Source organism: Rhinopithecus roxellana, chromosome 8, assembly GCF_007565055.1.
Source record: "Rhinopithecus roxellana isolate Shanxi Qingling chromosome 8, ASM756505v1, whole genome shotgun sequence".
Taxonomy (NCBI): Eukaryota; Metazoa; Chordata; class Mammalia; order Primates; family Cercopithecidae; genus Rhinopithecus; species Rhinopithecus roxellana.
Window position 1 is genome coordinate 3,899,960 of NC_044556.1, and position 136,959 is coordinate 4,036,918.

The following is a 136,959-nucleotide window of genomic DNA, read 5'->3' on the forward strand; positions in this document are numbered from 1 at the left end:
TGGACACCAATTCTTCTTTCTTTTTTTTTTTTTGAGACAGAGTCTCGCTCTGTCACCCAGGCTGGAGTGCAGTGGCGCGATCTTGGCTCACTGCAAGCTCCGCCGCCTCCCCGGTTCACACCATTCTCCTGCCTCAGCCTCCCGAGAAGCTGGGACTACAGGCGCCCACCACCACGCCCGGCTAATTTTTTTGTATTTTTAGTAAAGACGGGGCTTCACCGTGTTCGCCAGGATGGTCTCAATCTCCTGACCTTGTGATCCGCCCGCTTTGGCCTCCCAACGTGCTGGGATTACAGGTGTGAGCCACCGTGCCCGGCCCCAATTCTTCTTTTCTTTTTGAGATGGAGTCTCGCTCTGTCACCCAGGCTGGAGTGCAGTGGCATGATCTCGGCTCACTGCAAGCTGCGCCTCCAGGGTTCACGCCATTCTCTTGCCTCAGCTGGGATTACAGGCGCCCGCCACCATGCCTGGCTATTTTTTTTTGTATTTTTAGTAGAGATGGGGTTTCACCGTGTTAGCCAGGATGGTCTCCATCTCCTGACCTGGTGATCTGCCCACCTCGGCCTCCCAAAGTGCTAGGATTACAGGTGTGAGCCACCGTGCCCGGCCGGTTGGACATCAATTCTGTGAGTTTCTTTTGGCATGGAGTGCTTCTAATTGAGCTAAGTTTGCCAGGCATAGGGCTGTTGTGAGATTTGCATGAGATAACATTTGGCCTTTTTTCTGTTTTTTTTTTTTTTTTTTTTTTTGAGACAGTCTCGCTCTGTCGCCTAGGCTGGAGTGAAGTGGCATGATCTTGACTCACTGCAACCTCTGCCTCCCGTGTTCAAGCAATTCTCCTGCCACAGCCTCCTGAGTAGCTGGGATTATAAGCGCAGGCCACCACTCCTGGCTAATTTTTTTGTATTTTTAATAGAGACGGGGTTTCACCATGTTAGCCAGGATGGTCTCAATCTCCTGATCTTGTGATCTGCCCTCGGCCTCTCGAAGTGCTGGGATTACAGGTGTGAGCCACTGCACCCGGTGTTAATGAGATAACATTTGGAAACTGCTTGATATGCAGTAGGTGCTTAAGAAATAGGAAAATAGGCCGGGCATGGTGGTTCACGCCTGTAATACCAGCACTTTGGGAGGCCAAGGCGGGTGGATCACCTGAGGTCGGGAGTTCGAGACCAGCCTGACCAAAATGGAGAAACCCTATCTCTACTAAAAATACAAAAATTAGCCGGGCGTGGTTGTGGGCACCTGTAGTCCCAGGTACTTGGGAGGCTGAGACAGGAGAATAGCTTGAACCCCAGAGGCACAGGTTGCAGTGAGCTAAGATCCCACCATTGCACTCCAGCCTGGGCAACAGAGCGCAACTGTCTCAGAAATAAAGAAATAGGAAAACACTGGGCTGGGCACAGTGGCTCACACCTGTAATCCCAGCACTTTGGGAGTTGAGACGGGTGGACCACCGGAGGTCAGGAGTTCAAGACCAGCCTGGCCAACATAGCAAAACCCCGTCTCTTCTAAATATGCAAAAAATTAGCCTGGCATGGTGGCAGACGCCTGTAATTCCAGCTACTCGGAAGGCTGAGGCAGGAGAATCGCTTGAACCTGGAGACGGAGGTTGCAGTGAGCCGAGATTGAGCCACTGCACTCCAGCCGGGACAATGAGGAAGAGACACCGTCTCAAAGAAAAAACGCCAGGTGCGGTGGCTCCCGCTTGTAATCCTAACACTTTGGGAGGCCGAGGCGGGCGGAGTGAGGTCAAGAAATCAAGACCATCCTGGTCAACATTGTGAAACCCCATTTCTACTAAAAATACCAAAAAAAAAAAAAAAAAAAAAAAAAAAAGTAGCTGGGCGTGGCTAATTAGCAGGTCGTGGTGGCACATGCCTGTAATCCCAGTTACTCAGGAGGCTAAGGCAGGAGAATCGCTTGAACCCGGGAGGCGGAGGTTACGATAAGCTGAGATCGCGCCACTGCACTTCAGCCTGGCAACAGAGTGAGACTCCGTCTCAAAAACAAAACAAAACAAACAAAAAGAGACAGAAAAACAAAAACAACAAAAAAAAACAAAAACCCAAAACCTTGTCCTGATTCAGCACTCAAATTCACCAGCTGGAGAGGAAGAAAAAATTCCGTGACCACACGAGGGCCAACAATGTGGACCACACATGCAGCAGGGGCTACTTTCTTCTGCCCCAAGGCTTGCGCAGGGCCGCTGGAAATTTGCCATATTATATGAAGGGGGTGAACCTTAACAAATTGTCTCCTGCATCCCAAACTCGCTCCCCATCTGATCTTTATCTGGGGCAGCCCCCAGATTTGACCAGAAAGCTCTTATCGTTCACATCCGCCCCAGGAACCCCCAATCCAGCCCCAGCTCCCCAGTCTCACTCTTCTGTTCCCCATGCACCTCGGTTGGTCTAGAGACCCTCCTCCCAATTTGATTCTCAGCCAAAACCCCAAAGCGCGGCGACCCTGGCGCGTGGCAGGACGGGATTTGTAGTTCCAGGGTTTATCGGAGGGTGGGGGAGAGGGAGGCCTTTACGCATGCGTTTGTGGCGGCTTTCTGCACGTGTTTCTCAGCCCAGGTTTCAGTCCAGCGCAACTAGCTACCTCGGAATCCCAACTGCTCCTTTAGGGTGTCTTCCGCGATTCTTCGAGTGGAGTTAGGCGCCTGCCGACACTTCCCTAACCTTGGAGGCCCAGTACTTGCTTTTCATGAATGAACGGAGCCGGGACTGACTTTGCCTACGGCAAGTGGGTTGAGATAGCTGTTCCCCTCCTTCAGGCAGGGGCAGAAATTGACCTGTGCCTCTCGAGGGTCAAAAAGTTCCTCAGATCAGGGCTGGGTTGTTCTTTGGGATTAGAGCCGGTGAATTCATTAAATATCGGCTTAGGGAGGGGCTGAATACAGTAAAAGAACAGCCTTGAGCCTTGGAGGGTAAAGCCACGTTTTTAAGGGACAAGTTAGAGCTGGCCAGGTGATGCTTAACTTGGATGATCTCTAATCGCGCGAACTGCTCTTTTACCCATTTGACAAGTGGGGAAACTGAGGCTTCAAGTGGCAGGAGGTCTCCCACTTTGTTATCGGCAGGACAGGGAGGGGAAACCAGGACGCTCCAGGGTCTCCAGCTCTTTACCATCTGCTCCTCTCTCGAGAAGGAAAAACGGTGCCCTACTGTCTTCAGACGTCGCAAGGATCGCGAAGATTTCTTTCTTCATGACCCTGCTCTTGCCAGAATTTCCTGCGCTGTTCCACCTCATTCAACTTCAGGTAGGGAAAGGGATGAGGCCTGGTTCAAAGTTTATTTTATTAGTTCATTTCGTTTTATTCAAAAATTTATATCCTTGTGGCTTTTTTTATCTCCTTGTAAAAACTGTCAAAACAGTACGGGAAAATAATGCAAAAATTGGTGGAGGCTTCTGTAGGAATCCGGCTTATCTCAGGCACTTACTTTGTCCTGCTTTCTTTCCTTTGTCTCTGGGCTGTAAAGACCATGCTCAACTCTTTCCTTGCGCGCACACAGCGTACTCCTCCCAAGTACCTCTGGATGGGGGAAGGGAGGCACATTTCAATTTTTAGTGGAGGAAGGTGACAAGGAGGTCGCTGGCTCTGGCCGAGGGGTTCCTGGATCCATCACACACAGAAAGTCCCCACGCGCTACCAAACTCCTGGTTGCAGCTAAAGAGCTTGCGGTCAGGTCAGTGTAAAATGCTAGGAAAACGAGACACTGGGAGGACCGGCCGGCTAGAGAGGCCAAAGAAAGGGCCACTCTTTCGTCACGTGACCGGGCCTCGTCTCAGCCCGGGTTTCCCAAGTGCCAGGGCACATGTGAAGGCTGAACCTTCCGATTGGCTCGGCAGGACCAGTTTAAACGGAGTACGGGAGCCGCGGCGGCTCACCTACGGCCGCGTTTTTCTTTTTTTCTTTTTCTTTTTTTTTTTTTTTTTTTTTTAATTCTCTCTCTTTGGCTCCCTCCTTCCGCGCGAGTCTCTGGAGAAGCCGCAGCGCGAATTGCCGCCGCTGCTGCCCGGGGCCGGGTAAGTGGGCCTCACTCAGCCCGACCCTCTTGGCCCTGGCTTGCGTCGACCCCCGCCGGGCACCGGGCCTGCGCCGCGCGCGGCCCGGGCGTCGGGGCCGCGCCCGACCGGGAAAGGCCGGGAACCCGGTTGGGCCCGATCCTCCTGGCTGCTAGAACGGGTCGGGCGGGGGAGGGGGGAACCGAGCAGAGCTTAGGGGGTGGGGCCTCGGAGCCTGGCCATGTCGGGGCTCAGCAAGAAGAGGGCCAGTGGGACTGCTGGGGTCGGGCTGGAGGGGATCTGATTGGGGGAAGCGTCTGGGGACTGCTTGGGGCCTGACTGGGGGACGTCGCGAGGATCGGGTGTGTGTAGGGGCCTGTTTCGGTGGGGCTTGGTTGGGTCTGATTGGGGGAGGCCGCACTGAAAAGTTGAGCGGGGAGGGGGGAGGGGAGCTTGTTGGGACCCTGACAGGGAGGGGCGTCAGACTTCGGCCTAGAGGGTTTTCCTGGATCTGACTTCGAGGCGTCGCTGGGATCCGTTGAGGGGAATGCCCCGGGGGGTGTTCACCCAGGCCGAACTGGGGGAGGCTGCAAGGATAGGGCCAGGGGGTTACCGACACGAGGTGGTGGGGGGCTCTGCCGAACTTGACTGGGAGAGGCAACAGAGATCCGTCAGCAGGGGTTACTGCTGACTGGGTCGGAGGGGATTTCAGGGGGAGCCTTGGCCAGACCTGATTGGGGAAGGCGACTGGGATCTGTCCAGGGGGCTCCTATAGTGGGTTGGCCGGGCTTGGCTGGCTCTCATTTGAAGAGGCAACAGAGACTTATCTGGGGACTGCTTTGGGCCTGATTAAGGGGAATTCTTAGAATTTGGCTAGGCCACAGAGAGGGATATCTGGCTTCCGCTGAGCTTGAAGGGCAGGAACAGGGGACAGGCGAGATCAGGACGATCGTCTTGGGACGGTGCATCTGGGGAAGCTCAGAAATTGGACTAGGGCAGGAGGCCTCTGGGATCTGGCAGAGGTTAAGGGCCGAGTGTCGGGGGAAGGGGACTCTTCAGGGACTGTGCCTGCACAGAAGAGACCACGGGGGCCGGGGCGCTATCACGGTCTGGGGCGGGGCCCCTGGATGTGGAGGCGGCTGGGCCCTCGCCCAGCCGCTGCGAGGGAGGTAGAAGCCTTCGGGCTCGGAGCCGGGGTCGGCGGCATGGGCCACCCTGGGACGAGGGCTCTTCGCTGGGTCCCGTGAGGATCCGCCGGGCCCCGCCGCCGCCGCCGCCTGTGGCCCGCTTCCACATCCCCCCTCCCGCGCTCCCGAGCCCGCGACTGCGCGGCCGAGGATGGCGCAGCTGGCGGGGACCCCGCACTTGGGCGGGCGTGGATCGGAGGCCTCCGCCTGTCCGTCGAGGGCGTTCCCGTCGTCATGCGGCCACCGCGGCCTCAGGGGCTCCACCTGGGTCTCACACAGAGCCCCAGAGACCCAGCGCTGACCCCGGCCCCTACCCCCGCAGCTTGCCTTGCGCCATGGACTGGCAGCCAGACGAGCAGGGCCTGCAGCAGGTCCTGCAGCTGCTCAAAGACTCACAGTCGCCCAACACAGCCACTCAGCGCATCGTGCAGGATGTATCCTTCCTTCCTTCTGGGGCTGGGGGAACCGGGTAGATGTATGCAGTTTCCAAAGGCCAGAGAGAGAAAGAGAGGAACTGACTCCCCCAGTCCCCAGATTTTTTCTGCTGTGAGGAGGATCTGCCCTGGACAGAGAAGGATTAGAATTCCTGGGTCCCATTTCCAGAGCTGCGGGGATTGTTATGGAAAATGATGAAAATTCCTAATGTTCATTGAACGCCAGCATCTACTCCATTAACTGTTAAAGTAGGCCGTGGCCCTCACAGGGTGGCTCATGTCTGTAATCAGAGCACTTTGGTAGGCCGAGGCAGGTAGATCGCTTGAGCCCAGGAGTTTGAGACCAGCCTGGGCAATATAGGGACACCCCCCCATCTCTACAAAAAATACAAAAAATAGCTGGGTGTGGTGGCATGCACATGTAGTCCCAGCTACTTGGGAGGATGAAGTGAGAGGATGGCTAGAGCCCAGAAGGTAGAGGTTGAGGTGAGTTGAGATTGTGCCACTGTGCTCCAGCCACCCTGGGCGACAGAGCCGGACCGCGTCTCAAAAAAAAGATACAGGCCAGGCACGGTGGCTCACGCCTGTAATCCCAGCACTTTGGGAGGCCGAGGTGGACGGATTGCCTGAGGTCAGGAGTTTTGAGACCAGCCTGGCCAACATGGAGAAACCCTGTCTGTACTAAAAATACAAAAATTAAGCCAGATGTGGTGGCAGAAGCCTGTAATCTCAGCTAATCAGGAGGCTGAAGCAGGAGAATCGCTTGAACCCGGGAGGCGGAGGTTGTAGTGAGCCGAGATCGCGCCACTGCACTCCAGCCTAAGTGACAAGAGTGAGACTCTGTCTCAAAATAAATAAATAAATAAATAAATAAATGTTTAAACCATGAGCATGACTCATTCCAAAATTTGGATTCCCTCTTTTTTTTTTTTTTTTTACAAAAAAGGTACCATGGCCTGTTACTGGGGAGAGTTGACTAGTAGCTGCCACTTTAAGAGGAGTGGGATTCTCCTTTCCTCTCCTGCTCTGGCTGGGTCTTCAGGAGTGGATGGGAAACTAAGACATTTCCACCCAACTCCTTGTATGATTTTTTTTTTTTGAGATGGAGTCTTGTTCTGTCGCCCAGACTGGAGTGCAATGGCATGATCTCGGCTCACTGCAACCTTCACCTGCTGGGTTCAAGCAATTCTTCTGCCTCAGCCTCCCAAGTAACTGGGAATAGAGGCATGCACACATCATGCCCGGCTAATTTTTTTGTATATTTAGTAGAGATGGGTTTCACCATGCTGGCCAGGCTAGTCTTGACCTTGTGATCCGCCCGCCTCAGCCTCCCAGAAAGTGCTGGGATTACAGGTGTGAGCCACCGCACCTGGCCCCTTGTATGAATTTGACGTGTCTGAGGTGCTCTGTGTCATTGTGGGCTTATTAGGGAGCGGGATCCCCCAGGAGCTAGCAGCCTGGTCCCAGTGGTCAGAGATAGTGTCAGGTACATAGTGAGGGGGCCTGGCCAGGCAAGGCCTCTGTCTTCCAAGTCCCTTAACAGCCTGGCAGAAACTCAAACAACTCAATCAGTTTCCTGACTTCAACAACTACCTGATTTTCGTCCTGACCAGACTCAAGTCAGAAGGTACGCCCTCTGCTCCCTTCCATGCGATCGGGACCCTGCTTTCTCCCCCGTGGGCCCCTGAACCTCAGCCTTCCTCCTCCCAGATGAGCCAACGCGCTCTCTCAGCGGCCTCATCCTCAAGAACAACGTGAAGGCGCACTATCAGAGCTTCCCACCCCCTGTGGCAGACTTCATCAAACAGGAGTGTCTCAACAACATTGGCGACGCCTCCTCGCTCATCCGAGCCACGATTGGTGAGAGGGGTAGCGGGGGTTGGCCTCTGAGAACACACTGAACTCTCACTCTCAGACAAGAGGCTTCTCAGCATGTTAAGTGTAGTGCTTCACAGAATGCTCCAGCACCCTCTATGGCGGTACTATTACTATTGCCATTTGATAGATGAGGAAGCTGAGGCGCTGAGCTATTAAGAGACCTGTCTGAGTAAGTAGCAAAAGTCAGAAACAGCTGAGGCAGTGCAGGGCCACGCTCTGGAACCACTCCCTCCTGAAACAGTCCTTCTTGCCTCTGAGACAGTCATGCAACATCTAGAATTTTGTATTAGGCCTTGGACTGAGTGCTAAGGGTATAGCAGTTAAAATACGCAGGTATTCATGTTTCAGGTGCAACGTGAACTAGGTTTTCAGCAGACCCTTTTCTGACTCTTGGAAGGTGGCCTGAGGAAGTTACAGAAAGATGACTAAGAACTGGCCGGGCGTGGTGGCTCACGCCTGTAATCCCAGCACCTTTGGGAGGCTGGGGTAGGCGAATCACCTGAGGTTGAGTTCAAGACCAGCCTGGCCAACATGGTGAAACCCCGTCTCTACTTAAAAATACAAAAAAATTAGCTGGCCAGGCACAGTGGCTCACGCCTGTAATCCCAGCACTTTGGGAGGCCGAGGTGGGCAGATCGTGAGGTCAGGAAATTGAGACCATCCTGGCCAAGATGGTGAAACCCCGTCTCTACTAAAAATACAAAAAATTAGCTGGGCATGGTGGTGGGCGCCTGTAGTCCCAGCTACTCGGGAGGCTGAGCCAGGAGAATTGCTTGAACCCAGGAGTTGGAGGTTATAGTGAGGCAAGATGGTGCCACTGCACTCCCGCCTGGCAATAGAGCAAGACTCCATCTCAAAAAAAAAAAAAAAAAAATAAGCTGGGCATGGTGGTGAGCATCTATAATCCCAGCTACTCAGGAGGCTGAGGCAGAAGAATCGCTTAAACCCAGGAGGCAGAGGTTGCAGTGAGCCGAGATCACGGCACTACACTCCAGCCTGGGCGATGGAGCAAGACTCCGTCTCAGAAAAAAAACAGGCTGGGCGCAGTGGCTCAAACCTGTAATCCCAGCACTTTGGGAGGCCGAGATGGGTGGATCACGAGGTCAGGAGATCAAGACCATCCTGGCTAACACAGTGAAACCCTGTCTCTACTAAAAAAAAATACAAAAATCTAGCTGGGCGAGGTGGAGGACGCCCGTAGTCCCAGCTACTCGGGAGGCTGAGGCAGGAGAATGGCTTAAACCTGGGAGGCGGAGCTTGCAGTGAGCTGAGATCCAGCCACTGCGCTTCAGCCTGGGCGACAGAGCAAGACTCCGTCTCAAAAAAAAAAAAAAAAAAAAGACTTTTGGCTGGGCGCGGTAATTCACGCCTATAGTCCTAGCACTTTGGGAGGCCAAGGCAGGCGGATCACTTGAGGTCAGGAGTTGGAGACCAGCCTGGCCTACATGGTAAAACTCCATTTCTACTAAAAATACAAAAAATTAGCTGGGAATTGTAGCTTGGTGGGGTACCTGTAATCCCAGCCACTCGGGAGGCTGAGGCAGAAGAATGGCATGAGCCTGGGAGGCGGAGGTTGCAGTGAGCCGAGATAACGCCACTGTACTCTATCCTGGCCAATGGAGTGAGATTCCATCTCAAAAATAAAAAGTGACTTTTAGTCCCGCAAAAACCCCCAGGCCAGTAGTAGGATCTGGACTTCCTGAGCTCATTCTATATGCCAGGCTCTTCGCTAAGTCATTGAAACTTACTGATAACCAGGCTAAGCGCGGTGGCTCACGCCTCTAATCCCAGCACCTCAGGTGGATCACCTGAGGTCAGGAGTTTGAGACCAGCCTGGCCAACATGGCGAAACTCTATCTCTACTAAAAATACGAAAATTTGCTAGGTGTGGCAGCAGGCACCTGTAATCCCAACTGCTTCAGAGGCTGAGGCAGGAGGATTACATGAACCCAGGAGGTGGAGGCTGCAGTGAGCTAAGATTGCACCACTGCACTCCAGCCTGGACTACAGAGTGAGAATCCATCTCAAAAAAAAAAAAAGAGAAAAATAAACCTACTGATAATCTTAGTTAGGAGGCTGGTTTTTTTTTTTTTTTTTTTGAGACGGAGTCTCTCTCTGTCACCTGGGCTGGAGTGTAGTGGCGCGATCTCAGCTCACTGCAAGCTCCGCCTCCCGGGTTCACGCCATTCTCCTGCCGCGACCTCCCGAGTAGCTGGGACTACAGGTGCCCGCCACCGCACCCAACTAATTTTTTGTATTTTTAGTAGAGACAGGGTTTCACCATGTTAGCCAGGATGGTCTCGATCTCCTGACCTCGTGATCCGCCCGTCTTGGCCTCCCAAAGTGCTGGGATTACAGGCGTGAGCCACCGTGCCTGGCAGAGGCTGGTTTTCTTTATCTCTTCTGAGGGCTGGAAGCACTGAGGCACAGAGAGTGAGGGGATGTGGCTAAGGTTCCACAGTCCTCACTGTGTACCTACCCACTGCAGGGAGCACCTTTCTCTCATGGACAGTTTCCACCCTTGGGAAACAGTGCCATCTCATGGCAGTAAATAACCATCTCTGCACTTAACAGAACACATATCCAGCTCTGTCACCAGATACGTGCCCTGTCCTGGCACCTCAGATGCCTGCTCTATGTGACTCCTGGATGTCTAATAGGCAGTACAAGCATCCCTGCCACCTTCCTGCCCTTACCTCCTTTCCCTCTCTCCCCTCCCACTCTCTGCCCAGCCCCAGTGGCTTCTTACCTATCTGTTAGCACATCATGCCTGTCCTTACGCCAGGCCTTCGCACCATAGAGTCCTCTGCCTGAGATGCCCTTTTCCCAGAAACCTGGATGATTCCTCCCTTGCCTCCTTCACCTCCTTCAGGTCTTGCCTCAGATACCAAGATGTCACCTCAATGAGGCCTGCTCTGGCTACCCAATTTAAAGTTGCTAGCTTCACCTACAGCCCTTTCTCACCATCTTTTCTGCTGTATTTCTCCCCTTAGTCCTTGGCATGTGGCCCCTCCCAGTTGTTTGTTTTTGTTTTGTTTTTTTGAAATGGAGTCTTGCTCCATCCCAGGCTGGAGTGCCGTGGCGTGATCTCTGCTCACTGCAACCTCCGCCTCCCAAGTTCAAGCAATTCTCCTGCCTCAGCCTCCCGAGTAGCTGGGATTACTGGTGCCCCCCACCACAGCCAGCTAATTTTTGTATTTTTAGTAGAGATGGGGTTTTGCCATGTTGGCCAGGCTGGTCTCAAACTCCTGATCTCAAGTGATCCACCCACCTAGGTCTCCTAAAGTGCTGGGATTACAGGCATGAGCCAGCTATGCACGTCCCCTCCCAGTTTTTTTGCTAATTTATCTTTACTTCGTAGCTTACTTCCAGCTCCCAAGGGTGAGGATTTTGTGTTTTGCTCTGTGCTGTGCTTTAGGGCCTGGAACAGAGTTGACTCACAGTAAGGTTCAGGGTGCTTACTGAGTCAAGGAGTACCCTTCTACCTATGTCAAGGCCAGGAGCGGTGACTCACGCCTGTAATCTCAGTGCTTTTGGAGGCTGAGGCAGGAGGATTGCTTGAGGCCACGAGTTTTAGGCCAGCCTCGGCAACATAGTGAGATCCCATCTCTACAAAAAATGTTAAAAATTAGTTGGGCATGGTGGCATGTGCCTGCAGTCCCAGTAACTCAGGAGGCTGAGGCGGGAAGATGGCTTGAGGCCAGGAGTTCAAGGCTGCTGGGAACTATGATTGTACCACAGCAATCCAGCCTGGGCAACAGAGCAAACTCTATCTCTTAAAGAACAACAACAACAACAACTAAAAAAGAGGGGGGATGTGGAGGGGATACATGGGCTAGGGGACAAAAAGGCAGCACTAGGGGTGCCCAGTGGGAGGGGAGGTGCTGGGCAGCCCCCGCCCGGCCTCAGGCAGCGTCCTTTCCTGGCCGCCCCAGGCATTCTCATCACCACCATCGCTTCCAAGGGTGAGCTGCAGATGTGGCCCGAGCTGCTGCCCCAGCTCTGCAACCTGCTCAACTCGGAGGATTACAACACTTGTGAGGTAGGCGAGAAGCCACAGATGGCCAGAGCGGGTATGGGGGGCTGGGACCACCACCTACCACCCACCTTTGTCTCTCTGCCCCTCTGCACTCAGGGAGCCTTTGGAGCCCTGCAGAAGATCTGCGAAGACTCATCAGAGCTTCTGGACAGTGACGCGCTCAACAGGCCCCTCAACATCATGATCCCCAAGTTCCTGCAGTTCTTCAAGCACTGCAGTCCCAAGATCCGGTGGGTGCAGCTCTCTGGGGGCTTCCAGGGAACCTGGAGTGGGCAGGTTCAGGGTGACCCATGTGTCTGCTCCCCGCCAGGTCCCACGCCATCGCCTGTGTGAACCAGTTCATCATGGACCGGGCTCAGGCACTGATGGACAATATTGACACCTTCATTGAGGTGGGACGCTGGGCTGGGGGTGGACAGGGTGAGGACCAAGGGCCCCTACAGCTGACCCTTTTCCTCCCTGCAGCACCTATTTGCCCTGGCCGTGGATGATGACCCCGAGGTGCGGAAGAATGTGTGCCGCGCCCTGGTGATGCTTCTGGAAGTGCGGATCGACAGGCTCATCCCCCACATGCACAGCATCATCCAGGTGTGCATGGTCGAGGCCAGCCCAGGTGGGCAGGCAAGGGGCCGGTGGCAGGGGTCAGGGAGCCATCCCTAGCCAGGCCAGACCTCAGCTTCTCCCCGCTATCACAGTACATGCTGCAGAGGACCCAGGACCATGATGAGAACGTTGCCCTTGAGGCCTGTGAGTTCTGGCTGACGCTGGCCGAGCAGCCCATCTGCAAGGAAGTCCTGGCCTCCCATCTGGTCCAGTGAGTACTGCTGCTGTCTACTGTCCCACCCCAGCTTCGACCCCTTTCTATGCCTCTGCCTTCCCTTCTGGTCACCTGCTATGCTTCTCTCAGTCCACATCCTTATCAGTTTATATTCAGTGTATATTTATGTGTAAGTGGCAAAAATGCCACTTTTTAAAGACTTCAAAATTAGGTAACTGATAGGTGGAAAGAAATGAAAAATCAATGGCCGTGCACGGTGGCCGACGCATGTAATCCCAGCATTTTGGGAGGCTGAGGCAGGCAGGTCACGAGGTCAGGAGATCGAGACCAGCCTGGCTAACATGGTGAAACGCCATTTCTACTAAAAATACGAAAAATTAGCTGGGTGTGGTGGTCCGCGCCTGTAGTCCCAGCCACTCAGGAGGGTGAAGCAGGAGAATCGCTTGAACTCTGGAGGCTGAGGTTGCAGTGAGCCAAGGTCACATCACTGCACTCCAGCCTGGGTGATAGAGCAAGACTCCGTCTCAAAAAAAAAAAAAAAAATCAACAAAGGCTTCAGGTGTGGCTGTATCCAGGAGCTCAAAGGATGTGAAAGGCATCTATGTGGTCTCAGATCTGCTTCCCTTGTGTTGGCTTCATTCTTAGGCACATAGGCACAACCTTCCCTCTGGGTAGTGCTGTAGCCTTCTGTGCCCTTGCAGCTTAGGAACTTCCGAGTAAAGAAATTTTTGACCAGTGTTTCCAACAAAAGTCCTAAAACTAACCCTCCTTGACAAACTTGGATTGCTTGCCTCTCTCCAAATCATTTTTTTTCTTTTTTATTTTGAGACAAGGTTTTGCTCTGTCATCCAGGCTGGAGTGGAGTGGCATAATTATGGCTCACTGCAGCCTTGACCTCCCAGCTGAAGCAATCCTCCTACCTCAGCCTCCCAAGTAGCTGGGATTACAGGCACATCCCACCACACCCAGCTAATCTTTTCTAAGTTTTAGTAGAGATGAGGTCTTGCTAAGTTGCCCAGGCTGGTCTCAAACCCCTGACCTCAAGCAATCCTGTCTCAACTCCTAAAGTGTTGAGATTACAGGCGCGAGCCACTGCACCCAGCCCCCAAGTCATTGTTATTACTATTTTTTAATTTTTGTTTTTGAGACGAAGTCATACTCTGCTGCCCAGGCCGGAGTGCAGTGGCACAATCTCGGCTCACTGCAACCTCCGCCTCCCAGGTTTAAGCGATTCTCCTGCCTCAGCCTCCTGAGTAGCTGGGATTACAGGTGCCTGCCACCATGCTCAGCTAATTTTTGTATTTTTAGTAGAGATGGGGTTTCACCATATTAGTCAGGCTGGTCTTGAACTCCTGAGCTCATGATCCGCCTGCCTTGGCCTCCCAAAGTGCTGGGATTACAGTCGTGAACCGCTGCGCCTGGCCTTATTTATTTATTTATTTATTTATTTATTTATTTAATTTAAAAACACAGAGTCTCACCCTGTCTCCCAGGCTGGGGTGTAGTGGCGTCATCTTGGCTCACTGCGACCTTCATCTCCCCAGATTCTCCTGCCTCCGGAGTAGCTGACACGACAGGCGTGTGCCACCAAGCCCAGCTGATTTTTTGTATTTTTAGTAGAGACGGGGTTTTACCGTGTTAGCCAGGATGGTTCAAGCGATTCTCCTGCCTCAGCCTCCTGAGTAGCTGGGATTACAGGTGCTTCCCACCATGCTCAGCTAATTTTTGTATTTTTAGTAGAGACGGGGTTTCACCATGTTGGTCAGGCTGTTCTCAAACTCCTGAGCTTGTGATCTGCCCGCCTCAGCCTCCCAAAGTGCTGGGATTACAGGCGTTAGTCACCGTGCCAGGCCAATTTTTTTATTTTTAGTAGAGACAGGTTTTCACTATGTTGGCCAGGCTGGTCTCGAACTCCTGACCTTGCGTTCTGCCCACTTCGGCCTCCCAAAGTGCTAGGATTACAGGCGTGAGTCACTGCGCCCAGCGTATTTTTGTATTTTTATTTATTTATTTATTTATTTATTTATTTATTTATTTATTTATTTATCATTCATTCATTAAAGGTGAGGTCTCACTATATTGCCCAGATTGGTCTCAAACTTATGGTCTCAGGCAATTCTCCCTGCATTGGTCTCACAAAGTGCTAAAATGACAGGTGTGAGCCCCCATGCCCGGCTCCAAATTATTATTGATAGCAATCTAGGGCTGGGCGGACGGCTCCTGGGGAGTGATGAGACCTAGATCAGCAGGTGATGAAGGCTCTGTCACTTCCAACTCTGGGCTGCAGCTGAGGGGCTGGCTGCCTAGTCTGTTTGCTCCCCTACCCTGGCTAGTCTCTGCCCTGTCTCAGGAAGGTGGCCAGGAATAGGAGTGCACGTCCCTGCCTTAATGTTGTGCTAGGGACTGGGCACCACACCAAGATTTTCAGTGTATTCAGGGGTCTGTAATTCACTGAGTGGCCAGGCCAGGGTCAAGAGCTTTCCTGCAGGCTGAGTGCCATGGCTCACGCTCTAATCCTAGCACTTTGGGAGGCCGAGGCAGGAGGATTGCATGAACCCAGGAGTGTGAGGCTGTGGTGAGCTGTGATTGCACCAGTGTACTCCAGCCTGGGTGATAGGATTAGACCCTAATTCTTTTTTTTTTGGAGACAGAGTCTCGCTCTGTCGCCCAGGCTGGAGTGCAGTGGCCGGATCTCAGCTCACTGCAAGCTCCGCCTCCCGGGTTTACGCCATTCTCCTGCCTCAGCCTCCCGAGTAGCTGGGACTACAGGCGCCTGCCACCTCGCCCGGCTAGTTTTTTGTATTTTTTAGTAGAAACGGGGTTTCACCGTGTTAGCCAAGATGGTCTCGATCTCCTGACCTCGTGATCCACCCGTCTCGGCCTCCCAAAGTGCTGGGATTACAGGCTTGAACCACCGCGCCCGGCTGACCCTAATTCTTTAAAAAAAAAAAAAAAAAAAAAAAAAAACCTTTCTGTGGAGGCAGGAGTGGCATCATTTATATCTTTTTTTTTTTTTTTTTTTTTTTTTTTTTTTGAGACGGAGTCTCGCTCTGTAGCCCAGGCTGGAGTGCAGTGGCCGGATCTCAGCTCACTGCAAGCTCCGCCTCCCGGGTTCACGCCATTCTCCTGCCTCAGCCTCCCGAGTAGCTGGGACTACAGGCGCCCGCCAGGTCGCCCGGCTAGTTTTTTGTATTTTTAGTAGAGACGGGGTTTCACCATGTTAGCCAGGATGGTCTTGATCTCCTGACCTTGTGATCCGCCCGTCTCGGCCTCCCAAAGTGCTGGGATTACAGGCTTGAGCCACCGTGCCCGGCCCCATTTATATCTTAATCATAGAGACAGAGACTAGGTTCTGATAATTCCCCAGAGGGAAATGGATCGATGTGCACCTAGCAGTATCATCATGCTCTGCAGGGTCTGCTCTGTGGCTGACTGGTGGGCTGGTCACCCTGTTGGCACCTGTTTGCCTCCTCCCCAAGCTGTGTCTCCCCCCAACTTTTGCCATGGCCCCTGCATCCCCATAAACAGCCCCTCTCTGTGCAGGTTGATCCCCATCTTGGTGAATGGGATGAAGTACTCGGAAATTGACATCATCCTGCTCAAGGTCAGGCAGGGCCCACCCAGCATGGGTGGGCATGGTCATGGGTGTCGTGGCTGTGGTCCCCAAAGAACTTAACAGTCTGCCTGTCCCCCAGGGGGATGTGGAGGAGGACGAGGCCGTCCCTGACAGTGAGCAGGACATCAAGCCACGCTTCCACAAGTCACGCACGGTGACACTGCCCCACGAAGCTGAGCGGCCCGATGGCTCCGAGGACGCGGAGGATGACGACGACGATGATGCTCTCTCCGACTGGAATTTGAGTGTGTGCCCCTACCTGGGGGTGGGGGTGGGGTGGCAAGCCCAGGACTCCCTCTTGGGAGGTGACTGGAAGCTGAGGCAGAAGCTGATTAGAAGCTGATCGTGAAGATTCTGATCATGATTTCTGATCCTGGGAGTGGAGTCCAGGAGGTCCACCACCTGCCTGAGGGGCCGCCCTGAGCCTTCCCGTTGTCTCCCCTTCCCCAGGGAAGTGCTCAGCGGCGGCACTGGACGTCCTCGCCAATGTCTTTCGGGAGGAACTGCTGCCCCACCTACTCCCGCTACTCAAAGGCCTGCTCTTCCACCCCGAGTGGGTGGTCAAGGAGTCGGGCATCCTGGTGTTGGGAGCCATTGCCGAGGGTGAGTGCGCCTAATCTCTGAGCCCCGTGCTGGCATGAGACTGTGTAGGGCTGGCCCACATTACTGGCCACATCAAAGGCTCAGTTCTCTCTGGAGGCCTACTCACCCCACTCCAAACAGCTCTGAGATCTCAATTCTCCCCTTGGTTTTGGGCCTGAAAGGAACCCCTGGAACCCCACAATGCAAGGGCTCTTGTTCATTCTCAGAGGCAGGCAGTTCTTTCATGTTGTAAGCATAATTACAGCAACAACGATAATAACAGCCAGCATAGCTGCATGCTTGCCCCGTGCACTTACATTGACAAACATCCTTGGCCCTCACCACCACCTGATGAGGTGGGTGCCGGATCCCAGTTTCAAAGATGGGGAAACTGAGGTACAGAAAGATTGATGCCAGTTCCTTACAGTCACCCAGGGTGCGTCTGGGCCTTAAACCTGTTCCTGGCTGCCAGGCTGGCCTGCCAGAGTCAGTAGTAAACCATGGTAGGTGGTGTCCATCAAATTCAACTTGGTGTCCTGTAATCGGTGGGGTTTTCAGGCTCCCATGGTCCCGATGGGACATAAAACTTGTTACAGGAGGGCTTTGTGAGTCTGTCGGAGGCATGATATGCCATTGCCTTAGCATCCAGAGCTGTGCCAAATATTTCTCGCATGGCAGCAAAAACCCTTAACCTTCTAAGCTTTCATCATTTGTTTAAAATTTGTCTAGTTACTGTGGTGCACGCCTGTAATCCCAGCTACTCAGGAGGCTGAAGCAGGACAATTGCTTTAGCCCAAGAGTCTGAGACCAGCCTGGGCAACGTAGGGAGACCTTCTTTCTTTTTTTTTTTTTTTTTTTTTTTTTTTTTGAGACGGAGTCTCGCTCTGTCACCCGGGCTAGAGTGCAGTGGCCGGATCTCAGCTCACTGCAAGCTCCGCCTCCCGGGTTTACACTATTCTCCTGCCTCAGCCTCCCAAGTAGCTGGGACTATAGGCGCCCGCCACCTCGCCCGGCTAGCTTTTTTTTGTATTTTTTAGTAGAGACGGGGTTTCACTGCATTAGCCAGGATGGTCTCGAACTCCTGACCTCGTGATACGCCCGTCTCGGCCTCCCAAAGTGCTGGGATTACAGGCTTGAGCCACCGCGCCCGGCGGGAGACCTTCTTTCTACAAAAATTTTTTTAAAAAGGCCAGGTGTGGGGCCGGGCGCGGTGGCTCAAGCCTGTAATCCCAGCACTTTGGGAGGCCGAGACGGGCGGATCACAAGGTCAGGAGATCGAGACCATCCTGGCTAACACAGTGAAACCCCCTCTCTACTAAAAATACAAAAACTAGCCGGGCGAGGTGGCGGGCGCCTGTAGTCCCAGCTACTCGGGAGGCTGAGGCAGGAGAATGGCGTAAACCCGGGAGGCGGAGCTTGCAGTGAGCTGAGATCCGGCCACTGCACTCCAGTCCGGGCGACAGAGCGAGACTCCGCCTCAAAAAAAAAAAAAAAAAAAAAAAAGGCCAGGTGTGGTGGCTCATCATGTCTGTAATCCTAGAACTTTGGGAGGCTGAGGCAGGCAGATCGTTTGAGCCCAGGTGTTCAAGACCAGCCTGGGCAATATAGTGAGACCTCATATCTACCAAAAAAAACCCTAAAAAACCTGATAAAATTAGCCAGCGTGGTGGTAAGTTCCTGTAGTCCCAACCAATTGGGAGGCTGAGGTGAGAGATCAAGGCTGCAGTGAGCCATGATTTTGCCACTGCATTCCAGCATGGGGAACAGAGTGAGACCCTGCCTCCAAAAAAAAATTTGTGTAAGGAAATGTTTCGACATGTATTATGTGTTTAATGTATCTGATATCTCATGTTAATAGGGTATATATCACGTAATACGCTTGTATATGTTAATAGATTACATAAGCTGTGTTATCTATCTATTTTTTTGAGACTGAGTCTTGCTCTCTCGCCAGGCTGGGGTTCAGTCGTGTGATCTCAGCTTACTGCAACCTCTGCCTCCCAGGTTCAAGCGATTCTCCTGCCTCAGAAGAGAATCTGAGCTAATTTTTTTATATTTTTAGTAGAGACAGGGTTTCACCACCTTGGCCAGGATGGTCTCGATCTCCTGACCTCATGATCTACCTGCCTTGGCCTCCCAAAGTGCTGGGATTACAGGTGTAAACCACCTTGCCCAGCCAGCCACTGTGCCTGGCCTCTTTTTTTTTCTTTTTTGAGACAGAGTCTTGCTCTTATCGTCCAGGCTGGAGTGCAGTGGCATGATCTCAGCTCACTGCAACAACACTCTGGTATCGAACTCCTGACCTTGTGTTGCATGAGCTCCTGGGTTCAAGCAGTTCTCCTGCCACAGCCTCCAGAGTAGCTTGGGATTACAGGAATCCTCTACCAAGCCTGGCTAATTACTTTTTTTTTTTTTTTTTTTGAGACAGAGTTTCACTCTTACTGTCCAGGCTGGAGTGCAATGGCGCAGTCTTGGCTCACTGCAGCCTCCACCTCCCGGGTTCTAGAGATTCTCCTGCCTCAGCCTCCCGAGTAGTTGGAATTATAGGTGTCCACCACCATGCCCGGCTGATTTTTTTGTAGTTTTAACAGAGACGGGATTTCTTTCACCATGTTGACCAAGCTGGTTTCGAACTCCTGATCTCAGGTCATCCATCCACCTCAGCTTCCCCAGAGTGCTGGGATTACAGGCGTGAGCCACTGCATCCAGCCTGTATTACATGTTTTGGTAAAAAGATCTATCCTGAGCTCAAACTGGTAAACATAGATGTTGTGTCTTGGATTGTTGGGGATGTGCTATTATCTTTCTTCTCTTTAAATAAAAGAGCAGTGTTTGTGATCTTTAAAAAAAAAAAAAAAAAAAGGCCGGGCGCGGTGGCTCAAGCCTGTAATCCCAGCACTTTGGGAGGCCGAGACGGGCGGATCACGAGGTCAGGAGATCGAGACCATCCTGGCTAATACGGTGAAACCCCCGTCTCTACTAAAGAATACAAAAAACTAGCCGGGCGACGAGGCGGGCGCCTGTAGTCCCAGCTACTTGGGAGGCGGAGGCAGGAGAATGGCGTGAACCTGGGAGGCGGAGCTTGCAGTGAGCTGAGATCCGGCCACGGCACTCCAGCCTGGGCGACCGAGCCGGACTCGTCTCAAAAAAAAAAAAAAAAAAAAAAAAAAAGATGGCTGGGTGTAGTGGCTCAAGCCTGTAGTCCCGGCACTCTGGGAGGCCAAGGTGGGTGGATCACCTGATGTCAGGGTTTCAAGACCAGCATGACCAACATGGTAAAACCCCATCTCTACTAAAAATACAAAAATTAGCCAGGCGTGGTGGCACATACCTGTAGTCCTAGCTATTGGGAGGCTGAGGCACGAGAATCACTTGAACCTGGGAGGCAGAGGTTGCAGTGAGCGGAGATCACACCACTGCACTCCTCCCTGGGGGACACAGCGAGACTCCATGTCAAATAAAACAAAACATTTTTTAAAAGGGCTGGGCAGTGGCTCACGCTTGTAATCTCAGCACTTTGGGAGGCCAAGGTGGGTGAATCAACTAAGGTCAGGAGTTCGAGATCAGCCTGGCTAACACGGTGAAACCCCTATACTAAAAATACGAAAAATTAGCTACGCATGGTGGCCGGCGCCTGTAGTCCCAGCTACTCGGGAGATTGAGGCAGGAGAATTGCTTGAACGAGGGAGGCAGAGGTTGCAGTGAGCTAAGATTGTGCAGCTACACTTCAGCTTGGGCAACAGAGCAAGACTCTGTCTCAAAAAAAAAAAAAAAAAACATTAAAAAGTTAAACAAAAATAACATGAAATAGAAAAATCACAAACGACCGGGCACCTATAATCACAGCACTCTGGGAGGCTGAGGCCAGGGGATCACGTGAGGTCAGTATTTTGAGACCAGTCTGGCCAACATGGTGAATCGCCTCTACTAAACCGTCTCTACTAAACATATAAAAATTAGGTGGATATGGTGGCAGGTGCCTGTAATCCCAGCTACTTGGGAGGCTGAGGCAGGAAAATCACTTGGGAGGCAGAGGCTGCAGTGAGCCGAGATCACGCCATTGCACTCTAGCCTGGGCGACAGAGCAAGACTCCGTCTCAAAAAAAAAAAAAACTTCACAAACATCTTAAGAACTGGTTCAAATGCAAAGTGCTTTTATTCCATTTGGGTCACTGCTGCCCCATAAAACCCCACTCACTATGTAAGGGAGCCAATTTTGAATTAATGCATGACCAGATAAACTAACACGGGCTCTTTGGCTGGGCTTGATGGCTCATGCCTGTAATCCCAGCACTTTGGAAGTCCAAGGCGGGTGGATCACGAGGTCAGGAGACTGAGACCATCCCGGTCAACATGGTAAAACCCCGTCTCTACTAAAAATACAAAAAATTCCCCAGGCATGGTGGCAGGGGACTGTAATCCCAGCTACTCGGGAGGCTGAGGCAGGAGAATTGTTTGAACCATGAGGTGAAGGTTGTGGTGAGTCATGATCGTACCACTGCACTCCAGCCTGGGCGACAGAGTGAGACTCTGCCTCAAAAAAAAATAAAGATAACCTGGGGCTTTGGGATGAGAGGCTTCTGCTGTTTCCCCTCCTGCGCCTGCCTTTCCCTGGCTCTGTGAAATGATTCTGGGTCAGTGATTTCACCTCTAAGCCTCAGTTTCCCTATATGTTGTTTGCGGCTGACTTTCTCTCCATAGGGTAGGTGGTGGCTGGGGCTAGCTTGCTCCTGGGGCCCAGTCAAACTGCCCCCTCCTGGTTCCCTTTCCTTGTAGGCTGCATGCAGGGCATGGTGCCCTACCTGCCCGAGCTGATCCCGCACCTGATCCAGTGCCTGTCGGATAAGAAGGCCTTGGTCCGCTCCATCGCCTGCTGGACACTGAGCCGCTATGCCCACTGGGTGGTCAGCCAGCCGCCCGATATGCACCTCAAGCCCCTGATGACAGAGCTGCTCAAGCGCATCCTGGATGGCAACAAGAGGGTGCAGGAGGCGGCCTGCAGGTGACCCTGGACCCCTGATCCCACAGCCCCCACTCTCCACTGGCCACCCTCTGGGAAGTGATGACACCTGTGACTGTTGATGTGTCACTGATTTCTCTCATATTCGTACTGGCTGATCCTGAGTTGTCCTCCCCCACTGCCCATGGCCCAGTGCCACCTGCCATAGTCCACTGAGCCCCCCGCCTCATCCTCCCTTCTGCCAGTGCTTTCGCCACCCTGGAGGAAGAGGCCTGCACGGAGCTGGTGCCCTACCTCAGCTACATCCTGGACACACTCGTCTTTGCCTTTGGGAAATACCAGCACAAGAACCTGCTCATCCTCTACGATGCCATTGGCACCCTGGCCGACTCTGTAGGCCACCACCTCAACCAGCCGGTGAGACCCCAGAGCGGCTCCTGCCTCCCGATCCCTGTGCCCCTGGGCATCCAGTGATCTGGTGGCAACCCCGTGTTGCACGCCAGGGACGTGGCCATACCTCGACAGGCAGACAGACAGACCCGGCCCCGCCCTCGCCCTGCTCCCAGTCTAGTGGGGGAGAAAGACAGTTATGAGACAGCGTGGTAAGTGCTGTGCTTCGGGAACCAGGAGGCGGTGACCCAGGCTCCCAGGGGGGTGGGGTGGGGAGGACAGTGCTTGGACAGGTGAGAAGAATGAAGGCCTCGAGGTCTGGCCAGATGGCAGGCCTTTCAGGATTCCATGAGCAAGGCGCTCAGGCCTCATCACTCGGGCAACAGGTGCCTGAGTCACAGTCTGCCACCCCGACCCAGGGAGCGCCAATTTCATGCTCCCTCTCCAGGAATACATCCAGAAGTTGATGCCCCCACTGATCCAGAAGTGGAATGAGCTCAAGGACGAAGACAAGGACCTCTTCCCCCTGCTGGAGGTGAGTGGGCTCCTGCCCCTCTCCCGAAGCCCATCCTGCCCACCCCGCCTGAGTTCTCCCCATCTGCTTTCCTCCCTGCCAGTGTCTGTCATCAGTGGCCACCGCCCTGCAGAGTGGCTTCCTGCCTTACTGTGAGCCCGTCTACCAGCGCTGCGTCACCCTGGTGCAGAAGACGCTGGCTCAGGCCATGGTGAGCACCCCCACGCCCATCACCTATGCTTCTGCATTGGCCTGCCTTGGGCCTGCTCTCCACTCACCCTTGCCCCTGTCCCCATCTGTGTCTAGATGTACACCCAGCACCCTGAGCAGTATGAGGCTCCCGACAAGGACTTCATGATCGTAGCGCTGGATCTGCTCAGCGGCCTGGCTGAGGGCCTGGGTGGTCACGTGGAGCAGCTGGTGGCCCGCAGCAACATCATGACACTGCTGTTCCAGTGCATGCAGGTGGGTGGGGACCTGGACAGTGATGACACCCAGCAGCCTGCATGGGCTGCCCCTGGCGGGGACTCAGGGCTTGGTTGTGCGCAAAGAAAATCAGGGAAAAGGGGCTGTTCTAATTATTTTAAACAGTAATCCTGGAGGCTGAGGCAGGAGGATGGCTTGAGCCCAGGTGTTTGAGACCAGCCTGGGCAACATAGTGAGACCCCAGTTCTAAAATTAAAAAAAATTTTTTTAAGAAGCAAACAGTATTGGAAATAGAAAATATGAGGCCAGGCGCTCAAGCCTGTAATCCAGCACTTTGGGAGACCATGGCAGGTGAATCACTTTAGGTCAGGAGTTTGAGACTAGCCTGGCCAACATGGTGAAATCCTGTCTCTACTAAACATACAAAAATTAGCCAGGCGTGGTGGCGGGTGCCTCTAATCCCAGCTACTTGGGAGGCTGAGGCAGGAGAATTGCTTGAACCCAGGAGGCAGAGGTTGCAGTGAGCTGAGATCATGCCACTGCACTCAAGACTGGACAATAGAGTGAGCCTCTGTCTCTTTAAAAAAAAAAAGATAGAAAACATGAAAGCCCAAGTCCCTGCCAAGGCACAGTTGGCTCTCCATATCTGTGGGTTCTACATCCCAAGATTCAAGCAACCTCAGACTGAAAAAACTCAGAGGAAAAATTATATCTGTACTGAACACATACAGACGTTTGTTCTTGTTATTATTCCCTAAACAACACAGTATAACAACTATTCCCATACTGTTGACATTGTATTAGATATAAGTGATTTAGAGATGATACTAAGTGTACAGGAGAATGTGCATAGGTGCATATGCAAACAGTATGCCCCCCGCCCGCCCCCTACCTTTTTTTTGAGACAGAGTCTCACTCTGTCACCCAGGCCGGAGTGCAATGGTGCGATCTCAGCTCACTGCAACCTTCACCTCCCGGGTTCAAGCAGTTATCCTGCCTCAGCTTCTAAAGAAACTGGGACTACAGGCATGTCCCACCATGCCTGGCTAACTTTTTTGTATTTTTAGTAAAGACAGGGTTTTGCCATGTTGGCCAGGCTGGTCTCAAACTCCTGACCTCAAGTGATCTGCCTTCCTCGGCCTCCCAAAGCCCTGGAGATGATAGGCATGAGCCACTGTGCCCGGCCCTAACACTATGCCACTTTATATCAAGGAGTTGCACATTCGTGGATTTTGATAGCTGCAGGGACCTGGGAAAGTATCCCCCACGGATACTGAGGGATGACTGTTGGGCACTGCCATCTCCCATTTGCAGATGTGGACTGGAGGCTAGGGAGGTTAAGGAACAGCTGGGAGCCCTAGAACTGGAAAGTGGCAGAGGCTGGACATGCACCAGGGACTGTGCCCCCTCAGCTCTCGTGGTTAGGAGGAGGGGAGCCTAGCCACACTGATATTTCTTGAATCCCCAGGACTCGATGCCTGAGGTCCGGCAGAGCTCCTTTGCCCTCCTGGGAGACCTCACCAAAGCCTGCTTCATCCATGTCAAGCCCTGTATTGGTACGACACTCGCCTTGTCCCTAACCCATGACCCCAGCCCCGGCCTCAAGTGATGGAGAGCAATACCCAGGGATGACTGTGACCACATTGGGATGTATTCGTACTGTCTGATGGGGCCTGCTGGACTAGGTCTGCAGCTTACCCCAGCTGTCCCTCGTGCTCAGCACTCGTGTTTCTCCCCACCAGCCGAGTTCATGCCCATTCTGGGAACCAACCTGAACCCAGAGTTCATCTCGGTCTGCAACAACGCCACCTGGGCCATTGGTGAAATCTGCATGCAGATGGGTGAGTGCCCTGCAAGTGGCAACAGGCCCCTCCCCATTAGCCTGTTCTCAACCTGGGGGCGGGAGCCTAGCTCTGACTGACAGCTTCCGTCAAGGGAAGTCTCTGGGGGATCGTCATGGGTGGAGCCAAGCAGAAAGGTCATTTGTGATTGGCTTTGCCAAAGAAGCGATAGGAGGGCTGTTCTGATTGGACCGTTTTGTGTAGTTGGCTAAAAGACTCACTCGGATTGATTGGGTGACTTTGGCCCTCACTCGAATTGATTGGGTGACTTTGGCTGCTTTTCCTTTGACTTGGGCAGCGTATTCTCACCTTAGCGACTCCAGAGAAGCCTCTGATGCTTGGAGCGTGTGGGTCTGTCCCTGCTGACCAGGGATTCTGGGTGGGGATTAGCCGGAGAAGGTCTTTTGTTTCCTCACTGGTAGTGGTTGGCCAGTCTCTGGTTAGGACTGGGGTGAGTGAGTGACGGGAGCAGCCCCGAGGCCCCCTGTGGGTGAAGGGGGCTGTGCAGTTCTCTGATTGGGTGCTCCACCAGGGGCCGAGATGCAGCCTTATGTGCAGATGGTCCTCAACAACCTGGTGGAGATCATTAACCGACCCAACACACCCAAGACACTGCTGGAAAACACAGGTGGGCACCCGGCCCCGCTGCTGCCTGCACCCCTATCTGTCTTCTGGAGGTGGGGTTTCTGGGCTGGGAGGGGCATCAGAAAGGGCCTTGTCAAGAAACCAAAGAGGGTGTCTGGAAGTAACTGGAAGGAGGCACTGGGAGAAGCCCCAAGAAAGATGCAGCCTCAGGCTGGGTGCAGTGGCTCACACCTGTAATCTCAGCACTTTGGGAGGCAGATCACCTGAGGTCAGGAGTTCAAGACCAGCCTGGTCAACGTGGTGAAACCCCATCTCTATTAAAAAATACAAAAATTAACCGGGGGTGGTGGCGCGTGCCTGCAATATCAGCTACTCAGGAGGCTGAGGCAGGTGAATCTCTTGAACCTGGGAAATGGAGGTTGTAGTGAGCCAAGATCATGCCACTGCACTCCAGCCTGGGCAACAGAGCAAGACTGCATCTCAAAAACAAAACGAAACAACAACGAAAAAAAAACAAGAAAGAAAGAAAGGGAAAGGAAAGAAAGAAAGATAGATGCAGAGAGACCTGGGAAGAGACTCAGGTGTGATGGGGAGGACCCCTGGCTGGGCCAAGCTTGGGGGACCAGGGTGGCTGCAATAACCATTCCCTTGGGGCTCATGGGACGGGGCTTGGTGCCTTGTGCCAGAGGCCCCGCCACGTACCGTCCCGGGGCCGCTCGGGGTTGCAGGTCGTCTGACGAGTTCCTCTGCCATTCCAGCCATCACCATCGGCCGCTTGGGCTATGTGTGCCCCCAGGAGGTGGCACCCATGCTGCAGCAGTTCATCCGGCCTTGGTGTGTGTCCACGTGTCAAGCCTGCTGTGTGGTGGGCGGGACGGGCCCAACTCCCTCCCTCGCCTGTGCACTTCCAGCCCCATCTACCTACTGACTCCCTGCCCTGCCCCACCCCCACAGATGCATGTCCCAGGCCCACTCACTGATCCCCAGTGACCCAGCCCTCCACAGATGCATGCCCTGCCTGCCCTCTGACTTCTAGCTGCTCACCTTCCCACAGGTGCACGTCCCTCAGGAACATCAGGGACAACGAGGAGAAGGACTCAGCCTTCCGCGGCATCTGCATGATGATCGGTGTCAACCCAGGGGGCGTTGTGCAGGTTGGGGCAGCTGGGCTCTGAGGGCAGGCGCGGGCGCTGGGCTCGAGCGGCCCCTCACCTGGGATCCGTCACGTTTCAGGACTTTATTTTCTTCTGCGATGCTGTAGCCTCCTGGGTGAGCCCGAAGGATGACCTTCGGGACATGTTTTATAAGGTGAGGCTCTGGGCCCTGATCTAGTTCTGGGAGCAGGCAGGGGTGAGACCATCTGGTAACAACGGGGCCTGCGGATGGGGGAAGAGGTGCACTCCCCTTGTTCTGCCCCTGCCTACCCCTCACCACCACCCTCCCCACAGATTCTCCACGGCTTCAAAGACCAAGTTGGGGAAGATAACTGGCAGCAGTTCTCTGAGCAGTTCCCGCCGCTGCTCAAGGAGAGGCTGGCGGCTTTCTACGGGGTCTAGGTGATCATGGAGACTGCCAGGTGAGGAGGCCGCAGCTGGCGAGCCAGCACTGTCTTGGGGGCCAAAGGGTCCCAGACCATGACCTTCCTCCTCCCCCTGCAGGTTTCTGTCTGCGTTGTCGTCGGAGGGATTACTGGGGAGTGCACTGCATCCAGAAGTCGCTGTGCCCTGGTTGAGGGGGGTTAGGGAGGAGTGAGTGGGACTCAAATCCAGATGCCTTCCCCGTCCGTCCGTCCGTCCGTCCACTTGCCCTCCTGGCAGGTGGGTGGGGCCACCATGCTCATCCTACAAACGGGGAGGTGGGGGGGACTTCTGGTGGGCAAGGGCCCCTGGGCTCTAATAGGGTCATCTCTGGCAGCCCACTTGGGCCAGCTACATGGGAGGGAGGAATCTACACAGCTGACCGAATCCAGCTTCGGATGAGGTGAGGGAGGAGCAGGTCAGGAAGGGGACCCTTGTAGGGACGCGTACACTCACACGGACACACGTGGCCACACGCGTGTGCGGGTGCCATAACCGGCGAGGCTGGGCCAGCCGCTCCACCATTTCCCCGACTGCATGGAGACAGTAGAATTAGTGAACCCCTGAGTTAACCCGTAAGGCCTTCCGTGTAACCTGCATCTAGAGTTTAAGAAGCTTCTGCTGTTTTGCCGGAATTGGCGGTGACTGGGGAGGGCTGGGTGGGTGGGGGGCCTCAGGCGGGATCTCGGGGCGGGGGGAGGAGGATGGTGACCTTGGGGGTCGCCCTGTCAGCACACACATGCTTGGGACCTGCTCCACACACTCCCTGCCAGCTTTGTTGCAGCCTCAGCTGGTGTGTCTCCGTCCTTGTCCTAGCCTAGCTCGCAGGGTGAGAACCACTGGAGTGGCTGGGGCTGGCCAGAGGTCACCCTTTCTCCTTCCTGTGTGCTCCAGTGGCTTTTGAAGACACTGGGCTGGGACCTTTTTCCTGAAGAGAGCTGGGTGTAGCCAGAGCTTCTGGCACCTACCCCTAGCATCTCTCTCTGTAAGCAGCTTCAGGGGCAGTCCGTTTCTCTGTGCTTCTGAAAGCCCCCTTCTCACATTTCAGGCCTGAGTTTTAACTCAAGGGCCAGGGCAGGGGCATTTGATTGATGATGACAGAGGACACAGGTTTATGCTTTGCCAGCAAGAAGGAAAACCGAGGCTTGGCGGAAGGGAAAGGTGGTGTGTCCCCTGTTCCCTACTCCATCTCACTGGGACTTCCTGCTCATCATAGTACCCAGTGAGCCCAGAGATATACTAGACTGGGTCAGCAATTCTAGAGAACCTTCCGGAATAGTCTGGGGACACGGTCAAGGTGGCAGGGGCTCCCCTAGAGAGGGTGGGGGTGTAGTTATTTCCCAGTTGGTCAGAAAACTGGGCCCTGGAGACCCCCTTAGCATTTTTTCCCTTTTTTTTCCTTCCTTGCTTTTTACTTCTTTGGGGAGCCCCTTGTGTTTTGGAGTTTGACTGGAGTCTGGCATCCTGGGGCCTGCTCCATCCATTCCTCCTGGGCCCCAGACCCTCCATCCTAGCCCTGTGTCTTTCCAGAGTCAGGGTCAGGCCCCGCCTCTATTCCAAGGGGCACTCAGTACACATTCCATAAATTAGCTGGATGTCCCTGCCCGCCCACCCCATGAAACTCGAGCAGGTCTCTGGAAGCCATTTGTTTAAAAAAAAAAAAAAAAAAAAAAAAAAAAAAAAAAAGTTTAAAAAATACCTTTAATTTTCTGGTAATTCCAGTTCTTTGGAGCATCCTCTGCTGGGTCTTGGGGTGTGTGGATGGATTGGCTGTCTGATGGGATTGGTAACCCCTCACTACTCAAGATGGGGGGATACAAACACCTTCAGGGAAGGGGAGCCTGGTTCTTCTCGTTTTCCTTTTTTTTTTTTTTTTAAAAAAAAACTATTTAATTTTTTAATTTATTTTTGGTTATTTTTTGCACAATGAAGTTTCAGCTTCTCAACCTTCTCCCCTAACCAGGGCTGTGGACCCAGACTGGCCTTGAGCCACAGTCCCTCTTTCCCTCCTCCCCTCTTCACCCTCTTCCCCCTGCGGGCTCCCGGGTCTGTCCATTTGTTACTGTGCTGTGCTGGGGATTGGCGCCGAGGTGGCGTGAGATTCCACTTGTGTAGAACTTTGTTGAGTAAAGATCAGTTTCTTGTGAACTCCTTAGTCTGTGGCTTCCTGTGTCCTTGGCTTTGGTAGTAAAGAAATGTGGGGGGCACCCGGGATACTTGAGAGTGGGAAGATAGATGAATGTGAAAGATGGAAGATTAAATTTGTTAACATACATGAAATGTGCAGCTCATTCTCTGGGACTTCAGCTCACTAAGGGTGAGCCATTAGTATCACAGCCCAGGTTCAAGACGCCCCTCTGCCGTACTCTAAACTGAGTGGTAAGGGGTGAGGCCTTGCGGCACTCTTATCATCAGCTAACCCTGGGTCAAGGTTTTCGTACAAGGCTCAGCCCAGCCCCAGGCCTGAGGAAAATTTATTAATATTAGTTACAATTACTCAGGCAAATGAGAAGTAGTTCCAGCTGTGGGGAAAAAACCCACAATCTTTAAAATTTTTTTTTTGAGACCGGGTCTTGCTGTGTCACCTGGGCTGGAGTGTAGTGGCTCAAGCAATCCTCCCACCTCAGCCACTCAAGTAGCTGGGACCACAGGCGCATGCCACCATGCTGGCTAATTTTTGTATTTTTTGTAGAGGAGGTTTTCGCTATGTTGCCAAGGCTGGTCTTGAACTCCAGAGCTCAAACTACCCACCTGCTTTAGCCTCCCAAGTGCTGGGATTACAGATGTGGGCCACCGCCCCCAGCCAGAATAAAATCTTACTGCAACCTTGGTGTGGCCCAAAGATCAATGTGAGAAAATTAAAAAATACTGACACACATCCAATATTCAACAAATAAGGCCTGCATTCTAGTGAGAGGACTGACTATAAAAAGTGGCACTGGTCGGACGCGGTGGCTCACGCCTGTAATCCCAGCACTTTGGGAGGCCGAGGTGGGCTGATCACGAGGTCAGGAGATTGAGACCATCCTGGCTAACAGGGTGAAACTCCGTCTCTACTAAAAAATACAAAAAAATTAGCCGGGCGTGGTGGTGGGCGCCTGTAGTCCCAGCTACTCTAGAGGCTGAGGCAGGAGAATGGCGTAAACCCGGGAGGCGGAGCTTGCAGTGAGCCGAGATCGCACCACTGCACTTCAGCCTGGGCGACACGGCGAGACTCCGTCTCAAAAAAAAAAAAAGAAAAAGGAACTGTGCTAAGTCCTATAGAGAAAAACAGAAAGGCAGAGAATGATGGGGGAAATGGTTAAAATCTTATGTAGGGTGACCTGGAAAGGCCACACTGAGATGATGTTTGAACAGAGCCACGTAGAGAAGAGTGTCAAGTAGAGGAAACAGCAGGGACTGCTCAGATGATCTATGTGGATTGGTTAAGCTTCCTGACTCAAAAGAGCCTTTCAGTAAATAAAGACGTGGGGTTTTTTGTTTGTTTGTTTTTCTCCTGCCTCAGCCTCTTGAGCAGCTGAGATTACAGGTGCCTGCCACCACGCCCGGCCAATTCTTTGTAAATTTAGTAGAGATGGGGTTTCACCATGTTGGCCAGGATGGTCTTGACCTCCTGACCTCAGGTGATTCACCCACCTTGGCCTCTTGAAGTGGTGGGATTACGGTCATGAGCCACTGCTCCCAGCCAACATGCTGTTTTAAAAAGTGGTCAGCTGTTTTAACAAGTGTGATGTTAGGCTGGGCGCGGTGGCTCACGCCTATAATCCCAACACCCGGAGGCCGAGGCGGGCGGATCACGAGGTCAGGAGTTCGAGACCAGCCTGGCCAACATGGTGAAACCCCGTCTCTACTTAAAAAATACAAAAATTAGTCGGGTGTGGTAGCGGGCACCTGTAATCCCAGGTACTTGGGAGGCTGAGGCAGGAGAATCGCTTGAACCTGGGAGGCGGGATTGCAGCCAGCTGAGATCGTTCCACTGCACACCAGCCACAGCGACAGTGTGAGACTTTGTCTTTAAAAAAAAAAAAAAAAAGTGATGTTACTGTTAAAAGTAACTTTCTGCCGGGCGCAGTGGCTCACGCCTGTAATCTCAGCACTTTGCGAGACCGACGCGGGCGGATCACGAGGTCAGGAGATTGAGACCATCCTGGCTAATACGGTGAAACCCGTCCCTGATAAAAATACAAAAATTAGTTCGGCCGGGTGCGGTGGCTCAAGCCTGTAATCCCAGCTCTGAGGGAGGCAGAGGCGGGAGGACAGCTTGAACCCAGGAGTTCGAGACCTGCCTGGGCAATATAGCGAGACCCCCGTTCTCCACAAAAAGGAAGAAGACCAAAAAAAGCGTAAAGATTAGTTCCGTGTTGTGGCACACGCCTGTAGTCCCAGCTACTCGGCAGGCTGAGGGGCAGGAGAATCGCTTGAACTCGGAAGGCTGAGGTTGTGGTGAGCCGAGATCGCGCCACTGCACTCCAGCCTGGGCGACAGAGTGAGACTCCGTCTCAAAAAAAAGTAATTTTCCACTAGGCGTGGTGGTTCATGCCTGTAATCCTGGTACTTTGGGAGACCGAGTAGGGGGCAGATGACTTGAGCTCAGGAGTTCGAGACCAGCCTGGACAACGTAGTGAAACCCTGTCTTTACAAAAGTATACAAAGATTACCCGGGTGTGGTGTTGCGCTCCTGTAGACCCATTTACTTGGGGGGCTGAGGCGGAGGATCACTTGTGCCCAGGAGGCGGAGGTTGCAATGAGCCAAGCACTCCACCTGGAGGACTGCACTGCTGTCCTCCAAGGTTGGGTTGGGGAATGGGGTCTGGAGAGGTAGTTCTGAAAAAAAAAAAAAAAAAAAAGTCACTTCACTGAGGCCTCTGCAGTGTAACTGCATATTTCTGGCTGTGGGAAAAGAGGCAAGAGTTCCAATCGCTATTCCTCAAACTTGGAAAGGGGCCTTTGGGTTTCTGAGCTCAGTGTCACATATAACAGATGCCTTCGATAAATCAGTGTTTATTTTTTACAGAACAGTATTTATGTCTCATTTAAAGAGACAGGGTCTCACTATGTTGCGCAGGCTAGAGTACAGTGGCGCAATCATGGCTCACTGCAGTCTCGAACTCCTGGGACTCAAGGGATCCTACCCCCTCACCTTCCTGAGTAGCTGGAACTACAGGCGCGCGCCACACCGCCTGGCTTGAGTTTCGTTTTTAGCTAGAGTTGGCTGGCTCTCCGTATTGGCAAGACAAGAGATGCTAGTTTAAAAAGCGCAGAAACAGGAACCTGTATTTTCCAGCCTAAGGCCAAAGCAGTTGCAGAAGACCCCGTAAGCGGTCGGTGTTCTGTATTAAGCCGGTGTTCTGTATTAAGCCAGTGTCTGACTTGGCTCGCTCGCTTCCCGTGGGCGCAGAAACGTCATCAGACAGCGCCGGAAGTGCCCTCGCGCTGCCTAGGAGACAAGACGCGAGACCGGCAGCGCCCACCCGGTCGCCATGGAGCTTCCCCTAGGGCAGTGCCATGATTCCCGCTCCTGGGACGATGACTCGGACCCAGAGTCAGAGACAGACCCAGACGCGCAGGCCGAGGCCTACGTGGCCCGCGTTCTCAGTCCGCCAAAATCCGGGCTGGCGTTCCCGCGTCCCTCGCAGCTATCCACGCCCGCCGTGTCCCCGAGCGCTTCGGAGCCTCGGGCCGCGTCCAAGGTTTCGGCCGTAAGTGAGCCAGGCCTTCTGAGCCTTCCCCCGGAGCTGCTGCTCGAGATCTGCTCCTACCTGGACGCCCGCCTCGTGCTCCACGTCCTGTCGCGCGTGTGCCACGCGCTGCGCGACCTCGTGTATGACCGTGTCACCTGGAGGCTACGCGCGCTACACCGCGTACGCGCGCCCTACCCAGTGGTGGAAGGTGCGCGCACCCGGGGACTGGGGGCTCCCGCCCAGGTCAGGCTTGGGGCGGGGAAGAGGTGCATGGGGTGTTCTGGACACAGCCTCTGGAGCAGGCTTCGTGGCTGTCCTGGCTCAGGCTGGAAGCTGAGGTAGTTACTGGTGGTGCGGAAGCCCCTGAGGACCTCTGGGTGGACCACGAGGCAGTCAGGCACTTGGCTTCCTGAGACTGTGGTTCCTGGACGACTCAGGATCCAAATATCCTCTGGCTTGGGATTTTGTGGTACTAAGCCCCTGACCCCTGACTGGGGATTAACACAGGGACTTGAAGCCTTAGGCTCTGGAGTTTATGCTGGGGCTCAAAGTGAGCCCAAGGATCCTCAGGTTCTGAGTCCAGCTTAGAAGCTGAGACAGCACCTGTTGATGTCAAAACTACTGAGCCCTAGAGCCTTGACCCAGTTAGGGGTGAGACAGTGGCTCTTGGCCCTGAGTTGATTGGTTCCTGAGGGAGAACAGCTTGTGACCTTTGAATCGATATTGTTGATCCTGATACAGCTGGATCCTCAGGCCCTTAAGCCAAGATGTATTACAGCTTGGGTGTTTGATACCCTTAACCTGGAAGCTTTGATTCTGCTTCCAGGTTAAGGTAATCAAACACTCAACCTTAGAGAAGAATCAGGATCACTCCGGGATCAGTGATTCTCAAGGTGTTGCCATTCAACCCCCTAGGTCAGACTCTCCCAAACAGCTTAATAAACATAGATGCCTGGACCCTGTCCATACCACTGAATCTGCATCTGGGGCTTGCATTCTGCATATCGACAGTTTCCAGATACTCTTTGAGGAACAGCTCCCTCGGTCTGGTTCAGATGGCTGAGGCAGGAAGGGTTAGTCAGGAGGCCCCAGCTTCTATGCTGAGCCTGAGGTCAGACCTCAACATCCTGAGACCGCTGTCCCCTGAGTTTGGGTTGGGGGATGGGGCCTGGAGAGGTAGTTCTGAGACTCCAATTCCCAATTTCTGGAAATTGGAGTGAGGAGTAGTCCTAGACCTGCCTGGGAAATGGGCAGGCAGTTGGTCCCAAGACCTGAGCCTGGGTTGGCTTGGAGCGGGAGTAGGGATCTCCATGGGGTTCTGTCCAAGTCTGGTGTAGGGTGGGCTCCCTGGAAGCCAGGGTTGGGCTTGGCCAGCTGGCGTGGGTGCTAGGGTCCCTGCTCACTGGGCACCCTACTTGTGGTAACCCACAGAGAAGAACTTTGACTGGCCGGCAGCCTGCATTGCGCTGGAGGAGCACCTGTCCCGCTGGGCAGAGGATGGGCGCCGGGCCGAATACTTCTGCTTGGCCAATGGGCACCTGGCTGCCATTGACTCAGTGCTGCTGCTCCAGGTGAGACAGGGTCTGGGGCGGGGCCAGGCAGGGGTGGGCCAGGGTGGCCCTGACAACATCACCTTGCTCCCTTTCCAGGGTGGGTCACTCTGTCTGTCGGGCTCCCGAGATCGCACTGTCAACTTGTGGGACCTGCGGCAGCTGGGGACGGAGCCCAGCCAGGTTCTGGTCAAGACCTTGGGCACTAAGCGGAATAGTACCCATGAGGTGAGGGGTCAGGTGGGGATAGGAGGTATGAGGCCTGAGTAGGGTATCTTGGTTAAGGCCCCAGGTTTTTGTACAGGATCACACAGATTTGAATCTGACTTTTCTATCCTTGGTGTGACTTTGGGTGAGATGTGTGTCTTCTCCATGCCTCAGTTTCTACTTCTGTCCAGTGGGTGATTAGGATGAGGATGAAGGAGATGCATTATGCATTAATGTGGACATACATTAAGCTCAGGCTTTTTTTTTTTTTTTTTTTTTTTTTTTTTTGAGATGGAGTCTCACTTTGTCACCCAGGCTGGAGTGCAGTGGTATGATCTCAGCTCACTGCAACCTCCGCCTCCCGGGTTCAAGTGATTCTCCTGCCTCAGCCTCCCAAGTAGCTGGGACTACAGGTGCATGCCACCACACCTGGCTAATTTTTTTTTTTTTGAGATGGAGTCTCACTTTGTTGCTAGGCTGGAGTGTAGTGGTGCGATCTTGGCTCACTGAAACCTCCGCCTCCCAGGTTCAAGCAATTCTCCTGCCTCAGCCTCCTGAGTAGCTGGGACTACAGGTGCCCTGCCATCACGCCCAGCTAATGTTTGTATTTTCAGTAGAGACGGGGTTTCACCATGTTGGCCAGGATGTTCTCCATCTCCAGACCTCGTGATCTGCCCGCCTCAGCCTCTCAAAGTGCTGGGATTACAGGCATGAGCCACCCGGCCTTTATTTATATAGCTTTTGAGACAATCTCGCTCTGTCACCCAAGCTGGAGTGCAATGGCATGATCTCAGCCCACTGCAACCTCTGCCTCCAGGGTTCAAGTGATTCTCCTGCCTCAGCCTCCCAAGTAGCTGGAATTACAGGTGCCTGCCACCACGCCCAGCTAATTTCTTTTTTTTTTAATGGAATCTCACTATGTTGCTCAGGCTGTAGTGCAGTGGCACAATCTCAGCTTACTGCAACCTTGCCTCCTGAGTAGCTGGAATTATAGGCATGTGCCACCATGCCCAGCTAATTTTTTTTTTGTATGTGTGTGTGTGTATATATATATATATATATATATTTTATCTTTAGTGGACATGAGGTTTCGCCATGTTGGCCAGGCTGGTCTCAAACTCCTGGCCTCAAGTTATCTGCCTGCCTCAGCCTCCCAAAGTGCTAGGATTACCGGCATGAGCCATGGTGCCTGGCCAAGCTCAGGCTCTGACACACAGTAGGTGCTCAATAGATGTCAGGTACACCTTGAGAGGCCCAGTGCAGAGCAGTTATGAGACTGCCCTTGGAGATCAGCCGTCTCTGAGCATGACTGTCATCTTGTGAGAAGTGACTGTGGAGGAGCATCTCCACCAGTTGCTAAGGTGGTCAGGCCAGTGGCTGAGAGCTCAGGCTTGGGGCCAGGTTGCTGGGTTCAAATTCACACTGTGCTGCTTCCTGGCTGTGTGACCTTGAGTGAGAAACTCAACCTCTCTGGGGCCCAGTTTCCCCATTTGTAAAATGAGATACATGATAGTGCCCTCCTCTGTGGGATTGGTGGGCAGTAAGTCAGCATCCACCACCCTGTGCATGTCAGCTCCTGAGGGAAGGGACGTTTTCTGCCCAATTTGCTGATGAATGAACTGAGGGAGGTGATACGGTTTGCCACGTCACAAAGTAGAGGCCATACTCTTAAACACTTGTCACGTGGCTTCAAACCATCACTGGTGCTGAGTCTCTGTAGAACTTGACTTAGAAATGTTATTGGGCCAGGGTGCAGTTAGTTGCTCAGGCCTGTAATCCTAACACTTTGGGAGGCCAAGGCAGGAGGACTGCTTTAACCCAGGAGTTTGAGACCAGCCTGGGCAACATGACTCTACAAAAAGTACCAAAAAATTAGCCGGGCCTGGTGGCAGGCACCTGTAGTCCCAGCTACTCGGGAGGCTGAGGCAGGAGAACGGCGTGACCCTGGGAGGCGGAGCTTGCTGTGAGCCAGGATCACGTCACTGCACTCCAGCCTGGGAGACAGAGCAAGACTGTGTCTCAAAAAAAAAAAAAAAAAAAAAAAAAAATTAGCAGAGCATAGTGGCATGCGCCTGTAGTTCCAGCTCTTTGGGAAGCTGTGGTACAAGGATCACTTGAGCCTGGGAGGTGGAGGCTGCAGTGAGCCATGATCGCACCACTGCATTCGTGCCTGGGTGACAGAGCAAGACCTCATCTCAAAAAAAAAAAAAAAAAAGAGTTTCTGTGACAAGCACAGTGGCTCACACCTGTAATCCCAGCACTCTGGGAGGCTGAGGCGGGTGGATCACCTAAGGTCGGGAGTTTGAGACCAGCCTGGCCAACATGGTGAAACCCCGTCTCTACTAAAAATACAAAAATTAGCCGGGCGTGGTGGCACAAGCATGTAATCCCAGCTATTAGGGAGGCTAAGGCAGGAGAATCAGTTAAACCCGGAAGGCGGAGGTTGCAGTGAGCCAAGATCAAGCCACTGCACTCCAGCCTGGATGACAAGAGTGAAACTCTGTCTCAAAAAAAAAAAAAGAAAAAAGTTTCTAGGTGGGGTGTGAAGTCAGGCTGACCCATGGGCACAAACTTTAATCTGTAATCAACTGGAACTTGCTCTGGGTTCTTGTCTTGGTTATCTCCTTCCTTCCTCTGACCCTTGATTTTGTTGTCTGTGCAATGGGGATGATCACCTGGAGCCAGAGTTGGGTGTTGTACTTACTGCAGCATCTATCACAGTGGGCATTGGGGAGGAAGAGCTGTGTGGCTTTGGGTGAGTCTCTTGACCTCTCTGAGCCTTACCTGCAAAAACACAACAATCCCAGTCTGGGACCCCGCATGGGCTGTGGCAGGTGTGTGACTGCTGCTCCCATCCCACAGGGCTGGGTGTGGTCACTGGCAGCGCAGGACCACCGCGTGTGCTCTGGCTCCTGGGACAGCACAGTGAAGCTCTGGGACCTGGCAGCAGATGGGCAGCAGTTCGGCGAGATAAAGTGTGAGGGGGCCTGGGCAGGGGATCTGGGGGGATAGGACCCTGCCTGGCCACAGCTAAAGCCCTGTGGTCTGTGTGTCCCCAGGACCAGCTCAGCCGTGCTGTGCCTCTCCTACCTGTCTGATGTCCTGGTGACTGGCACCTATGACAAGAAGGTGGCCATCTATGACCCCAGAGGTGGGCCAAGAGTGCTGGGGCCCAGGTTGGGAGATGTCATGTTGGGGAAGGAGACAATGGGGCTTCATAGCCTGGCTGGGGTCATAGTCACATAACCACATACTCACCACTCGGAGTGGCCGTGCTGTGCTGGTACAATATAGGCAACTTGGGCAGCGGGTGCAGATGAAGTTTGGGCAGCCCTGGGGGCCGGTTAGGATCCTGGCTGTCCCACTTCCTACCTGTGTGACCCCCAGACAAGCTTGAAGCTCGGTTTCCCTGTCTGTGAAATCCAGATAATAATACCATGCCAGCCCCATGGGGTTAATGGGGGAAGATGATAATAGCAACAGGGGTGGATTAACTATGTTTTTTTATGCTGGGTGTGGTGGTGCCCACCTATAGTCCCAGCTACTCTGCAGGCTGAGGCAGGAGGATTGCTTCAGCCTAGGAATTTGAGTTCAACCTGGGCAACATAGTGAGACCCCCATATCTAAATGAAAAGTAATTAAAAATATATAAATAAATTCATTTACATAAGCACCTAGAAGGAACACTGCCTGGAATATAAGTATTTTCTGTTGTTTATTTATCCATTCATTTTTCTTTTTTTTCTTTTCTTTTCTTTTTTTTTTGAGACAGAGTCTCACTGTCACCCAGGCTGGAGTGCTGCGGCGCGATCTCAGCTTACCGCAACCTCCACCTCCTGGGTTCAAGCGACTCTCCTTCCTCAGCCTCCCGAGTAGCTGGGATTACAGGAGCCTGCCACCATGCCTGGCTAATTTTTGAATTTTTAGTAGAGAGGAGGTTTCACCATGTTGGCCAGGCTGGTCATGAACTCCTGACCTCAGGTGATCCACCCACCTTGGCTTCCCAAAGTACAGGGATTACAGGCGTGAGCCACTGCACCCGGCCATTTTTCTTTTTTTTTAAATAGAGACGGGGTCTTGCCACATTTCCCAGGCTGATCTTGAACTCCTGAGCTCAGGTGATTTGCCGGTATCAGCCTCCCAAAGTTCCGAGATTACAGGTGTGAGCCACTGTGCCTGGTCTATTTATTCATTCTTCTTGTGTTAACTGAATGGCCAGTGTACCTTGTCCAGGCAGAGCTGGAGCAGGGCTGCGGGACAGAGGCATGTTTCATGCCAACCTGAGGGTGGATGCAAGACTGAGACCACCTTGGTCAGCTCTGTGCTAAGAACAATAGATGGGATTGGAGGAGGGATATGGCATGGGGACGGGGATGGGCAGAAGCCTGGGGGCTCCTGTGGAGGCCTGGGTTTAGCTGAGGTGGGAGAGGAGAGATGGGTCACTCTGTGGGGTAGGGGAATGAGCAGATCGAGGGTTTTGCCAGACAGGATGGAGACACGGGATGCTCCCACGGGCTGGGAGAGGGGGCCTTCGAGGGGCTCTGATATCCCTCCTCCCCGGCCCATCACCCATGAAGCCAGCCCAGCCCTGTTGAAGTGCCAGCAACTACACTCCAGACCCGTGCTGGCCCTGATGGCGGATGACCAGCACATCATCTCAGGCAGCGAGGACCGCACCCTGGTAGTGGTCGACCGCCGAGCCAACAGAGTCCTGCAGCGTCTGCAGGTGGGCCCTCCCCAGGGGCCTGGAAAGATGGGGACTGTCGCAGGTCCAGCCCGGCCTGAGCTGTCCTGTCCCTTGTCCCTCTCATAGCTGGACTCCTACCTGCTCTGCATGTCCTACCAGGAACCCCAGCTCTGGGCTGGTGACAACCATGGCCTGCTGCACGTCTTCGTCAACCGCAACGGCTGCTTACAGCTTGTCCGGGTCTGCTGGAGCTCCTGCCCCTGCCTGTTCCTCCCCCTGGGCCTCCTTCCTACCCCTGAGCCCCAGTGGTGTGGGGGAGGGTGGGCCTTGGGAGAGCCTCGCCTGAGTGTTTCCTGATCCCCTTCCCGCAGTCCTTTGACGTGGGCCACAGCTTTCCCATCACTGGGATCCAGTACTCAGTGGGAGCCTTGTACACCACATCCACTGACAAGTCCATCCGGGTGAGGCTCCTGCCCAGCCCCTGCCCCAGGACAGTCCCTGCCCCTCCCCGACCTCCATCAGCCAGGGGCATACCTCTTGACCTTGGCCCATTGCCCCTCACCAGGTGCACGTGCCCACAGACCCACCAAGGACCATCTGCACCCGAAAGTATGACAGTACACTCAATAGGGTAAGGTCCTGCCCCATGTGCCCTGCCCAGCTGGCCAGAGCGCCATCGTCCCTGACTCCTCATGTCCTTCCCCGGTCCCAGGTCTGTGCTGAGGGCAACCTCGTGGTGGCTGGCTCTGGGGACGTGTCGCTAGAGGTCTGGAGGCTGCCAGCCTGAGCAGGTGGATGTGGATGTGGATACTGCCTCCCGGAGGCTGGGCTTCCTCCTCTGTTCTTGGGGGACCATCCCCAATGTTGGTGCTGCCTCCACCCCCGCCCCACAGGCCTAGGGCACAAGGAGTCCCGGCCACATTTGGGTGAGGGTCCTGGCCTGGGCCCTATGCCTGGGGGAAGGGTGAAGTTGGGGTTCAGGCCCACCCAGGGGGCCACTCCCCGCTCTTGGGCCCTGGTTTTGTTATGATTTGGATGCCCCGCTCTCAGGTGAGAGCGAAGGAGAAATAAACCTGACATATTGGTGCTTGGGCCTGGAGTGTGAGTGTGGTTTGCCTGCTGGGGCTCTGCCTGCGCCTGCTTGGGCTTGGGGGGCTGTGGGCCTTCGTGCGAGTGACTGGGAGAGATAGAAAGTCTGGGCTGGGGGGTGCGTGTCAGCTGTTGCTGTGTGTTTATTTGAAGGAGATTCCTGGGGATCATGGTCACCTGTGTCTATGATGTCACTTGTGTGTGTGTGTGTGTGATGTGTGATGTGTGTGGTGTGTAGATTATGACTCAAATCCTGGCCATTTGAAAGGGTAACTGCTCAGGCTATCCCATGGGTGCTGGGGAGGGCAAGGGGGATGGCATGTTCTCTGTCTAGGGCTCTAGGGTCTGTGTGTGCTGCTGTGGCTGTGACCCCGGGGTCAGGCCAGGGAGGGAGGCTGGGCTAGGTGTGCACCTGGCCCCTGCAAGCCCAAAGTCCCTCTGGTCTCCCATCTCAGCCGGGCTCAGCCATACCCTGAGAAGTATTCACTTCATGTTTATTGAGGTCCCCTGGTTTGCCCAGGCCACAGGGTGGCATTGTCCTGGGTTCATAGGATGGCACAGGGCTTCTTTTCCTTGAAGGGGTTGGTGGCGGCCAGGATGCCTACAAGGAAGGGGTCGCTCTTGGCCTGCTCTGTGCAGAACTGCAGCAGATCGGCGGCCACCTTGGACACCTGCAGACCAACTGGGTCAGTCAGACCAGACACAGGCATGTACCTGTCTCCTGGCCCATGTGTTTCCACCTCTTCCCACCTCCTGTACTGGCCCCGACCCTCACCTTCACTCGGTCGATGCCCACCTTCATCCGGAGCTGCTCCACTGCCTGGCGGGCCTGCCCAATGTCACCACTGATGGCCACCTTGCTGGACATCTGGGGAAAGTGGGCAGGGCTGTGGGCAGCAGGCCCAACCTCAGTCTCCTAGGGGGAGCCTAGGGCTGCCTGAGGGTTCCCGCACCTCCTCCTATGTTCCTTGGGGACTGCAGGATGAGGGTGGCTGCTCCTGGACCCGTGAGGCCCATGCACCTCGGCTAAGCCACCTCTGGCTGCCTGGTCCTCTGGCGGCCACCCTGCTCTGGCTCCCTCCCCAATCCGGCCTGTCCTCTCCAAACTTCTTTTCTCCTTCTGCTACCCCTGCAGAGACTTTGAAGCCAGGACTCTCATGGAGTGAAATGTCACCAGCTGCAGCAGCAGCAGCTGTCTCGGCTGAGGGGGTCCCTGTCCCAGGAGGGCCTGTGGCTGCCCTGGTGTCATGTGTCACCTGGGTCCCTGTGGGCTGGGTGCCTTGGCTGGGGGAGTGAGGAGGCCCTGGCCTCCCCTTGACCTGCTGGATCTCCTGCTAACTGTTCCCAACACATCTGCTTTGTCAGACTCTGCCATCTCCGACATGCAGCCTTGCCTCTCCTGCTCTCACCACTGCTCAGGCCCAAATCTCCAATACCTTCATTCTCTTTTTCTTTTTTTTTTTTTTGAGAGTCTTGCTCTGTTACCCAGGCTGGAGTGCAGTGGTGCGATCTCAGCTCACTTTCAACCTCCATCTCCCGGGCTCAAGTGATTCTCCTGCCTCAGCCTCCTGAGTAGCTGGGATTACAGGCGTATGCCACCACACCCGGCTAATTTTTTTTTTTTTTTTTTTTTTTTTTGAGATGGTATTTCGCTCGTTGCCCAGGCTAGAGTACAATGGTGCGATTTCGGCTCACCGCAACCTCCGCCTTCTGGGTTCAAGTGATTCTCCTGCCTCAGCCTCTCGAGTAGCTGGGATTACAGGCATGTGCCACCATGCTCGGCTGATTTTTAGTAGTTTTAGTAGAGACAAGGTTTCACCATGTTGGTCAGGCTGGTCTTGAACTCCCGACCTCAGGTGATATGCTTGCCTTGGCCTCCCAAAGTGCTGGGATTACAGGCGTGAGCCACTGCGTCCGGCCACACCTGGCTAATTTTTGTATTTTAGTAGTCATGGGGTTTCACCATGTTGGCCAGGCTGGTCTCGAACTCCTGACCTCAAGTGATCCACCTGCTTTGGCCTCCCAAAGTGCTGGGATTACAGGTGTGAGCCATCGTGCCTGGCCTTTTTTTTTTTTTTTTTTTTTTTTTTTTTTTTTTTTTTTTGAGGCGGAGTCTCACTCTGTCGCCCGGACTGGAGTGCAGTGGCCAGATCTCAGCTCACTGCAAGCTCCGCCTCCCGGGTTTTGCGCCATTCTCCCGCCTCAGCCTCCCGAGTAGCTGGGACTACAGGCGCCCACCACCTCGCCCGGCTAGTTTTTTTGTGTTTTTAGTAGAGACGGGGTTTCACTGTGTTAGCCAGGATGGTCTCGATCTCCTGACCTTGTGATCCACCCGTCTCGGCCTCCCAAAGTGCTGGGATTACAGGCTTGAGCCACCGCGCCCGGCCATGGCCTTTTTTTTTTTTAAGCCCAGGTTCTCGCTCTGTCTAGGCTGGAGTGCAATGGTACAATCATAGCTCACTGTAACTTCAAACTCCTGGGCTCAGGTGATCCTCTCACCTCAGCCTCCTGACTAGCTAGAATTATAGGCGTGAGCCACCGTGCCCTGCTAATTTATGTTTTTAACTTTTTGTAGAGATGGTTCTTACTATGTTGCCCAGGCTGGTCTTGAACTCCTGACCTCAAACGATCCTTGGCCTTCCAAAGGAATTATAGGCATAAGCCACTGAGCCTTGCCCCACCTGAGATTCTAATATGTGCCCAGCACTGTGCAAAAAACCAAAATGAGCAATGAAACAAGACAAAACCCTGTCCTCATGGAGCTGCCCTTCTAGTCAGGCAGGGATGGACAGCAGAAAATGCACTCAGTGAAAGAGTATACATCTGAAAGAGAATATGAAAGAAGAATAAAATCAAAGTAAACGGGAGAGGAGTGGTCAGGGCAGGCCTCTAAGAGGAGGTGACATTTTAACTTAGGCCCAAAGGAGGAGAAGAAACTGAGAAATGGGGTGTTCTAGGCAGGGGGAGCAGGAAGTACGTGACTTCTTGGACAAAAAAGAGCTTGGTGGGTTACAGGAACAGCAAAGAGGTCCATGTAGCTGGAGAGGAGAGAGGGACAGAGGGCCAGCATGGTAGGAGATGGAAGCAGGGAGGTTGAGAGGCACCCTTTAAGGCCACTGTGAAAATCTTGGATTTTACTCCCAGGGGGAAGCTACCATTAGGAGGTTTTAACCGTGAGGTGTTTGATTTATGATTAAAGAGCTGTGGCATGCGCCTGTAGTCCCAGCTACTGGGGAGACTGAAGTGGGAGGATGACTTGAGGCCAGGAGGTCAAAACTGTGGTGAAGTGTGATTGTCCCGTTGCACTCTAGCCCTGGTGATAGAGTGAGACCCTGCATCAAAAAAAAAAAAAAAAAGCTCTCTGATCTTAGCTGTTAGGTGGGAGATGGATTGAAAAAGACCAAAGCCAGCTTGTAGGCTATGGGGATAAAGAAAATACCTGGATTTCAGACCTACTTTATAGGTAGAGGTTGGCAGACATGCTGAGAAGGATGGATGTGGGGTGTGCAAAAAGGGGAGACAGCAAGCTCTACTCCTCATTTTTAATTTTTATTTATTTTTGAGATGGAGTTTTGCTCTGTCACCCAGACTAGAGTGCAGTGGCACCATCTCGACTCACTGCAACCTCCACCTCCCAGGTTCAAGTGATTCTCCTGCCTCAGCCTCCTGAGTAGCTGGGATTACAGGTGTGCGCCACCACACCTGGCTAATTTTTGTATTTTTTAGTAGAGACGGGGTTTTGCCATGTTGACCAGGCTGGTCTCTAACTCCTAACCTCAGGTGATCCGCCCGCCTTGGCCTCCCAAAGTGCTGGGATTACAGGTGTGAGCCACTGTGCCCAGCCCCAATCCCTATTTTTCAGTCTACTGGATGAGTGAAGGGTGGGGCCATTTGCTGAGATGCAGAAAGACCAGGGATAGGTAGAGAGGGAACTTGAGGGGGCAACTTTGAGATCCAAGTGAGGATGTCAAGGAGGATGTCTGGCTCCTCCAACAAGGTAGGCTCATTCCAGCCTCAGGGCTTTTGCTGTTCTATCTACCCACGTGCAGGGAATGGCCTCCCTGCATCTTCACATACGGGGATTTTCTCAGCCTTCTGGCTTTGGCTCAAATCTCACCTCCTTGGCGTCCTTCACCCATCACTCCAACTAAAATACCCAACTCCTCCACCTAAAGACTCAAATCATCCTGTTTAAATCCTGATTGCGCTGGGCACGGTGGCTCACACCTGTAATCCTAGCACTTTGGGAGGCCGAGGCAGGTGGATCACCTGAGGTCAGGAGTTCGAGACCAGCCTGACCAACATAGTGAAACCCTGTCTCTACTAAAAATACAAGAATTAGCCGGGCGTGATGGTGCATGCCTGTAATCCCAGCTACTTGGGAGGCTGAGGCAAGAGATTCGCTTGAAAAACTGGGAGGCAGAGGTTACAGTGAGTTGAGATCGTGCCATTGCACTCCAGCCTGGGCAACGAGTGAAACTCCATCGCAAAAAAAAAAAAAAAAAAAAAAAAAATCCTGATTGTACTCACCATTGTTGTTAACTTTCTATCTTCCCAATCACATTGTGGGCTCCAGTAGGGCAGGGTCCACATCTTGGTCTTGTTCACCACTAAATCCTTAGTGCCTAACACAGAGTCCACCATAGAGAACAGACTACATGAATTGTAGAGTGAGTGAATAATCCTGTTGACCGTATGCACTGTTAGGAGGGTGCATTTGAGGTGCAGACGACATTGAGGGTCTCACAGTCTTGCTGGAGGGAAAGAGACGGCAGCCCTGGGTCCCAGAAGAGGCCTCTGACCCAGTGGAAGTTCAGGGAAGGCTTCCCAGAGGAGGTGGAGGTGACAGCTGCAGCTATAAAGGAAGAACAGAACGTTATGCAGCATGTGAAGGCTTTGGAGACTTGTGAGGGCATGAACTGGGCTCACTATCCCATTAGACAAAAGTGGCTGAGGAAGGCTGGAACTGTATCTAACGCTGCCTGATGACGGAAATCCTGTCCATGGGTGACGCTTAAGAAGCGATCCTCATTAAAAAAATTAGCTGGGCACGGTGGTACACACCTGTAGTCCCAGCTTGTCTGGATGCTGGGGTGGGAAGATGACCTGAGTCCGGGAGTCGGAGGTTGCAGTGGGCCGAGATCGCGTCACAGCACTCCAGCCTGGCGACAGACAGACCCTATCAAACAACAGCAGGCCGGGCGCGGTGGCTCACGCCTGTAATCCCAGCACTTTGGGAGGCCGAGGCGGGCGGATCACGAGTTCAGGAGATCGAGACCAGCCTGGCTAACACGGTGAAACCCCGTGTCTACTAAAAATACAAAAAATTAGCCGAGCGTGGTGGCGGGCGCCTATAGTCCCAGTTACTCGGGAGGCTGAGGCAGGAGAATGGTGTGAACCCGGGAGGCAGAGGTTGCAGTGAGCTGACATCATGCCACTGCGCTCCAGCCTGGGTGACAGCGCAAGGCTATCTAAAAAAAAAAAAAAAAAAAAAAAAGTAACAACAAAACCAGCCTCTCCTCCTGAGGGGAAAGAACAGAAACGAATGGGCGAGCACCAGCAAAGCGGTGGGTCTCCAGCAGGCGGCATTAAAATAGGAATCTTGGCTGGGGGCAGTGGCTCAGGCCTGTAATCCCAGCACTTTGGAAGGCCGAGGCGGGCGGATCACGCGAGGTCAGAACCAGCCTGGCCAACATGGTGAAATGCCGTCTCTACTAAAAATACAAAAATTAGCCAGGCGTGGTGGTGGGTGCCTATAATCCCAGCAACTCGGGAGGCTGAGGCAGGAGAATGGCTTGAACTAGGGGGGCAGAGTTTGCAGTGAGCCGAGATTGCAACACTGCACTCCAGCCTGCGCAACAAGAGCATAACTCTGTCTCAAAAATAAATTAAATAAATAATAAAAACAAAAAAGAATCTTCATACGAAGTCGGGAACACATGAAAAGGTGTAAAGGCCGGGCGTGGTGGCTCACGCCTGTAATCCCAGCACTTTGGGAGTGCTGAGGCGAACGGATCACGCCGAGGCGAACGGATCACCTGAGGTCGGAAGTTCGAGACCAGCGTGACCAACAAAGAGAAACCGTCTCTACTAAAAATACAAAATTAGCCGGGCGTGGTGGTGTATGCCTGTAGTCCCAGCTACTCGGGAGGCTGAGGAAGGAGAATCGCTTGAACCCGGAAGGTGGAGGTTGCGGTAAGCTGAGATCGACAAGAGCGACAAGAGCGAAACCCTGTATCAAAAAAAAAAAGAGGGAAGGGAAGGGAAGAAGGGAAGGGAAGGAAAGAAGAGAAGGGAAGGGAAGAAGAGAAGGGAAGGGAAGAAGGGAAGGGAAGAAGGGAAGGGAAGGGAGAAAGAAAGGAAAAAAAAAAGAAAAGACCTAAAGGCTCCTCGCGGCTTCCGTATTACGGAACACATGCGCAAAGATGGCGGCGACCTGGTTTACAGGGCCTAAAATGGTCACGTGATAAACCAACTTCCGGTCTTTCTCCCAAAGCGCTTTCCCTACTTCCTGTGCTCCTGCGAGACGCGCGCGTCGGGGATTAACGCGTTTCTGGGCCGCCGTAAGCCCGGCCTAGGGGCAGCTCTGACTCGAGAGCCGGCTACAGGCGCATGGAAGGTTCCCCGGAACGGGAGGCGCCAGCTGCGGCGCTGGCCGCCGTGCTAAAGCACAGCTCGACGTTGCCGCCCGAAAGCACCCAGGTCCGGGGCTACGACTTCACCCGCGGTGTGGATTACTGCGCGCTGCTGAAAGCCTTCGGCACCACCGGCTTCCAGGCCACCAACTTCGGGCGCGCTGTACAGCAAGTCAATGCCATGGTGAGGACGGGGGCGGGACTTCTAGGGACGCGGAGGGGCGTGGCTTGTAGAACCAGTGCGGTACTAGACGGGGGCAGGGCTTCCAGTGGAGGGGATATGTCTTTTATTTGAGCGGCCCAATAGTTGGAGGAAGGCGGGACCTATTCTGGGCGGGAGTTTTTGTCCTGGGAAGGGGATTTTTCACTCTAGTAGTTACATGCTAGTAAGGTAGCCCGAGGAGGCAAGGAGTGATTCTCGGTGTGGGAGCGGGTTCCAGGTAAATTTAAAGCTTTCTGGAATAGGCGGAGCCTGGGGCTAGACAAGTTAAGGGAGAATTTGGGAGGAGGAGCCTAGGTCTGGGCGGTGCTTGAATTTAGATTTGCTTTTCCCAGCGGGGAAGGGACCGGATCTGAAAGGAGATGCTCTCTGATTCCTAAAAAGGTGGGGGCTGGCCGGGCGCGGTGGCTTATGCCTATAATCCCAGCATTTTGGGAAGCTGAGGCGGGTAGATCACTAGATCAGGCGTTCGAGACCAGCCTGGCCAACATAGTGAAACCCTGTCTCTGCTAAAATTCAAAAACTTAGCCGGGCATGGTGATGCGCGCCTGTAGTCCCAGCTACTCCCGAGGCCGAGGCAGGAGAATCGCTTGAACCCGGGAGGCGGAGGTTGCAGCGAGATCGCGCCACTGCAATCCAGTCTGGTGACAGAGCGATACTCTGTCTCAAAAGAGAGAAAAAAAAAAAAAGGCCGGGCACGGTGGCTCACGCCTGTAATCTCAGCATTTTGGGAGGCTGAGGCGGGCGGATCACCTGAGGTCGGGAGTTCGAGACCAGCCTAACCAACATGGAGAAACCCCGTCTCTACTAAAAATACAAAATTAGCCGGGCATGGTGGTGCATACTTGTAATCTCAGCTACTCGGGAGGCTGAGGCAGGAGAATTGCTTGAACCTGGGAGACGGAGGTTGCGGTGAGCCGAAATTGTGCCATTGCACTCTAACCTGGGCAACAAGAGTGAAACTCTGCCTAAAAAAAAAGGGGTGGGGGCAAATCCTTAACGCGTGTCCTGAGATCTGGTCTGGGAAGGGGCAGAGTTTGCACAGGAGATGTACCTTGGTCCCCTGTAGAACTGGTCCTGTATCCCTGAGTGTGCAGGGCCTGGGGTGAAATCTGTTTCTGGAGCCCACCTGGAGTCCTGGGTCTAGGATTTAACGCCAGTGCTTAACTCGACCTGGCCTTTACTCCCAGATCGAGAAGAAGCTGGAACCGCTGTCACAGGATGAAGACCAGCATGCAGACCTGACCCAGAGCTGCCGCCCACTTACCGGCTGCACCATTTTCCTGGGATATACATCCAACCTCATCAGTTCAGGCATCCGTGAGACCATTCGCTACCTTGTGCAGCACAACATGGTGGGGAGCTGGTGGGGCCGTGGCCTTGGCCCCTGGGTCAATGGGCGATGCAGTTATTGATCGTTTAAGTGAGATGGGGAGATAGGGGTCTATTATAAGCAGAGGAACAGAATCAAGTTTTGTTTTGTAGCAGAGCTCCCTCGTAGGAGTCACTGGACAAGGATGAGGTTAGAAGTCCTGCCCAGAATGAGGGCCGGGGCTTCCTTCTTGGGCCAACTTCGCTGCCCTGTGGCTATAGGTGGACGTATTGGTGACCACAGCTGGCGGCGTGGAGGAGGACCTCATCAAGTGCCTGGCGCCCACATACTTGGGCGAGTTTAGCCTCAGGGGGAAGGAGCTCCGGGAGAACGGGATCAATAGGTGAGAACCCTGAGTGGTGCTGGGCAGGGGAGCTGGACCAAGGGTCCTGGGGCCTGATGCCCAAATGCTTCCTTTCCTCAGGATCGGAAACCTGCTGGTGCCCAATGACAATTACTGCAAGTTTGAGGACTGGCTGATGCCCATTCTGGACCAGATGGTGCTGGAGCAAAACACAGAGGTGGGGCTGGGGCAACCTGGAGGGGCCAGTCAGTGGGAGTCAGGGGAAGCATGGCCTGAAGCTCACATCCTCTCCTAGGGTGTAAAGTGGACGCCTTCTAAGATGATCGCCCGGCTGGGCAAGGAGATCAACAACCCAGAGTCCGTGTATTACTGGGCCCAGAAGGTGAGGACCTAAGCGGGGGCAAAGTAGCCAGACTTTGACATGTGTTATTTCATCTTTCCAGCCACCTGGGAATTCACCACTGTTATTCTCAGCATCCTCATGCTTAGATGAGGAGACTGAAACACAGGCATGGTAATTTTTTTTTTTTTTTTTTGAGACAGGATCTGGCTCTGTCACCTAGGCTGGAATGCAGTGATGTGATCACAGCTCACTGTAGCCTCAACCTGGGGCCAAGCAGTCCTCCCACCTCAGCCTCTCGAGTAGCTGGGACCACAGGCACATGCCACCATGACCAGCTAATTTTAAAATTGTTTTGTAGAGATGGGGGGGTCTCCCTATGTTGCCCAGGCTGGTCTTGAACTCCTGGCCTCAGGCAGTCCTCCCACCTTGGCCTCCCAAAGTGCTGGGATTAGAGGCATGAGCCACTGTGCCTGGCCAGGCTAGGTAATTTTGTCCCAAGTCACACAGATAACTAGTGAGGGCTCAGCATCCTTATGCTCCTCCCAGACTATCTCTGGAACAGTAGGGGCAGGACTTAGCAACTCCCCTGGGGCCTGGCTCAGGGTCCCACACTCCCAGAGGCTATAAAATAAGAGCTACCCACTCCCTTTAATTAGAGAATCAGAATCTGGAAGAAAAAAAAAAAAAAAAAGGCTGCCTACCCTTTTTTTTTTTTTTTGAGATGGAGTCTCGCTTTGTTGCCCAGGCTGGAGTGCAGTGGCGATCTCGGCTCACTGCAAGCTCCGCCTCCCTGGTTCATGCCATTCTCCTGCCTCAGCCTCCCAAGTAGCTGGGACTACAGGCGCCCGCCGACACGCCCAGCTAATCTTTTGTATTTTCAGTAGAGACGGCGTTTCACTGTGTTAGCCAGGCTGGTCTTGATCTCCTGACCTCGTGATCCGCCCACCTCGGCCTCCCAAAGTGCTGGGATTAAAGGCGTGAGTCACTGTGCCCGGCCCTCTTTTTTTTTTTTGAGACAGTCTTACTCTGTCACCCAAGCTGGAGTGCAATGGTGTGATTTCAGCTCACTGCAACCTCCGCCTCCCAGGTTCAAGTGATTCTCCCACCTCAGTCTACTGAGTAGCGGGGATTACATGCGCCCACCATCATGCCCAGCTAATTTTTGTATTTTTGTACAGATGGGGGGATTCACCATGTTGGCCAGGCTGGTCTTGAACTCCTGACCTCAAGTGATCCGCCCTCCTTGGCCTCCCAAAGTGCTGGGATTACAGGTGTGAGCTACCACACCCAGCCTACCCACTCTTTCTTTTTTACAAGACAGGGTCTCACTCTGTTGCCCAGGCAGGAGTGCAGTGGCACAATAATGACTCACTGCTGTCTTGAGCTTCTGGGCTCAATCGATTCTCCTGCCTCAGCCTCTGGAGTAGCTGGGACTATAGGTGCTTGCCACCATGCCTGGCTAATTTTTTTTGTAGAGATGGGGACTCACCATGTTGCACAAGCTGGCTCTTTTTTTTTTTTTTTTTTTTTTTGAGACAGAGTTTCACTCTTGTTACCCAGGCTGGAGTTCAATGGTGCAATCTTGGCTCATAGCAACCTCTACTTCCTGGGTTCAGGCGATTCTCCTGCTTCAGCCTCCCAAGTTCCCAAGTAGCTGGGATTACAGGCATGTGCCACCACGCCTGGATAATTTTGTATTTTTTGTAGAGACAGGGTTTCTCCATGTTGGTCAGGCTGGTCTCGAGCTCCCAACCTCAGGCGATCCAACCGCCTCGGCCACCCAAAGTGCTGGGATTATAGGCGCAAGTCATCGCGCCCAGCCACAAGCTGGCTCTTTAAAAAAGAGATAGAGGGCCAGGCACAGTGGCTCATGCTTGTAATCCCAGTACTTTGGGAGGCCGAAGTGGATGGATCACCTGAAGTCAGGAGTTCAAGACCAGCCTGGCCAACATGGTGAAACCCCTTCTCTACTAAAAAAAAAAAAAAAAAAAAAAAGCAAATTAGCTGGGCGTGGTGGCACATGCCTGTAATTCGAGCTACTCGGGAGGCTGAAGCAGGGGAATCCCTGGAACCCAGGAGGCAGAGGTTGCAGTAAGCCAAGATTGTGCTATTGCACTCCAGCTAGGGCAACGAGTGAAACTCCATCTCAGGAAAAAAAAAAAAAAAAAAGAGAGAGAGAAAGAAACAGCTCAGCAAGCTAATAGGCGAGTTCTTTATGTGCCGGGCACTATCCTAAGTGTTTTCTGTGGGTTTTCTCATATAGGCCTCATCTGTGAGAGGTGTCCTAAGTGTTTTCTGTGGGTTTTCTCATATAGGCCTCATCTGTGAGAGGTGTTACTGTTATGCTTATTTTATAATTGAGGAAACAGTCCTAGATAAATTAGGCACCCCGCCCACAGTCAGATAGTGATGCAGGTGGCATGGGGACAAGGCTCTGAGCTCCAGCCACTGTCCTGTCATGTTCTCTGCAGAACCACATCCCTGTGTTTAGTCCCGCACTTACAGACGGCTCGCTGGGTGACATGATCTTCTTCCATTCCTATAAGCACCCGGGCCTGGTCCTGGACATCGTTGAGGGTAAGGTGCTGGGGCCACAGAGGAGATGGGGAGGAGGGCCGGCTGAGTCCAAGGCCTGACTTCGACCCTCTTCCCCCAGACCTGAGGCTCATCAACACGCAGGCCATCTTTGCCAAGGGCACTGGGATGATCATTCTGGGCGGGGGCGTGGTCAAGCACCACATCGCCAATGCCAACCTCATGGTGAGTGGGGGTGCTGTGTGCTAGGCCTATGCCATGCGCTGGGGAGACAGCATGAACTAGACAAACCAGGATCCCTGCTCCCCTGGGACTGATGTTCTAGTAGGGGAGATAGCAAACAAGTGACACCCATGTCGGGGCAGTCATTGCTACGGAGAATACTAGATGATGGGATAAGAGAAAGGGGTTCTGTCCAACAAGGGGTTTTGGAAGGAGGCTTCTGGAAGTATGAGCTGGGAGCAGGGGTTTGGGGAGGCATCTCTCAGGAGCCATGTAGTTGTCTCCTGTGCCAGGAGTTGCAGCTGCTGTGGTAGGATTGAGCTTCTGGATTGCAAAGTTCCCAAGAGAGGGAACAGCCAGTGCAAAGGCTCTGGGGTGCCTGAAGTAATCCAGGAACAGCTGGGAACCTGGAGAGGGGAAAGTGGAGTGGTGAGGGCCAGGAGGTGATGCGGCGAGGTGCCACAGGCAGTCTGCTGGGTCCTGAGGGCTGAGGCGCAGCTTTGGTCTTTGCCCTGAGGGAGGTGGGAGAGGACTTGCCTCGGGTTCCCATGCTCCCCCTGGTGGCCATGTGGTGAACAGATGGTGGCAGGTGAGTGAGAACTCCAGTCTAGGACGGTGGTGACCATGCAGGGATCAGGATGGGCACCGTGGAGGCGGAAGGTGGTTGGATTTGGAGGGCTTCTGAGGATACAGTTGCTGGCAGCTCCTGCCTTGCTGATGGGGCAGGGTTGTTGACACCTGGCTGCTGGGTCTGGGGAAACATGGGCCGTTGTTGCCCAGCAGCTCTAGTGACCCCAGACATTGATAGGGGCCCTGTCTGGGAGCAAGGGTCTGCACAGGGCTTCCTTCATCTGGGACACACCTCTCAGCCTGTTTGGCTATGGTGTCCTCCCTCTGTGTCTGTCTCCTGTGACTGGCTGGCTGGGCCCGCCGTGCCCCTCCTCTCCCCACAGCGGAACGGGGCCGACTATGCTGTCTACATCAACACAGCCCAGGAGTTTGATGGCTCCGACTCGGGTGCCCGACCAGACGAGGCTGTCTCCTGGGGCAAGATCCGGGTGGATGCACAGCCTGTCAAGGTAAGGGCTGACTGGGTGGGGCACAGGGTCTTCGGGACCTTGGGCGTGGGTCCCATGGCTTACCCAGGTTCCCCCCACCCAGGTCTATGCCGACGCTTCCCTGGTCTTCCCCCTGCTCGTGGCTGAAACCTTTGCCCAGAAGATAGATGCCTTCATGCATGAGAAGAACGAGGACTGAGCAGCTGCTGTCCCAGGAAGGTCTTACCCCTCCTCTATTTATTAATTCACAGACCCAGCCCCTCCCCTACTTTTTGGTCAGCCACGTCTCTAGAATAAAATGGTCTCTGCAGTCCTTCCGCATCTGTGTCTTGGTCCTTGGTCCTGTTGGTGGGTCCCCTGGCTTCAGCCTGCTCCATCCTCTGCCTCATAGGCCTCTTCCCGCCAGCACTGGATGCTGCCCCCCAGGGCGGTCAGCAGGCAGGGCTCCGTGGGATGGTAGGCCAGCGACTGCACCACGCCACGACCCACAGGCAGGGCCAGAGCCAGGACACCCTATGGAGCGAGGGGTAGGGAGTGGTTATTTGTGGCTGGGCTGTCCCCTCGTTCCTGAGGTCCCTGGGCACCCCCCATCTCAGTCCTGCCTGAAGCTCTCAGTCACCTCTCGCCTGACCTTCAGCCACCTGCCTCTAATTGCCTCCTGGACACTGCAAAATGAACCTACCCCAGACTGAGCCCCTCAGTAGCTCTGTCCTACCAGGTGTTCAGGCGGCATGTCTTGGGAGCCTCTTTTATTGACTTTTCATCTTTTAAAATAACAGAGATGGGGTCTTACCATGTTGACCAGGCTGGTCTCAAACTCCTGGCCTCAAGTGATCCTCCTGCCTTGGCCTCCCAAAGTGCTGGGATTACAGGTGTGAGCCACCACGCCTGGCTTTGGGAGCCTTTTTCTTTTCTTTTTTTTTTGAGACAGAGTCTCGCTCTGTTGACAGGCTGGAGTGCAGTGGTGCGATCTTGGCTCACTGCAACCTCCAACTCCCTGGTTCAAGGGGTTCTCCTGCCTCAGCCTCCCGAGTAACTGGGATTACAGGCACACATAACCATGCCCAGCTAATTTTTGTATTTTTAGTGCAGACGGGGTTTCACCATGTTAGCCAGGATGATCTCTATCTCCTGACCTCGTGATCCACCCCCCTCGGCCTCCCAAAGTGCTGGGATTACAGGCGTGAGCCACTGCTCCTGGCCGGGAGTCTTTTTCTTGTACCACACATTCCTCCATCAGTCATTCCTCTTGGCTCTGCTTCTAGACCGTGTCCAGAGACCGCTGATATTCTGCCACTACCATGCTTGGAGCATGCCTTGCTCGCAGCTTGCGTGTTCCCTGCCACAAGCTGGGCTCCATCCTGTCCACTTGGCAGCGCCAAGGATCCCCACTTCCCCTGGTCACAACCAATGCAAACAGTTCCTCCAGCAAGCCATGGTTCCTCTTTCCACCTTGAAAATGTCCCTTGATGTGCCTGCCCTCCAATGCAACTTCTGTTCTACTGGGCCCACAAGAAATAGGTGGAACATTTTTGTTATCTTAGTTCCTAAAGCAAGAGCTTGTCTGCCAAGTCTCCAGGGGCCTCCGGTTCCCTCCATCCTCTTCTGGGCCTTAGTTCCCCTGGCCAAGCCCAGTGCTGATGTCTCCTTGGCCGAGATTCCCCCAGTTCTGACCCCACTACACCAGGATGGTCTATTTCTGGCCTAACTCCCCGCCAGGCTGGGACATGTCAAGGACAGGGCTCAGGGCTTGAAAACATGCACAGGGATGCGCAGATGTCGCTCCAGTTTCTTGAATGACTACAGCGCTATCTCACCCAGGGTTAGACATGGCTGTCGGCTCCCCCTTGCCCAGGGGTCAGTGCCAGTTGCTCGGCCTGGCATCTGTGGCCCAGCCTGACCTGGATCTTGCCGCATCTGCCTCCACCCTGAAGCCTTTGTTTCCTGACTGACGCATGCACTGGCCACACCTCTATACCATAACATATGCTGTTCCCTTTGCCTGGAATGCCCTTCCTGCCTCACCTTCTCATCTAGCCCAAGCTGGGCGCGGTGGCTCAGGCCTGTAATCCCAGCACTTTGGGAGGCCGAGGCGGGTGGATCACTTGAGGTCAGGAGTTTGAGACCAGCCTGGCCAACATAGTGAAACCCTGTCTGTACTAAAAATACAAAAATTAGCCAGGTGTGGTGGTGGGGGCCTGTAATCCCAGCTACTCGGGAGGCTGAGACATGAGAATCACCTGAACCCTGGGGGGCAGAGGTTGCAGTGAGCTGAGATGGCGCCACCACATTCCAGCCTGGGCAACAGCATGAGACTCCATCTCAAAAAAAGAAAAAAGGGCTAGGCGTGGTGGCTCAGGCCTGTAATCCCAGCACTTTGGGAGGCTAAAGTGGGCGGATCATGAGGTCAGGAGTTCAAGACCAGCCTGACCAACATGATGAAACCCTATCTCTACTAAAAATACAAAAATTAGCTGGGCATGGTGGCATGCACCTACAATCCCAACTACTCAGAAGGCTGAGGCAGACGAATCGCTTGAATTTGGGAGGCGGAGTTTATAGTGAGCCAAGATCGCGCCACTGCACTCTAGCCTGGGCGACAGAGCAAGACTTGTCTCAAAAAAGAAAAAAGAAGATCCTAGCCTTTAGGCCCTGGAGTGACTGAGGTAAGGACAGGGCTGAGACGGGGCAAGCTATGTATGAAGTAGGGCTGGGGGCACCTCACCTCCACCAGGTCCCAGAAGAACACCTTCCCGTCCTCAGAGCAGCTGACCACATGTGTGTCACGCTCGCTTAGGCAGCAGTCCAGCTTGTACTCCTGGTTCTTATGGCCCTTGTACCTAAGGGTGGACAGGATCGGGGGGCTTGGTCCTCTCCAGAGGTGGGAGAGGAGGGAAGGGATCCCCACCACCACAAGGACTCACTCGCCCAGCAGCTCCCCTGTGTCTTTGTCCAGGAGTCGCAATGTGGAGTCCAGACTGGACACCAGGGTGCACTGCCCATCCCGGCTGAAGCAGGTGCAGGTGATGGGGCCTTGGGGGAGGGACGGATAGGTGAGTGAGGCTGGGGTGCCCCTGGCTGGCCCCCCATCTTCCCTGCCTGTCCCACATCCCCGGCCACACTCACTGCCGACGTAGTCTGAGAAGAGCTGGCCCATCCTCAGGTCATAGCGTCTCATGCGGCCGTCCACGGAGCTGCAGGAGAGGGTAGATCCAGCGGAAGCCTTGACTAGGCTCCATGGCTCCAGGCAGCCCTGTGCCTTCCCAGACCGCTGGGCCTGCTCTTCCAGTGCACAGGAGTGGAATTCTGAAGCTCTGGCCTTGAGACTCAGGCCCTGGGCCAATCAGGTCCTACTCCATCGTTTCCAAGACCCACAACCCCTTTCCAAACCCTTGGAGTCCTTCCGATTCTCCCTTTTCTTTTTCTTTTTTTTTTTGAGAGAGTTTTGCTCTTGTTGCCCAGGCTGGAGTGCAATGGCCTGATCTTGGCTCACCGCAACCTCCGCCTCCTAGGTTCAAACGATTCTCCTGCCTCAGCCTCCTGAGTAGATGGGATTACAGGCATGCGCCACCATGCCCTGCTAATTTTGTATTTTTAGTAGAGACAGGGTTTCTCCATGTTGGTCAGGCTGGTGTTGAACTCCCGACCTCAGGTGATCCGCCCACCTTAGCCTCCCAAAGTGCTGGGATTACAGGCGTGAGCCACCCCACCTGGCCCAATTCCCCCTTCTCCTGTATTCTCCAGCTCCTCCTCCTCAGTACTCAGTCCCACCACTTTCCCCACTACCCAGCACCACCATCTAGACTGCTCCGGTCTCCCTGCACCCCCACAGCCACCAGAGGGAGCACTGTACTTTTCAAAGTACAGTTGATCCATGAACAACACGGTTTAAACTGAAAGTCCACTTATATGTGGATTTTCTTCTGCCTCTATCAGCCCTGAGACACCAAGACCAACCCCTCCTCTTCCTCCTCCTCCGCCTTCTCAATGTGAAGATCTTTATGATGATCTCTTCACTTCCACTTAATGAATAGAAAATATATTTTTTCGGCCGGGCGCGGTGGCTCACGCCTGTAATTCCAACACTTTGGGAGGTTGAGGCGGGCGGATCACAAGGTCAAGAGATGGAGACCCTCCTGGCCAACATGGTGAAACCCCGTCTCTACTAAAAATACAAAAATTAGCCATGTGTGGTGGCGTATGCCTGTAGTCCCAGCTACTCAGGAGGCTGAGGCAGGAGAATGGCGTGAACCCGGGAGTTGGAGGTTGCAGTGAGCCAAGATCACGTCGCTGCACTCCAGCCTGGCGACAGAGACTCTGTCTTTAAAAAAAAAAAAAAAAAATTCTTCTCTATGATTTTTTTTTTTTTTTTTTTTTCCAGTCACAGTCACCCCCACTTTAATCCGCAGGCAGCCTGCAACAGTCTACAGGACAGTTGTATAAAAAGTAGATACCAAGGCTGGCATGGCAGCTCTGTGGCCCTGGCTGGGTTGGTGGGTACTACAGTCAGGCGGGCAGCCATGGCCACTGGTGTCACGGCCCCAATGAGGGCCCCTGGCTTCGCTCACGAATGTGGTCCAAGATCAGGTCGGTGGCTCGATCCAGCAACAGAGGCAGCAGCTCCTGCTCAGCAGGGGAGAAGCAGCCCAGCACATGGGCCTGTACCGCCTCAGGGTGTGTCGGGCGCCCGATGCCCACCCGCAGCCTTGGCATTGCATTGGAGTTGAGGCAGCTAATGCAGGAACGGACTCCATTGTGGCCCCTGGCACTGCCCCCCAGCTTCAGAGCCAGTCTCCCCAGGGGCTTGTCCAGCTCATCATGCACCAGGTAGACTTCCTCGGCAGTCAGCCCAAACAGCTCCGCAGCCCGGGCCACGCTGCGCCCGTTGGCGTTCATAAGCCGCCGTGGCCAGAGCAGGACCAGTTGGGCATCCCCCAGCGGGGCCAGGGCGAGGTCGGCGGCACAGTGCCGGTCGCGCGTCCAACTCTCCGCCACACCCAGCCGCCGCGCCAGCTGCTCCAGCACCGCCATGCCTACGCTGTGTCGCGTGCCGGGCAGTCCGGGATTCCCCAGGCCAGCCACCATCCACCGCTTCCCCGGGGGCCGAGGCTCCAAAACGCATCGGCTCATGGCTCGACTCAGCCACTGTCGGGCCTATGATTATTTTTATGTATGTATTTATTTATTTTTGAGACGAAGTCTCACTCTGCTGCCCAGGCTGGAGTGTAGTGGTGCAATCTTGGCTCACTGCAAGCTCTGCCTCCCGGGTTCATGCCATTCTCCTGCCTCAGCCTCCCAAGTAGCTGGGATTACAGGCACCTGCCACTACGCCCAGCTAATTATTTGAATTTTTAGTAGACACAGGGTTTCACCGTGTTAGCCAGAATGGTCTCTATCTCCTGACCTCAGGATCCGCCCACCTCAGCCTCCCAAAGTGTTGGGATTACAGGCATGAGCCACCGCACCCAGTCTATTTTTATTTATTTTTAAAAATCGTTTCATTTTACCTATTTTTTTTTTTTTTTTTTTGAGACAGAGTCTCACTCTGTCGCCCAGGCTGGAGTGCAGTGGCACAGTCTCGGCTCATTGCAACCTCCAACTCCCCAGTTCAGGCGATTCTCCTGCCTCAGTCTCCCAAGTAGCTGGGATTACAGGCTCCTATCACCACACCCGGCTAATTTTTGTATTTTTAGTAGAGACGGGATTTCACCATGTTGGCCAGGCTGGTCTCAAACTCCTGACCTCAAGTGATCTGCCCTCCTCGGCCTCCCAAAGTGCTGGAATTATAGGTGTGAACCACCCTGCCCAGCTTGATTATTATTTTATTTTTTAGACAGTCTCACTTTCACCCAGCATGGAGTGCAGTGGTCCCTTGAACTCTTGGGCTCAAGTGATCCTTCCACCTCGGCCTCCCAAGTAGCTGAGACTACAGCTGTGTGCCACTGTGCCCAGCTGAGAGTAGGTTTTAATCTGAGCATGGGGGCAGCTATGATTCCCAGTAGCACCTTGGCTGAGACCAGGTCCTGGCTCCACTCACCCTGCCAGGACCTCGTGGTCTGACACCTTCACACTGGACACGCCATCTCTGGCCTCATCCAGCGTCTGCACTGGCTCAGGCCTCCGTGAGCGGCAATCCCAACAGCGGATACTGGAATCAATAGAGCCTGTGAGGCCAGCATGATGGTGAGGTCAGGTTTGGAGGGGAAGGGCAGTATCCTGGAACCCCCTGTGAGGCCCCAGACTCACCGGACAGGATAACTGTGGCCTCTTCATTAAACTGCACCGTGTTCACCTTCTGAGAAAGTTATTGCCACTCAGAGGAGGCTGGACTTTGGAGGACTGGGATAAAGGCAGGGTTCCCAGTGTCGGTTAAAGCAAGGGCAAAGGCTAGAAGGGGAGGTGAAAGGTTTTGGGGGAACAGCAAGGACAGGGGTTGGTGACTGCCTAGCCTGGCATGCGGAGCGGGGGATCGTCATCTGGGGAAGGGATCCTTACAGTGTAATGGGGGTGGCCTTATCACCACCTATGCGCTAATACGGGTCCCCTCCGCTCGAATGAGGGTCTCCAGGCTTTCACTCACCCCTGCATGGCCCCGGAATTTGCGCATGACCTGCCCTGATGCCACATCCCACAGAACCACCGCCTTGTCCCCGCCGCCAGAGCAGAGACTGCTGTTGTCAAAGGAGCTGGAGTAGAGGAGGAGGAAGATCAGCATCGACCTCGGATCCCAGCCTCAGCGCTCCCATCTCAGCCTGGCCCCCGGCTCACCTGGCCGCATCCAGCACCTCGTAGCCGTGGCCGCTGTACGTCCGCAGCAGCGTCCCCCGAAGCGGGTTCCACAGCTTCAGGGTCTTGTCACTGCCGCAAGTCAGGCAGTAATTGCCATCCACTGGGGAACACCAGGCGGGGGTTACTGGGCCGCCGACCTCAGGAGGCGGGAGGGGGACCCGGAATGAAGACTAAGGCGCTCACCATTAAATCGTACAGCTCGCACCGCCCCTTGCCCGCAGTCCAGCGTCTTCAACCGTTTCTGCGGCAGCTCCGGAGGCCGCGGCTTTGGCTCAGGGAAAGCCATGGTCCCAGGATCCCTTCCTCGCCGCCTTAAATCGGTCTGTATGGAAGATTGCGCGCCTTTTGAAACCCACGCTTGAGTGTAACCTTATTATTATTCTTCCTGACCTACTTCCTGCTTATCACTTCCGGGTTCATCATTTTGGCATTTGGGTGCTCGTGTTGGAACTATTGAAGCCCGCTTTCAGGTTCTTTTCCCCATTTCCCCTTTGCAAGGAAGACTTCTGGCTTCTTTTAAATCTTCGTTCTCTGGGTAGGAGGAGTCCAAGCCTCTGTCATGAGGAACGGAAATGTGAGGGCCTCGGGTGTTACTCTAAAATCCGCCCTCAGCTTGCACGCCGGAAGCTGCAATTTCTGCAGCGGAAGAGGCGTGACCTGGCCTTCGACTCGCTATGTCTACTAACAATATGTCGGACCCACGGAGGCCGAACAAAGTGCTGAGGTGAGGACGCCAGCGTCGTGGCCACGGGTTCGGGTTGTGGGTGTGGATCGGGGCCCTGGGAAGCGTCTGTCTATCCCGGGGGCAGGCAGGACCTGAGCGCCCCTGACCCTCGAGGCTGTCGCAGGTACAAGCCCCCACCGAGCGAATGTAACCCGGCCTTGGACGACCCGACGCCGGACTACATGAACCTGCTGGGCATGATCTTCAGCATGTGCGGCCTCATGCTTAAGGTGGGCGGGGTTGAGCTTCTATGGGTGTAGTTGGACCTGAGAACGAGGCCCGGGGGCGGGTTTGGAATGAAGCGGGGCGTCTTGTCATTGCTGATGGGGCGGGACCTGAGATCGGCCGGGAGTGGGGCTGGGATGACGCTGGGCCAAGAAAGCTCCAGTCTTTGGTGAAGTCAAGGATTCGGGTCAGGGCGGGGATGTGGCAGATTGGTCTGCGGGTGGGGCCAGGCTTTGAAGCAACTTGGAGGGGACTCTGGAAAAAGGGCAGGGTCTTAAGCATGTGAGATGTCAGAGTCTTGGCCCTGAGAGACGCAGTCCAGGCAGTAGGACTAGAAACCATGTATCTGGAGTATGCCATGAGCAGGTGGGACTGAGGAGTTCCGGGGGGCAAGGTCCCAGCTGCATCAGATGGAATCAGTGGGCATGAGCTGGTGTCTGGAAAGGTGGCTTCCGGACTCATTGTTGTGCCTTTCACTGACCTGCCCACCCACCTACCTTTCCCCAGCTGAAGTGGTGTGCTTGGGTCGCTGTCTACTGCTCCTTCATCAGCTTTGCCAACTCTCGGAGCTCGGAGGACACGAAGCAAATGATGAGTAGCTTCATGTGAGACTTGGCCTAGAGAACGAGTGACTCTTGAGTAAGGGGTGGGGGGACTCCAGCCTGCCCATCCTGGACTGACACCTCTCTCCTGTCTCAGGCTGTCCATCTCTGCCGTGGTGATGTCCTATCTGCAGAATCCACAGCCCATGACGCCCCCGTGGTGATATCAGTCTAGAAAGGTCACATTTTGGACCCTGTTTATCCACCAGGCCTGGGCTTTGGCTGCTCAACCTGCTGCCCTCAGCTGCCATCCTGGACTTCCCTGAATGAGGCCGTCTCAGTGCCTCCAGCTGGATGGAGGGAACCTGGCCCTTTCCTAGGGAACACCCTAGGCTTACCCCCCTGCCTCCCTTCCCCTGCCTGCTGCTGGGGGAGATGCTGTCCATGTTCTAAGGGTATTCATTTGCTTTCTTGTTGTCGCCTGTTAATAATAAAGTTTTTCACTCTGGCTGTCAACCTCTTCTGTTCACTGGGCGGGCGTTCCTTCTAGCTGGGGGGAAGGGCTCTAGCTCCATAGGCCTGGTGTGAAGCCCCAGTCTGGAGACTTCTGGCTGTTCGCTTGCTTACTTTATAAACCTTGTGTCTTAAGTCAGGTGCTAGGGACAAGACAATGTCTTCTGCCCTCTGGCAACTCACCAGATGGCCCTGATGACCTAGATAATCTGGGCTTTGGTTTCCTTGATCTGCCATGCAGGCTGAGTGCAGTGGCACAATCTCTGGTTACTGCACCCTGAAACTCCTGAGCTCAAGCAATCCTCCCATCTCAGCCTCCCACGTAACTGGGACCACACATGCGTGCTACCATGCCCAGTTATTTTTGTTTTTTTGAGAGAGTTTCCCTCTTGTTGCCCAGGCTGGCATGCAATGGCATGATCTTGATCTCAGCTCACTGCAACCTCCGCCTCCCAGGTTCAAGCGATTCTCCTGTCTCAGTCTCCCAAGTAGCTGGGATTACAGGCATGTGCCACCATACTCAGCTAATTTTTGTATTTTTGCATTTTGTGTAAAATTACAGATTCTGTGTTTTCAAACCCGTCTCTACAAAACAACCCATGTTGCCCAGGCTGGTCTCAAACTTCCAGGCCCAAGCGATCTACCAGCCTGGACCTCCCAAAGTGCTGGAATTGCAGGCTTGAGCCACTGCGCCTGGCCTGGGCTTTGTTTTCTATCAGAGAATGAACTGGTAGGAATTGGGAAAGGCGTGAAAAACTCGGGGTCTTTCCCCACTTATCAGACCCCCTTTCCTCTCCGGAACACCCAGGGATCCTTCTCAACCAGGCTGGATCCCATCCCCGGTACTCCAAGGGTACTTACCCAACGTCCCAATCCCCACAGTATAGGACTCTTATCAAATCCTCCTCTTAGGCAAGCAGGTCCTTCCAGGATTCCAAGCATTCCAAGACTATAGCCCGTGAGACGTCAAAGTCACCTTTAGTCCAACCAGTGCCCTGAGGGTGGCATTTTCCTACCTTCCTATAACGACCCCCGGGATTGCCGAGTGCTACAGCCTCTGTCCCGTGAGCCTCCAGACCGCGCTCCGGCCCCGCCCCTGCCCCCCGATTGGCCCGGCCGGGTCTCGGGGCGGGGCGTTTGCTCGGCCTTTCCAGGGCCGTGGAACCCCAGGAGGAAGCTGCTGAGCCATGGGCGCCTACGCGCGGGCTGTGGGGGTCAGCGCTCGCGGCTGCCTGGACGCAGCAGGCCCCTGGACCATCTCCTGCGCTCTGCGGCCACCGCTCCCGCCTCTTTGCTTTTTCCTTTTGTTGTTGCTGGCGGCTCCCGGTGCTCGGGCCGGGGGATACGAGGTGAGTGGGGCCTCCGAGCAGAAACGTACAGGAGGCAGAGTGAAACCCCAAATACAGTCTAGAGGTGTGGGTGGGTCTGTCCTGCGGGTGTCTAGTGAATGGCTGGTGATATGACAGTGTGGTCTCAGTTCATGCTTTGTGTCACTGCGAGGTCTGGCTGTGCGCATCTGAGTATGGGACTGTGTCTGATTGTACCTGCCTCTGTGTCTCCGGGATGCTTGCCTGGACTTTGCCTGCACTTAACTGTGGGATTGGAGGGGCAGGAGGTGGCAGGAGGTGAGCAGTGTATGTGTGGGGGGAGGTGCTGGCTGAGAGCTGGGACTCTAGAGTCTGCCTGAAATTCCAGCCTAGTTCTTCCACTTTCTGACTGTGTGACATTGGGCAAGTCACCTATCCTCTCTGAGCCTCAGTGCTTTCATCTGGAAACTGGGGATAACATCACCCCACCTCCCAGGGTGACCGTCTGCTGTTGGCAAATGTTGAACAAACATCAGCTACTTCTATTATTATTTTCCCAGAGTGTGAATGAGAGCTGCCCTGTGGGGTTGTGCAAAGTGGCGGTTGTATCTATGAGCACAACTATGTATGTGTGTGTCCTGCCTGGGAGGGCCTGGCCTCCTCTGCACATAGGCGAGATCAGGCCTCTCTGAGTCACTCACCTCTAGATCGAGACTTACTTTGCAGCCCCGGACGTCCGGGGTTATTGACAAGGTATGTGTGTTTGGGGTCCCTGTGCAGACATGCCCCACAGTGCAGCCGAACATGCTGAACGTGCACCTGGTGCCTCACACACATGATGACGTAGGCTGGCTCAAAACCGTGGACCAGTACTTTTATGGAAGTGAGTAGAGGATGGGGACTGGTTCCTGGGATCCCCATGGTCCCTGTAATCCCTTCTGGGTCCTGGACATTAGGGTGGGGCCAGTGTCACCCTAAGATCCAAGACTTGGGCTCCTGTGTCAAGGAATAACCCCCTTGGCTCTGCTGTGCCCTGAGAGCCTTATCCCTGTTATCCACAGTCAAGAATGACATCCAGCACGCCGGTGTGCAGTACATCCTGGACTCGGTCATCTCTGCCTTGCTGGCAGATCCCACCCGTCGCTTCATTTACGTGGAGATTGCCTTCTTCTCCCGTTGGTGGCACCAGCAGACAAATGCCATGCAGGAAGTCGTGCGAGACCTTGTGCGCCAGGGTGAGTCTGCCCCAAGGAAGTGAAAAGAGGAAGCCAGGCCAGCTTCTGCTTCTGCATCTCTGGTTTCTGAGATTGTATCATGCCATGTGCAAGCTGTGCAACATGCATGTCGCTCCGCCTGCCTGGACTCTCCATTTGGAGAACTCTTTTTTCTTTTTTTTTTTTTGAGACGGAGTCTCTCTCTGTCGCCCAGGCTGGAGTGCAGTAGTGCGATCTCCGTTCACTGCAAGCTCCGCCTCCCAGGTTCACGCCATTCTCCTGCCTCAGCCTCCCGAGTAGCTGGGACTTTAGGCGCCCGCCAACATGCCCAGCTAATTTTTTGTATTTTAGTAGAGACGGGGTTTCACCGTGTTGGCCAGGATGGTTTCGATCTCCTGACCTCGTGATTCGCCCGCCTCGGCCTCCCAAAGTGCCGGGATCACAGGCGTGAGCCACCACGCCCGGCCGAGAACTCTTATACATCCCACAAGGCCCCATCTGCCATGCATCCTCTGGGAAGCCTGCCATGCAGGGGGGCCTCTTTCCTTTATCTGGGAACTATGGCCTGGGGGCGACCCCTCTTCTCCTTCCGCCAGAAATGAGTACACAGGCAGGCTTTCACATTCCCAGTATCACCCACCCTGGTCCCACTCCTGGCTCTGACCACTGACCCTGACCTTGCCTGTCCTGGCACAGGGCGCCTGGAGTTCGCCAACGGTGGCTGGGTGATGAACGATGAGGCAGCCACCCACTACGGTGCCATCGTGGACCAGATGACACTCGGGCTGCGCTTTCTGGAAGACACATTTGGCAGTGACGGGCGACCCCGTGTGGCTTGGCACATTGACCCCTTCGGCCACTCTCGGGAGCAAGCCTCGCTGTTTGCACAGGTGCGCCCCGGGACCTCTCTTGGGCCCACCTCTTCACTCACTCTGGCTCCTCCCTCGCCCACTCAAACCCCGCCCTCTCCCTGCAATCTCACAAGGACCAGGCCCAGTCCTGTTGAAGCCCCGCCCCTTGAGTGAGCCGTAAGGCCAGTGACTTTTGAGCTCTGGCCTCGGCCGGCTATGCCCAGCCCCAGGCGGACCCAGCTCCGGCTGACTCCACCCTCTCCCCTAATAGGCCCCCCTTCGTGTTCTGGCCCCACCCACTAGCTAGGATCATGGCTCCTCCCTAAACTGGGTGGCAAGTGGATGCCTAGCCTGCCTTAAAAACGGCTTCATTACCTGTGCTCAGACCCCATCCATCCTCAGGTTGTGGAAGGGGGAACCTCATTCCTGGAGTCAGGCCTGCTCTGAGCTTTGACAGCGCTGGGGAGGTGAACCTGGGTTCTGATGTTGGACCCGCCCTCTCCCTGCTAGCCCAGGGTGGTGAGTTCTGAAACTTCTCCAGGCTTGGAAATAAGCTGGAGGCCGCTCTGTTTCAGCCCTACTTTTTTTGTTTTTTTTGTTTTGTTTTGTTTTGTTTTGTTTTGTTTTGTTTGATACAGGGTCTTGCTCTGTCATCCCTGCTGGAGTGCAGTGGTGCAATCCTAGCTCACTGTAGCCTCAATCTCCGTATTCAAGCGATTCTCCTGTCTCAGCCTCCCTAGCAGATGAGACTACAAGAGCGCACCACCACGCCTGGCTAATTTTTAAGTTTTTGTGCAGGCTGGTCTCAAAAACTCCTGGGTATAAGTGATCCTCCTGCTTTGCCCTCCCAGAAGGCTGGGATCACAGGCAAGAGCCATCACACCGACCTAGCTCTGCTTTTTCACCTGTGCTCTGACCTGCCCCTCCCAAGCAGAGGGGAGTTTGGTGGTGAGAGGGCTGGGCGCTAATTCACACTGCCTTTTCCTCCCCCATCCCCAGATGGGCTTTGACGGCTTCTTCTTCGGGCGCCTTGATTATCAAGATAAGTGGGTACGGATGCAGAAGCTAGAGATGGAGCAGGTGTGGCGGGCCAGTGCCAGCCTGAAGCCCCCGACTGCGGACCTTTTCACTGGTGAGGGGGCTTGGTGAGGGCAGGGCCAGCCATGGTGCCACACACTCAGAAGAGCCCTGGGCTTGATATCTGCTCTGCTGTCACTGTCCTGGAATTTCTATATTCTGGGAACAAAGTCTCTGCATTTCTTTTTGCACCGGGATGCAAATTCTGAAGCCCATCCTGGGTGGGACATGGCAGGCTTTGAAACCAGGGCAGGTCTGGGTAATGGGCCACCCCTTGAACCTGGTGTGACCTGCAGGTGTGCTTCCCAATGGTTACAACCCGCCAATGAATCTGTGCTGGGATGTGCTGTGTGTCGATCAGCCAGTGGTAGAGGACCCCCGCAGCCCCGAGTACAACGCCAAGGAGCTGGTCGATTACTTCCTAAATGTGGCCACTGCCCAGGTAACCCTGGTGTCCAGAACCTTCGAGTCCCATATATACAAAGCAATGAGCCCTTCCCATGGTATAGGCATCCCCCTAACACGTTATCTTTATTTTTAATTTTTTTGAGACAGAGTCTTACTCTGTCTCAAGGAGTGCAGTGGTGCGATCTCGGCTCACTGCAACCTCCGCCTCCTGGGTTCAAACAAGCACATCTAGCTAATTTTTGTATTTTTGCACTGGGGTCTCATCATGTTGGCCAGACTGGTCTTGAACTCCTGACCTCAAGTGATCCACCTGCCTTGGCCTCCCAAAGTGCTGGGATTACAGGCGTGAGCCACCATGCCTCTTTACTTTTAATTTATTTTTAATTAATTAATTTTTTTTTGAGCTGGAATCTTGCTCTGTCACTCAGGCTGGAGAGCAGTGGCATGATCTTGGCTCACTGCAACCTCCACCTCGCACATTCAAGCGATTCTCCCACCTCAGCCTCCCGAGTAGCTGGGACTCCAGACGCGCAGCACCACATCCAGCTAATTTTTTGTATTTTTAGTAGAGATGGTGTTTCACCATGTTGTCCAGGCTCTCAAACTCCTCAGCTCAAGTGATCTGCCTGCCTCGGACTCCCAAAGTGCTGGGATTATAGGCGTGAGCCACCACACCTGGCCTCTATTTTTAACATTTTTATTTATTTATTATTTATTATATTTTTTTGAGACAAAGTCTCACTCTTGTCACCCAGGCTGGAGTGCAGTGGCATGATCTCAGCTCACTGCAACCTCTGCCTCCCAGGTTCAAGCAATTCTCCTGCCGTAGCCTCCTGAGAAGCTGGAATTACAGGCACCCGCCACCACGCCCAGCTAATTTTTGTATTTTTAGTAGAGACAGGGTTTCGTCATGTTGGCCAGGCTGGTCTTGAACTCCTGACTTCAGGTGATCTGCCCGCCTCAGCCTCCCGAAGTGCTGGGATTATAGGCGTGAGCCACTGTGCCCAATCTATTTTTAACATTTTTATTGAGAATTCCTTTTTTATTTTTTTGAGACTCTGTCGCCCAGGCTGGAGTGTAGTGGCACAATCTTAGCTCACTGCAACCTCCACCTACTGGGTTCAAGTGATTCTCCTGCCTCAGCCTCCCAAGTAGTTGGGATTACAGGTGCCCACCACCACGCCTGGCTAAGTTTTATGTCTTTTTAGTAGAAAGGGGGTTTCACCATATTGGCCAGGCTGGTCTCAAACTTCTAACCTTGTGATCCACCAGCCTCAGCCTCCCAAAGTTCTGGAATTACAGGCATGAGCCACCGCGCCCAGCTTTTAACACTTCTATAAGTAAAAAAAAATATTTTTTCACGAAGACAACATCTTAACCATGTGGCCCAGGCTGGTCTCAAACTCCTGAGCTCAAGTGATCCTCCTGCCTTGGCCTCCCAAAGTGCTAGGATTATTGGTGTGAGCCACCATGCCTGGTATAACACGGTCTCCTAAAAAAATTTTTTTTTTTTTTCGAGACGGAGTCTCGCTCCCAGGCTGGAGTGCAGTGGCCGGATCTCAGCTCACTGCAAGCTCCGCCTCCCGGGTTCACGCCATTCTCCTGCCTCAGCCTCCCGAGTAGCTGGGACTAAAGGCGCCCGCCACCTCGCCCGGCTAGTTTTTTGTATTTTTAGTAGAGACGGGGTTTCACCGTGTTAGCCAGGATGGTCTTGATCTCCTGACCTCGTGATCCGCCTGTCTCGGCCTCCCAAAGTGCTGGGATTACAGGCTTGAGCCACCGCACCCGGCCAAAAAAATTTTTTTTCCCTTTTTTAAAAAATTGATGGCCAGGTGCAGTGGCTCATGCCTGTAATCCCAGCACTTTGGGAGGCCGAGATGGGCAGATCATCTGGTCAGGAGTTCGAGACCAGCCTAGCCAACATGACGAAACCCTGTCTCCACTAAAAATACAAAAATTAGCCGGGTGTGGTGGTGCACGCCTGTAATCTCAGCTACTTGGGAGGCTGAGGCAAGAGAGTCGCTTGAACCTGGGAGGTGGAGGTTGCAGTGAGCCAAGATCACATCACTGCACTCTAGCTTGGGCAGCAGAGTGAAACTCTGTCTCAAAAAAAAAGAAAACAAATTGTTTCAGATTGTTTTTTTTTTTCTTGAGACAGGGTATTGCTATGTGGCCCAGATTGGTCTTAAATTCCTAGACTCAAGCGATCCTCCTGCCTCAGTCTCCTGAGTAGCTGGGATTACAAGTGTGAGCCCCTGTAATTATGTTCTCATGCCCCTTGGAGGAAGATGCTATTCTATTCACCAACACCATGCCCCCTCCTGGATTTATGTGCATTCCTCATTAGAAGAGATAGCATAGGCTGGGCAAGAGATAACATGGCATGGTGCCTGGATACCCTCTTCTAGGTAGTGGGTCCAAGAGAGCTGCTCAACAACCGGTGGCTACTTTTATCTGTGTCCCCATGCTCCCATGTGCCATACATCCACCCATGCCTGTATGTGCACCCAACATCCTTGACCTCATATACATCAAAACACAGCTATACACAGGGATGGCCCAGGATCCTCTGGCCTCAGGACTCCCCTCTTGCTTGCAGGGCCGGCATTACCGCACCAACCACATTGTGATGACCATGGGCTCGGACTTCCAATATGAGAATGCCAACATGTGGTTCAAGAACCTTGACAAGCTCATCCGGCTGGTAAACGCGCAGGTCAGTGTGCCTACCCTGTGGTACCCTTGTGCACATGTGCACTTGCATCCAGGGGCCTTGTGTCATGTGCATAGCTCTCAGTGCTGTCTTTGTTTTCTATTGTTCTATTGTGGTCATTCTATAACAAATGACCACACACTTAGCAGCTCAAAACAATGGAAATACATCATTTTTCTGTAGGTAAGAAGTTCAGCATGAGGCTGGGCGCGTTGGCTCACGCCTGTAATCCCAGCACTTTGGGAGGCCGAGCCAGGCGGATCACGAGGTCAAGAGTTCGAGACCAGCCTGACCAACATGGTGAAACCCTGTCTCTACTAAAAATACAAAAATTAGCCGGCTGTGATGGTGCCCGCATGTAATCCCAGCTACTCGGGAGCCTGAGGCAGGGGAATCGCTTGAATCCGGGAGGTGGATGTTGCAGTGAGCCGAGATCGCACCCCTGCACTCCAGCCTGGGCCACAGAGAAAGACTCTGTCTCAAAAAAAAAAAAAAAAAAAAATTCCAGCCTGAGTCTCACCAGGCTATAATCAAGGTGTTGGCAAGGCTGTGTTCTTTCTGCAGTCTCTAGGAGAGAATATAATTTCCTTGCTTTTTCCAACATCTAGAAGTTGCCCACATTCAAAGTCTCTTCTTGGCTCCATCTTCAAAGCCAGCCACATAGCATCTTTCTGACCCTGTTTCTGTAATCACATCCCTTTCTCTCATTCTCACCTCTTCTGCCTCCCTCTTCCACATTTTAATTTATTTATTTATTCAGAGACGGAGTCTTGCTCTGTCGCCCAGGCGGGAGTGCAGTGGCATGCTCTCAGCTCGCTGCAACCTCTGCCTCCCGGGTTCAAGGGTTCTTCTGCCTCAGCCTCCCAAGTAGCTGGGACTACAGTCATGTGCCACCACTCATAGCTAATTTTTGTATTTTTAGTAGACAGGGTTTCACCATGTTGGCCAGGACGGTCTCGATCTCTTGACCTCGTGATCCACCCCGCTCAGCCTCCCAAGGTGCTGGGATTACAGATTTGAGCCACTGTGTGGCCTAATTTCCCTACTTTAAGTTTAGCTGATGAACAACCTCGATTACATCTGCAAACTTAATTCCCCTTTTGCCATGTAATCTAACGTAGTAATAGGTTTTGGGGATCAAGACATGGACACTTTTGGGCAGTTATCATTTTACCCAATACAGATGTGTTAGTGTTTTGCACTAAGTGGCCTGTGGCTGTGGCTGTGTGCACAGTCACTCTCATCAGCAGAGAAACTTGTCTCCCCTCTCCCATCTCAGGCACCCCTTCCCATCAATCTTGTCCTCACTGCAGTGCAATCTCCATCCCCACCTTCCACTCACTCCCTGCACTGCTATTTCACCAAAACAGCTCTTTTATGTCATTTATTTTTATTTATTTTTTCTTTTTAAAATTTTATTTATTTATTTATTTATTTATTTATTTATTGAGCCAGAGTCTTGCTTTGTCACCCAGGCTGGAGTGCAGTGGCACAATCTTGGCTCACTGCAACTTCTGCCTCCTAGGTTCTAGCAATTCTCCTACCTCAGCCTCCCAAGTAGTTGGGACTAAAGGCATGTGCCACCAACCCTGGCTAATTTTTGTGTTTTTAATAGACGCAGGGTTTCACTGTGTTGGCCAGGTTGGTCTCAAACTCCTGTCCTCAAGTGATCTGCCCACCTCAGTCTCCCAAAGTGCTGGGATTGTAATCTGAGGTGGGCGGATCACTTGAGGACAGGAGTTCGAGACCAGCCTGGCCAACATGGTGAAACCTTGTCTGTACTAAAAATATGACAAATTAGCTGGGCGTGGTGGTGGCACTTATCTGTAAGACCAGCTACTCAGCAGGCTGAAGCAGGAGAATCGCTGGAACCTGGGAGGCAGAGGTTGCAGTGAGCTGAGATTGTGCCACTGCACTCCAGCCTGGGCGACAGAGTGAGGCTCAGTCTCAAAAAAAAAAAAAGAAGTTTATTGAGTACCTACTGTATACATTGGGGACACAGCACGTGCAAAACAAACATCCTTTTCCTCATATAGGTCACTTTCTTCTTCCTCCACTTCACTCAGGTGAAAGTGCACCTCCATTCATTATAAAAATTGTGTCTAGGCCGGGCATAGTAGTTCACGCCTGTAATCCTAGCACTTTGGGAGGCTGAGGCAGGTGGATCACGAAGTCAGGAGATCGAGACCATCCTGGCTAACACGGTGAAACCCCATCTCTACTAAAAAATACAAAAAATTAGCCGGGCATGGTGGCGGGTGCCTGTAGTCCCAGCTACTCAGGAGTTGAGGCTGGAGAATGGCGTGAACCCGGGAGGTGGAGCTTGCAGTAAGCCGAGATCGGGCCACTGCACTCCAGCCTGGGTGACAGAGCCAGACACCGTCTCAAAAAAAAAAAAAAAAAAGGCTGGGCGCGGTGGCTCAAGCCTGTAATCCCGGCACTTTGGGAGGCCGAGACGGGTGGATCACGAGGTCAGGAGATCGAGACCATCCTGGCTAACACGGTGAAACCCCGTCTCTACTAAAAAATACAAAAAACTAGCCGGGCGAGGTGGCGGGCGCCTGTAATCCCAGCTACTGGGGAGGCTGAGGCAGGAGAATGGCGTGAACCTGGGAGGCGGAGTTTGCAGTGAGCTGAGATCCGGCCACTGTGCTCCAGCCTGGGCAACAGAGCCAGACTCCGTCTCAAAAAAAAAAATTGTGTCTTTTGATAACAATCTGACGGTCCTGCAAAACGATTATTCCTGCCCTATAATGTCACACTTAGTTTTTCCACAAAAGTTTTTAATAATAAAGTTGGAATTATTGTAAAAGTTTAGTAAAATTTCAGGTTTATTCTTGCATCTCTGAAATCCTTTTAAAAAAGGCTAGTGGTCATGTTTGACTTCAGCCAAAATTCATTTTCACATCCGACCATTGGCTTGCACGCCAAATGTGTATTTAGAGAAACTGAACCTACGGGATGCATGAATGTGCACACATGTGTGGAAGTGTGGGTCCCCGGGAAGGTGCGGACTCCCGAGGGCTCACTCCATCGCCTCCCCCAGCAGCAGGCAAAAGGAAGCAGTGTCCATGTTCTCTACTCCACCCCCGCTTGTTACCTCTGGGAGCTGAACAAGGCCAACCTCACCTGGTATTTGGGGAAACTGGGGAGCTTGGGGGGGTTGGCATGCCCCGTGGGTCATGACCCTGCCCTCAATGCCCTTGCCGCTGTAGGTCAGTGAAACATGACGACTTCTTCCCTTACGCGGATGGCCCCCACCAGTTCTGGACTGGTTACTTTTCCAGTCGGCCGGCCCTCAAACGCTATGAGCGCCTCAGCTACAACTTCTTGCAGGTGGGTAGGAGCCGGGCTAGAGGGGGCATGCAGCCCCGAGGCCCGACCTGGTGGGCGCCCCAACATACCCCTCTGCCTCCAGGTGTGCAACCAGCTGGAGGCGCTGGTGGGCCTGGCGGCCAACGTGGGACCCTATGGCTCAGGAGACAGTGCACCTCTCAGTAAGCATCGGGCCCAAGAGAGGAAGAGGTTTGCGGCTGAAGCTGGAAACCACCCCTAGGCCGCCCCTCTCGAGTTCCTTCTTCTTTTTTTTTTTTGAGATGGAGTTTCCCTCTGTCGCCCAGGCTGGGGTGCAGTGGCGTGATCTCGGCTCACTGCAAGTCCCGCCTCCCGGGTTCACGCATTCTCCTGGCTCAGCCTCCCAAGTAGCTGGGATTACAAGTGCCCGCCACCACGCCTGGCTAATTTTTTGTATTTTCACTAGAGATGGGGTTTCACAGTGTTAGCCAGGATAGTCTCGATCTCCTGACCTCGTGATCCGCCCACCTCTGCCTCCCAAAGTGCTGGGATTACAGGCGTGAGCCACCGCGCCTGGCCGTCCTCGAGTTCCTTCTTAAAGCCTCTAAGAACCCTGCCCGCCAGCACCTGACCTTTCGCTTCCCCTTGGGGTCTGAGCTGAGTCCCACAGAACCTCACCGGACTCATTGTCTATGAGCAGATAAGGCGATGGCCGTGCTCCAGCATCACGACGCCGTCAGCGGCACCTCCCGCCAGCACGTGGCCGACGACTACGCGCGCCAGCTTGCTGCAGGCTGGGGGTCTTGCGAGGTGCGCGGGGCGGGACTTGGGAGACATAGGGGTGGAGACGGGGCGGGGGCGGGGCCGGGGCCTGGGAAAGAAGGGACAGGTGTGACGTGTAACGAGAGCCGTGTGGCGGGCTACAAGAGCTCGTGGGGGCGGGGCTTGTAGGAGGCAGGAAAAGATTCAGTAACGGGGCGGGGCCTTGGAGGGGAAAAGGAGGCGGGGCGTGGGCAAGAGGAGGTGGAGACAGCTATGGGGCATAGTCAAGGGCAGCAGGGCTGGGCTAGAAGTGCTTGTGGGGCGAGTCTTGAGGGAGGCGGGACAGAGACCGGAACGGGGCGGGGCCTGAGAGGAGAGGGAAGGAGTCAGATAGGCCAGGCGTCCAGAACCCACTGGTCCCTTTGCGCTCTTCCGCAGGTTCTCCTGAGCAACGCGTTGGCGTGGCTCAGAGGCTTCAAAGATCACTTAACCTTCTGCCGACAGCTAAACATCAGCATCTGCCCGCTCAGCCAGACGGCGGCGCGCGTGAGCCGGGACGGGAGGGGTGGATCTCGGGCAGATGGGCTTTAGAGGAGGTAGTTGGAAAATGTTTTTGGAGGACTATACTGGAGTGAAATTACGTGGGCTGCAACGCTGGGTCAGGACAGAGACCAACGCATCTCGCGGGGGCTTGGCCTTGATGGGCCGTGACCGCACCAGGACCACCCAGGGGCGTTTCTGTGCAAAGTGGGTGGGTTTGGAGAAGGCCGGCTGTGACCCGTGCCCTCTCTGACCGCCCCCCCAGTTCCAGGTCATCGTTTATAATCCCCTGGGGCGGAAGGTGAATTGGATGGTACGGCTGCCGGTCAGCGAAGGCGTTTTCGTTGTGAAGGACCCTAATGGCAGGACAGTGCCCAGCGATGTGAGCCCAGACAACGAATATTCCCCCGCTGGAACCCCTCCCACATGGGCATTTCCTCATCGCCCTCATGGATACCTCCTGCCTCCATGAATACCTCCCACTCATGCATATCTCTTCTCTGCTCTTGTATCTTCTCCCTCTGCCCCTTAATATCAGTCTCCCCTTGGGAACATCTGCCTCCTGTGAGTGGTCCTCCCTTTTTTTTTTTGAGACAGAGTCTCGCTCTGTCACCCAGGCCGGAGTGCAGTGGCGCGATCTCGTCTCACTTCAGCCTCCGACTCCCGGGTTCAAGTGATTCTCCTGCCTCAGCCTCCCGAGTAGCTGGGATTACAGGCATTCGCCACCACGCCCGGCTAATTTTTGTATTTTTAGTAGAGACGAGGTTTCCCCATGTTGGTCAGGGTGGTCTCAAACTCCTGACCTCATGATCTACCCGCCTCGGCCTCCCAAAGTGCTGGGATTACAGGCATGAGCCACCGTGCCTGGCTGGTCCCCCATTTTAATACCCTGCTCCCCCAGGAAAATTTATTGCTGTTTATGGACATCTCCTTCATTCCAGAAAACGTCCTCCCCCAAACGTCTTCCTCTCCTGAGAACCTGCCTCAAGGGTTTCTTCCCCTACTTCCTCCTTCACTCCCCTACTTCACTCCTTCACTCCATAGTCTCTCCGCCCTCCCAGTGGGTTTTTTTCCACCTGGTGAATCTTCTCTGCAATCATTTCCTTGGAATCTGACTGTCCCCCCACCACCACACACCCCTCCATTTCCTTTCCCCATCTCAGGACTCTTTTCCTTCCTTGAGTTTGTTGTCTCCATGCATGTATGGCTTTCTGTGGGTACTCTTGACTCAGTTTCTCTCCTCCTTTATCCGAGGTGGTGATATATCCCAGCTCAGACAGTCAGGCGCACCCTCCGGAGCTGCTATTCTCAGCCTCACTGCCCGCCCTGGGCTTCAGCACCTATTCAGTAGCCCAGGTGCCTCGCTGGAAGCCCCAGGCCCGCGCACCCCAGCCCATCCCCAGGAGATCCTTGTCCCCTGCTTTAACCATCGAAAATGAGGTGAGACCCCATTTCAATCCCCTTTCCTGCTCCTGTGACAAATTTGAAGTGTCATGGTAAGCTGTGTGGACTCTGGGTCAGCAGGTTCCTAGGCTCATGACCTCCTGTCACCACTCCAATCATTGTGTGTCCTTGAGCAAGTGACCTTTGTCGGAGCCTCAGTATCCTTTCCTGGGATTGTTATGAGGACCCAGCGTGATCATGGGTGACACTTGACAGATAGGTCAGAGCTGGTGGCAGGTGGTGGTTTGCAGTTTTGGTGGGCACGTTTCAGGGAACGTGTTCCTGATAAAGGTGACATTTAAGATATGACCTGAGGGAAGGAGTCATGTGGCTATTTGAGGAAGAGAGATCCGAGTGGGGAGAGAATAACAGGCACAAAAGCCCTCAGGCAGGAGAGTGTGCAGAATTCCAGGAGCCACAAGGAACCCAGTGTGGCTGAAGCAGGGTGAACGGGTGACAGGTCAGACCTTGAGGGCCTTGAAGACCAAAAGGAAGACTTTGGCTTTTGCCAGTCATTGTTGCTCATGTGTCTAAGCCTAGCTCTTTGGGAGGCTGAAGCAGGAGGATCACTTGAGCCCAGGAGTTGTCCCAGCTAATTTGGAGACCCAGATGGGAGGTTTGAGCTGGGGAGTTCGAGGTTGCAGTGAGCTGTGACTGTCCCACTGTACTCCATCCTGGCAACAGAGCGAAACCCTGTCTGTAAAGAATAATAATAAAATAGGCTGGGCATGGTGGCTTATACTTGTAATTCTAGCACCGTGGGAGGCCGAGGTGAGTAGATCTACTGAGATCAGGAGTTCGAGACCAGCTTGGGCAACGTGGTGAAACCCACTCTCTACAAAAAATACAAAAAATTAGCTGGGCATGGTGGTAAAGTCTGTAATCCCAGCCACTTGGGGGCTGAGGAAGGAGGATTGCTTGAGCCCAGGAGGCAGAGGTTGCAGTGAACCGAGATCATGCCGCTGCACTCCAGCTTGGGTGACAAAGTGAGACCCTGTCTCAAAAAATAAAATAAAAGAAGTTTTGTATTTGGACTGTTCATGTTAGGAAGAAAACATCTTTTTTATATTTTTATTAAAATGAAAGAAAAGAGGCCGGGCGCGGTGGCTCACGCCTGTAATCCCCAACACTTTGGGAGGCTGAGGCAGGTGGATCACGAGGTCAGGAGATTGAGACCATCCTGGCGAACACGGTGAAACCCTGTCTCTACTAAAAATACAAAAAGATTAGCTGGGCGTGGTGGCAGGCACCTGTAGTCCCAGCTACTCGGGAAGCTGAGGCAGGAAAATGTCATGAACCTGAGAGACGGAGCTTGCAGTGAGCCGAGATCGCGCCACTGTACTCCACAGCTTGGGCGACAGAGCCAGACCCCGTCTGAAAAAAGAAAAAAGGAAAGAAAAGATGTTAAAACATTCCCACAGGCCTCTAAAAGTCTTGTGAGTTCTGGCATTGTGGTTCACACATCAGATGCCCAAGCTGGCCCTGGTCTGCAGCAGAGGAGGGCTTTGATGGGACTTAGGGTATCACAGGTGTGCTCTGGCTGTTGTGGGGAACAGATTATAGGCAGCCAGTATGGAAGTGCAGGGACCTGGAAGAGGTTGACTGCACTAGCCCTGGAAGGCCACAGAGATGGTAAGAGGTGGTGAGATTGAAAATAAGGTTGGGGTGGGCATGGTGGCTCATGCCTGTAATCCCAGGACTTTGGGAGGCTGAGGTGGGCAGGTCACCTGAGGTCAGGAGTTTGAGACCAGCCTGGCCAACATAGTGAAACCTTGTCTCTACCAAAAATACAGAAATTAGCTGGGCGTGGTGGTATATGTTTTTAGTCCCAGCTACTCTGGAGGGAGAGGCAGGAGAATCGCTTGAACCCAGGAGGGGGAGGTTGCAGTGAGCCGAGATCATGCCACTGCACTCCAGCCTGGGGGACAGAGCAAGACTCTGTCTCAAAAACAAACAAAAAAGAGAAAATCAGGTTGAATGGCTGGGTATGGTGGGCTGCTTGAGCCCAGGACTTGGAGACTAGCCCCAGGCAACATAGTGGGACCCCATCTCTAGAAAACAAATTTAATCTAATTTTTTTTTAACTTAGTAGAGATGGAGTTTCACCATGTTGGCCAGGCTGGTATCAAACTCCTGACCTCAGGTTATCCACCCAACTCGGTCTCCCCAAGTTCTGGGATTACAGGAGTGAGCCACGGCGCTCGGCCCTAAAAAAAATTTTAAACTGAAAAAAAGGGGCCAGCGCATTGGCTCATGCCTGTAATCCCAGCACTTTGGGAGGCTGAGGCAGGTGCATCACAAGGTCAGGAGTTTGAGACCAGTCTGGCCAATATGGTGAAACCCTGTCTCTAGTAAAAATACAAAAATTAGCCAGGCATGGTGGCATGTGCTTGTAGTCCCAGCTATTCAGGAGGCTGAGGCAGGAGAATTGCTTTTACCCGGGAAGCAGAGGTTGCAGTGAGCCAAGATCACACCACTGCACTCCAGCCTGGGTGATAGAGCAAGACTCAGTCTCAAAACAAAACAAACCCAGGCCGGGTGCAGTGGCTTATGCCTGTAACCCTAGCCCTTTGGGAGGCCAGGGCGGATGGATTACCTGAGGTCAGGAGTTCGAGATCAGCCTGACCAACATTGCGAGACCCCCGTCTCTACCAAAAATACAAAAATTAGCCAGGCGTGGTGGCGTGCACCTGTAATGCCAGCCACCCAGGCGGGTGAGGCAGGAGAATTGCTGGAACTCAGGGGGCAGAGGCTGTAGTGAGCTGAGATTGCGACAGAGCAAGTCTCTGTCTTAAAAAAAACAAAAACAAAACAAATTCCAGCTGGGCGTGGTGGCTTATGCCTGTAATCCTAGTACTTTGGGAGGCCGAGGCGGGCAGATCGCTTGAGGTCAGGGGTTCGAGACCAGCCTGGCCAACATAGTGAAACCCATTCTCTGCTAAAAATCCAAAAATTAGCCAGGCAGGGTGGCGGGCGCCTCAGGAAGCTGAGGCACGAGAATCACTTGAACCCGGGAGGTGGAGGTTGCAGTGAGCCAAGATTGCACCACTGTACTCTGGCCTGGGCGACAGAGTGAGACTCAGTCTCAAAAAAAAACAAAAAAAAAAAACAAAAAAAAACATACACATACACAAACACACACACACAAACCCATCTGTGGACCCTTTTCTGCCCAGCACATCCAGGCAACGTTTGATCCTGACACAGGGCTGTTGATGGAGATTATGAACATGAATCAGCAACTCCTACTGCCTGTTCGCCAGACCTTCTTCTGGTAAGGGAAGATCACCAGGCCTGAGGGGGGGGTGGTGATGCTCCGCATGGAGCTAGGGCCCCTTACCTGACTCTCACCTGCCCCAACCCCAGGTACAACGCCAGTATAGGTGACAACGAAAGTGACCAGGCCTCAGGTGCCTACATCTTCAGACCCAACCAACAGAAACCACTGCCTGTGAGCCGCTGGGCTCAGATCCGCCTGGTGAAGGTCAGGGACTAGGAATGATGAGTGGGCAGTTGGGAATCGGGGAGTTATGGAGCCCAGGAGGGTGGTGGGCCATGTGTAATGTGAGGGTAGGGGAGGATTTACTTTTCCTTCAGATCAGTGGGCTAAGACCCACAGATCAGCGGGGGGAATATTTGACGGTCCTCCCATAGAGTGGATATTCATGGCTGGTTGTGTGAGAGTCTCCCCGTAGGACACATACAAAGCCATTCTCATCCGCTGTGGACATTTACATACTTAGTTTTGGAAATTGGGGATGGGGCATTCCCACTTGGCCTGTGAATCAGGAGAGCCAAATATCACTGCTTGAAGAATTCACCAAAGTCTGTAGTAAGAAGAGCTTATATCTGGAGTGGATATTTGAGAGTCCACCCTTGGATTGATTGGGTTTGCGTGAGTCTCAGGGTGAATGCTTGTGGGTGCATCTGGCTAGGGACAGGGGTTTCCCAGGGCCTCTCATTGATGTTTGACTTTCATAGATGGCAAAACTCACATTTGTTCACATTCAAGAGCCTCGAATTTCATGTGAGTCCCTTTTAGATGAATGTCTGCATATCTGGGTCACTGTATTATGATACAGTTGTGCCTTTTCTAACAGAGTTACCCAAATTAACTGTGACTAGAATAAGATAGAAGATACTTTTCTTCTAACAAACAGTCTAGCTGTTAGTCCAGAGAAGGTGGGGTAGTTCCATAATCACCCAGGACTTCCTCTTCTATCTCATTGCTCTGCCTTCCCCAGTATTCAGTTTCCACCTCATGGTCCAAGATGGCTGCTAAAGCTCCAACCGCCACATCTGTATTTGAGTCAGTAGCAGCGGGACAGGGGCAAGGAACATTGCTGACACCACTTGGATCACTTTCTATGGGGCAAACTGTGGTCACTCAGCTACTGATAGCCTCAGGGAAGACTGGGCAATGTAGTCTTTATTCTAGGTAGCCATGTGCCACGCTAGAATCCTATTCTATGGGGAAATGGTGAACAGGAGGCATTTATGCCACACTCAAGAGTGATGTGGCAAGCCAGGTGCAGTGGCTCATGCCTGTAATCCCAGCACATTGGGAGACTGAAGCAGGAGGATCGCTTGAGTGCAGGAGTTCAAGACCAGGTGGGAGCATTTGCTGATCAGGTGCCTACATAGTGATGCCCTGTCTCAAAAAAAGAAAAAAAAAAAAAAAAAAAAGAGGCCAGGTGCGGTGGCTCATGCCTGTAATTCCACCACTTTGTGAGGCCAAGGCAGGTGGATCATCTGAGGTCAGGAGTTCGAGACAAGTCTGGCCAACATGGATAGAAACCCCATCTCTACTAAAAATACAAAAATTAGCCGGGGATGGTGGCAGGTGCCTGTAATCCCTCTACTTGGGAGGCTGAGGCGGAAGAATTGCTTGAACCCAGGAGGTGGAGGTTGCAGTGAGCTGAGATCGTGCCACTGCACTCCATCCTGGGCAACAGAGCAAAACTCTGTCTCAAAAGAAAAAAGAATTATGTGGCAGTGACTACAGGTTGACCCTGATGTAGGCTTTAATGGGTTTTATGGCCAGGGTGAGGGGACATTTGTAGGACTCACCTCTGCTAAGGTACAGGCTGACACCCACCTCACCCGTGTGCCTGCAGAAGCCCTTGGTGCAGGAGGTGCACCAGAACTTCTCAGCCTGGTGTTCCCAGGTGGTTCGCCTGTACCCAGGACAGCAGCACCTGGAGTTGGAGTGGTCGGTGGGGCCGATACCTGTGGGGTGAGTGGCACAGACTGGGAGAGGGGTGTGGAAGCAAGGGCAGAGTGGGGTTTATCCAAGGCTCACAACCTTGCCATCCCATTGGGTACAGTGACACCTGGGGGAAGGAGGTCATCAGCCGTTTTGACACACCGCTGGAGACAAAGGGACGCTTCTACACAGACAGCAATGGCCGGGAGATCCTGGAGAGGAGGTAGGGGGTGACTGAGAGCACTGAGGGGGTCGTTTGTGGTGTGTTGGGGCCCAGGGGTGGTGGGGGAATTTGCTGATTACATGAGCATGGGAGACAGAGGATGAAGGGAGAGTGAAGAGTGGGGGAACCAGGCCGGGTGCGGTGGCTCATGCCTGTAATCCCAACACTTTGGGAGGCTAAGGTGGGCAGATCACGAGGTCAGGAGATCGAGACCATCCTGGCTAACACGGTGAAACCCCATCTCTACTAAAAATACAAAAAGTTAGCCGGGTGTGGTGATGGGTGCCTGTAGTCCCAGCTACTCAGGAGGCTGAGGCAGGAGAATGGCGTGAACCCGGGAGGCAGAGCTTGCAGTGAACCGAGATCACGCCACTGCACTCCAGCCTGGGCAACAGAGCGAGACTCCATCTCAAAAATAATAATAATAATAAAAAAAGAGCGGGGGAGCCAGACCCCAAGCCTGACCAGCTCACCCCCAACCCCAGGCGGGATTATCGACCCACCTGGAAACTGAACCAGACGGAGCCCGTGGCAGGAAACTACTATCCAGTCAACACCCGGATTTACATCACGGTAGCTCTCCCCCACCCTGCACCTCCGTACCTTGATAGAAAGGGAATCACCCCTTATCTGTAGCATCTCAAGGCTGCCTGGGGTTGGGGTTGACTGCCCTCCACTCTCACCCTTCAACCCCCAGGATGGAAACATGCAGCTGACTGTGCTGACTGACCGCTCCCAGGGGGGAAGCAGCCTGAGAGATGGCTCGCTGGAGCTCATGGTGAGTGGGTCAGAGCCCCATCCAAGCCAGGGTCCTCCCAACCTGGCCCCCTGCTGGACCTTGAAGGCTGTTTCTGGCCCAGTTCTCTGCTTTCAGGCCCCACTATGCTGAGGACTCCGTTTCTTTTCTTTTTTCTTTTCTTTTCTTTGAGATGGAGTTTTGCTCTTGTTGTCCAAACTGGAGTGCAATGGTGCTATCTCAGCTCACTGCAACCTCTGCCTCCCAGGTTCAAGCGATTCTCCTGCCTCAGCCTTCCGAGTAGCTGGGATTACAGGCACACACCATCACGCCCGGCTAATTTTGGTATTTTTAGTAGAGATGGGGTTTCACCATGTTGGCCAGGCTGGTCTCGAACTCCTGACCTCAGGTGATCCACCCACCTTGGCTTCCCAAAGTGCTGGGATTACAGGCGTGAACCACCGCGCCCCGCCGAGGACTCCATTTCTATGTGCGACTTTTCCTCTCTGTTTTTCTCCATTTCCTACCCAGACTCCCTCCAGGCTCTGACGTGCCATATCCAGAGCCCCCTGTTAGGCACTTACCTCTCTCCGGCCTGGTTCCCATGCCTCCTTGGATCCTGCCTCTGCTGGGGTTGCTCTACCAGACCCTCACCTTCATCATCAGTTCCTCCCAGCCTTTAATTTCTCTTGACATTCCCTTACGTCCTTACCCAGTTTCTGGCCCAAGGACACCCACAAACCCACGACTCTCACCCCCTCCTGGCCACTCTCCCCCCAGGTGCACCGAAGGCTGCTGAAGGACGATGGACGCGGAGTATCGGAGCCACTAATGGAGAACGGGTCGGGGGCGTGGGTGCGAGGGCGCCACCTGGTGCTGCTGGACACAGCCCAGGCTGCAGCCGCCGGGCACCGGCTCCTGGCCGAGCAGGAGGTCCTAGCCCCGCAGGTGGTGCTAGCCCCGGGTGGCGGCGCCGCCTACAATCTCGGGGCTCCTCCGCGCACGCAGGTGAGGGGCAGCGGGGTGGGCAGAGAGGACCGGAGTGAAGTCTACCAGGGAGCCGGGTTTGGTTGCGGATTTTCCTAATTAGCCCCAAACCCTCGGGCCAGCCCCATCCCCTGGGCAGTCCCCGCCCAGTGCCCGCCCAGTCCCAATCCGCCTAGACTGTGTAGAGGCACGGCTGTAGCTCAGGCCCCTAAACCACCTCTTCACCTCCGGCCCCGCCCATTTCACTTTAACCCCGCCCTCGCCCTCGCCTTCTCACCTGCCCCAGGCTCTGTCCCGCCTCACCCCGCCCCGCGGCTTCAGCCCCGCCATAACTCCCAGAGTCTCAAGTCACATCAGTTCTACTCCGTCGGGACTCGAACACTAAGCTTAGGACGGACCCATCTCCCCATTGGTTCAGCCCTCCCTGTCACGGCTCTGGCCGCTCCTCTCAGCTGAGCCTGCCCCTCTCCGGCGAAACCCCGCCCCTACAACCTAGCCCTGCCTCCTGACCTGGCTCGGCCCCGCCCTTCTCCAGCCAGGCCCCGCCCCCTCCAATTAGCCCCGCCGTCTCTCCCGCAGTTTTCCGGGCTGCGCAGGGAGCTGCCGCCCTCGGTGCACCTGCTCACGCTGGCTAGGTGGGGCCCCGAGATGGTGCTGCTGCGCTTGGAGCACCAGTTTGCCGTGGGAGAGGATTCCGGACGTAACCTGAGCGCCCCCGTTACCTTGAACTTGAGGGTGAGAAGGGCAGAATTGAGAAGGAGATCGGAGAGAGGCAAGAAAGAGAGAGAGAAGGGAAACCTGGCTTTGCCCCAGCTCATCTGGGCCCATCCCCTTCCCCGCAGGACCTGTTCTCCACCTTCACCATCACCCGCCTGCAGGAGACCACGCTGGTGGCCAACCAGCTCCGTGAGGCAGCCTCCAGGCTCAAGTGGACAACAAACACAGGTGGGGCCCTTGTCAAGGGTAGGGAAGGGGTGGAGTCTTACCTGGGGCCGGCAGGTGGGGGCAATGTGTGAGGCATGGGATGTTGCCCAGGACCCAAAAAGGTCATGAGGGTATGGGGGCAGAGTCCAGATCCAGGTTAGGGCTTAACGGATCTGAAATGGGTACAGCAAACCGGGAATTGGTCTTGAGGTTTGTGGGTGGTGTTTAGTCCCTAGAACAAGATTTGAAAATCCCCATTCGTGTCTAGTTCTAGGAGGGTGTCTATCACCCCTGGGGTCAGATTGAGGGTATGAGGACAGTGGCCAGGCATTGGACCTGGGAGTGTATTCAGGGCTGGGGAAGCAGGTTAGGAGTCTGGGATTGAGGCCCTGGAGACAGATTCGGGCATGTGCAGCTGTGTCCAGAACTAGGGGAGGAAGCATAGTAGTGTAAGTCAGAGGAAGTGTGCACCCCCTCACTCCTCCTTCCCCCTACACCTCTCCAGGCCCCACACCCCATCAAACTCCCTACCAGCTGGACCCGGCCAACATCACGCTGGAACCCATGGAAATCCGCACTTTCCTGGCCTCAGTTCAATGGAAGGAGGTGGATGGTTAGGTCTGCTGGGATGGCCCCTCCAAGCCCAAGCCCCCTGCTCCGGGGGCAGAGCAGACTCTCACTCTCCTCTTGGGGCTGCTGCCATTAAAATGCTACTACTAAGACTCAGGTCACTCTGTGACTGAGTGTGGGGTTTTTTTGTTTGTTTGTTATTTGCTTGTTGGAGGGGGACAGAATTTATAACCCACAGCTGGGTGTGGTGGCTTGCTCCTGTAATCCTAACAACTCTGGAGGCTGAGGAGGGAGAATCACTTGAGCCCAGGAGATCTAGACTAGCCTGGGCCACAAAATGAGGCCCTGTCTGTACAGAAAATTTAAAAAATTAGCCGGATGTGGTGACAGGTGTCTGTATTCCCAACTACTTGGGAGAATTGCTTGAGCACAGGAGGTCAAGGCTGCAGTAAGTGATAATCACACCGCTGCACTCCAGCCTGGGGAAGACAGCCAGATCCTATCTCTTTGTGTGTGTGTGGTGGCGGGGGTGGGGGACGGAGTCTTCCTCTGTCGCCTAAGCTGGAGTGCAGTGGCCCGATCTTGGCTCACTGCAACCTCTGCCTCCCGGGTTCTAGTGATTCTCTTGCCTCAGCCTTCCGAGTAGCTGGGACTACAGGCGCCCCCCACCATGCCTGGCTCATTTTTGTAATTTTAGTAGAGATGGGGTTTCACCATGTTGGCCAGGCTGGCCTCAAACTCCTGACTTCAAGTGATCCGCCTGCCTTGGCCTCCCAAAGTGCTGGGATTACAGGCATGAGCCACCATGACCAGCCTGGATCCTATCTCTTGAAAAAAAAATTAAAAATTAGAAAATTATCCAGGTAGGATGGCATGCAGTTATAATCCCCAGCTACTACTCGGGAGGCTGAGGTGGGAGGATTGCTTGAGCCCAGAAGTTTGAGGCTACAGTGAACCATGATGGCTCCACTGCACTCCAGCCTGCGTGATAGAGCGGATCCTGTCTTTAGAAAAAAAAAAAAAGTAGGAAGGGGGTGGTGGCTCACACCTGTAATCCCAGCACTTTGGGAGGCCAAGTCATGTGGATCACAAGGTCGAGATCGAGACCATCCTGGCCAACATGGTAAAACCCCTTCTCTACTAAAAATTCAAAAATTAGCTGGGCATGGTGGCGCTCACCTGTAGTCCCAGCTACTTAGGAGGCTGAGGCAGGAGAATCACTTGAATCCGGGAGGCGGAGATTGCAGTGAGGCGAGATTGTGCTACTGCACTCCAGCCTGGTGACAGAACGAGACTCCGTCTCAAAAAAATAAATAAATACAAATAAAAAGTTTTTATTTGTATTTATAAAAAAGTGTTCTAGGGGTCAGTTTGCAAGCACCAACAGCGTATGTTTCTTAGGCCCCCTCTGATGACAAGGACTGGCCCAGGGTGGACAGGGAAGCCCAGTGAGGGTGGTACCATGTTGGCCCTCTAATGTTTCCTCTGAGAACCCCTCCAATGGGCCAGTTAGCATGGGCCACCTAGGGATGCCAGGGTGGGATGGCAGGGGACACTCTTCTGTGGTCCCACTTGGGGCATGGTCACCAGATGTGCGCTTTTCAAGTTTCCTTCTTGATGGAGGGCTGGGCCAGCTTGTGAGGCCTGAAAAGGGCTCCCTGCACCCATCTGCCATATTGGACCTGTTATTGGAGGTATCACACCCACCAAAAATATTTCTTTTCTTTTTTTTTTTTTTCTTGAGACGGAGTCTCACTCTGTCGCCCAGGCTGGAGTGCAGTGGCCAGATCTCAGCTCACTGCAAGCTCCACCTCCCGGGTTCACGCTATTCTCCTGCCTCAGCCTCCCGAGTAGCTGGGACTACAGGCACCTACCACCCCGCCCGGCTAGTTTTTTGTATTTTTTAGTAGAGACGGGGTTTCACTGTGTTAGCCAGGATAGTCTCGATCTCCTGACCTCGTGATGCGCCCGTCTTGGCCTCCCAAAGTGCTGGGATTACAGGCTTGAGCCACCGCACCCGGCCAAAAATATTTCTAAGTCCCCCTCCTATGGTAGTGACTGGCCTGGGTTGAGTAAGGACTGTGGAGTACTTTCCAGGCTCAGCCCTGGTCCCACATGCGTCCCTGTTTTAACATGTGACCTCCTGCCCCAAACTTTTGTAAGTCCCCCTCCAGGAAGAGAGATTGGAACTGGTCAACAAGAGAGGCCTGGAGAGGGTGACCTGAGTTTGCCCATAGCCCCATGTGGGCTTCTTCATAGGAGGCTCTGAGTGCAAAGATTCCTGTGTCCCAGCCTGTGGTAGGGACTGGTCGCAGCCAAATAAAGAGGCCAGCAGAAGGACCACAGGTGAGCTGCCATCCTGCAGAGGCCTCTGATTGTGGGATGTGCCTCCAGGAAATATTTGTAGGTCCTTGGGGATGGGGTGGGGATAAGGAAACAGCTTAGGCAAGCTAGGAACCCTACAGCAGAGCACCCCAGGCCTAGTTTTGGTCACACATGGGGCCTGGTTCCTGGATGTGCTCCTTGAAAATTTGTCTAAGTCACCCTCTAAAGACAGGGATTATTACAGGTGAGCCAGAGAGGCCTGAGAAGGGCACCCCGGCATAGTTGTCCTGTTCCGTAGAGTCTGGCTACAGGATGAACCCCCTGAAAACTTTAAAAAGTCTCCTTCTGATTGAGACTATCCTGGCTAACATGGTGAAACCTCATCTCTACTAAAAATACAAAAAAATTAGCTGGGCATGGTGGTGGGTGACTGTAGTCCCAGCTACTATGGAGGCTGACGCAGGAGAATTGCATGAACCCAGGACAGGGAGGTTGCAGTGAGCCGAGATTGTGTCACTGCACTCCAACCTGGTCGACAGAGCGAGACTCTGTCTCAGAAAAAAAAAAAAAAAAAGTCTCCTTCTAGGGCCAGGCACAAGAGCTCACATCTGTAATCTCAATGCTTTGGGAGGCCAAGGCTGGCTGATCACTTGAGGCCAGGAGTTCAAGACAAGCCTGACCAACATGGTGAAATCCCATCTCTACTAAAAAAAAAAAAAAAAAAAAAAAAAAAGAAAAACAAAAATTTAACTTGGTGTGATGGTGCATGCGTGTAATCCCAGCTACTCAGGAGGCTGAGGCACCAGAATCGCTAGAACCCAGGAGGTAGAGGTTGCAGTGAGCCGAGATGGCGCCACTGCATTCCAGCCTGGGTGACAGAGCAAGATGCTGTCTCAAAAAAACAAAAAAATAAAGTCTTCTAGAAGGAGAAAGCAGTGAAATGTGCCAAGGTAGTCTGGGGAGAGCACCCCAGGGCTGTCTACCCTTCTGCGTGAGGCCCCATGGTAGGAAGTGCCAACCAAAATTGTTTATTTTTTGAGACCTAGTCTCACTGTGTCACCCAACCTAGCGTGCAATGGCACGATCTCGGCTCACTGCAACCTCCACCTCCCAGGTTAAAGCGATTCTCCTGCCTCAGCCACCTGAACAGCTGGGATTACAGGTGCCCGCCACCACACCCGGCTAACTTTTGTTTTTCTTTGTAGAGATGGGATTTCACCATGTTGGCCAGCCTGGTCTCAAACTCCCAACCTCAGGTGATCCGCCTGCCTCGGCGTCCCAAAGTGCTGGGATTACAGGTGTGAGCCACTGCGCCCGGCCTCAAAATTGTTTATTTCTTCTGAGTTATCTTTTTGGAGACTGAGTCTCCCTCTGTCACTCACGCTGGAGTGTGCTGGCCTGATCAGAACACACTGCAACCTCAGAATCCTGGACTAAAGTGATCCTCCCACCTCAGCCTCCCAAAGTGTTGGGATGACTTGCTTGAGCTGCCATGCCCAGCCTCTCCCAATTTTTTTTTTTTTTTTTTTTTTTTTAAGACGGAGTTTTGCTCCTATTGCCCAGGCTGGAGTGCAATGGCATGATCTCAGCTCACCGCAACGTCTGCCTTTCAAGCCATTCTCCTACCTCAGCCTCCTAGTAGCTGGGATTACAGGCATGTGCCACCATGCCTGGCTAATTTTGTATTTGTAGTATAGATGGGGTTTCTCCATGTTGGTCAGCCTGGTCTCGAACTCCCAACCTCAGGCGATCTGCCTGCCTCAGCCTCCCAAAGTGCTGGGATTACAGGCATGAGCCACTGCACCCAGCCTGACTCTCCCAAATTTTTCTAAGCCTGCCTGTAGAGGTTGAGAATCAGCCCTAGCCATTCAGGGAATCCGTGGAGGGTGGCCCGGGCCCAGCAGGCTACCCTCTTTGACTGCTTTGGGCCGAGATACAGGTCGGAGTGAGACCTTGATTAGATGGTATCTGGTGGGGTAGGGGAAGGTCCAGGTCCGGTGCAGTCGCACCCGTGGTCGGGCCCCACTTGGTGATCACTCTGATATCGTCCCCTGAGCTTGGTTGTCACATGTGAGGGACAAGATCGGCCGGAGAGCCCAACAGTGTTCCAGGAGACCGAGGGAGATGGCAAGGTCTTCTCGGTCGCCACACGCGGTGCTGCATAACGGACTCTCCTAAGATGGTTACTGTGGGATGGGGGTCCGCGGTCTTTGAGAATCGTGGAAGATGACTGGTGTATGAAGTTCCCCTCTGCCCCTGGGGACCTACTGGTGCCGTCGCAGGTGAATGGAGTAGGGCAACCTGGGCTCGGCCGCTTTCCCATCTGGTGCCGGCTTGTTCACATCATCACTGGATAAATTTTCGTTCTTTTTTTTTTTTTTTTTTTTTTTGGAGACAGAGTCTCGCTCTGTCGCCGAGACTGGAGTGCAGTGGCGCGATCTCGGCTCACTGCAAGCTCCGCCTCCGGGTTCACGCCATTCTCCTGCCTCAGCCTCCGGAGTAGCTGGGACTACAGGCTCCCGCCACCACTCCTGGCTAAGTTTTTCTGTATTTTTAGTTGAGATGGGGTTTCCACTGTGTTAGCCAGGATGGTCTCAATCTCCTGACCTCGTGATCCACCCACCTCGGCCTCCCAAAGTGCTGGGATTACAGGCATAAGCCACTGCGTCCGGCAAGAAATTTATTATGTTTTATTTTTTTTGATATGTAGTCTCATTCTGTTGTCCAGGCTGGAGGCCAGTGGCGTGATCTCGGCTCACTGCAACCTCTGCCTTCCAGGTTCAAGCAATTCTGCCTCAGCCTCCCGAGTAGCTGAGATTACAGGCACCCTCCAACATGCCCGGCTAACTTTGGTTATTTTTAGTAGAGAATGGGGTTTCACCATGTTGGCCAGGCTGGTCTTGAACTCTGGACCTCAAGTGATCTGCTTGCCTTGGTTTTCCAAAGTGCTGGGATTACAAAGGAGTGAGCCACCGTGTCTGGCCAAGAAATTTAAAAAGTAGTTTCTCGGCCGGGCGCGGTGGCTCAAGCCTGTAATCCCAGCACTTTGGGAGGCCGAGACGGGCGGATCACGAGGTCAGGAGATCGAGACCATCCCGGCTAACACGGTGAAACCCCGTCTCTACTAAAAAAATACAAAAAACTAGCCGGGCGAGGTGGCGGGCGCCTGTAGTCTCAGCTACTCGGGAGGCTGAGGCAGGAGAATGGCGTAAACCCGGGAGGCGGAGTTTGCAGTGAGCTGAGATCTGGCCACTGCACTCCAGCCTGGGTGACAGAGCGAGACTCCTTCTCAAAAAAAAAAAAAAAAAAAAAAAAGTAGTTTCTCGCAAAAGAAAGGTGAAATAAATACATAATGGGTAATATACACACCACCTTCCACATGAGGCCAGTAGGAAAAGTACTACAGTTACCAATGTGTCAGTATTCAACAATCTCTTTATTCAGAGAACTGAAAAACCATATACAAATTAAAATTAATTGTATATTAAAAATACACTTCTACTAACACTGGTCTTTAAAAGAAAAAAAAATACACTTCAGGCTGCGCACGGTGGCTCAAGCCTGTAGTCCCAGCACTTTGGGAGGACGAGGCGGGCAGATCACAAGGTCAGCAGATCGAGACCATCCTGGCTAACACGGTGAAACCCCGTCTCTACTAAAAATACAAAGAAAGCCGGGCATGGTGGTGGGCACCTGTAGTCCCAGCTACCGGAGGCTGAGGCAGGATAATTGTGTGAACCCGGGAGGTGGAGCTTGCAGTGAGCCGAGATCGCACCACTGCACTCCAGCCTGGGTGACAGAGCAAGACTCCGTCTCAAAAAAAAAAAAAAAAACAAAACAAAAACAAAAAACTTCAATTTACTCATGAATCAAGACATCAAAAGAGAAAAGTTTTACTAACTGATTTAATGAGAAAATACAACCTTTTAAACTTTTGACTACTGCTTAAAGAGTACTTACAGAATTATCTCACTTCCAGGATTTCTTGGAAAAATAATGTTATAATTGATGTCCAGAGATGTACTTGAAGAATAAGCCAGTGATAAAAAAAATTTTTTTAAGTTTTTGGTGTGTGGGATGGAGTCTTGCTCTGTTGCCAAGGCTGGAGTGTAGTGGCACAATCTCAGCTTACTGTAGTCTCCGCCTCCCAGGTTCAAATGATTCTCCTGCCTCAGCCTCCCAAGTAGCTGGAATTACAGGCACCCGCCACCACACCCAGCTAATTTTTGTATTTTCAGTAGAGATGGGGTTTCACCATCTTGGCCAGGCTGGTCTCAAACTCCTGACCTCAGGTGATCTGCCTGCCTTGGTCTCCCAAAGTGCTGGGATTACAGGCATAAGCCACCGTGCCCAGCCTTAACTTTTATATCATGTGTGATGAATTTATATCATGGTGTGAATTTTCTGGAGCATTATACAGTCAGAAGTTGCTTAATCATGGGTATATGTTCTGAGAAACGTGTTGTTAGGTGATTTCCTTATAGTACAAACATCACAAAGTGAACTTACACAAATCTAGATGGTATAGCTACAACACATCTAGACTATATGGTACAGTCTATTGCTACTGGGCTATAAACCATACAGCGTATTATTGTACTGAACACTGCAGAAAATTGTAACAAAATGTTAAGTATTTATGAGTCTAAACATAGAAAATACACACAGTAAACATGCAGTATAAAAGATAAAAAAAGATGCACCTGCATAGGACGCTTGCCATGAACACAGCTTGCAGGACTAGAAGTTGCCCTGGATGAGTCAGCGAGTGGTGAGTGAATGGGAAGGCCTGGGATGTTACTGTACAGTAATGGAGAATTTATAAACACTGTACATAGACTACACTACATTCATAAAAACATTTTTTCCTCAATAATAAATAAACCTTAACTTACTGTACATTATTTTCTTTATAAACTTATTTTTAAAACCTTTGACGTAATAATTTAGCTTAAAACACATTGTACAGCTGTACAAAAATATTTTATGTCCATATTCTATAAGCTTTTTCTATTAATTCTTTTTTACTTTTAATATTATTTTTGTTAAAGACTAAGACACAAACACACATTAGTGTAGGACTACCCGGGGTGAGGATCATCAATATTGTCTTCCGCCTTCACGTTTTGTCCCGCTGGAATACGTTCAGGGGCAGTCCTGCACATGGAGCCATCATCGCCTATCGTAACAGTGCCTTTTTTCTGGAATATCTCCTGAAGGACCTGCCTGAGACTGTCTTACTGTTAAAAAAATAAATACGAATACATTTTAAAACAGTATTGTAGATATATAAACCAGTAATGTAGCCATTTATTATCAAGTATATATTGCACATAATTATATGTGCTGTAATTTTTTTTTTTTTTTTTTTTTTTTTTTTTTTTTTTTTTTTGAGACAGTCTCTCGCTTTGTCACCCAGGCTGGACTATAGTGGCAGATCTTGGCTCACTGCAACCTCCACCTCCCAGGTTCAAGCGATTCTCCTGTCTCAGCCTCTCAAGTTGTTGGGACTACAGGTGCACCACCACACCCAGCTAATTTTTGTATTTCTAATGGAGACAGGGTTTCATCATGTTGACCAGGCCGGTCTTGAACTCCTGACCTCAACTGATCCTCCCACCTCAGCTTCCCAAAGTGCTGGGATTACAGGTATGAGCCACTGTGCCCAGCCAATTTACTTTTTTTAATCTTTGATACAGAGTATCACTCTGTCACCCATGCTGGGCTGCCATTGCTTGATCTTGGTTCACTGTAGCCTTGAACTCCCGTGCTCAAGCAGTCCTCCTGCCTCAGCCTCCCAAGTAGATGGGACTACAGGGTGTGCTTCCACACTTAGAAAATGTTTTTAGTTTTTGTAGAGACGGGGTCTCACTATGTTGACCAGCGCAGTCACAAACTCCTGGCATCAAGCAATCCTACCGCCTTAGTCTCCCAGTGTTGGGATTACAGGTGTGAGCCAACATGCCCAGCTGTGTTGTACTTTTATGCAACTGAAAATGCAATAGGTTTACACCAGCACCATGAACACTTAAATAATGTGCTGCACTATGGTGTTTCTACCGCTACTAAATTGCAGTTGATAGAAATGTTTTAGGTATTATATAATCTTATGGGGCCACCAACCTGTATATGGTCCATTGCTCACTGAAACATGATTACATGGTACCTGACTATACATGAATTATCTTGCATCTCGCTTTCTATATTACACTGGTAGGATTTCTCTCTTCACTGGGAATTTTCACAACTTTGAAAGTATCTGTTAGAATTGAAAACTTTCCCCTATTTCTCCCATTTATAGAGTTTCTATCGAGTGTGCATTCTCATATGCTTTTGTAAGGATGTGGGCAAACTGAAGGCTTTTCCACATTGCTTACATTCAACAGGTTTCTCACAACTGTGAATTCTTTCATGTCTTTGAAAGGAACTGTGAAGACTAAAGGCCTTCCCACATTCTTTACATTTATAGGGTTTCTCTCCAGTATGCATTCTCATGTGTCCTTGAAAGCTTGTGGGATAAATAAAGGCCTTCCCGCATTCCTTACATTCATAAGGTTTCTCCCCAGTGTGAGTTCTTTCATGTATCTGAATGTAACTAGAACAACTAAAGGCTTTTCCACATTGTTTACATTCATAGGGTTTCTCTCCAGTGTGAGTCCGCTCATGTGTTCGTAATGCACTAGGAAAAATGAAGGCCTTCCCACAGTCCCTGCATTTATAAGGTCCGTCTCCAGTGTGGGTAATCATGTGTCTTCGAAAGTTCTCGAGAGAAATGAAGGCTTTTGCACATTCCTTACACTCATAGGGTTTTTCTCCAGTGTGATTTCTCTCATGGATTTGCAAATCTAGAGGATAATTGAAGGTTTTCCCACATTTTTTACATTCGTAGGGTTTTTCTCCAGTGTGAGTCCTTTCATGTATTCGAAAGTAACTGGTCCGACTGAAGGCTTTCCCACATTCTTTACACTTATAGGGTTTCTCTCCAGTGTGCACTCTCAGGTGTACTCGAAAGGCTGGGCGTGCACTGAAAGACTTCCCACATTCTTTACATTTATAGGGCTTCTCTCCAGTATGAGTTCTTTCATGAATTTGAATGGAGGTGGAACATCTGAAGGCTTTACCACATTGTTTACATTTATAGGGTTTCTCTCCAGTGTGAATTCTTTCGTGTACTCGTAAAAAACTGGGAAAAATGAATGCCTTCCCACATTCCTTGCATTTATAAGGTCTATCGCCGTTGTGTGTTATCATGTGTGTTAGAACACTTGTGTGGGAAATGAAGGCTTTCCCACATTCCTTACATGCGTAGGGTTTCTCTCCAGTGTGAGTTCTTTCGTGTATTCGAATAGAACTGGGACAACTGAAGGCTTTCCCACATTTTTTACATTCATAGGGCTTTTCTCCAGTGTGAATCCTTTCATGAATTCGAAGTGAACTGGGACAACTAAGAGCTTTTCCACATTGCTTACATTCATAGGGTTTTTCTCCAATGTGCGTCCGCTCATGTGTTTGAAAGGGTTGGTGATATATGAAGGTTTTTCCACATTGTTTACATTTATAGGGTTTTTCTCCAGTGTGACTCCTTTCATGTCTTTGAAAGGATTTGAGATAACTAAAGGCTTTCCCACATTCCTTACATTTATATGGCTTCTCAAATAGCTCATATCCAGTGTGAGACCTCATGTGTCTAGTAAGGGATGAACGACGCATGAAGACTTTTCCACAGACAGTACATTCATATGGTTTTACTCCAGCAGTGTTCTTCCTCACACTGAGATTGGGACTGAAGGTTTCTGCACGTTGACTACCTTCTTTACCTTCACAGAGTCTCTCTCCCATATGGCTTCTGTAAAAAATTAGAAGCACAGTAATACTGGTTGTGTATTAATGATTTTATATTTATCATCAGGTAGCAGAACTAAATTTCTTTTTTTTTTTTTTTTGAGATGGAGTTTCGCTCTTGTTCCCCAGGCTGGAGTGCAATAGCACGATCTCAGCTCACTGCAACCTCCACCTCCCAGCTTTAAGCGATTCTCCTACCTCGGCCTCCCAAGTAGCTGGGATTACAGGCATGCGCCATCACACCCTGCTAATTTTGTATTTTTAGTAGAGATAGAGTTTTGCCATGTTGGTCAGGCTGGTCTTGAACTCCTGACCTCAAGTGATCTGCCCGCCTTGACCTCCCAAAGTGCTGGGATTACAGGCGTGAGCCACTGCACCTGGCAGCAGAACTAAATTTTTATCATTTTCAGGGAAATAGTTTTCTGCCCTGTCTGACTTGTTTAAAAATGAATATACTCAATGTTCAGCAAGAGGGCCTGTGTCACTGATAGCTATTATCAGAACAATAATACTGATGTATGGGGTTTTTTTTTTGTTTCGTTTTGAGACAGAGTCTCACTCTGTTGCCCAGACTGGAGTACAGTAATGCAATCATGGCTTACTGCAGCCTTGAACTCCCAGGCTCAATCAATCCTCCCACCTCAGCCTCCCATGTAGCTGGAACTACAGGCGTGCACCCCCATGACTGACTGAATTTTCTATTTCTTGTAGAGATAGGGTCTCGTCTTGTCGCCCAGGCTGGTTTCAAACTCCTGAGTTCAAATGATCTGCTCACCTTGGCTTCCTGAAGTTATATGTGAGGCTTTAAAATACTGTTTCCAAGGCTGGGCATGGTGGCTCACGCCTGTAATCCCAGCACTTTGGGAGGCTGAGGTGGGTGGATCACTTGGGGTCAGAAGTTTGAGACCAGCCTGGCCAACACGGTGAAACCCCATCTCTACTAAAAAATACAAAAATCACCCGGTGTGGTGGTATGTGCCTATAATCCCAGCTACTCGGGAGGCTGAGGCAGAAGAACTGCTTGAACCCAGGGGGTGGAGTAGTGAGCCAAGATCATACTACTGCACTCCAGCCTGGGTGACAGAGTGAGAGACTGTCTCACAAAACAAACAAACAAAAAAAATTGTTCCCAAGTACAATATTTTTCTTTCTTTCTTTCTTCTTTTTTTTTTTTTTTTTGAGATGGAGGATGGAGTCTCTCTCTTGCCCAGGCTGGAGTGCGTGGTGTGATCTGGGCTCACTGTAACCTCTGCCTCCCAGATTCAAGTGATTCTCCTGCCTCAGCCTCTTGAGTAGCTGGGATTACAGGTGTGCACCACCAAGCCTGGCTAGTTTTTGTATTTCTAGTAGAGACAGGTTTTCACTATGTTCGCCAGGCTGGTCTTGATCTCCTCACCTCTGCTGATCCGCCCACCTTACCTTCCCAAAGTGCTGGGATTATAAGCGTGAGGCACAGTGCCCGGCCCAAGTATAATATTTTTCAACCAGTGGACATCTGTGTCACTTGCGAAAACATTTTTGGTAAACATTTTCTGATAATAAATAAATTTGGGGCCCAGTGGCTCAGGCCTGTAATCCCAGCACTTTGGAAGGCTGAGGTGGATAGATCATCTGAGGTCAGGAGTTTGAGACCAGCCTGGCCAACATGGCGAAAACCTGTCTCTACTAAAAATACAAAAATTAGGCCGGGCACAGTGGCTCACGCCTGTAATCCCAGCACTTTGGGAGGCCGAGGTGGGCGGATCATGAGGTCAGGAGATTGAGACCATCCTGGCTAACATGGTGAAATCCCATCTCTACTAAAAATACAAAAAATTAGCCAGGCATGGTGGCGGGTGCCTGTAGTCCCAGCTACTTGGGAGGCTGAGGCAGGAGAATGGCGTGAACCTGGGAGGCAGAGCTTGCAGTGAGCCGAAATTGCGCCACTGCACTCCAGCCTGGGAGACAGCAAGACTCTGTCTCAAACAAAACAAAACAAAACAAAAAAACAAAAATTAGCCGAGTGTGGTGGCACGTGCTTGTAATCCCAGCTACTCAGGAGGCTGAGGCAGGAAAATCACTTGATCCTGGGAGGCGGAGGTTGCAGTGAGCAAAGATCATGCCACTGCACTCCAGCCTGAGTGACAGAGCAAAACCTCATCTCGAGAAAAAAATTAAAAAAAAAAAATAAATAAACAAATAAATAAATAAATTTGGAGCTGCACTTGTTTCTTGCTTTAAAAGTGTCACAACTTTTTTTTTTCCTTGAGATGGAGTCTCACTCTGTTGCGCAGGCTGGAGTGCAGTGGCATGATCTCGGCTCACTGCAACCTCTACCTCCTGGGTTCAGGTAATTCTCTGCCTCAGCCTCCCAAGTAGCTGGGATTATAGGCGCCCACCACCACAACTGGCTAACTTTTTTGTATTTTTAGTAGAGACAGGGTTTCACCATGTTGACCAGGCTGGTCTTGAACTCCTGACCTCGTGATCTACTCACTGCAGCCTCCCAAAGTGCTGAGATTACAGGCGTGAGCCACGGCGCCTGGCCATAATATTTTTAAGATTCTTTCAAGGAACACTGCTATTTCTTGTGAGTACAACTCACCTTAGATTTCTCCCCTGGTTTTTGTGTTGATCTTCAACATTCTGGTCTTCCCATTTTTCCCCTAAAATGTAGATCAAGAATAATCATGATAAAGTATTAAAAATGATACAAATATTATTATAGGTTCACAATGAGCTGTAACCATGCTTTGTTTATTTACAGAAGTATTCCCTTTTTAGATTCCAAATCTCGGAACAGTGATTATGAGCAAGAAATGCTAGTTCTCTAATTGACTATATGAAAAAATGATGTCGGCCAGGCGCAGTGGCTCACGCCTGTAATCCCAGCACTTTGGGAGGCCGAGGCGGGCGGATCACGAGGTCAGGAGATTGAGACCATCCTGGCTAACACAGTGAAACCCCGTCTCTACTAAAAATACAAAAAATTAGTCGGGCGTGGTGGCGGGCGCCTGTAGTCCCAGCTACTTGGGAGGCTGAGGCAGGAGAATGGCATGAACCTGGGAAGTGGAGCTTGCAGTGAGCCAAGACCATGCCACTGCACTCCAGCCTGGGCGACAGAGCAAGACTCTGTCTCGGAAAAAAGAAAAAAAAAGAAAAAATGATGTCACTGGGGTGCGGTGGCTCATGACTGTAATCCCCACACTTTGGGAGGCTGAGGTGGGAGGATCACTTGAGGTCAGCAGTTCAAGACCAGCCTGGCCAACACGGTGAAACCCTGTCTCTACTAAAAATACAAAAATTAGCTGGGCATGGTGGTAGGCACCTGTAATCCCAGGTACTCGAGAGGCTGAGGCAGGAGAATCGCCTGAACCCGGGAAGCAGAGGCTGCAGTGAGCCAAGATCCCGCCACTGTACTCCACCCTGAGGAACAGGACGAGACTTGATCTCAAAAAAAAAAAAAAAAGGCCAGGCACAGTGGCTCACGCCTGTAATCCCAGCACTTTGGGAGGCTGAGGCGGGCAGATTACTTGCAGTCAGGAGTTCAAGACCAGCCTGACCAACATGGTGAAATCCCGTCTCTACTAAAAATAGAAAAATTAGCCAGGCGTGGTGGCACATGCCTGTAATCCCAGCTACTTGGGAGGCTGAGGCAGGAGAATTGCCTGAAGCTGGGAGATGGAGGTTGTGGTGAGCTGAGATAGCGCCATTGCTCTCCAGCCTGGGCAACAAGAGTGAAACTCTGTCTCAAAAAAACAAAAAAAAGAAAGAAAAAATGATGTCACCCTTACCTATAGATGCCAGGTTCTTGAATGTTTCCTGCATCACATCTCTGTAGAGTTTCTTCTGTGAAGGAGCCAGCAGAGCCCACTCCTCCTGGCTGAAGCTCACAGACACATCCTCAAAAGCCACTGAGTCCTGAAACATCCAATATAAGTAGAGGAGAATAGGTGAGATTGATAAGGATGAGAGGTATACTCAATTCATAGGAAATTCACACATGATTTTGTGGTCTCCAGACATTTAGTGTATGACTCGATTGTTAGAAATTTAACAGCATATTGAACATATAAACTTACGGCTACATCTTTACTGTGGTCACTATAAGCTCTCTAATGGTAGTATCTAGTTCAACTTGGAAAAATGAAAGAAATCCTACACAAATGAGACAAACTTTAAGATCAATTTTTTCTTCCTTCCTTTTTGAGACACACATGGTCTTGCTCTGCTACCTAGGCTGGAGTACAGTGGTACAATCACAGCTCATTGGAGCCTAGACCTCTCAGGCTCAAGCAATCCTCCAACCTCAGCCTCCTGAGTAACTGGGACTACAGGAACACACCACTACACCTGGCTAAGTATTTTGTGTGTATTTTTTGTAGAGATGGGGTTTTGCCATGTTACCCAGGCTGGTCTCAAACTCCTCAGCTTAAGCGATTCACCAGTCTTGGTCTCTCAAATTGCTGGGATTACAGGCAATACTTTATGAGATAAATCTCTTCAATACTTTATGAGATAAATTCTTATTTCTTGTGTGTTTGTTGTTTTCTAAGAGACAGAGTCTTGCTCTGTCACCCAGGCTCAAGTGCAGCAATCATAACTCACTGTAGCCTCAGATCCCTGGGCCCCCAAGACATCCTTCTGCCTCAGCTTCACGAGTAGTTAGGACTACAGATGTGCAACACCACACCCAGCTAATTTTTAATTTTTTTTTTTTTTTTTTTGTTAGAAATGGGGTTTTGTTATGTTGTCCGGGTTGATCTTGAACTCTCGGCCTCAAGTGATCCTCCTGCCTCGGCCTCCCAAAGTGTTGTGATTTCAGGTATGAATAACCACACCCAGCCCACAGCGTAATTTCTTATTACCCAAATCATTCAGCGTTCCTGAAGATGTGGGATTAAATGAGGTGGAGGTTTTAATAAGTAAATACACATTGAGAATCTTCTATCCCCTTTGTTATACATGAGAGGCCAGGAGGCTTGTGGAAATCCAACTTGTAACAAGGTCTAGCTGCCCATATCGTCCTGAAGTATTTGAGGCCATTAGAACTCAGATTCTGCTGACTGAATGGAAATACTCTTTTAGAGATATATTAATTTCAACTTGTTTCCGATATATACATGTCACCATGTGGTGGCATTATAGGCGAGCCACCGCGCCCGGCTGTGTGCGTAATATTTATCATAGACTCAGTTTTTCCTTTTACTTTCTGTCCCACTTCATGAGGCTAGGAAGTTACTGGGAACACAGAGCTTAGGCACAAGGAAGGGGCCCTCACAACTGAGACCTTCACAAAATCCTTATACCCATGAGCCTCAGAACTGCTTCCAACCAATTTGTAGCACAAATACATATACACACGGAGATAAAATGTCAGAAGATCACTTTCTGGAAGATCCGTAATCATGTCATCTGGGCTTTGCTGACTTTGAAGAATAGATTGACAGTATCAATTTTCTTTTTTTTTTTTTGAGACGGAGTCTGGCTCTGCCGCCCAGGCTGGAGTGCAATGGCTGGATCTCAGCTCACTGCAAGCTCCGCCTCCCAGGTTCACGCCATTCTCCTGCCTCAGCCTCCTGAGTAGCTGGGACTACAGGTGCCCGCCACCTCGCCCGGCTAGTTTTTTGTATTTTTTAGTAGACACGGGGTTTCACCAGGTTAGCCAGGATGGTCTCGATCTCCTGACCTCGTGATCCGCCCATCTCGGCCTCCCAAAATGCTGGGATTACAGGCTTGAGCCACTGCGCCCGGCTGACAGTATCAATTTTCAAGGGACTTCACTGACATCCACAATGGTCTGATGGTGAATTTGCCCATGATTATATAAAATTAACAGGTAATTTCATACCTCCAAAGGAACATAAAATCTGGGTTGGGATGGCTCATGCCTGTAATCCCAGCACTTTGGGAGGCCGAGGCGGGTGGATCACCTGAGGTCAGGAGTTCGAGACCACCCTGATCAACATGGTGAAACCCCGTCTCTACTAAAAATACAAAAATTAGTTGGGCATGGTGGTGCATGCATGTAATCCCAGCTACTTGGGAGGTAGAGGCAGGAGAATCACTTGCACCTGGGAGGCAGAGGTTGCAGTGAGCTGAGACTGCACCACTGCAGTCCAGCCTGGGCAACAGAGCGAGACTCCATCTCAAAAAAAAAAAAGGGCTCGGTACGGTGGCTCATGCCTGTAATCCCAGCACTTTGGGAGGCTGAGGCGGGCAGATCACAAGGTCAGGAGATCGAGACCATCCTGGCTTATACGGTGAAACCCCGTCTCTACTAAAAAACACACACACACAAAATTAGCCGGGCGTGGTGGCGGATGCCTGTAGTCCCAGCTACTTGGGAGGCTGAGGCAGGAGAATGGCATGTAACCGGGAGGCGGAGCTTGCAGTGAGCCCAGATTGTGCCACTGCACTCCAGCCTGTGTGACAGAGCTAGACTCCGTCTCAAAAAAAAAAAAAACGAGAACATAAAATCTCCTTTCTCCAGTTTCAGGAGAAAGTGATTCCCAGACAGACACTCTAGGGGCTGTTGTCCCAGGTTCTCTCATTTCCATGCACTCATGTGCACCATACATGAAAAGATCCACACAGTTAGAAGGGGGTTTCTTAAGTCATCAGGACTAGGGTCTGAGCAGGAAGAAATTTGGCTCCAGGCAACTCTCCCTTCTTGACAAGTTCATCTGCATGCCTGGGTGCTCTCTGTAAGGTTTATTTACATTTACATATAATAGAAAATAAATATTTTGGCCAGGCGTGATAGCTCCTGTCTATAATCCCAGCACTTTGGGAGGCTGAGGTGGGCAGAGCCCAGGAGTTTGAGACCAGCCTGGGCAACATGGTGAAACACTGTCTCTACAAAATATACAAAACTTGGCCAGGCATGGTGGTGCATACCTGTGGTCTCAGCTACTTGGGAGGCTGAGGTGGGAGGATTGCTTGAGCCCGCTAAGTCAAGGGTGCAGTGAGCCAAAACTATACCACTGCACTCCAGCCAAAAATAACTAAAGATTTCATGTATAGCATTTTACTAAAAAATAAAAAGAAAAAAGAAAACAGAAAAAAAAAGTATCATATCCTTGATAATTAGGAAATGTCAAATAGTTCCCACTTCAAACTGAATAGGAAGACAAAACTAATCGATTAAGATAACATTAGTGTTGATGACTACAGAGAACAATTATGTGCAAATGAAGGATCAATTGATACAGTCCACCACTTTTTTTAAGTTTGTAAATTTAAACTTGACCAAGATCCAGTAATTTTTATCCAGCCACCAGAGAATTTATTGTACGTTTGCACTTGGAGACTGAAACAAAAATAGTAGGAGCATTATTTTCCACAAAGCAAACAAAAACAAAACCATGAAAAAGACTAAACACCACAACCTTGGAATGGGTAGCTTGCAGCTTCAGATACTAACACGTGAAAAATATACTGAGAGGTGGCTGGGCGTGGTGGCTTTAACCTGTAATCCCCAGCACTTTAGGAGACTTAGGTGGATGGATCACGAGGTCAAGAGATTGAGACCATCCTGATCAACATGGTGAAACCCGGTCGCTACTAAAAATACAAAAATTAGCTGGGCATGGTGACTTATGCCTGTAGCCCCAGCTACTCGGGAGGCTGAGGCAGGAGAATTGCTTGAACCTGGGAGGCGGAGGTGGCAGTGAGCTGAGATCACACCCCTGCACTCCAGCCTGGCAACAGAGCAGACTCCATCTCAAAAAAAAAAAAAAAGAAAAAAAAAAAAGGCCAGGCACAGTGGTTCACGCCTATAATCCAGCACTTTGGGAGGCCAAGGCGGGTGGATCACAAGGTCAGGAGATCAAGACCATCCTGGCTAACACGGTGAAACCCCATCTCTACTAAAAATACAAAAATTAGCCGGGCATGGTGGTGTGCACCTGTAATCCCAGCTACTTGGGAAGCTAAGGCAGGAGAATCACTTGAACCTGGGGGGTGGAGGTTGCAGTGTGCTGAGATCTCGCCACTGCAGTCCCGCCTGGGCGACAAGGGCGAAACTCCGTGTCAAAAAACAAACAAAAAAGGCAGAATTTAGCCCTGCCTGTGGCACACATCTGTAGTTCCAGCTATTCAGGAGGCTGAGGTGGTGGTTGCAGTAGGCTGAGATCATGCCACTGCATTCCAGCCTGTGTGACAGGGTATACCCTGTCTCAAAAAAAAAAAAAAGACTTCCAGCAGGTAGAAAGTCAGAGAGGACATAGTTTAGTTGAAAGGCAACAACTAGGTTTAATTAAAATCTATGGAATGCTTCATCCAACAGAACAACACACATTCTTCTCAAATTCATGTGGAACATTCACCATGATAAACCGTGTTGTGTACAAAAACACACCTTACCAATTTTCAAAGAATATAAATTATATAAAACATGCTCTCAGACCACCATGGTATTAATCTAGAAATCAGTAACAGAAGAATAGTTAGAAAACCATCAAACATTTGGAAATAAAACCCAACACAGTTCTAAACATGAATCAAAAAAGTCTCAAGAAAAATTAAATTTGGGCCGGGTGCAGTGACTCACGCCTGTAATCCTAGCACTTTGGGGGGCCGAAGTGGGCGGATCACAAGGTCAGGAGTTCGAGACCAGCCTGGCCAACATGGTGAAACCCCGTCTCTACTAAAAATACAAAAATTAGCCAGGCATGGTGGCACATGCCTGTAATTCCAGCTACTTGGGAGGCCGAGGCAGGAGAATGGTTTGAACCCGGGTGGAGGAGGATGCAGTGAGCTGAGATTGCACCACTGCACCCCAGCCTGAGTGACACAGCGAGATGCCATCTCAAAAAAAAAAAAAGAAGAAGAAAAAAGAAAATTAAATTTGAATTAAATGAAAATAGAACTTATCAAAATTGGAATGCAAAAAAAACAGTGCCTAAGTGAAATTTATACTATTAAACTCTCACACACCCACAAAAAATTTATACACGAATCTTACACCTTTCACAAAAATTAAGCCCAAATCAATCATAGATGTAAATGTAACATGCAAAACTATCCACTTGGCTTTGGCGATGAGTTTTTAGATAAACCACTAAAAGCACAATCTATGAAAGGAAAAAATAAGTTTCACTTCATTACAATGAAAAGCTCCTGGTCGGGTGCAGTGGCTCATGCCTATAATCCCAGCACTTTGGGAGGCCGAGGTGGGCGGATCATGAGGTCAGGAGATCAAGACCATCCTGGCTAACACGGTGAAACCCCATCTCTACTAAATTACAGAAAAATTAGCCGGGCGTTGTGGTGGGTGCCTGTAGTCCTGGCTACTCTGTAGTCTGAGGCAGGAGAATGGTGTGAACTCGGGAGGCGGAGTGTGCAGTGGACCGAGATCGCGCCACTGTACTCCAGCCTGGGTGACAGAGCGAGACTCTGTCTCCAAAAAAAAAAAAAGAAAAAAGAAAAACTCCTACTCTGTGAAAGAAAGTGTTAAAAGAATAAAAATAAAAGGCACAGACAGATTTTTGCAAATCTTCACAAAAGCACTTATCTGATTAAGGACTAGTATCTGAAATATCCAAAGAACTCTTTTTTTTTTCTTTTTCGAGACAGTCTTACTCTGTCTCCCAGGCTGGAGTGCGGTGGTGTGATCTCAGCTCACTGCAACCTCCATCACTTAGGCTCAAGGGATTCTCATGCCTCAGCCTCCCAAATAGCTGGGACTATAGGGGTGTACCACCACATTGGGCTAATTTATTTTCCCGATCCCATGGCAGCTCCAGCCCCAGCCTCGGCCCCACCACTCCTCAGCCCTGCTCCCCAGTAGCCTGGGTGGCCCCACATGAGCCTCCATGCCTAGCATCCTTTTTGTTTTTTTGAGACAGGATCCATTATGTTGCCCATGCTGGGCTTATAATCCTGGGTGCAGGCAATCCTCCCGCTTTAGCCTCTGGAGTAGCTAGGATGACAAGCATGTGCCACCATGCCTGCCTCCAATTCCAACTCTTAAATCTCAACAACAATAAGACAAACGAACCAGTGAAAAATGGGCAAAAGACCTGAACACACACCTCACCAATGAAAGATATACAGATGGCAAATATACATATGAAGAGATGCTCAACATTATATGCCATTAGGGAGCTGCAAATAAAACTGAAGAGATATCACTTTACACTGATTAGAATGTACAAAGTTCAAAATGCTAAGAACGGCAACGAATAGCAAAGATGTAGACAACAGGAATCCTCATTCCTTGCCAATGGGAATGGAAAATAGTATGTCTACTTTGGAAGATAGACAGTTTCTAACAAAACGTCCTCTTACCAGTGGACCATGCAATCACATTCCTTGCTATTTACTCACGTGAGTTGAAAACTACTGTTCACACAAAAACCTGCCCATGAATATTTACGGGAGGTTTCTTGATAACTGCAAATTTAAGACTTAACCGACTGGGCGTGGTGGCTCATGCCTGTAATCCCAGCACTTTGGGAGGCTGAGGGGGGCGGATCACGAGGTCAGGAGATTGAGACCATCCTGGTTAACACAGTAAAACCCATCTCTACTAAAAATACAAAAAATTAGCCAGGTGTGGTGGCACACGCCTGTAATCCCAGTTACTTGGGAGGCTGAGGCAGGAGAATTGCTTGAACTTGGGAGGTGGAGGTTGCAGTGAGCTGAGAGCGTGCCACTGCACTCCAGCCTGGGTGACAGAGTGAGACTCCATCTCAAAAAAAAAAAAAGACTTAACCAAGACATCATGCAACAGGTTTATGGATAAACAATCTGTGGTACAATCTTTTTTTTTTTCTTTGAGACGGAGTCTTGCTCTTGTTGTCCAGGCTGGAGTGCCTGGCTCACTGCAACCTCCACTTTACAGGTTCAAGCAATTCTCCTGCCTCAGCCTCCTGAGTAGTTGAGATTACATGTGTGTGCCACCACGCCAGGCTAATTTTTGTATTTTTAGTAGAGACGGGGTTTCGTCATGTTGGCCAGGCTGGTCTCAAACTCCTTACCTTGTGATCCACCCGCCTGGGCCTCCCAAAGTGCTGGCATTACAGGCATGAGCCAGCGTGCCTGGCTGGTACAATCTTACGATGAAATATTGTTCATTGGTAAGAGAAATCAGGTATCAAGCCATGAAGACACAGAAGAACCTTAAAAGTATATGGCTCAGTGAAGGAAGCCAATCTGAGAAAGCTATATCCTGAATAACTCCAAGTATATTACATTCAGGAAAATATAAAACCTTAAGACAGCAAAAGTATCTTTGGATGTCAAGAAATTGTGGGAGGCCCGGGTGGGAGAACTGCTTGAGCCCAGGAGTTCCAGACCAGCCTGGGCATTATGGCGAAACCCCACCTCTACAGAAAATATGAAAATTAGATGGGGATGGTGGTGCACGCATGTAGTCCCAGCTACTCAGAGGAGGCAGGAGTATCACTTGAGCCCAGGAGGTGGAGGTTGCAGTGAGCCATGATCACGCCACTGCACTCCAACCTGGACGATGGAGTGAGACCCTGTCTCAAAAAAAAAAAAGTTAAGCATGGGAGACTGAGGTGGGAGGATGGCTTGAGGCCAGGAGTTCCAGACCAGCTTGGGCAATAGAGTGAGACACTGTATCCAAAAAAAAAAAAAAAGCCAGGTGCAGTGGCTCACACCTGTAATCCCAGCACTTTGGGAGGCCAAGGTGGGCAGATTGCCTAGGTTGGGAGTTCAAGACCGGCCTGACCAACATGGAGAAACCCCATCTCTACTAAAAATACAAAATTAGCTGGGTGTGGTGGCGCATGCCTGTAATCCCAGCTACTCAGAGGCTGAGGCAGAAGAATCGCTTGAACCCGGGAAGCAGAGGTTGTGGTGAGCCAAGATTGTGCCACTGCATTCCAGCCTGCGCAACAAGAGCAAAACTCTGTCTCAAAAAAAAAAAAACAAAAAAATTAAACATATTCCCCAGCTTGGACCCAGACTCTCCCAGCTTGAAAAATGTAACCTTGGTCCGGCGTGGTGGTTCACACCTGTAATCCTAGCACTTTGGGAGGCCGAGGCAGGCAGATCACCTGAGGTCAGGAGTTCGAGACCAGCCTGGTCAACATGGTGAAACCCTGTCTCTACTAAAAATACAAAAAAATTGGCCAGGCATGGTGGCACACGCCTGTAATCCCAGCTACTTGGGAGGCTGAGGCAGGAGAATTGCTTGAACCCAGGAGTCAGAGGTTGCAGTGAGCTGAAATCGTGCCACTGCACTCCAGCCTGGGCAACAGAGTGAGACTCGGTCTCAAAAAAAAATAAAAAAGAAAAATGTAACCCCTAAAGTGTGTCAGTACCTGGTAATGCAGGATAGGAGCACCTGATCAGCAAGGAACTATGGGAGCTCCATACCTCTTTCTCTCCTATGGCAGCAAAGAAACATTAGATTCCCCAGGTTTCCATTTTCCCAAGTGAGGAAACTCTCAACCAGATTGAGATTGAGGTTCTGATGCAAAGGAGCTCCTCAATTCATTAACCCTGTCTCTAGAAACATAAGTCCTGACCTTCACAGACACTGTCAATATGCACCAATTACACTCAGTACACCTACATTACAGATGTGAAACTCAAACGTAATGTCTAAAAACACACCCAAGGAAACCACAGTTAAAACCTCAGACATCCTTCCCTCTTCCTCTAACAGCATCTGCCTGTGGATCCTCAACTTCCAAGTGCTCTGCAGTTTCTCTCAGTACAAAGGGATCCTTCCATGGCGGGCATGAGTAGCTGGCAGACCTGTAGGGGAGACTCCCCAGGAAGAACCAATTGAGCCTTCAGTGATCTTTCTTTGCAGGCTCAAGGGTGGACTTAGCTTGGAAACACTTATCTCAGGCCTCTGGTCCCCAGTTGCAAGGCTCTGGAACACTACTAGTAATTTTAAATGAGACAATTTAATTAAATTCTTAAGGATTGTTCCTTAAACATCCAGCAGAGGGCCTGGCACAATGGCTCACGCCTGTAATCCCAGCACTTTGGGAGGCCGAGGTGGGTGGATCACCTGAGGTCAGGAGTTTGAGACCAGACTGGCCAACATGGTGAAACCCTGTCTCTACTAAAAATACAAAAAAACTAGCCAGGCATGGTGGCATGTGCCTGTAATCCCAGCTACTAGGGAGGCTGAGGCAGGAGAATCGCTGTCAATATGCACCAATTACACTCAGTGCACCTACATTCCAGATGTGAAACTCAAATGTAATGTCTAAAAACATACCCAAGGAAACCACAATTAAAACCTCTGACATCCTCCCCTCTTCCCCTAACAGCATCTGCCTGTGGGTCCTCAGCTTCCAAGTACAGAGGTTGCAGTAAGCCAAAATTGTGCCACTGCACTCCAGCCTGGGCAACAGAGACTTGGGCTTTAAAAAAAAAAAAAAATCCAGCAGAATTACTTAAACACAGTGTTTATGTATAAAGGAAGCAAGAGGCCAGGCGTGGTGGCTCACGCCTGTAATCCCAGCACTTTGGGAGGCTGAGGCGGGTGGATCACGAGGTCAGGAGATCGAGACCATCCTGGGTAACATAGTGAAACACCATCTCTACAGGAAAAAAAAAAAAAAATTAGCTGGGCGTGGTAGCGCGTGCCTGTAATCCCAGCTACTAGGGAGGCTGAGGCAGGAGAATCACTTGAACCCGGTAGGTGGAGGTTGCAGTGAACGGAGATCGTGTCACTGCACTCCAGCCTGGTGACAAAGCTAAACTCTGTCTCTAAATAAATAAAGGAAGGAAGGAAGGAAGGAAGGAAGGAAGGAAGGAAGGAAGGAAGGAAGGAAGGAAGAAAATTTTAAGGCATTTAACAAGAAAACCCACTATTGCTTTCAGAAAATGAGAATGTCGGGCAGGGCATAGTGGCTCCTGCCTGGAATCCTAGCACTTTGGGATGCTGAGGCTGGAGAATCGCTTGAGCCCAGGAGTTCAAGACCAGCCTGAGCAACAGCCAGACCCCATCTGTTAAAAAAGAAAGAAAGAAAGAAAATGATAATGTCAGTCAATTATTTCCATGGCAAGAAATAGTTTACCAAAGTATTACTTATATCGGAATGCTTCTAGGTGTTGCAAGTTTAAGTCCTGGAATACCATCTGAAATCATCAAACTAAAAGAACAGACCTCAGAAACATATTCCATGTGCTCAGGGGAAGAACAAAGAATTTTTAATAAATGTAACACTGAGATTTTTTTGTTTTCTGAGATTCATTCACTTTTTGCCTCTTTGGAAATATTTGGTACTATCTCTCAAGTTATTCTGATAACATATATTTTATATTTATTGGAAAAATGACATTCAAATGAATAAATCTTTTCAAGGTCATAAACCCAAGGCAGGACAGTGCCAATCTGAAACTGTGCTGAAAACATAGATCACCCAGGAAAGTTTACAAAAAGGAACCTCAGCCCAAAGGAGTTCCCATAGGATGTCTGTGCCCTGGAAAGATACCAGAATGAGGGGCACAGCATTTTATGCAGAGTAGTTCCAAGTGAATAATTTTTCTGATTTTTTTTTCTCTGATGTAAAATATCCACAAACAAGAAATCTTTTAAAAGAGGCATCAATTGGAAAAAAGATTATTAAAATACTGCGTGTGTTTGAAATGCACCACACAGGACAATGAGTTGGTGACGATGTTTTCCACTGGAGAGGAGAAGTAGGCGTTTGGGAACACGGGGAGGGATCTGGAAATCTAGGGATTAATGGCCCGCCGTGGGAGGAGCTAGGGGGACAGGGTAGTGGATTTGAGACTCTGCTTCCAACATCTTTGGAAGACTCAGGGGGAAACCACCTTTGGGAATAAAGAAGGGACTGCAGACCCTACAGACTGCAGCTCCTCCCATTCAAACCAAACACACAAGGCGGGATTCTCCCCATGACCCTTCCGTGGTCCCTGCACAATCTGGGAAAGACTTGGGGCTGCGGGCGCGGAGCTGCCCAGAGAGGGCTCCGGGGCTGGGACCGCAGTCGCCGCGCAGGGACGGGACCGGACTCTTGGCGTCCCAGCTGCCAGCCCAGCCCCACACTGCGGCCGGAGGTGACTGTGGGGAGGCCCGGGTCCCGCGACCACGTCCGGTTCCAACTAGGCCGGCCCTGCACACTCACCATTTTCCGGCCTCGGGGGTATCCCGGTGTTGTCCCTACAGTTCACGGAGCCAGCGCACTGTACAGCGCATCCGATGCAGGGGGACAGCAACCTGACGCGTCAAGGTGCCAGGAGACCAAAAGCTGAGCACAACCCGATCGCATAGTGACGTAACACGCATTCGCGAAGGGTAGTCGTACCCCTCTTTCCGGCGGCGCCCCTGATTGGACAGTTAATACAGCCCCGCCCCCTTTTGTCCAAATGACAGCTAGGCGGCTGGTCTAGTAGCTAGGCAGATCTCGCTTCCGCCGGTGGGACGGAACTGGTGCCCTCCGTGGACAATTGTGTTGAAGCAGAAATTGTTCCGGATCTCGGGTCGGACACGGAAGTCTTCCTGCAGTGTTTCTGGATGCGGGGACAGGGATGCGCAGGAATTCCAGTCTCAGTTTCCAGATGGAGCGACCCCTCGAGGAGCAAGTGCAGAGCAAGTGGTCGTCTAGTCAAGGCCTCACAGGAACGGGAGAGTCTGATGTCCTCCAGGTACCAGGGGCTTGGCATAATGTTGTAAGGCCTCTCGTGGAATAGTGACCCTTGTTTATAAACAGACGGTTACTCCATCATGTGTAATAAAAAGTGTGGGTGTATTTTAATCTTTGACTATAACAGCGTTGAGGCGTCCACCTTTCTTTTCCCCACCTCCACACATTTGGCACTTCAGAAAGGGAACCCCAAGCCAGGGCTTGGTGGCGCACACCTGTAGTCCCAGCTACTGCGTGGTGGGGGTGGTGGGGGAAGTTGGGGGGTGGGTGGGCTGAGGCGGGTGGATCATGTGTCTCCAGGAGTTTGAGTTCAGTCTGGGCAACATGGCCAGAACCCATCCCAAGAAAAAAAAAAAAAAAAAGGAAAGAAAGAAAGAAAAAAGAATCCGTAGGACACTCGAGCACTTGGCTCTGGTGGTAAATTGCAACCCTAACCTGGGCACAGGGACTCTTTTCAGACCAATCACGATCTATGAGACGTGTTCAGTAAACTGCATTTTACTGTGGAAGGAAATGGTTTCTTTTTGTTGGTTGGTTGGTTGTTTTTAGTTTAAGCATGTTTTTATTGCTTTTCATTTTCATTTTTGTAGATTTATGGTTACAAATGCACTTGTGTTACATGGATATATTTCATAGTGGCGAAGTCTGGCTTTTAGTGCACCCATCACCCAGAGTGTATATTGTATCCAATAGGTAATATTTCATGCCTCATCCCCTCTCTCTTTCCAACCTATTGGCATCTCCAGTGTCTATTATTCCACTCTGTATGTCCATGTTTACCCATTGTTTAGCTCCCACTTATATGTAAGAAGATGCAGTTTTTGACTTTCTCTTTTTGTTATCGCACTTAGGATAATGGCCTCCAGTCCCATCCATGTTGCTGTAAAGTGGAAGGAAATTTATCTCGAATAAGTTTTCTAGAGTGTCCCTACAGAACTTTGAAAGGCCAAGAGTCCAAGACCAGCCTGGGCAACATAGCGAGATCCCATTTCTAAAAAAATTTTTTTAAATTAGCTAAGCATGGTGTTCACCTGTAGTCCTAGCTACTTCAGAGGCTGAGGCAGGAAGATCTCAAGGCTAAGAGTTTGAGGTTACAGTGAGCCAAGATTGTGCCAGTGCATTCCAGCCTGGGAGAGAGACAGACTGTCTCTAAATTTTTTTTTTAAGTAGAAACATTTTCATTTTTCTCATTATAGAGGAGACAGTGTAATCTTGAAAACTCTCATGATCCACCCTTCTTGTAGCTCTGTGTGTACAGGTAGATGAAGGGGGAACAATGCTTCCAAGGTTGTCAGATGTGATGTTTGGTTCTAAATTGCTGAAACTCACAAAATGCATCCTCTTGTTTCTAATTAGATGCAGAACAGTGAACACCATGGACAAAGCATCAAGACTCAAACTGTAAGTGAGATTGCTACCTGTCAGTGTGGCCACCTTCCTGGTTTATAATGACCATTTGGGCCTGTGCTTCTGTGACCTCTTTGTGGGGGGTCTTTGGGGTCTTTGTGAAGCATCAACACACTCCCATAGTCAAGGCCAATAACCAGGCTCTCAGATGTGTCCTGTTCATTGCCCTCACCCTGTACTTCCATTGTCCCTTACCTTCATTGGTCATCCCAACACAGCCACCTGCATCCTTTGGAGTATCACATTTGAGCTGGGTGCAGTGGCTCATGCCTGTAATCCTGGCACTTTGGGAGACTGAGGTGGGAGGATTGCTTGAGTCCAGGAATTGGAGACCAGTGTGGGCAATGTAGTGAGACTCTGTCTCTACAAAAAATTAAAAAAATTGGCTGGGTGCAGTAGCTCATGCCCGTAATCTCAGCACTTTAGGAGGTAAGGTGGGTGGATCACTTGAGGCCAGGAGTTGGAAACTAACCTGGCCAACATGGTGAAACCTCATCTCTATTAAAAATATTTTTTTAGGCCGGGCGCGGTGGCTCAAGCCTGTAATCCCAGCACTTTGGGAGGCCGAGATGGGCAGATCACGAGGTCAGGATATCGAGACCATCCTGACTAACATGGTGAAACCCCGTCTCTACTAAAAATACAAATAAAACTAGCCGGGCGAGGTGGCGGGCGCCTGTAGTCCCAGCTACGCGGGAGGCTGAGGCAGGAGAATGGCGGGAACCCGGGAGGCGGAGCTTGCAGTGAGCTGAGATCCGGCCACTGCACTCCAGCCCGGGCGACAGAGCGAGACTCCGTCTCAAAAAAAAAAAAAAAAAAAAAAAAAATATATATATATATATATAAATTAGCTGGGCGTGGTAGGGGGCACACCTGTAATCCCAGCTGCTTGGGTGGCTGAGGCACGAGAATCGCTTGAATCTGGGAGGAGGAGGTTGCAGTGAGCTGAGATTGCGTCACTGTACTCTAGCCTGGGCAACAGAGTGAAACTCTGTTTCAGAAATAAATAAATAAATAAATAAATAAATAAAGATAAAAAATTAGCTGGACATGGTGACATAGTCCCAGCTTCTCAGGAGGCTGAGGCAGGAGGATGGCTTCAACCTGAGACTGTGGTGACCTGTGATGGTGCCACTGTACTCTAGCCTGGGCAACAGAGCTAGACCCTGTCTCAAAAAATCACAAAAACCACACATTTGGAGTTATGTTTACTTGTTTGCATAGTTTGGACAAAACGATCACTGTAGTTCTGACCTTCCAGGTAACCACGCAAGAGACAGATAAGGCACTGGTTGGTATCAGGGGTACCTAATTCCATCATTGCTGTCAGTTCCCTGATCTAAGTGACTCTGTAATTCCAACACTTTGGGAGGCTGAAGTGGGAGGAATTTCATGGGGAATGACTACAGCCTTCATGCATGTAGATACATAATCTGAGCCTGAATATGTCATCTTCACATAAAACCACCATTTGGTTATTGAGCGTTCTGTGAATCCTGAGTTCCTTGGCTCATGGGAGCTTCAGTGTGGCTTTTCCTGGCCAGGAGCTTGCCTAACATTTTCAACAATCCAATCCTTAAGTTCAGCATGCTGGTATTTTTCAGTGTCTGGGTCACCGTCCTTCTTGTCTACCAAAACCCCAAACGGGGAAGGTCTCAATCCTGGCCTCCACTGATTTGCTGCGGCTTCTCTGTCTGCAGATGCTATGCTGTTACTGTTCTTGTTCGTTCCTTTTTTTTTTTTTTTTTTTTGGAGACAGGGTTCTTGCTGTGTTGCGCAGGCTGGTCTCAAGCTCCTGGCTTCAAGCAATCCTCCTGCCTCAGCAGCCTCCCAAAGTGCAGGGATTACAGGTGTGAGTCACCACACCTGGCCTGAGTTTTCAGTTTTTGACAGTTCTCAGTATATGTGGTGGCACGCATTTGGACTTTAATACTGAGAAATTCCATTATTATTATTATTGTTATTATATTGTATTACTATTACTATTACGTGCTGTCGCCCAGGCTGGAGTGCAGTGGCAAGATCACAGCTCACTGTAGACTCAACTTCACAGGCTCAAGCAATCCCCCTGCCTCAGTCTCCCTGGGCACTACTAGCTGGGACTAGTAGCTGGGACTAGGACTAGGTGTGCGCCACCATGCTTGGCTAATTTAAGAAAAAATTTTTTTTTTTTTAAGTTGGGCGTGGTGGTGCACATCTGTAATCCCAGCTATTTGGGGAGGCTGAGACAGGAAAATTGCTTGAACCCGGAAGGTGGAGGTTGCAGTGAGCCGAGATTGTGCGACTGCACTCTAGCCTGGGTGACAGAGCGAGACTCCATCTCAAAAAAAAAAAAAATTAAAAATTTTTAAAGTTTAGAGACAGGATCCCCCTATATTGCCTAGGTTGATCTTGAACTCCTGGACTCAAGTGATCCTCCCACATCAGCCTCCCAAAGTGTTGGGATTATAGGTGTGAGCTACTGCACCCGGCCAATTTCATTATTACTTATGAGCCATATGAGTTTAGACAAGAGTTTGTGCCCTCCATACTTAACTTTTTTCATTTGCAGGATGGGAGGTATGATTGGGTGGGGCTAATCAAATGAAATACTAGTGATTATGAAATCACATTAGTCACCACAGTGATATGCAAACATAAACTATTGAAATATTGAATAAAAATAGGATTTTACTTGTTCTTTAGTAAAACACAAAGCTGTTCATTTTTTTTCTTTCCTAACATGTGCTGGAAATCTACCATATGGAAATGACACTTGTGAATGGTCATGGACTTTTAGGCCTTTGCTGATCATTAAAATAAAAATCTTCCTGGCCAGGCGTGGTGGCTCATGCCCGTAATCCCAGCACTTTGGGAGGCCGAGGCGGGTGGATCACCTGAGGTCGGGAGTTCGAGACCAGCCTGACCGACATGGAGAAACCCTGTCTTTACTAAAAATACAAAATTGGCCGGGCGTGGTGGCACATGCCTATAATCCCACCTACTAGGGAGGCTGAGGCAGGAGAATTGCCTGAACCCAGGAGGTGGAGGTTGCGGTGAGCTGAGATCGTGCCATTGCACTCCAGCCTGGGCAACAAGAGTGAAATTCTGTCTCAAAAAAAACTAAAAAAATTAAATTAAATTAAATTAAATTTAAAAAAATCCTATTTGAGGGTCTCAAATACACTTTTCTTAAAGAGATAGGAAAACCATTAACAAAATATTTAACAGAATACTTCACTTCTGGTCCACCAATAACCACTTCTCAAGCAGACACCAGCTGTGTTTGCTATATACTTCAATTTAATTGTGACAGTATCTACCTGGAGACAGAGTCCGATACCAGAAGCTAACAGCTCACAAGAATGTCCCTCACTTCAAATGTCAGTTGTAAGTCCCAGGATGTGACCTATGCTTCTGACCAACCAGCTGTAAATCAGGGTTTTCATGACCCACTCTTTGGGTTTGATTAATTTGCTATAGCAGCCTAAATAACTCACAGAAACACTAGTTACATTTACTCACTTATTACAAAGGATTTTTTTTTTTTTTTTTTTTTTGAGACGGAGTCTCTTGCTCTATCGCCCAGGCTGGAGTGCAGTGGCATGATCTCGGCTCACTGCAAGCTCCACCTCCCAGGTTCACGCCATTATCCTGCCTCAGCCTCCCGAGAAGCTGGGACTACAGGAGCCCGGTTGGGAGGATTTATTTTTTTAATAGAGCAGGGTTTCACTGTCTTCCAGGCTGGAGTGCAGTGGCAGGATCATGGCTCATTGCAGCCTTCAACTCTTGGGATCAAGCGATCCTCCCTCATCAGTCCTGCAAGTAGCTAGGAATACAGGCATGTGCCACTGCACTCAACTAATTATTTATTCTTTGTAAAGTTAGGGGCTCGATCTGTTGTCCAGGCTAGTCTCAACCTCCAGGTCTCAAGAGATCCTCCCACCTTGCTCCTCTCAAAGCACTGAGATGATAGGAGTGAGTCACCATGCCTAGTCTTACAAAGGATATTTTATTATTTATTTATTTACTCTTATTTTGAGGGTCTCATTCTGTTGCCAGGCTGGAGTGCAGTGGCACAATCTTGGCTCACTGCAACCTCCATCTCCTGGGTTCAAATGATTCTCGTGTTTCAGCCTCCCAAGTAGCTGGAATGACAGGCATGCTCCACCAAGCCCAGCTATTTTTTTATTTTTAGTAGAGATGGGGTTTCACCATGTTGGCCAAGCTGGTCTCGAACCCCTGACCTCAAGTGATCCATCCGCCTTGGCCTCCCAAAGTGCTGGCATTACAGGTGTGAACCACTACGCCTAGCCTACAAAGGATATTTTATTTTATTTATTATTATTATTATTTTTTGAGATGGAGTTTCATTCTTGTCGCCCAGGCTGGAGTGCAATGGTGCAATCTCAGCTCACTGCAACCTCTGCCTCCCAGGTTCAAGCGATTCTCCTGCCTCAGCCTCCCAAGTAGCTGGGATTACAGGCACCCACCACCACGCCTGGCTAATTATTATTATTATTATTATTATTATTTTAAGATAGAGTCTCTTTTGCCCAGGCTGGAGTGCAGTGGTACGATCTCGGCTCACTGCAGCCCTCGCCTACTGGGGTCAAACGATTCTCCTACCTCAGCCTCCCAAGTAGCTGGATTACAGGCCCACGCCACCATGCCCAGCTAATTTTATTTTTTGTATTTTTAGTAGAGATGGGGTTTCACCATGCTGGCCAGGCTGGTCTCGAACTCCTGACCTCATGATCCGCCCACATTGTCCTCCCAAAGTGCTAGGATTATAGGCATGAGCCACTGCACCAGGCCTAATTTTTGTATTTTAAGTAGTGATGGAGTTTCACCATGTTGGTCAGGCTGGTCTTGAACTCCTGACCTCAAGTAATCCACCTGCTTCAGCCTCCCAAAGTGCTGGGATTACAGGTGTGAGCCACCACACCTGGCCCTACAAAGAATATTTTAAATGATACAAATGAATAGCCAGATGAAGAGATACCTCCAGGCATATGGTTATGTTCTTATTTACCAACCGGAAGGCTCTCTGAGCCCTGTTTTTGGGTTTTTATGGTGGCTTTATTATGGTGACATGATTAATCACATCATTCACTATTGGTGAGCAACTCAACCTTCAGTTTTCTCTTCCCTCCCTGGAGGTGGGGACAGAGCTGAAAGTTTCAAAGCTCCAATCACGTGGTTGGTTCCCCTGGTAACTAGCCTCCCATCCTGTGGTTTGTAGGAGCTTTCCAAAAATCACCTCATTAACATAAACTTAGCTGTGGTGGGAAGGGGATGGTTGTAACTAAAGACATTTCTTTCACCTTTTACTCTGGAACTCTTCTAGAGCTATTTTTAAGAACTGAATACAAAAGGCCATTTTTTAAAATTATTATTTAAATAGGGTCTCCTTCACTCTGTCACCCAGACTGGAGTGCAGTGGCACAATCTTGGCTCAGTGCAGCCTCCACCCCTGGGTTCAAGCAATCCTCCCACCTCAGTCTCCTGAGTAGCTGGGACTACAGGTGCACACCACCACGTCTGACTATTTTTTTGGATTTTTAGTAGAGATGGATTTTCGCCATGTTGCCCACACTGGTCTCAAACACCTGAGCTCAAGCCATCCACCTACCTTGGCCTCCCAAAGTACTGGGATTATAGGTGTGAGCCCCAGTGCCCAGCCTTTTTCATTTTTTTGAGACAGAGTCTTACTCTGTCACCTAGGCTGGAGTGCAGTGGTGTCATCACAGCTTACTGCAGCCTTGACTTCCCTGAGCTCAGGTGATCCTCCCACCTCAGCCTCTTGAGTAGCTGAGACTATAGGCACGTACCCCTATGCCTGGCTAATTTTTGTATTTTTTGTAGAGATGGGGTCTCACTGTGTTGCCCAGGCTGGTGTTGAACTCCTGGGCTCAAGCATCCTGCTTGCCTCAGCCTCCCAACGTGGTGGGATTATAGGCAGGCCAAATACTTTAACAAAAGATACTCCGATTGCTCTAGTCACTTGGGAAATTACAAGGTTTATAGCAACTGGGAGCCAGGAACCCTGTACAAAACCCAAATTATATATTTCACAATATCACAACTTTCTTTTCCACCAAACTGGGAGGTGGTACTCAAAATGATACCCTCTCTCTGCAGTTTGACTCAATTATAACTTGGATATTCTCTTTTTTTTTTTTTTTTTTGAGACGGAGTCTTGCTCTGTAGCCCAGGCTGGAGTGCAGTGGCGCAATCTCAGCTCACTGCAACGTCCACCTCCTGGGTTCATGCCATTCTCCTGCCTCAGCCTCCCGAGTAGCTGGGACTGTAGGCACTTGCCACTACATCCAGCTAATTTTTTGTATTCTTTAGTAGAGACAGGGTTTCACTGTGTTAGCCAGGATGGTCTCGATCTCCTGACCTTGTGATCCACCCGCCTCGGCCTCCTAAAGTGCTGGGATTACAGGCGTGAGCCACCGTGCCCCGCCATAACTTGGATATTCTCTAAAAATCCGTAGTTCTTGTCTGTGTGTCACCTGGGAAATCACTGTGGATTTGAATAAGTACTCTGCACATAAGAAAAACCCATGATGGGGCCAGGTGCAGTGGCTCACACCTGTAATCCCAGCACTCTGGGAGGCTGAGGCAGGTGGATTGCATGAGCCCAGGAGTTCGAGACCAGCCTGGCCAACATGGCGAAACCTTGTCTCTACTAAAAATACCAAAAACTAGCCGGGCGTGGTGGCATGCACCTATAGGCCCAGCTTCTTGGGAGGCTGAGGTGAGAGAATCATCTGAGCCTGGGAGGTCAAGGCTGTGGCGGGCCGAGATCACACCACTGTACTCCAACCTGGGTAACCATAGTGAAACCTTGTCTTTTTTTTTTTTTTTTTTTCGAGGCGGAGTCTCGCTCTGTCGCCCGGACTGGAGTGCAGTGGCCAGATCTCAGCTCACTGCAAGCTCCGCCTCCCGGGTTTTCGCCATTCTCCTGCCTCAGCCTCCCGAGTAGCTGGGACTACAGGCGCCCGCCACCTCGCCCGGCTAGTTTTTGTATTTTTAGTAGAGACGGGGTTTCACCGTGTTAGCCAGGATGGTCTCGATCTCCTGACCTCGTGATCCGCCCGTCTCGGCCTCCCAAAGTGCTGGGATTACAGGCTTGAGCCACTGCGCCCGGCCGTGAAACCTTGTCTTGACAAAAAAAAAAAAAGAAAAGAAAATACATGATGGGCTGCACTGTGCAGATGATCATTACCCTCTAGGAAGACCTCAGTGGTTTTCTTTTTTTGAGACAGAGTCTTGCTCTATTGCCCAGGTTGGAGTCCAGTGGCATGATTTCAGCTCACTGCAACCTCTGTCTCCTGGGTTTAAGTGATTCTTCTGCCTCAGCTTCCCACATAGTTGGGAGGTGCCCACCACCACACCCAACTAATTATTTTTATTTTTTTGTAGAAATGGGGTTTCACCATGTTGGCCAGGCTGGTCTCAAACTCCTGACCTCAGGTAATCTTCCCACCTCGGCCTCCCACAGTGCTGGGATTACAGGCGGGAGCTACTGCGCTAGCCAGAAGTTTTCTGATGTACAATTTATGTCACCCAGTCTCTAGCAGCAGCAAAATTTTCATGTCAAATGCATAAGGCAATTCAGACTTAGAGATCAATGCCATAAAATTGAAATTCCAGAAATAAGCCCATATATATATAGAGAGAGAGTCAACTGAGTTTCAAAAATGGTGCCAGGAATCAGGAAAGAATATTATTTTCATAAATTGGTGTTATGACAATTGGATAGACATACAAAAAATAATAAAATTGGGCCGAGCACAGTGGCATGATCGTTTGAGGCCTGGAGTTCAAGACCAGCCTGGGCAATATAGTGCAACCTCATATCTTATAAAAAAAAATTAACCAGGTTTGTGGCACACACCTGTAGTCTCAGCTGCTCGGTGGCTGATGGGGGAGGATTGCTGGAGCCTGGCAGTTTGTGGCTGCAGTGAGCTAACTACTCTACGCTAGCCTGGATGACAGAGTGAGATCCCAATTCTTTTTTTTTTTTTCAGACGGAGTCTTGCTCTGTCGCCCAGGCTAGAGTGCAGTGACGCGATATCGGCTCACTGCAACCTCCGCCTCCTGGGTTCACGCCATTCTTCTGCCTCAGCCTCCCAAGTAGCTGGGACTACAGGCACCCACCACCACGCCTGACTAATTTTTTGTATTTGCAGTAGAGACATGGTTTCACTGTGTTAACCAGGATGGTCTCGATCTCCTGACCTCGTGATCCGCCCACCTCGGCCTCCCAAAGTGCTGAGATTTCAGGTGTGAGCCACTGCACCTGGCCTTTTTTTTTTTTTTCTTTTAAGACAGGGTCTCACTCTGTCTCCCTGAATGGAATGCTGTGAGCCTTGGCTCACTGCAGCCTCCGCCTTCCAGGCTCAGACGATCCTCCCACCTCAGCCTCCCAAGTAGCTGGGGCTACAGGCATGCACCACCACACCTGGCTAATCTTTGTGTTTTTTGGAGAGACAGGTTGTGTCAAGTTGGCCAGGCTGGTCTGGAACTCCTGGGCTTAAGTGATCCACCCACCTCAGCCTCCCAAAGTGCTAGGACAAGAGTCCTGAACATTTTTTCTCTATTGTGATGTCACAATCTCCAAAGTTATCAAAAACTTGCATTCAAGAGCACCTGTTAGAGCTTTATAGCTGATTATAAAACCACCTTCTAAAGAGGACCAAGAAAAGACAACAATTGTTTATGGATGACAAAGTTTTAGGGCAGCCATAGTTAAAGATACACTTGACAAGGAAATCTGTTACCTCTGTGGCATATAATAATTTAACATAACAATTATAATTATTACTGATAACACACTGAGATATATCAGAATTACAGGAGTTTTCCTTCATTTTGGAACACATACCAATAACATATATATATGGATACAGTCTAAAGAAATCCAAACCCCATTTTATATTTGACATTGCTTCCTATATGATTTTTGTACCAAATAAGCCAAATTTCACCTTTACATTAGTATACTATTAATGTCAAACCCAATTCTTTTTTTTTTTTTTCTTTTGAGATGGAGTCTCACTCTAGCCCAGGCTGCAGTGCAGTGGCGCAATCTTGGCTCACTGCAAGCTTCACCTCCCAGGTTCACGCCATTCTCCTGCCTCAGCCTCCGGAGTAACTGGGACTACAGGCGCCCGCCACCACACATGGCTAATTTTTTTGAATTTTTTTTTTTTTTTTTTTTTTTTTTTTGAGACGGAGTCTCGCTCTGTCGCCCGGCTGGACTGCAGTGGCCGGATCTCAGCTCACTGCAAGCTCTGCCTCCCGGGTTTACGCCATTCTCCTGCCTCAGCCTCCCGAGTAGCTGGGACTACAGGCGCCAGCCACCTCGCCCGGCTAGCTTTTTGTATTTTTTAGTAGAGACGGGGTTTCACCGTGTTAGCCAGGATAGTCTCGAACTCCTGACCTCGTGATCCGCCCGCCTCGGCCTCCCAAAGTGCTGGGATTACAGGCTTGAGCCACCGCGCCCGGCCTTGAATTTTTAATAGAGACAGGGTTTCACTATGTTGGCCAGGATGGTCTCGATTTCCTGACCTCGTCATCCGCCTGCCTCAGCCTCACAAAGTGCTGGGATTTACAAGCGTGAGCCACCGCACCCGACCAGAATCTATATTTTTTAATTTTTAAATTTTATTTTTGTAGAGGCAGGTTCTTACTATGTTGCCCAGGCTGGTGTGAAAATCCTGGCCTCAAGGGATCCTCCCGAAGTGCTGAGATTACAGGCTTGAGCCAACATGCCTGGCCTTTAATTGTCTTAAAAGGAAGTAAATTCTGACACATGCTACAACATGATGAAGATTGAGGACGTCATGCTAAGTGAAATAAGCCAGTCGGAAAAGGACAAATACAGAATAATTCCACTTATATAAGGTACCCAATGAAATTCATACAATCAAAAAGTCGAATAGTGGTGTCAGGGACTGAGGGGGAGCGGTAAATGGGAAGTTATTCAATCGATAGTTTCAAATTTGCAAGATTAAATCAGTTCTAGAGATTGGTTTCACAATGTAACTACACTTAACACTACTGAATAGGCCACTTAAAAATGGACCTCGGGCAAAGAACAAATTCCGCTGACATGGACATATCCCAGCCAGGACAACCCACTCTGGGAAGCTCGCTCGGCTCAGCCACGTGCTCTCCTGCACGACTGTCACTCAGGGGTGAGGGGGCGGGGCCACACAAACTGTCCAATCAGCATCGGTGTTGAAAAGGCGCTTGGACCCTAGCCTTGAATGCGCACGTGAACCTCCTTATTCTAGCGGTTCGCTAGTATTGCGTCTCACCCTGGGCTGAGGGCTGTCTGGGGCTCTGCACATGCTTTGTCGCACCGGGACCTGCAGGTAGTGAGGGATCTGTAGGGAGGACTCCTGGAGCCTCCCTAAGCCGAGAAATGGTGAGTTTGCGGGACCGGGAGTCCCGAGACCTGAGGAGGGGACTTGTCGGAACCGACTGTGGGAAGACCTGAGTCCTCCTGGCGCAGCTCTGGGGCCAGGAGACCCGAGGTTCTCCCAGCAGGGTGGGGCTGGGCCGGCAGCTGGGACCTCAGGCGTCTAGTCCCATCTCTGCGACTGGGGTCCTGGCCCAGAACCCTTTCCGGGCAGCTGGGCGTCCGCAGCCCCGCATCTCCCAAGATCTTCTCGTGCTTTTGAGAATCCAGTTGGGTCAGAACATTAAGGTGAATCCACCTGTGAGAACTGAAGCCTGGAGGAGGGAGCATTTTTTTTTTTTTGCAGCTGGGGGAGCGGAGGGCGCGTGGAGCTCCCAGAGTTCATTCATACCGCTGCTGTCTTCACCAGGCACTGACCCACTGTCTGGGTTACCACTCCCACGTTTGGGAATTTGTTTGTTTTGAGGCGGTCTCGCAATGTTGCCCAGGCTGAAGTGCAGTAGCGCCATCAAACCTCATTGCATTTCAAGCGATCCTCCCGCCTCAGCCTCCTGAGTTGCTGGGAGTAAAGGCATCTGCCACTACTGGCTAATTTCAAATTTTTATTTATAGATACGGGGTCTTGCTATGTTGCTCATGCTAGTCTTGAACGCCTGGCTTTAAGGGATCCTCTTGCCTTGGCCTCCCAAAATGTTGGTATTATAGGCGTGACCATACCTGGCCTTTGTGAATGTATTTGCCTTTCGATTGCGGGTTTTCCATTTTAACGGTGGAGAAGCAATTCCTTATCTAAACAGATTAAAACATTTGCATTTCTTTGCCTTGGATTCCTTGATTAAATCAATTTTTTTTTTTTTTTGACGCAGAGCCTTGCTCTGTCGCCCAGGCAGGAATGCAGTGACACCATCTCGGCTCACTGCAACCACTGCCTCCCAGGTTGAAGCAATTCTCATGCCTCAGCCTCCTAAGTAGCTGGTATTACGAGCGTGTGCCACCACGCCCAGCCCATTTTTGTATTTTTAGTAGAGGTGGGATTGCATCTCAATGAGCAGGCTGTTCTCAAACCCCTGGCCTCAAGTGATCTGCCTGCCTCAGCCTTCTAAAGTGCTGGGATTCCAGGTGTGAGCTGCTGCGCTGGCCCAAATCACCTTTTTGCCTTTTTCTTGCTTTTTTCTTTTTTTTTTGACAGTCTTGCTCTGTTGCCCAGGCTGGAGTGCAGTGGCATGATCTTGGCTCACTGCAACCTCTGCCTCCCAGGTTGAAACAATTCTCCCTGCCTCAGCCTCCCCAGTAGTTGGGATTACAGGCACCTGCCACCACACCCTGCTGATTTTTCTATTTTTAGTGGAGATGGGGTTTCGCTATATTAGCCAGGCTGGTCTCAGACTCCTGACCTCAGGTGATCCACCCACCTCAGCCTCCCAAAGTGCTGGGATTACAGGTGTGAGCCACCACACCCAGCCCTGAAACCTTTTAACACCACCAGAGCCATGGGTGAGGCCCATAACATACGATTTGAGGGTCTCTGGAGGAAAAAATGTATTAATAAATATTAAGGTAGGAAGATAACCCTTCTGCCGGGAAATGCATCAAGTGGCCACAGAAGCAAAACGGAGAAAGATGAAAGAAGGAAGGGCACAAAAGAAAAAAAAATGAAGCATTTTTCTAGGTTTTGACCTAATTGGAACTCCAATATATAGTAAAATAATTATATGGCCGGGCGCGGTGGCTCATGCCTGTAATCCCAGCACTTTGGGAGGCCGAGGCGGGCGGATCACGAGGTCAGGAGATCGAGACTATCCTGGCTAACACGGTGAAACCCTGTCTCTACTAAAACTACAAAGAAAATTAGCCGGGCCTGTTGGCCGGCGCCTATAGTCCCAGCTACTTGGGAGGCTGAGGCAGGAGAATGGCGTGAGCCCGGGAGGCGGAGCTTGCAGTGAGCCGAGATCGCGCCACTGCACTCCAGCCTGGGCGACAGAGCAAGACTGCATCTCAAAAAAAAAAAAAAAAAAAAAAAACTAAAAATAAAGGGCCAGATGTGGTGGCTTACACCTGTTATCCAAACACTTTGGGAGGCCAAGGCAGGCGGGTCGGGAGCTGGAGACCAGCCTGACCAACATGGAGAAATCCCTTCTCTACTAAAAATACAAAATTAGCTGGGCGTGGTGGCGCATGGCTGTAATCCCAGCTACTAGAGAGCCTGAGGCAGGAGAATCTTTTGAACCCGAGAGGTGGAGGTTGTGGGTGAGCCAAGATCGCGCCCTTGCACTCCAGCCTGGACAACAAGAGCGAGACTCGGTCTCACAAAAAAGAGAGAAAAGGACACTGCATGTGCGTGGCTTTCAGGCCTCTCTGACGTTTGTTCTGAATCAATTTTATTATTTTTAAATCATACATATATATTTCTGGTTTGAAACTCCTGGGCTCCAGCAATCCTCCTGCCTTGGCCTCCCAAGGTGCTGGGATTACAGGAATAAGCCATCGGGTCTAGCCTGGTTCTGAATTAATTTTAACATCTCTGTAATGCACTAACTGACAGTCATTCATGGGATTAATCAATCCTAGGAATTAGTTATATCTGGGGATCCCACTAAATGTAAGCAAGGTACACTGATTGATTGATTGATTGACAGAGTCTTCTTGCTCTGTTGCCCAGGCGGGAGTGCTAAGACAGACCCTCACTCTGTCACCCAGGTGGGAGTGCAGTGGTGTGATCTCAGCTCAATGCAACCTCTGCCTACCGAGTTCAAGCGTCAGTCTCCTGAGTAGCTGGGATTACAGGCACCTGCTGCCACACCCAGCAATTTTTTGTAGTTTTTAGTAGAGATGGGGGTGTCACTGTGTTGACTAGGCTGGTCTCGAACTCCTGACTTCAAGTGATCTGCCCACCTCAGACTCCCAAAGTACTGGGATTAGAGGTGTGAGCCACCATGCCTGGCCTACACTCTATAATTTAAATTAACTCTTTGGCAGTTACAAATTGGCTTAACAGGCCGGGTGCGGTGGCTCAAGCCTGTAATCCCAGCACTTTGGGAGGCCGAGACAGGCGGAGCCCGAGGTCAGGAGATCGAGACCATCCTGGCTAATACGGTGAAACCCCGTCTCTACTAAAAATTACAAAAAACTAGCCGGGCGAGGTGGCGGGCACCTGTAGTCCCAGCTACTCGGGAGGCTGAGGCAGGAGAATGGCGTAAACCTGGGGGGCGGAGCTTGCAGTGAGCTGAGATCCAGCCACTGCACTCCAGCCTGGGCGACAGAGCGAGACTCCTCAAAAAAAAAAAAAAAAAAAAAAATTGGCTTAACAAATAGAACTCTAGGGACCTTACCACCCCCTACTCCCCAGTTAAAGTCCTTAATATGGCCAAATGTCAATTATACAGAGTCTTCAAGGATTGAAACCCATTGTACAAGACCTATTTAGTGAAGAGAGATTATTCCCAGGGCTTCTTAATAGCCCAATTTGGCCTATTCTTAAACCTGGAAAGAATAAATGGTGTCTCATGGTGGGTTACTGCTACCTTGATGACGTGATTCTGCCCCTGTACCCAATCTCCAACATTCTGGCAATAACTGGCTCCATCTAATCAGCATTGGTAAATACTCAGTCCCTTTTTTTTTTTTTTTTTTTTGAGACTCAGTCTTGCTCTGTCACCCAGGCTGGAGTGCAGTGGCATGATCTCAGCTCAATGCAAGCTCCGCCTCCTGGTTTCATGCCATTCTCCTGCCTCAGCCTCCTGAGTAGCTGGGACTACAAGCCCCTGCCACCATGCCCGGCTAATTTTGTTTGTGTATTTTTAGTAGAGGCGGAGTTTCACTGTATTAGCCAGGATGGTCTCAATCTCCTGACCTTGTGATCCGCCTGCCCCGGCCTCCCAAAGTGTTGGGATTACAGGCGTGAGCCTTTTAAACAGTGTCTTACCTGATGATGATCTTTACTTTTTAATTTCTTTTATTTTTTAGAAGCCAGTCGTGGTGGCTTCTGCCTGTAATCCCTGCACTTTGGGAGGCCAAGGCAGGCGGATCACTTGAGGTCAGGAGTTCAAGACCAGCCTGGCCAACATGGTGAAACCCTGTCTCTACTAAAAACACAAAAAGTTAGTCTGTTGTGGTGGCGCATGCCTGTAGTTCCAGCTACTTGGGAGGCTGAGGCAGGAGAATCGCTTGAACCCAGGAGGCGGAGGTTGCAGTGAGCCAAGGTCATGCCACTGCACTCTAGCCTGGGCGACAGAGCAAGACTCTGTCTCAATAAGTAAGTAAGTAAGTAAGTAAGTAAATAAATAAATAAATAAATAAATTTTTTATTTTTTAGAGACGAGGTCTCACTATGTTGCCCAGCCTAGTCTTCAACTCCTGAGCTTAAGTGATCCTCTCTCTGCCGCCTCCAAAAGTGCTAGGGTTACAGGTGTGAGCCACGGTGCTGACCTCCCTTCACTTTGTTTATTTATTAATTTTTATTTCTCCCTTCACTTTTGAAGGGATATGATATAATTCACCTGGTTGCTTTCAGGGACCCTCAAAGGCCTTGCCTTTGTATATAGTCTCTATAGGCAAGATCTTCACTGCAGCTACCACCCTTGTCCAGGGTGACACCTAAGTTAAATTCTTAGGAATTAGTTGGTAATCAGAGGGCTGCTCCCTGCTTGACACCATCAACAGAGCTGTTGTTCCTCTTGGCACCCACAACATCATTTGGGCTTTTTTGATGTTCAGGAGGTAACACAGTCCTTTATAAATTTTCCTTAAGCCTATTTATGCTGTGACTTGCAAACTGGTCATCATTGCCTGGACATTGCTGCTACCACACTCCTGTTAGTGCCTCCAGAGCACTATAGAGGCTTTTGTTTTTGGGAGTCTTGCTCTGTCTCGCAGGTTGGAGTGCAGTAGCGTGATGTCATCTCTCTGCAACTTCCGCCTCCCTGGTTCAAGTGATTCTCCTACCTCAACCTCCAGAGTAGCTGGGATTACAGGTGTGCACCACCACACCCAGCTAATTTCTATATTTTTAGTAGAGACGGGGTTTTGCCGTGTTGGCCAGGCTGGTCTCGAACTCCTGACCTCTGGTGATCTGCCTGCCATGGCCTCCCAAAGTGCTGGGATTACAGGCATGAGCCACTATTCCTGGCCACTATAATGGCTTTAGAAACCTCCTCTTATGCCTCTTGTAATTATCCATGATGACCATAAGTTGTCCATAGGGCTCTGATGGAAGAAACAGCCCTTGGCCCCACATTATATGCCATTAGAGCTGCAGTGACCACCATGTACCAGGTTCTCCTGAACATTGAGGCTCTCCCACGTCCTGAACATGTGAGTCTACTCAACTGCTCATTTTGCCATGGGTCCTGGAAATAGCAACCTACACAGACCTCCTTTCAAAATTACAGAGCCAAATGTTAGCCTTCAGCATATCCTCTCTGTAGGAGTTGGGGTGGGGGGGTGACTTCTTTTCTTACTTCCTTGCCAGATTCATGGTGCTGGAGGAGGTCTACCTTCTCCTAGATCCTTTGCTACTGAGTGAACAGCAGTGGGGAGTGTGTAGACTTTATGGGTGACATGGCCACATTTGTACACGGTGGGGCTCTCGGTAAAGAGCTGCTGCTTTTTATCCCTTAATTGAAAGGGACCTGATAAAGGACTGGACTCAAGGGACAGCTCATCAGGTTGTCATCTTAGCACTGGCCAACAATAAATCCCATCTGTGCATGTTTACACACTTGAGTGATTGTCTAAGAGTTGCACCTTTGTAGTAAAAGAACTCTGGGAATATTAGGCTAGGTGCAGTGGCTCACGCCTGTAATCCCAGCACTTTGGGAGGCTAAGGCGGGTGGATCACTTGAGGTCAGGAGTTTGAAACCAGCCTGGCCAACATGGTGAAACCCCGTCTCTACTAAAAATACAAAAAAAATTAGCCAGGCATAGTGGCTCGTGCCTGTAATCCCAGCTACTCAGGAGGCTGAGGCAGGAGAATTGCTTGAACCAGGGAGGCGGAGGTTTCAGTGAGCCGAGATTGCGCCGTTGCACTCTAGACTGGCAACAGAGCAAGACTTCATCTCAAAGGAAAAAAAAAAAAGAAAACCCACAAAACTCTGGGAATCTTTTTTTACCTCACGGCTAGCTATATAAGCCAAGATAATACACACTTCTACGTAGGGTAATCCCACAATCCAAGACTCTGCCTGGACACTCTTATATTCGTGCAAGAGTTCCGGACACTACTGATATTAATCAAAGCGCTTATTTCACTTCTCAAAATAGAGATTGATGGGCTTTTGAACAAGGCATTCTATGGAACTTTCATTGCCTTTACCAGTCTCTGGCTCAGAAAGCACCATAAAGGCTTACTAAAATAAAATTCATGAATTGAGTGAAAGGTTGTATGTTTCATTCATCAACCAGTAATGGGGTGAACTGTCATTAGCCTGTCTTCATCATTTTTATTTTTCTAATAGATTTTATTTTTGTAGAGCTATTTCAGACTTAAAGAAAAATTTATGAGAAAGTATAGTGTTCCCACTTGATCCCTCTGCCTCCACATAGTTTATCCTTTTTATATTTTGTATTACTTTAATACATCTGTTATAATTGATGTACCAATATTATGCCTCAAAGTCCATAGTTTACATTAGGGCTGACTCTGTTATACAATCTATGGGTTTTGGCAAATGTATAATAACCGCTATTCATCATACCTGCATCATGTAGGATGGTTTCCCTCACCTAAATATCCCCTGTGCTTCCCCTATTCATTAATCCCTCCCTCTTCCCAAATTCTTGACAATCAAAAGCCTTTTTACTCTGTCATAATTTTGTCTTTTCCTGAATGTCATATTTGAAACTACACACTATATAACCATTTAGATTGGCTTCTTTCACTTATTTTCAAGTCAAGGTTCCTCCATGTCTTTTTTTTTTTTTTTTTTTTAATTGAGATAGGGTCTCATCATATCACCCATGCTGGTCTTGAACTCCCAGACTCAAGTGATCCTCCTGCCTCAGTGCCCTGAGTAGCTGGTACTACAGGTGGGAGCCACCATACCTAGCCTCCATGTCATTTCATGGCTTGATACCTGATTCTCCTGCCTCAGCCTTCTGAGTAGCTGAGATTACAGGCAAGCGCCACCACACTCAGCTAATTTTTGTATATTCAGTAGAGACGGGGTTTCACCATGTTGGCCAGGATGGTCTCGATCTCCTGACCTCATGATCCACGCTCCTTGGCCTCCCCAAGTGCTGGGATTACAGGCATGAGCCTACCCCGCCCAGCCAATACCTGATTTCTTTTTATCATTCTATGGGTGAACCAGATGGTTTATCCATATGTCTGTTGAGAGATACCTTGGTTCACTCTAAGGGTTGCAAGGTTTTGAATGAAACTATAAACCTTCATGTGCAGGTTTTCGCATGAACGTAAGTTTTCAACTCATTTGAGTACATACCTAGGAGTATGATGACTAGATTACAATTTAAGAGTGTGTTTTGTTTTGTAACTGTCTGCCTTTCAAAGTGGGAGTACCATTGTCCATTGCCAACAGCAAATAATGATACCTATTGTTCTCCATCTTCACCATCATTTGGTGTTTTCAGTGTTTTAAAATTTAGCCATTTAGTGAGTGTGGTAGTATCTTACTCAGTTTTATTTATCTTGGTTTTATTGACTCCCTAATGCCATGTGATGTTGAGCATGTTTTCATGTGCTTGTTTACCATCTCTAATTCTTCCTTGGTGATGTATATGTTCGTATCTTTTGCTCATTTTTAATTGGATTGTCTTCCTGTTACTGAGTTTTTTTTTTTGTTTGTTTGTTTTTTTTTGAGGCAGAGTTTCACTCTTGTTGCCCAGGCTGGAGTGCAATGGCGCGATCTCCGGTCACCGCAACCTCCGCCTTCCAGGTTCAAGTGGTTCTCCTGCCTCAGCCTCCCGAGTAGCTGGGATTACAAACATGCGCCACCACACCCGGCTAATTTTGTATTTTTTTTTTTAGTAGAGCTGGAGTTTCTCCATGTTGGTCAGGCTGGTCTCGAACTCCCAACCTCAGGTGATCCGCCCGCCTCGGCCTCCCAAAGTGCTGGGATTACAGGCGTGAGCCACCGCACCCAGCCCCCTGTTACTGAGTTTTAATAGTTCTTTTAGTAGTTTCAATACAAGTCCTTTATCAGATAGGTGTTTTGCAAAGAATTTATCTCTGTCTGTAGCTTGTCTTTTCATTTTCTTAACATGGTCTTTCCCAGAGCAGGACTGTTTTTTGGGGGGCGGCGGGGATGGAGTCTCGCTCTGTCACTCAGGCTGGAGTGCAGTGGCGTGATCTCGGCTCACTGCAACATCAGCCTCTCAGGTTCAAGCGATTTCTTCTACCTCAGCCTCCCAAGTAGCTGGACTATAGGCATGCACCACCACGCCTGGCTAATTTTTGTATTTTTAGTAGAGACGGAGTTTCGCTATGTTGGCCAGACTGGTCTCGAATTCCTGACCTTAAGTGATCTGCCCGCCTCGGCCTCCCAAAGAATTGGGATTACAGGTGTAAACCACTGCGCCTGGCCCCAGAACAGGACTTTTTTATTTTAACAAAGTCAAACATAAGTTATGTTAAAATTCATCATCAAACCCAAGGTCATCTAGATTTTCTATGTTATCCTCTAGGAGTCTTATTGTATTTTACAGTTACATCTGTCATCCATTTTGATTTAATTCTTCTTTTATAAAAAAAAATTCTTTTTAAAGAAATAGAGATGGAGTATTGTTATGTTGCCCAGGTTGGTCTTGAACTCCTGGCTGAAGTGATCCACCCACCTTAGCCTCCCAAAGTGCTGGGATTACAGGCATGAGCCACCACACCCCGCTGCCTTTGGTTCTTTATCAAAGATCAGTTGACTTTATTTGTATAGGAAAGGAGTTGGCCTTTGTATGTTAAGCTTGTGTCCTTCAACCTTGCTCTTACTGGTTCCAGGAATTTTCTTTGTTGTGGATTTTTGGAATCTCTACGTACACAATCATGTCATATGCAGAAAGACAGCTTTAGTTCTTCCTTCCCAGTTGGTGTATCTTTTATTTCTTTTTCTTTTTTTTTTTTTTTTTTTTTTTGAGACGGAGTCTCGCTCTGTCGCCCAGGCTGGAGTGCAGTGGCCGGATCTCAGCTCACTGCAAGCTCCGCCTCCCGGGTTTACGCCATTCTCCTGCCTCAGCCTCCCGAGTAGCTGGGACTACAGGCGCCCGCCACCTCGCCCGGCTAGTTTTTTGTATTTTTTAGTAGAGACGGGGTTTCACCGTGTTAGCCAGGATGGTCTCGATCTCCTGACCTCGTGATCTGCCCGCCTCGGCCTCCCAAAGTGCTGGGATTACAGGCTTGAGCCACTGCGCCCGGCCTATTTCTTTTTCTTGTCTTAGTTTCACTGTTGTACAATGTTGAATATAAGTGGTGAGAGGGGCCGGGCATAGTGGCTAATGCCTGTAATCCCAGCACTTTGGGAGGCCGAGGCAAGGGTGAGGGGGATCGCCGAGGTCAAGAGTTCATGACCAACCTGGCCAACATGGTGAAACCCCATCTCTGCTAAAAATACACAAATTACCGGGCATGGTGGGGTGTGCCTGTAATCCCAGCTACTCAGGAGGCTGAGGCAGGAAAATCTCTTGAACCTGGGAGGTGGAGGTTGCAGTGAGCTGAGATGGCACCACGGCACTCCAGCCTGGGCAACAGAGTGAGACTCCATCTCAAAAAAAAAAAAAAAAAAGACTGGGCGTGGTGGCTTATGCCTGTAATCCCAGCACTTTGGGAGGCTGAGGCGGGCAGATCACAAGGTCAGGAGTTCGAGATCAGCCTGGTCAATAGGGTGAAACCCCACCTCTACTAAAAATACCAAAAAATTAGCCAGGCGTGGTGCCACATGCCTGTAATCCAGCAACTTGGGAGGCTGAGGCAGGAGAATTGCTTCAACCTGGGAGGCGGTGATTGCAGTGAGCCGAGATCGCGCCATTGCACTCCAGCCTGGGCGACAGAGTAAGACTCTGTCACAGAAATAAATAAATAAATAGTGAGAGTGTGAGAAGGGTCTTTCTTACCTTGTTCCTTATTACTGGGAAAACATCTAGTTTTTCACCTTAAGTATGATGTTAACTGCAGGTTTCTTGTGTGCAGTTTCTCAAGAAGTTCCTCTTGCCCAATGCAGTGGCATGCACCTGTAGTCTTTGCTGCTTGGGAGGCCAAGGCAAGAAGATTGGTGGAGCCCACCAGTTTGAGGCTGTAGCACTGTGATGGCGCCTCTGAATAGCAAATATACTCCAGCCTGGGCAACTTAGTGAGATCTGTCTCAAAAGAAAAAGAAGAAGAAGAAATTCCCTTCATTTTCCTAGTTTGCTATCGTAAATAGATGTTCAATTTTGTCAAGTGCTTCTTCATTTCCCCCTTTCGTCATGTTAATAATCTGTTTTTTTGTTGTTAGTTAGCTTGAGGAGACATTTTTCAGTTTATTATTGGTATTTTCACAAGACCACCTTTTGGTTTTGTTGTTTTTCTCTATTTCTTTATTCATTTATTTATTTTTGAGACGGAGTTTTGCTCTGTCGCCCAGGCTGGAGTGCAGTGGCATGATCCCGGCTCACTGCAACCTCCCCTCCCAGGTTCACACTATTCTCCTGCCTCAGCCAGGACTACAGGCGCCCACCACCACGCCTGGCTACCTTTTTGTATTTTTAGTAGAGATGGGGTTTCACCCTGTTAGCCAGGATGGTCTCGATCTCCTGACCTTGTGATCTGCCTGCCTCGACATTTATTTATTTATTTATTTATTTATTTATTATTTATTTATTTATTTATTTGAGACAGAGTCTTGCTCTGTCACCCAGGCTGCAGTGTGATGGTGCGATCTCCGCTCACTGCAACCTCTGCCTCCCTGGTTCAAGTGATTCTCCTATCTCAGCCTCCCAAGTAGCTGGGATTATAGGCCTGTGCCACCACACCCGACTAATTTTTGTATTTTAGAGTACATTAGAGGGTATTTTTGTTATTTTGTATTTGTAGAGATGGAGTTTCACCCTGTTGGCCAGCCTGGTCTCAAAGTCCTGACCTCAGGTGATATACCTGACTGACTCAGCCTCCCAAAGTGCTGGGATTATAGGTGTGAGCCACCATGGCTGGCCTGTTTTTAGTTTTTTAAGTTAGACACTGAGATTATTGATTACAGATCATTCTTTGGTGGTATATGTGTTCAATAGTATAAATTGCAGCCAGGCACTCCTTTTGCTGCATTCTGCATGTTTTGATAAGTTCTATCTTTATTTAATTCAAAATAATTTTTAATATCTCTTGAGACTTTTCTCATCCATGCATTGTTTAGAAGTTCAGTATTTAATCTCCAAATATTTATGGGTTTTCAAGCTATCTTTCTGTTAGTGATTCTGAATCTGAGAACATTCTCTATTTTTTTTTCTTTTTTGGGGGACGGAGTCTCGCTCTGTCGCCCAGGCTGGAGTGCAGTGGTGCAATCTCATCTCACTGCAAGGCTCTGACTCCCAGGTTCATGCCATTCTTCTGCCTCAGCCTCCCTAGTAGCTGGGACAACAGGCACCTGCCACCACGCCCGGCTACTTTTTTTGTATTTTTAGTACAGACAGAGTTTCACCATGCTAGCCAGGATGGTCTCCATCTCCTGATGTCGTGATCCGCCCGCCTCGGCCTCCCAAAGTGCTGGGATTACAGGCGTGAGCCACTGCGCCCGGCCTGTATTCTCTAGTCTTTTAAATTTGCTAGGAAGTATTTTATTTACCAGAATGTGAGGTATCTGGGTGAATATTCCATGTGAACTTGAGAAGAATGTATATTCTGCTGTTGCTGAATGAATTATTTTGGTTTTCAGTTAAGTCCAGTTGTTTTTTTTTTTTTTTTTTTTTTTTTTTGAGGCAGAGTCTCACTCTGTCGCCGGGGCTGGAGTGCAGTGGCCGGATCTCAGCTCACTGCAAGCTCCGCCTCCCGGGTTTACGCCATTCTCCTGCCTCAGCCTCCCGAGTAGCTGGGACTACAGGCGCCCGCCACTTCGCCCGGCTAGTTTTTGTATTTTTAGTAGAGACGGGGTTTCACCGTGTTAGCCAGGATGGTCTCGATCTCCTGACCTCGTGATCCACCCGTCTCGGCCTCCCAAAGTGCTGGGATTACAGGCTTGAGCCACCGCGCCCGGCCAAGTCCAGTTGTTTTGATGGTGCTGTTCAATTTAGGTATGTCCTTCCTGATTTCTGCCTGCTGGATCTCTAAATTAATGATGGGGGTTGTTGAAGTATACAGCTGCACCAGTGCGTTCCTGTGTTTCTTCCTGCAGTTGCATTAGTTTTCCCCTCATGTATTTTGCCCCTCTGTGCTTTATGTACATACACAGTAAGGATTACCTTGTCTTCTTGGTGAATTGATCCCTTCATCAGTATGTAATGCCCTTCTATCACTGATATTTTCATGCTATGAAGTCAGCTTTTTCTGAAATTAATAAGGCTATGCCAGCTTTTTAAAAATTAGTGTTGGCCAGGTGTGGTGGTTCACGCTTGTAATCCCAGCACTTTGGGAGGCCAAGGTGAGCACATCATGAGGTCAGGAGTTTAAGACCAGCCTATCCAACATGATGACACCCCGTCTCTACTAAAAATACAAAAATTGGCCAGGCACGGTGGCTCATGCTTGAATCCCAGCACTTTGGGGGGCCGAGGCAGGCGGATCGCCTGAAGTCAGGAGTTTGAGACCAGCCTGGCCAACATGGTGAAACCCTGTCTCTACTAAAAATACAAAAAATTAGCTGGGTATGGTGGCAGGCACCTGCAATCCCAGCTACTCAGGAGGCTGAGGCAGGAGAATCGCTTGAACCTGGGAGGTGGAGATTGCAGTGATCTGAGATTGCGCCATTGCACTCCAGCCTGGGCGACAAGAGCGAAACCTCATCTCAAAAAGAAAAAAAAACTAGCTGGGCGTGGTGGTGCATGCGTGTAATCCCAGATACACAGGGGACTGAGGCAGGAGAATCACTTGAACCCGGGAGGTGGAAGTTGCAGCTAAGATTGCACCACGGCCCTCCAGCCTGGGCGACAGAGTGAGACTCTGTCTCAAAATAATAATAATAATGATTAGTGTTAGCATGGTATATCTTTCTCTATTCCTTTATTTTTAATGTATCTCTGTGATTTATTTATTTATTTATTTATTTATTGAAGTGGAGTCTGGCTCTGTCGCCCAGGCTGGAGTGCAGTGGCCGGATCTCAGCTCACTGCAAACTCCGCCTCCCGGGTTCACGCCATTCTCCTGCCTCAGCCTCCCGAGTAGCTGGGACCAGGCGCCCGCCACCTCACCCAGATAGTTTTTTGTATTTTTTTTTTTTAGTAGAGACGGGGTTTCACCATGTTAGCCAGGATGGTCTCGATCTCCTGACCGCGTGATCCGCCGGTCTTGGCCTCCCAAAGTGCTGGGATTACAGGCTTGAGCCACCGCGCCCGGCCCTTTGTGATATATTTAAAGTGGATTTGGGCTGGGCGGAGCGTGCAGTGAACTGAGATCTGGCCACTGCACTCCAGCCTGGGCGACAGAGCGAGACTCTGTCTCAAAAAATAAATAAATAAAATGAAAAATAAAATAAAGTGGATTTGTTGGCCTAGGCATGGTGGCTCACACCTGCAATCCCAGCACTTTGGGAGGCTGAGGCAGGATGATTGCTTGAGGCCAGGAGTTTGAGACAAGCCTGGGCAACATAGTGAGACCCCATCTCTATAAAAAGAAACAACAAAATTATCCAGGGATCGTAGTGCACACCTGTGGTTCCAGCTACTCAGAGGCTGAGGTGAGAGAATCCTTTGACCCCAGGATTTTGAGGTTACAGTTACCTGTCATCCCACAACTGCGCTGCAGCCTGGGTGACAGAGCATGACCCTGTCTCTAAAAAACAAAAGAAAGTTTAAAAAAAAAAAAAAAGTGGATTTCTTGCGGACAACATATAGTAGGTATTCTTTTTTCTTTTTGTTTTTTCTTTTCTTTTTTTTGAGATGGAGTTTTACTCTTGTTGCCCAGGCTGGAGAACAATGGCATGATCTCGCCTCATTGCAACCTCTCCCTCCCAAGTTCAAGTGATTCTCCTGCCTCGTGAGTAACTGGGATTACAGGCATGTGCCACCACGCGTGGCTAATTTTGTATTTTTAGAGACAGGGTTTCTCCGTTTTGGTCAGGCTGGTCTCAAACTTCTGACCTCAAGAGGTCTTCCTGCCTCGGCCTTCCAAAGTGCTGGGATTACGGGCAAAGTGCTGGCCAAGTATTCTCTTTTATCCACTATGACAGTATCAGTGAGCTGAGATTGTGTCACTGCAGTCCAGCCTAGGCAACAGAGTAAAAAAAAGAAAAATGAAAAAGAAAAGAAATAAATTTCTGGTCTGATAATTCCAGCATATCTTTTATATCTCAGTCTGGTTCTGGTGCCTACACTGTCTCTTCAAACCGTCTAAGTCTTTTAATATATCTTGTAATGTCTGTTGAAATCTGGGCATGGTGTTGAAAAGGAACTGAGGTAAATAAACTTTAAATGTGAGGGTTTAGGTTTATCCTGTTGATTTTAGGCTGTGTTTACTATTTTCAGTAGCTGTAGGTGTCAATAGATAAAATTGCCTTTGTTGTCCCTGGTTTTCTGTATTCTGTCATTTTTAGGGTTCTCTAGATATTTCTTTAATTGTGAAACATGCAGAAAGAAATAGTAGAATATTGTTTCATTGTATTCTACTGTTTTATTTTAAATTTTATTTTATTTTTTGAGATGGAGTCTCGCTCTGTCACCTAGGCTGGAGTTCAGGGACGCAATATTGGCTCATTGCAACCTCTGCCTCCCGAGTTTAAGTGATTCTCCTCCCTCAGCTTCCCAAGTAGCTGGGATTACAGGTGCCCACCACACCTGGTTAATTTGTGTATTTTTAGTAGAAATGGAGTTTTGCTATGTTGGCTAGGCTGGTCTCAAACTCCTGACCTCAAGTGATCTGCCTGCCCCCCACCTCCCAAAGTGCTGGGATTACAGGTGTGAGCCACCACACCCAGCCTGGTCTACTGTTTTAAAATAAAAACCCAGGCCAGGAGTGGTGACTCATTCCTGTAATCCTAGCACTTTGGGAGGCCGAGGCGGGCAGATTGCTTGAGGTAGGAGTTCGAGACCAGCCTGGCCAACATGAAGAAACACCTTGTCCCTACTAAAAATACAAAAATTAGCTGGGTGTGGTTGCGCATGCCTGTAATCCCAGCTACTCAGTTGGCTGAGGCAGGAGAACTGCTTGAACGCCGAAGGCAGCCGTTGCAGTGAACCAAGATTGCGCCCCTATACTCCAGCCTGGGTGACAGAGTGAGACTGGGACTCAAACTAAAAACAAAACTCTAATGACACACTGTTACCAGTGACTGGAGTAGAAACATGATATAATCCTATGAATCATCTGTCTTCTGGTGAACCTGTGCCCCTGAGCCATGATATTCCGTGCTATGATAAAAAAGACATTTGGTCTTTTGTGTGTGGTTCCTAGTACAGAGTTCCTAAATCTCTTGGAATTTCATGAGTGATAAGGGTAATAGGAACCTCTTTTGTTGTAAATAAATGACTACTGGGCCGGGTGCG

General features: G+C 50.9%; 9 protein-coding genes, 1 non-coding gene and 1 pseudogene across 23 annotated transcripts in view; 7 read left to right on the forward strand and 4 right to left on the reverse strand.

Annotated features, from left to right (window-relative positions):
• The first annotated feature begins 2,556 nt into the window (after positions 1-2,556).
• On the forward strand, positions 2,557-28,969 carry TNPO2 (transportin 2). 8 transcript variants are annotated; one of them, XM_010361649.2, is made up of 26 exons: positions 2,557-2,751; positions 3,089-3,268; positions 5,524-5,635; positions 7,187-7,262; positions 7,346-7,495; positions 11,449-11,555; positions 11,649-11,782; positions 11,863-11,944; positions 12,018-12,140; positions 12,248-12,366; positions 15,874-15,934; positions 16,026-16,191; positions 16,397-16,549; positions 21,305-21,530; positions 21,734-21,905; positions 22,327-22,413; positions 22,496-22,603; positions 22,699-22,857; positions 24,287-24,374; positions 24,561-24,659; positions 25,192-25,287; positions 25,973-26,078; positions 26,299-26,398; positions 26,478-26,552; positions 26,693-26,820; positions 26,903-28,969. In XM_010361649.2, the coding sequence occupies exons 3-25, from the start codon at positions 5,537-5,539 to the stop codon at positions 26,798-26,800; spliced, it is 2,694 nt and encodes an 897-aa protein (XP_010359951.1). In that variant the 5' UTR covers positions 2,557-2,751; positions 3,089-3,268; positions 5,524-5,536; the 3' UTR covers positions 26,801-26,820; positions 26,903-28,969. The 8 variants fall into 8 exon arrangements, with proteins under 8 accessions (XP_010359951.1, XP_010359950.1, XP_030792180.1 ...); XM_010361648.2 differs by having other exon boundaries at positions 3,157-3,268; XM_030936314.1 differs by lacking the exons at positions 2,557-2,751; positions 3,089-3,268 and adding an exon at positions 3,822-4,035.
• Positions 21,582-21,651, forward strand: LOC115899461. Its single transcript, XR_004059162.1, has one exon. It is a non-coding gene; the product is annotated as a small nucleolar RNA SNORD41 (small nucleolar RNA).
• Positions 28,970-32,244: 3,275 nt separating the features above from the next.
• On the forward strand, positions 32,245-40,038 carry FBXW9 (F-box and WD repeat domain containing 9). 3 transcript variants are annotated; one of them, XM_030936803.1, is made up of 10 exons: positions 32,245-32,710; positions 33,934-34,073; positions 34,152-34,280; positions 37,122-37,234; positions 37,319-37,410; positions 38,744-38,985; positions 39,073-39,186; positions 39,318-39,407; positions 39,512-39,577; positions 39,659-40,038. In XM_030936803.1, the coding sequence occupies exons 1-10, from the start codon at positions 32,302-32,304 to the stop codon at positions 39,731-39,733; spliced, it is 1,470 nt and encodes a 489-aa protein (XP_030792663.1). In that variant the 5' UTR covers positions 32,245-32,301; the 3' UTR covers positions 39,734-40,038. The 3 variants fall into 3 exon arrangements, with proteins under 3 accessions (XP_030792663.1, XP_010359954.1, XP_030792664.1); XM_010361652.2 differs by having other exon boundaries at positions 38,837-38,985; XM_030936804.1 differs by lacking the exon at positions 39,318-39,407.
• An 85-nt stretch (positions 40,039-40,123) lies between these two features.
• Positions 40,124-46,437, reverse strand: GNG14 (G protein subunit gamma 14). The gene is given in 5 exon segments (XM_030936806.1): positions 40,124-40,696; positions 40,699-40,903; positions 44,566-44,890; positions 45,100-45,197; positions 46,415-46,437. Coding segments are annotated over 3 exon segments (435 nt in total). The 5' UTR covers positions 44,680-44,890; positions 45,100-45,197; positions 46,415-46,437; the 3' UTR covers positions 40,124-40,580.
• An 87-nt stretch (positions 46,438-46,524) lies between these two features.
• DHPS (deoxyhypusine synthase) lies at positions 46,525-53,042 on the forward strand. 2 transcript variants are annotated; one of them, XM_010361657.2, is made up of 9 exons: positions 46,525-46,854; positions 48,081-48,245; positions 48,484-48,605; positions 48,687-48,783; positions 48,862-48,948; positions 51,381-51,486; positions 51,566-51,669; positions 52,620-52,745; positions 52,828-53,042. In XM_010361657.2, exons 1-9 carry the CDS (start codon positions 46,648-46,650, stop codon positions 52,921-52,923), a joined length of 1,110 nt encoding a protein of 369 aa, XP_010359959.2. In that variant the 5' UTR covers positions 46,525-46,647; the 3' UTR covers positions 52,924-53,042. The 2 variants fall into 2 exon arrangements, with proteins under 2 accessions (XP_010359959.2, XP_030792665.1); XM_030936805.1 differs by having other exon boundaries at positions 46,531-46,854; positions 48,081-48,210.
• On the reverse strand, positions 52,929-59,893 carry WDR83 (WD repeat domain 83). The gene is made up of 9 exons (XM_010361656.2): positions 59,697-59,893; positions 59,493-59,613; positions 59,305-59,410; positions 58,971-59,019; positions 58,762-58,888; positions 55,851-55,918; positions 55,649-55,757; positions 55,450-55,564; positions 52,929-53,237 (listed from the first exon to the last, which is right to left on the reverse strand). The coding sequence occupies exons 1-9, from the start codon at positions 59,797-59,799 to the stop codon at positions 53,088-53,090; spliced, it is 948 nt and encodes a 315-aa protein (XP_010359958.1). The 5' UTR covers positions 59,800-59,893; the 3' UTR covers positions 52,929-53,087.
• On the reverse strand, positions 57,082-57,989 carry LOC115899236 (annotated as a pseudogene). The gene has a single exon (XR_004058945.1). The product of XR_004058945.1 is annotated as a probable peptidyl-tRNA hydrolase pseudogene (transcript).
• Positions 59,894-59,961: 68 nt separating the features above from the next.
• WDR83OS (WD repeat domain 83 opposite strand) lies at positions 59,962-61,514 on the forward strand. The gene is made up of 4 exons (XM_010361653.2): positions 59,962-60,237; positions 60,362-60,467; positions 60,970-61,067; positions 61,162-61,514. The coding sequence occupies exons 1-4, from the start codon at positions 60,188-60,190 to the stop codon at positions 61,226-61,228; spliced, it is 321 nt and encodes a 106-aa protein (XP_010359955.1). The 5' UTR covers positions 59,962-60,187; the 3' UTR covers positions 61,229-61,514.
• Positions 61,515-62,628: 1,114 nt separating this feature from the next.
• Positions 62,629-83,929, forward strand: MAN2B1 (mannosidase alpha class 2B member 1). Of its 2 annotated transcripts, none has more exons than XM_010361658.1 (24): positions 62,629-62,866; positions 63,605-63,707; positions 63,886-64,059; positions 64,735-64,928; positions 65,889-66,021; positions 66,263-66,408; positions 68,974-69,090; positions 72,134-72,219; positions 72,303-72,423; positions 72,506-72,584; positions 73,082-73,191; positions 73,582-73,689; positions 73,949-74,065; positions 74,938-75,123; positions 78,303-78,400; positions 78,493-78,610; positions 80,244-80,362; positions 80,454-80,555; positions 81,041-81,128; positions 81,253-81,333; positions 82,072-82,299; positions 82,858-83,013; positions 83,121-83,223; positions 83,708-83,929. In XM_010361658.1, the coding sequence occupies exons 1-24, from the start codon at positions 62,705-62,707 to the stop codon at positions 83,818-83,820; spliced, it is 3,042 nt and encodes a 1,013-aa protein (XP_010359960.1). In that variant the 5' UTR covers positions 62,629-62,704; the 3' UTR covers positions 83,821-83,929. The 2 variants fall into 2 exon arrangements, with proteins under 2 accessions (XP_010359960.1, XP_010359961.1); XM_010361659.2 differs by having other exon boundaries at positions 62,664-62,866; positions 72,137-72,219; positions 83,708-83,928.
• A 7,899-nt stretch (positions 83,930-91,828) lies between these two features.
• On the reverse strand, positions 91,829-109,172 carry ZNF791 (zinc finger protein 791). Its single transcript, XM_010361660.2, has 4 exons — positions 109,008-109,172; positions 97,713-97,839; positions 96,524-96,584; positions 91,829-93,943 (listed from the first exon to the last, which is right to left on the reverse strand). Exons 1-4 carry the CDS (start codon positions 109,008-109,010, stop codon positions 92,404-92,406), a joined length of 1,731 nt encoding a protein of 576 aa, XP_010359962.1. The 5' UTR covers positions 109,011-109,172; the 3' UTR covers positions 91,829-92,403.
• Positions 109,173-109,270: 98 nt separating this feature from the next.
• Positions 109,271-136,959, forward strand: part of ZNF490 (zinc finger protein 490) — a 33,885-nt gene continuing 6,196 nt past the window's right edge. The window contains exons 1-2 of one of the 2 annotated variants that reach the window (XM_030935100.1): positions 109,271-109,527; positions 110,883-110,927. In XM_030935100.1, the coding sequence (XP_030790960.1) occupies positions 109,411-109,527; positions 110,883-110,927 (162 nt within the window). In that variant the 5' untranslated portion in view covers positions 109,271-109,410. The remainder of the gene's footprint in view (positions 109,528-110,882; positions 110,928-136,959) is intronic. The other variant, XM_030935101.1, reaches the window with a different exon arrangement.

Bases quoted from the DNA above. Each gene is read 5' to 3' on its own strand.
- ZNF791 (XM_010361660.2), bottom strand. The intron at 96,585-97,712 runs GTAAGGGTGACA...TCTACATTTTAG, and splicing joins CAAGAACCTGGCATCTATAG to GGGAAAAATGGGAAGACCAG. The intron at 93,944-96,523 runs GTGAGTTGTACT...AATTTTTTACAG, and splicing joins AACCAGGGGAGAAATCTAAG to AAGCCATATGGGAGAGAGAC.
- MAN2B1 (XM_010361658.1), top strand. From the start codon at position 62,705: ATGGGCGCCTACGCGCGGGCTGTGGGGGTCAGCGCTCGCGGCTGCCTG. The intron at 64,929-65,888 runs GTGCGCCCCGGG...CCCCATCCCCAG, and splicing joins AAGCCTCGCTGTTTGCACAG to ATGGGCTTTGACGGCTTCTT. The intron at 80,556-81,040 runs GTAGGGGGTGAC...CCCCAACCCCAG, and splicing joins CGGGAGATCCTGGAGAGGAG to GCGGGATTATCGACCCACCT.
- DHPS (XM_010361657.2), top strand. From the start codon at position 46,648: ATGGAAGGTTCCCCGGAACGGGAGGCGCCAGCTGCGGCGCTGGCCGCC. The intron at 48,784-48,861 runs GTGGGGCTGGGG...ATCCTCTCCTAG, and splicing joins TGCTGGAGCAAAACACAGAG to GGTGTAAAGTGGACGCCTTC. The intron at 51,487-51,565 runs GTAAGGTGCTGG...CTCTTCCCCCAG, and splicing joins GGTCCTGGACATCGTTGAGG to ACCTGAGGCTCATCAACACG.
- WDR83OS (XM_010361653.2), top strand. From the start codon at position 60,188: ATGTCTACTAACAATATGTCGGACCCACGGAGGCCGAACAAAGTGCTG. The intron at 60,238-60,361 runs GTGAGGACGCCA...AGGCTGTCGCAG, and splicing joins AGGCCGAACAAAGTGCTGAG to GTACAAGCCCCCACCGAGCG. The intron at 61,068-61,161 runs GTGAGACTTGGC...CTCCTGTCTCAG, and splicing joins CAAATGATGAGTAGCTTCAT to GCTGTCCATCTCTGCCGTGG.
- WDR83 (XM_010361656.2), bottom strand. From the start codon at position 59,799: ATGGCTTTCCCTGAGCCAAAGCCGCGGCCTCCGGAGCTGCCGCAGAAA. The intron at 55,758-55,850 runs GTGAGTGTGGCC...CCCTCCCCCAAG, and splicing joins CTTCTCAGACTACGTCGGCA to GCCCCATCACCTGCACCTGC. The intron at 53,238-55,449 runs GTGAGGTGCCCC...CTCGCTCCATAG, and splicing joins TCTTCTGGGACCTGGTGGAG to GGTGTCCTGGCTCTGGCCCT.
- FBXW9 (XM_030936803.1), top strand. From the start codon at position 32,302: ATGGAGCTTCCCCTAGGGCAGTGCCATGATTCCCGCTCCTGGGACGAT. The intron at 39,187-39,317 runs GTCTGCTGGAGC...CCCTTCCCGCAG, and splicing joins GCTGCTTACAGCTTGTCCGG to TCCTTTGACGTGGGCCACAG. The intron at 39,578-39,658 runs GTAAGGTCCTGC...CCCCGGTCCCAG, and splicing joins ATGACAGTACACTCAATAGG to GTCTGTGCTGAGGGCAACCT.
- TNPO2 (XM_010361649.2), top strand. From the start codon at position 5,537: ATGGACTGGCAGCCAGACGAGCAGGGCCTGCAGCAGGTCCTGCAGCTG. The intron at 12,367-15,873 runs GTGAGTACTGCT...CTCTCTGTGCAG, and splicing joins CTGGCCTCCCATCTGGTCCA to GTTGATCCCCATCTTGGTGA. The intron at 21,531-21,733 runs GTGACCCTGGAC...CCCTTCTGCCAG, and splicing joins GTGCAGGAGGCGGCCTGCAG to TGCTTTCGCCACCCTGGAGG.